Source organism: Salmo trutta, chromosome 3 (genome assembly GCF_901001165.1).
Source record: "Salmo trutta chromosome 3, fSalTru1.1, whole genome shotgun sequence".
NCBI classification, from domain to species: Eukaryota; Metazoa; Chordata; class Actinopteri; order Salmoniformes; family Salmonidae; genus Salmo; species Salmo trutta.
The window spans coordinates 10,968,427-11,069,558 of record NC_042959.1 but is presented as its reverse complement, the minus strand read 5'-3'; the positions used below and the strand labels follow the sequence as shown (position 1 = coordinate 11,069,558).

General features: G+C 44.8%; 5 protein-coding genes, 1 long non-coding RNA gene and 1 pseudogene across 9 annotated transcripts in view; 4 read left to right on the top strand and 3 right to left on the bottom strand.

The window, feature by feature from the left end:
- Positions 1-59: 59 nt before the first annotated feature.
- On the top strand, positions 60-12,580 carry LOC115168202 (clathrin interactor 1). Its single transcript, XM_029723258.1, has 8 exons — positions 60-64; positions 3,030-3,225; positions 6,339-6,561; positions 6,687-6,780; positions 8,417-8,482; positions 8,575-8,846; positions 9,612-9,789; positions 10,202-12,580. The coding sequence occupies exons 4-8, from the start codon at positions 6,741-6,743 to the stop codon at positions 10,477-10,479; spliced, it is 834 nt and encodes a 277-aa protein (XP_029579118.1). The 5' UTR covers positions 60-64; positions 3,030-3,225; positions 6,339-6,561; positions 6,687-6,740; the 3' UTR covers positions 10,480-12,580.
- On the top strand, positions 3,317-3,667 carry LOC115168216 (uncharacterized). The gene is made up of 2 exons (XR_003870638.1): positions 3,317-3,595; positions 3,630-3,667. It is a non-coding gene; the product is annotated as an uncharacterized LOC115168216 (long non-coding RNA).
- A 1,084-nt stretch (positions 12,581-13,664) lies between the features above and the next one.
- On the bottom strand, positions 13,665-15,751 carry lsm11 (LSM11, U7 small nuclear RNA associated). 2 transcript variants are annotated; one of them, XM_029723236.1, is made up of 5 exons: positions 15,223-15,751; positions 14,862-15,001; positions 14,581-14,664; positions 14,153-14,405; positions 13,665-13,958 (listed from the first exon to the last, which is right to left on the bottom strand). In XM_029723236.1, the coding sequence occupies exons 1-5, from the start codon at positions 15,704-15,706 to the stop codon at positions 13,813-13,815; spliced, it is 1,107 nt and encodes a 368-aa protein (XP_029579096.1). In that variant the 5' UTR covers positions 15,707-15,751; the 3' UTR covers positions 13,665-13,812. The 2 variants fall into 2 exon arrangements, with proteins under 2 accessions (XP_029579096.1, XP_029579085.1); XM_029723225.1 differs by having other exon boundaries at positions 13,665-14,405.
- Positions 15,752-15,784: 33 nt separating this feature from the next.
- On the top strand, positions 15,785-23,570 carry LOC115168194 (probable tRNA(His) guanylyltransferase; annotated as a pseudogene).
- Positions 23,571-27,095: 3,525 nt separating this feature from the next.
- On the top strand, positions 27,096-78,477 carry LOC115168177 (disintegrin and metalloproteinase domain-containing protein 19). Of its 2 annotated transcripts, none has more exons than XM_029723212.1 (22): positions 27,096-27,387; positions 32,694-32,809; positions 38,426-38,496; positions 58,363-58,441; positions 58,636-58,712; positions 59,777-59,984; positions 61,839-61,904; positions 62,892-62,963; positions 64,266-64,432; positions 64,651-64,735; positions 64,954-65,093; positions 65,772-65,949; positions 66,061-66,150; positions 71,231-71,426; positions 71,792-71,900; positions 72,026-72,239; positions 72,746-72,823; positions 74,080-74,188; positions 75,913-76,051; positions 76,205-76,346; positions 76,509-77,170; positions 77,367-78,477. In XM_029723212.1, the coding sequence occupies exons 1-22, from the start codon at positions 27,264-27,266 to the stop codon at positions 77,395-77,397; spliced, it is 3,153 nt and encodes a 1,050-aa protein (XP_029579072.1). In that variant the 5' UTR covers positions 27,096-27,263; the 3' UTR covers positions 77,398-78,477. The 2 variants fall into 2 exon arrangements, with proteins under 2 accessions (XP_029579072.1, XP_029579063.1); XM_029723203.1 differs by having other exon boundaries at positions 38,423-38,496.
- Positions 78,478-90,276: 11,799 nt separating this feature from the next.
- On the bottom strand, positions 90,277-92,169 carry LOC115163962 (probable G-protein coupled receptor 151). The gene has a single exon (XM_029716141.1). It carries the CDS (start codon positions 92,167-92,169, stop codon positions 90,805-90,807), a length of 1,365 nt encoding a protein of 454 aa, XP_029572001.1. The 3' UTR covers positions 90,277-90,804.
- Positions 92,170-98,181: 6,012 nt separating this feature from the next.
- LOC115168167 (serine/threonine-protein phosphatase 2A 55 kDa regulatory subunit B beta isoform-like) overlaps positions 98,182-101,132 on the bottom strand; it is a 70,690-nt gene continuing 67,739 nt past the window's right edge. For both annotated transcript variants that reach the window (XM_029723183.1, XM_029723192.1), the window contains exons 7-10: positions 100,861-101,030; positions 99,847-99,938; positions 99,084-99,207; positions 98,182-98,439 (exon numbers count right to left, since the gene is read on the bottom strand). In XM_029723183.1, the coding sequence (XP_029579043.1) occupies positions 98,284-98,439; positions 99,084-99,207; positions 99,847-99,938; positions 100,861-101,030 (542 nt within the window). In that variant the 3' untranslated portion in view covers positions 98,182-98,283. The remainder of the gene's footprint in view (positions 98,440-99,083; positions 99,208-99,846; positions 99,939-100,860; positions 101,031-101,132) is intronic.

Genomic DNA, 101,132 nt, shown 5'->3' with positions numbered 1-101,132 from the left:
CAGATCAGTAAGTCTCTGACGGTTATGGGGGGAGGGTTCAGCAGATCCAGTAAGTCCTCTGACGGTATGGGGGGGAGGGTTCAGCAGATACAGTAAGTCCTCTGACGGTATGGGGGGGGAGGGTTCAGCAGATACAGTAAGTCCTCTGACGGTATGGGGGGGGGAGGGTTCAGCAGATACAGTAAGTCCTCTGACGGTATGGGGGGGGGAGGGTTCAGCAGATACAGTAAGTCCTCTGACGGTATGGGGGGGGGAGGGTTCAGCAGATACAGTAAGTCCTCTGACGGGATGGGGGGGGGAGGGTTCAGCCGATACCAGTACGTCCTCTGACGGTATGGGGGGGGAGGGTTTCAGCAGATACCAGTAAGTCCTCTGACGGTAATGGTATGGGGGAGGTGGGCGGTTCAGCAGATACAGTAAGTTAAGTCCTCTGACGGTTATGGGGGGGGAGGGTGTTCAGCAGATACAAGTAAGTCCTCTGACGGTATGGGGGGGGGAGGGTTCAGGCAGATCCAGTCAAGTCCTCTGACGGTATGGGGGGAGGGTTCAGCAGATCAGTAAGTCCTTATGACGGTTTGGGGAGGGGTCAGCAGATACATAAGTCCTCTGACGGTATGGGGGAGGGTTCAGCAGATACAGTAAGTCCTCTGACGGTATGGGGGAGGGTTCAGCAGGATACAGTAAGTCCTCTGACGGTATGGGGGGGAGGGTTCAGCAGATACAGTAAGTCCCTCTGACGGTATGGGGGGGAGGGTTCAGCAGATACAGTAAGTCCTCTGACGGTATGGGGGGGAGGGTTCAGCAGATACAGTAAGTCCTCTGACGGTATGGGGGGAGGGTTCAGCAGATACAGTAAGTCCTCTGACGGTATGGGGGGAGGGTTCAGCAGATACAGTAAGTCCTCTGACGGTATGGGGGGGAGGGTTCAGCAGATACAGTAAGTCCTCTGACGGTATGGGGGGGGGGGTCAGCAGATACAGTAAGTCCTCTGACGGTATGGGGGGGAGGGTTCAGCAGATACAGTAAGTCCTCTGACGGTATGGGGGGGAGGGTTCAGCAGATACAGTAAGTCCTCTGACGGTATGGGGGGGAGGGTTCAGCAGATACAGTAAGTCCTCTGACGGTATGGGGGGAGGGTTCAGCAGATACAGTAAGTCCTCTGACGGTATGTGGGGGAGGGTTCAGCAGATACAGTAAGTCCTCTGACGGTATGTGGGGGAGGGTTCAGCAGATACAGTAAGTCCTCTGACGGTATGGGGGGAGGGTTCAGCAGATACAGTAAGTCCTCTGACGGTATGGGGGGAGGGTTCAGCAGATACAGTAAGTCCTCTGACGGTATGGGGGGGAGGGTTCAGCAGATACAGTAAGTCCTCTGACGGTATGGGGGGGAGGGTTCAGCAGATACAGTAAGTCAATCTGGAACACAAACAGACATGCATTGGAGTGTCCTCTGATCTTTTAAAGGGCATACTCACAATCCTTCTCTCCCCTCCTATCTATCTATCTATCAATTCAATTGAAGGGCTTTGTTGGCATGGGAACATGTTTACATTGCCAAGGCAAGTGAAGTAGATAATAATAATAAAAAATGAACTGTAAACATTACACTTCCAAAAGAATAAGGACATTTTAAATGTGTTGTAATGATATGCAAACAGTTAAAGTACAAAAGGGAAAATAAATAAGCATAAATATAGGTTGTATTTACATTGGTGTTTGTTCTTCACTGGTTGCACTTTTCTTGTGGTAGCAGGTCACAAATCTTGCTGCTGTGATGGAACACTGTGGTATTTCACCCAGTAGATATGGTAGTTTATCACAATTTGATTTGTGTTCGAATTGTTTGTGGATCTGTGTAATCTGAGGGAAATATGTGTCTCTAATATGGTCATACATTTGGCCGGAGGTTAGGAAGTGCAGCTCAGTTTCCACCTCATTTTGTGGGCAGTGTCCACATAACCTGTCTTCTCTTGAGAGCCAGGTCTGCCTACAGCGGCCTTTCTCAATAGCAAGGCTATGCTCACTGAGTCTGTACATAGTCAAAGCTTTGCTTAAGTTTGGGTCAGTCACAGTGGCCAGGTATTCTGCCACTGTGTACTCGCTAAGGCCAAATAGCATTTTAGTTTGCTCAGTTTTTTTGTCATTTCTTTCCAATGCGTCAAGTAATTATCTTTTTGTTTTCTCATGATTTGGTTGGGTCTAACTGTGTTGCTGTCCTGGGGCTCTGTGGGGTGTGTTTGTGTTTGTGAACAGAGGCCCAGGACCAGCTTGCTTAGGGGACTCTTCTCCAGGTTCATCTCTCTGTAGGTGATGGCTTTGTTATGGAAGGTTTGGGAATCGCTTCCTTTTAGGTGGTTGTAGAATTTAACGGCTCTTTTCTGGATTTTGATAATTAGCGTATATTGGCCTAATTCTGCTCTGCATGCATTATTTGGTGTTTTACGTTGTACACAGAGGATGTTTTTGCAGAGTTCTGCATGCAGAGTCTCAATTTGGTGTTTGTCCCATTTTGTGAGTTCTTGGATGGTGAGCGACCCCAGACCTCACAACCATAAAGGGCAATGGGTTCAAGAACTGATTCAAGTATTTTTTTGCCAGATTCTAATTGGTATGTCGAATTTTATGTTCCTTTTGATGGCATAGAAGGCCCTTCTTGCTTTGTCTCTCAGATCGTTCACAGCTTTGTGGAAGTTACCTGCGGTGCTGATGTTTAGGCCGAGGTATGTATAGTTTTTTGTGTGCTCTAGGGCAACAGTGTCTAGATGGAATTTGTATTTGTGGTCCTGGTGACTGGACCTTTTTTGGAACACCATTATTTTGTCTTACTGAGATTTACTGTCAGGGCCCAGGTCTGGCAGAATCTGTGCAGAAGATCTAGGTGCTGCTGTAGGCCCTCCTTGGTTGGTGACAGAAGCACCAGATCAACAGTAGACATTTGACTTCAGATTCTAGTAGGGTGAGGCTGGGTGCTGCAGACTGTTCTAGTGCTCTCGCCAATTCGTTGATATACATCTCTCTTCTCTCTCCAGCGAGTGACCGGTATGATTCTGGCGGTAATGAGGGAAGCAGCAGAGGGAAGTGGGATGAGGACTGGAAGAGAGACCAAGGCCAGTTTCCCTTCAGTGAGAAACTGGGGGAGATCAGTGATAAGATTGGCAGCACCATCGACGACACCATCAACAAGTTCAAGAAGCAGAGCAGAGATGACTCACCAGACAGATTCAGGTAAGGAGAGAGTTGATTCACCAGATTCAGGTAAGGAGAGAGTTGACTCACCAGACAGATTCAGGTAAGGAGAGAGTTGATTCACCAGACATATTCAGGTTAGGAGAGAGTTGATTCACCAGACAGATTCAGGTTAGGAGAGAGTTGATTCACCAGACAGATTCAGGTTAGGAGAGAGTTGATTCACCAGACAGATTCAGGTTAGGAGAGAGTTGATTCACCAGACAGATTCAGGTTAGGAGAGAGTTGATTCACCAGACAGATTCAGGTAAGGAGAGAGTTGATTCACCAGACAGATTCAGGTAAGGAGAGAGTTGATTCACCAGACAGATTCAGGTTAGGAGAGAGTTGATTCACCAGACAGATTCAGGTTAGGAGAGAGTTGATTCACCAGACAGATTCAGGTTAGGAGAGAGAACAGTTCCCCTGGGTGAGATTGCAAGAAAGACTAAGGAAATGTATTAATAACTCAAATCGAGAGCGGGCGGTGGAGCCTTACAAACTGAGGTACAGGGAGAAGTTTGAGCTACCCTCTGTCCTCCTCATATCACATTACAGTATGTTAGAGAGCTACCCTCTGTCCTCATATCACATTACAGTATGTTAGAGAGCTACCCTCTGTCCTCCTCATATCATATTACAGTATGTTAGAGAGCTACCCTCTGTCCTCCTCATATCATATTACAGTATGTTAGAGAGCTACCCTCTGTCCTCCTCATATCACATTACAGTATGTTAGAGAGCTACCCTCTGTCCTCCTCATATCACATTACAGTATGTTAGAGAGCTGCCCTCTGTCCTCCTCATATCACATTACAGTATGTTAGAGAGCTACCCTCTGTCCTCCTCATATCACATTACAGTATGTTAGAGCTACCCTCTGTCCTCCTCATATCACATTACAGTATGTTAGAGAGCTACCCTCTGTCCTCCTCATATTACAGTATGTTAGAGAGCTACCCTCTGTCCTCATATCACATTACAGTATGTTAGAGAGCTACCCTCTGTCCTCCTCATATCATATTACAGTATGTTAGAGCTACCCTCTGTCCTCCTCATATCATATTACAGTATGTTAGAGAGCTACCCTCTGTCCTCATATCACATTACAGTATGTTAGAGAGCTACCCTCTGTCCTCCTCATATCATATTACAGTATGTTAGAGCTACCCTCTGTCCTCCTCATATCATATTACAGTATGTTAGAGAGCTACCCTCTGTCCTCCTCATATCATATTACAGTATGTTAGAGAGCTACCCTCTGTCCACTTCATATCATATTACAGTATGTTAGAGAGCTATCCTCTGTCCTCTTCATATCATATTACAGTATGTTAGAGAGCTACCCTCTGTCCTCCTCATATCATATTACAGTATGTTAGAGAGCTACCCTCTGTCCTCATATCATATTACAGTATGTTAGAGAGCTACCCTCTGTCCTCTTCATATCATATTACAGTATGTTAGAGCTACCCTCTGTCCTCCTCATATCATATTACAGTATGTTAGAGAGCTACCCTCTGTCCTCATATCATATTACAGTATGTTAGAGAGCTACCCTCTGTCCTCTTCATATCATATTACAGTATGTTAGAGCTACCCTCTGTCCTCATATCATATTACAGTATGTTAGAGCTACCCTCTGTCCTCCGCTATAACATGCCAACCTAGATTCAAGATGGCGGCAGGGCAGTTTTGCTGAGCGTGTTGTCACACTGTTTGTTTCAAGTGTTACAATTTTTGTATTACTTAGCAAAACCGTTATAGGTTGTCCTCAAACAACAGGTCAAATCTAAAATCCTACAGGATCAAAGCGTTAACATTGCTTGGTTTACAAGCGATTTTATCTGCTGGTTCCTACTGGAGACAGGGCCGGTATGGTGCCCGCCCTGAAAGCTGAGTGAGGATAGATCTGTGCTGTGACTGACTGTCTAGACACGTTGGGCCGACTAGGCCTTGGATACTCCTCGACGGTCAGGTTTTTCATCTGTGTTCCGCCAATCTACCGGAGTCTTCTGACTCTCCTGCCTTGCTGTGTTTTGTGTGGTAGCAGCCGCAGGTCGGTATCTGCACTGTGACATAACATCTAGATGTGCTGGGCTTCCTAGCCCAGGATATCCCCACCGGATGGGCTCGCCACCGCTGATTGGCTGGTCTACTGGGCCTGCTGCTGCCTCACTGTGCGGTAGCCTACTGCAAGGCGACTGGGCTCATTGACCAGATCCACACACTGGGCTCATTGACCAGATCCACACACTGGGCTCATTGACCAGATCCACACACTGGGCTCATTGACCAGATCCACACACTGGGCTCATTGACCAGATCCACACACTGGGCTCATTGACCAGATCCACACACTGGGCTCATTGACCAGATCCACACACTGGGCTCATTGACCAGATCCACACACTGGGCTCATTGACCAGATCCACACACTGGGCTCATTGACCAGATCCACACACTCTTGCAGCGGCTGTTAAACACTCTGGCGTTCTAACTAAGGCAGCAATGCTTGGGCACACACTTGGTTTCTGACTCTGCTGGACCTGTAGGCTACAGCTGAACATGTTTGGGAATTTAAGGTTTAAAAAGACTGACTCTGCATACTTTTATTTGTTTTCTTTTTGTTTTAGTGAACTGTTGGATTCAGTGGTTAAAATGTGTTTTTGTACAAATGGTTTTAATTGCTGCCTACATGGGTTATGGCTCATTACATTGTTCTTGATAACTGAGACTCTCATCTCCCTAACCCAGAGATACTACCAAATCCTACTTTAACTGATAGTATAGCAGCTTGTATCTTTGAGTCTGGACACGGTGTACGTATCATGGTGCTTTAAGATTTATTACCAATGCTAGATCTCTCACCCATCACTGTGATGTGTATGCTGTGGTGCAGTGGACCTCTCTCTCCACTAGGAGGCTAAAGCGTTGATGGGACAACTCCCTTTGTATCTCTGTTCCTCACTGACCAGATCAGTCACTCAATACAGTCTTCGTTCACAGTCACTGCTGTCCTTGTCTGTTCCTAAGGCTAGAACTGACATGGGGAAACAATCTTTTTCTATTGAATTATCCCCAAAACAAAGCGTCCTCTTTGGTCTCCTTAGTGACAACGAGGAGGAACGAGGTCGCCCGTCGCAGAATGGCCAGTCTGGGAGGTCAGTGTTCAAAGACGAGGAGGAAACCGTGACGACCAAGAGCGTCCAGATCGTCCAGGCAACAGAAACCACAGCAACCAAGAAGAGAGGCGGGGTTCCATCCAAAACTGTGTCCCTGGGAGCCGCGGCCCACTACACAGGAGACAAGAGCCCTGATACCTCTGCAAAACAGGTGCGTCCATGTGCATTCAGTCCATGCTGGTCCATTCTAGCTTATTGCTGCCATCTAGTGTTAAGTGGACAGTGCAGTCTCGCTCCCTCTGTCTCTACTCACATCTCTCCTTCTCTCTGTTCCAGACTCTGTCCGCAGCAGCACCCCAGCCCTCCAGTAGTGGTTTGGCTGACCTATTGATGGTAGATACAGGACCCAGCCAGCCTGCAGCAGCCACCGGTAACTACACACTGAGAGGACATCATAGAGGATTAGGGGGAGGTAGTGTAGTTACAGAACATCATGGAGGGTTAGGGGGAGGTAGTGTAGTTACAGGACATCATGGAGGGTTAGGGGGAGGTAGTGTAGTTACAGGACATCATGGAGGGTTAGGGGGAGGTAGTGTAGTTACAGAACATCATGGAGGGTTAGGGGGAGGTAGTGTAGTTACAGGACATCATGGAGGGTTAAGGGGAGGTAGTGTAGTTACAGGACATCATGGAGGATTAGGGGAAGGTAGTGTAGTTACAGGACATCATGGAGGGTTAGGGGGAGGTAGTGTAGTTACAGGACATCATGGAGGGTTAGGGGGAGTTAGTGTAGTTACAGAACATCATGGAGGGTTAGGGGGAGGTAGTGTAGAGGACATCATGGAGGGTTAGGGGGAGTTAGTGTAGTTACAGGACATCTCGGAGGGTTAGGGGGAGGTAGTGTAGTTACAGGACATCATGGAGGATTAGGGGGAGGTAGTGTAGAGGACATCATGGAGGATTAGGGGGAGGTAGTGTAGTTACAGGACATCATGGAGGATTAGGGGGAGGTAGTGTAGAGGACATCATGGAGGGTTAGGGGGAGGTAGTGTCGTTACAGGACATCATGGAGGGTTAGGGGGAGGTAGTGTAGAGGACATCATGGAGGATTAGGGGGAGGTAGTGTAGTTACAGGACATCATGGAGGTTAGGGGGAGGTAGTGTAGTTACAGGACATCATGGAGAGTTCGGGGGAGGTAGTGTAGTTACAGGACATCATGGAGGGTTAGGGGGAGGTAGTGTCGTTACAGGACATCATGGAGGATTAGGGGGAGGTAGTGTCGTTACAGGACATCATAGAGGATTAGGGGGAGGTAGTGTAGTTACAGGACATCATGGAGGATTAGGGGGAGGTAGTGTAGTTACAGGACATCATGGAGGATTAGGGGGAGGTAGTGTAGTTACAGGACATCATGGAGGGTTAGGGGGAGGTAGTGTAGTTACAGGACATCTCGGAGGGTTAGGGGGAGGTAGTGTAGTTACAGGACATCATGGAGGATTAGGGGGAGGTAGTGTAGTTACAGGACATCATGGAGGATTAGGGGGAGTTAGTGTAGAGGACATCATGGAGGGTTAGGGGGAGGTAGTGTAGTTACAGGACATCATGGAGGATTAGGGGAAGGTAGTGTAGTTACAGGACATCGTGGAGGGTTAGGGGGAGGTAGTGTAGTTACAGGACATCATGGAGGATTAGGGGGAGGTAGTGTAGTTACAGGACATCATGGAGGATTAGGGGGAGGTAGTGTAGAGGACATCATGGAGGATTAGGGGGAGGTAGTGTAGTTACAGAACATCTTAGAGGGTTAGGGGGAGGTAGTGTAGTTACAGGACATCATGGAGGGTTAGGGGGAGGTAGTGTAGTTACAGGACATCATGGAGGATTAGGGGGAGGTAGTGTAGTTACAGAACATCTTAGAGGGTTAGGGGGAGGTAGTGTAGTTACAGGACATCATGGAGGGTTAGGGGGAGGTAGTGTAGTTACAGAACATCATGGAGGGTCTCTGGGCCGGTGTCTGGAAGCTGTCACAATTCACTCATTCAAGTGTTGTATGCATGTCTCTTTCCAGACCTGATAGGAGGATTTGCTGACTTCTCCTCACCTGCTGCCTCTGTCGGCCTCTCCACAATACCTGGTGAGTTTAGAAAGCATTAGAATATTCAGAGATTTTTATTGTTTTTTATAGTCTAGTTTATCCATTAACATTTTTTTTCTCCTTCTCTCCAGCCTCCAGTGGGAACGGTGACTTTGGGGACTGGAATGCTTTCCCTGGGGGCCAGGCCCCCGTCCCCACCCCCTTCGCCCAGCCTCTGGCCCCCAGCAACACTGACCTGTTTGGGGCTCTGTCGGCCAGCTCTGCACCAGCTCCAGCCTCCGCTGACCTGTTTGACCTGATGGGTCCGGGCCAGACCCAGTCGCTCTCTGCCTCTCAGAGCCTCACCTTAAATATGACCAACACACAGACCATCAGCAGCACCATGCCACAGTCCAGATCACTGGTAAGAATACAGGACAGACAGTACATTCATTTACATCAGAAATTGTATTTGTGTCTGATCCACTGTTAATGAGAGGAGTGACAGTAACTGGCTGTGGTTTAGAGGAACACACACGAGAGAGAAACGGCAGAGAGCCAAGGTTTGCAGATGCTCCACCTTCCCTAGGGACAAACACACACACACACACACAATGAGAAGGAACCAGTTTGAGTCAGAAAACCATTCAATCTAATACAAGGTTGTTTGCATAGATAATATGTGCATGTTAAAAACCTGACCTACTTAAAAAAGACCAGCTTAGTTTAGCAGAATAATAAAACCTGACCTACTTAAAAAAGACCAGCTTAGTTTAGCAGAATAATAAAACCTGACCTACTTAAAAAAGACCAGCTTAGTTTAGCAGAATAATAAAACCTGACCTACTTAAAAAAGACCAGCTTAGTTTAGCAGAATAATAAAACCTGACCTACTTAAAAAAGACCAGCTTAGTTTAGCAGAATAATAAAACCTGACCTACTTAAAAAAGACCAGCTTAGTTTAGCAGAATAATAAAACCTGACCTACTTAAAAAAGACCAGCTTAGTTTAGCAGAATAATAAAACCTGACTCCCGATCTTGTTCATTCTGGTTAGATGAGATGTGTTTCCATGTAGATGCCTTCAGAGACAGCAGTTCAACCTTCATATGTCACCATTATATAGGTACCTTTAACATTACTATCTATTGGAACTGTCTTCCAAATTGTCGCCCCTCCCCCCTTTCCAGTTGATGGGCGGGCCGTTGCAGCCCCAGCAGCAGCAAGTCATGCTGGGTACCCAGGGTTCCATGGGGTCAGCGATCCCATCCACCTGGTCTGACTCTTCGGTCAACATCAGTCTGGACTTCCTGGCACCTGGCGTGCAGCCCCCCAAACCTGTCCAGCCCACCCTCAACACACTCCAAGGTGAGCCTAGTGTGTTTGTAGAATAGACTGGGATAGAAAGAGTACTGTGTTTGTCTGGAGGGTGTTCAAAACGCTGCTGAATGTCTGTTGAACAAAACGTTGATTTGAGATCCATTCAGTTGTGGAGCATCCAAGATCCCCAGGGTGTGGATCTTTCTTCCTGTTATCAGGATGGGCACAAGACCATTCAAATGGCTTTAGGTTCAGTCAGAATGGAAGAGTTGTTTTTATATAACCTTAAGAGTACTATACTTGGGACACTTTGTTGAGTATGGAATAGAAGGATGCTTGGTACAACTTGTGGAGTGTGTGAACCTGTGTGTGTGTGTGTGTGTGTGTGTGTGTGTGTGTGTGTGTGTGTGTGAGGTCATGCTGTCTTCTGACTCCACTTATTCCTGTTTCTGTCGTCTAGGAGGCCAGCCCCTCCCACCCGTCAACATGCTCTCCCAGGGATTCGCCGGCATGGGCCTCGCACCTGCCCCCATCAGACCGGCAACAACTCCCATGATGCACCCTGGTGCTGGGATGGGCATGGCCCACAGCCAGGGCATGATGGGAATGGGCATGAACATGGTTGCCATGCCCCAGGCTAACATGACCATGGGGATCAGGATGCCAGCCATGTCTATGGGCTCTGGCATGGTACAGCAGCATGACGCATTCGCAGATTTCTGCAACTTCAGGAAGTGAGGGAAGAGGAAGAGAAGTGAAAGAGAGGAGGGCTGTTGTTTCTATTTTTCTCTCCATCCAATCGACCGTCTGTGAAGGATTGTAAAGAGCTGCAAACAAAGAGTACTTGAATGTTGTCAAATATCAAATACTGACTGCCACCCCTCCATTTCCTGTTTCTATCTTTTTTAAGTGATGTATAAAGATATGAATATACATGTATGTTTTAATCAGTTGGAACTAAGAGGGACAACAGTAATGGTTGTTCAGGTTGAATCAGAGAGAACAACTAAGAGGGAGAGAGAGAGAGAAACCGTAACAGAATGAGACTCAGATTTTTTACTTTAAAATGTAAGCCAAACAAAAACCAATGATTTCAAAGTTAAACAACCCATACAATTATATGCACAAGGATGACTTTTAAACTTGTATGGCTTAACTTTGAAATAATGTTGTTTTGAATTGCATTTTAAAAAATCATTCTGTTACCATGGAATTGCCCATATGAATCTTCCTTGAAGAGAATGTCAGTGGGGGTTTTGCTTTACTTAACCAATTAAATGTCCAGAGTAGAAAATATAGTTTTATATAATCCCACCCCAATAACTCCCCATCTCTTTTAGAATGTTAAGTTGCCTCAACCTGTCCCTTCCCTACAACTGTAAATATTACTATGGTGCGATGGACAAATAAGTTATTGAGTTCTTGATTATGATGATGTCGTGAAGAAGTGTGTGTCGATTGGACGGAATCAGATGTCAATCAAGACGTTGCTATGGCAAGATACATTGCGATGGAGTCAGTCTTTTAATACTTACTTTATATATCAGCGTTCCACACTCCCAATGTGGAATTTCTGTTCAATATTAGATTTAACAGATCAATCAGTTATTTATTGATGGATCGATTTAATAACTGAATGAATGAGAAATGATTAAAAGCTGTTAAATGAGGAAGCTGTGGTAATGATAAAACACAGATCTCCTTTGTGGCCTTTCTTATGGGTATATATTTTTTAAAGAAATATAATCCTTTTTTTCCTTGCATCCAAATAAGATGAGTAGATGTAGGAACAATCTAATGGTGGGCTGTGTTCTTTAAGTACTGCACATGGTGCCTCTGAGACGGAGGCCTTTTTCCTTCATTACAACTTACAGGAGACGATACAACTATACAGTGGTTTAGACCGTTACTGTTGGAGTCTACTGCACAGTATGTATGTGTGGTTCTTACTGTGCCCTCTGGCCTCTGGGAGCCTCTGGGAGCCGGGGGAAGTTGCCCCTAGATGCTGATCTTGGGTCAGTTTTGCATCCCCCCCCCACTAATGGTTAAGGTTGGGATTGTGGGAGGGGAAGCTGATTCTAGATCTGTACTTGGGGGAAACGTCACCCCAGAGTGTATAGCATCTCTGAAGGAGGTTTCTCAGACAGTCCAGGTTCAGGAGAGGATTTGTATTTTTTGGGATTCATCCCATATAGCACCCTATTCACTTTGTAGTGTACTACTTCTGACCAGGGCCCATTAGGACCTGGCTCAAAAGTAGTGCACTATATAGGAACTGGGTGCAATTTGGGATGCACACTCTGTACATGTTGATGTCAGGACCATCTCTACCAGGCCAGTGAGTACCTCCCATGTAGACTCCTCTGGCTCAGAGCTATGTCGTCTTCCATGAGTTGGGGTCAATTCCATTTCAATTCTGGAGGTACACTGAAATTCCAATTTTCTTCAATGCTTTTCAATTACAATTTTTTACATTTGGTTTACTTTCTGAATTGACCCCAACCCTGCACACACACACAGTAGTCTGTCTGAGAGGAGGCATTACCTGTTGGAAACGACCAAAATCTATCCACTCTTGTTTGTTTTTTCTAAGAGATGTCTTTAGGGGGTTGTTTTTATTCTTTTGTTTTGTTTATTTTTTCTACTTATTACAATTGTTCTGAGATCTTTGGTAATGTGGGATTGTTACTGAAAAGGAAACACTAGTTTATGCAAATGTGCAAAAAGAAAAAGTGAAGCATCACCAACGAAAGAAGCCTTGAAGATGTCGTTTTTCTTTTTGTTTGATTTGATTGGCCCATAATGATCCTGTATCTGACATTAAAACAGTTTGATTACAGTTTGGTAATGAAGTGTTTATTTCACTTAAGACCAACTTGGTTACTACTGCATTGGAGTAGAGCAGTGGCCTTGGAACCTGCTGAGACCCACACATACACAGTACAGCCCTACACACACATACACACAGTACAGCCCTACACACACATACACACAGTGCAGCCCTACACACACACACAGTACAGCCATCTGGCCAGTGCATCGGTATGCAACCATGTGGAGGACCTTGGCTTGGGAATGAATAGATCAGATTGAGGTATAAGAAAGTAATTAAAGCTAGGTACTGCAGGATAATGTCTCGTCTCAGACACCGTTTGAACAATTAACAGATACTACACAACACAGCTCCAAGATATTATGGAAAATGTGCAATACTGAAGGTTCATGTTTATTGTCCTTGGGTAACCTCTGTACTTTATAGACAAAGCAGCAGCTACACAAACCAATGACCTGCAGTACATCAAGCTGATGTGGCCATGAAAAAATAAAGCACCATCTGAAATGTCTAAACAAATAAGAGTTGCTGCTTAGTACCATCTGCAATCTGAAGCTTCTCCATTATTCATAACACATGAGGTCCTCTGAGACCAGACCACGCTGCCATTTCTGCTCTGACAGAGAAAAGCAAGATAATGGGACACAGTAGGTTTTCCTCTTTTCAGTGGCAATATGCCTCCATGTTATCTGGAGTTGGCAGGCTGGGCATAGCATGGATGACATTTATGGGTTTCTGCATTGATGCAGTTGTGTTTCGAGATTATAATCTGCATATTTACGACATTGATTAGGTTAGGCTACTTTTAGATCACATTTTAATCCTCACTATATCCAGATAAAGTGAAATCAAAGTAGAGAAATTCCAGAGAAATTCACATCTCTTTACAGTTCCATCTTTATATGAATAATTTTTTAGAATGATTTATAATATTTATGTTTTTCTTTTCCAGCGACTCAGTGAGATGTGAGTATACTGCCCTCTGGTGGTTTTTTACAGTTGTGCACACCATGCCTGCATTTCAATACGGTTTCATATTTCATATGACCCAGAGGCAAAGACCAGATGAGAAACGACAAGAGAAGACAGCTTGGTAATAAATGTTTTATTTCTAATTAATTTCTGTCTGCGTAAAGCAGAGAATATCAATATGATATGCAGTAACAGTGAGACTTCCAGGTTGGTCTAAACCAGTGTAGATACTGTAGGTCTTGGTAAAGTTCCAACACGTTGGACCTTCAGGTCAAGTAACTTTCCTGGAGGGTTGCCACTAGCCCGGGTGCCAGTTTCTGCTCACGTTTGGCATGAAAACTCCATAAGGAGTTGTCAAGAGAGCAGGAACAGACTGGCTTCCAGTTCCAGGCTAGGTTGCCACCCCTGCTGGCTAGAACACACAATAGATTCAGAGAGGTTGTAGGTTGACTAGAAGCACGTTCTCTCCCCGTATGAAGAGCTGGTTGACGTGGCGCGTGTGAACCCTCCCGTAGGGCTGGGACACTTCTTTCTTCTGGGACCCTCTTCTCTTGGGACCCTCAGTCCCTGACTCCTGACCTTTAACATTTGACCCCTGGGTCTTACCTGTGGCCCCTAGGGCTCCGGGGTCATCGCCCACTGGGGGCCCAACTGTAGCCCTTGCAAGTCGGGGGTCCACTGCCCTAGGGTCTCCTCTCCTTCTGGGGTCCCCTCTATTGGGGTCACCTCGTCTGCCGTCTCTGGTTTGGGTGTCAGGCGGGGGATGGAAGGGTTCAGCTTTCCTCTTGCCCATCTGCTTCTTCTTCTCCTCACATTCTCTCAGTGCCGCACTCTCCTGGAGTTTCAGCTTGTCAAAGAGCTATGGAAGGAGAGGGATAGCTAATGAGTTTGTTTTCTGATTGCAGAGAATGATAATGGCTGCACCTTTTTTAGTGATCTGGAAATGTCATCATCTGCAGCCAAGACGACACCCTATTCTCTAGAATGCACCACTAGAATAGAGGATCTGAGCCCTTCGGTGGCACCAGACCTACCCGTGTGACAGTGAGGGCCTTCTCGTGGTAGAAAGCTTCACCCAGCAGAGGTTCCCTGTAGGTCTCATCTACATCTACCATCGCCTAACAGGGAGAGAGAGAGGAGAGGGAATAGAGGGTGAGGGGACAAATTGAGAGCAAGGACAGCGATGTGTAAGGTTATTTGAGCACTGTCTTACATAAGACTATAGTCTAGTCTGCATGCCACCTGTGGAGAGGCGGTGGAGGGCAGGGGTAGGGTAAGGGCCGGGTAAGAGCGAGAGAAGGTGGTGAGCTCTCACCATGTTCCAGAACTTGTCGAAGGCCACTATGAAGCCAGAACACACTCCACGGAGCCCCTTGAAGGTTCTGATGTGAACTTTCACCCTGATCCTCTCCTGCACGCAGCGGTGCAGCTCCCCCAGAGGACTTCCTGTATGGACTGTATAAACAGGAAGTAGACATTAAATAGAACTCACCTGGCTGTCAACCACAAGTTTGACTCATCAATAATGCCCCACATATCAATGAAGAGTTTTAATTTGCCTAAATATGTGGCAATGTGAGACAATGATCATAAGTAAGAATAATCTGAAACCACACCACCAAAAACTAAAGGATTCAAAGCAGGCCTACAATAGGTAGAAATAATTCACGACATACGAGGCATCCTGGTCAGGACATTCTTGGCAGCCTTCTGTATTCTACCACGGCGGGCAGTGCCGCTGGTCCCCTCCTCTCCATCTTCTCTCTCTATCGGGTTGTTCACCATCAACCTCTTGAGTTTCTCTATCCTCTCCGGATCCGCTACACCTTTCCTGGCTTTCCTCAGCTTTTTCTCCACGTTCTCCGGCTTGGCGCGGCCCCGACCCCCCTTTAGAAAGCTTTCATACTCGGCTATGTTGTTGAAGCATTTCACGTTTGGGTATGGAAGAGGCACTGTAGTCGAGTATAGCGCCAGGAGGGGGTCAAATTTCTCGGAGGTGACGTCCAACTTTGCCGCGATATCATCTTCTTCTTCTGCCGTATGTTCGGTTGCATCTGAAGCACTTGTTGATTCTCTCTCTTTCTTTTCTGATTCTGGACATTTTTGTTGTTCGTCTCCTCTTCTTTCCCTCTCCTCCATTTTTAAAACAAATGCAGACATGCACGACGCTAAGAATCATGGGAAAGTTAGTCTTCTTCCGCTTCATTTCTCTATTTTCACCAGGCGAGGGCGGTGAAGGACCATGCAGCAGATTTGATGCAGCTGCAACATAATTACATATTAGTCGTCTGTAAGCTTTGTTTTTAATTATTTTTTTAAAAGGGAATTATGTACAGGGACCGAACCAAAAGAAAAACAACAAAAACAATTTATATTCGTTTGTTTTTCTTTCTTACTTTTTTGTATTGAGATCGTAGATGAGATACTGTCCCGGAATAGAAATTCGCAGTATATGTTCGTGTAGGAGCTATTTGTTGGATGGACTGTATACATCTCTGACGAAAATAACTTGTGTTCTGTCCTTTGTCAGCTACATTCTCACAAAAACATTTATACTAATAACTTACAGCACTTCCTCGACAATAGCACCACTTACATTGATTCACCTAAAGTAAACTAAGTTATACCATTGTTTTAAGGAAGAATTAAAATCATGGACTGAAGAGGATGACAACCATTTGTAAGTACACTATATACAAAAGTAGGTGGACATCCCTTCACATTATTGGATTCGGCTATTTCAGCCAAACCAGTTGCTGACAGGTCTAGAAAATCGAGCACACAGCCATGCAATCTCCATAGACAAACATCTGCAGTAGAATGGCCTTCCTGAAGAGCTCAGTGACTTTCAACGTGGCACCGTCATAGGATGCCACCTTTCCAACAAGTCAGTCAGTTCATCAAATTTCTATCCTGCTAGAGCTGCCCTGGTCAACTAAGTGCTGTTATTGTGATGTGGAAACGTCTAGGAGAAACAACGGCTCAGCCGCGAATTGTTAGGCCACACAAGCTCAGTAAACTGGACCGCCGTAGTGCGTAAACATCGCCTGTCCTCGGTTGCAACACTCCCCACCGAGTTTAAACTGTCTCTGGAAGCAACATCAACACAAGAACTGTTCGTCAGGAGCTTCGTGACATGGGTTTCTATGGCCGAGCAGCCTCACACAAGCCGAAGATCACCATGTGCAATGCCAAGCGTCGGCTGCTGTGGTGTAAAGCTTGCTGCCATTGGACTCTGGAGCAGTGGAAACGTGTTCTCTGGAGTGATGAATCACGCTTCACCATCTGGCAGTTAGATGGATGAAAGTTTGGTGGTGGAGGAGGAATAATGGTCTCTGGCTGTTTTTCATGGATTGGGCTAGGCCCCTTTGTTCCAGTGAAGGGAAATCTTAATTCTACAGCATACAATGACATTCTAGACGATTCTGTGCTTCCAACTTTGTGGAAACAGTTTAGGGAAGGCGCTTTTCTGTTTCAGCATGACAATGCCCCCGTGCACAAAGAGGTCCATGCAGAAATGGTTTGTTGAGATCGGTGTGGAAGAACTTGACTGGCCTGCAAAGAGCCCTGACCTCAACCCCAACAAACACCTTTGTGATGTTTGATGGGGCCAACTGCGAGCCAGGCCTAATCGCCCAACATCAGTGCCCGACCTCACTAATGCTCGTGACTGAATGGAAGCAAGTCCCCGCAGCAATGTTCCAACTTCTAGTGGAAAGCCTTCCCAGAAGAGTGGAGGCTGTTATAGCAGCAAAGAGGGGACCAACTCCATATTAATGGCCATGATTTTGGAATGAGATGTTCGACGAGCAGGTGTTCCGGAGAGGAGCTGGAGGGTGTATCTGCAGCTTCTCGTAAGCATTCATTCAGACAGCACTTTTGTGCATTTTGCCAGCAGCTCTTCGCTGTGTTTCAAGCTGTTTATGATTTCAAGCCGGGTGGGTATAATTTGTGGAACGTTCCAACAGGAATCTATTCCAAAAACTTCGTAAATAACAAGGTTGCCAAAAAACAACGCATACAAAGTTGTATAGTGGCAGAATAAGATACCGGGTAGTGAGTGGTCTATTTCATTGCGTTTTTCACTCATTTCGTTTATTCCGAAAAATGTCTGTACTCACTCTGGTAGCCTATGGACAAACATTAAGAATAAGCTACGTGGTGAGTTGATGCCTATTCGGCAGCTAGTTAGCTTGGTTTGTATGCGTTGCTACTTTGTATGCATTGTTGGTTGGCAACCTTTTACTTTAGGTTTATTGGAACAGATTCCTTTTGGAACGTTCCACAAATTATACCCACCCCTTCAAGCCTGTCAACTCCCAAGATTAGGCTGGTGTAACCGATGTGAAATGGCTAGCTAGTTAGCCGGGTGCTCGCTAATAGCGTTTCAAACGTCACTCTCTGAGACTTGGAGTAGTTGTTCCCCTTGCTCTGCATGGGTAACGCTGCTTCGAGGGTGGCTGTTGTCGATGTGTTCCTGGTTCGAGCCCAGGTAGGAGCGAGGAGAGGGACGGAAGCTATACTGTTACACTGGCAATACTAACGTGCCTATAAGAACATCCAATAATCAAAGGTATATGAAATACAAATCGTATAGAGAGAAATAGTCCTATAATAACTACAACCTAAAACTTACCTGGGAATATTGAAGACTCGTGTTAAAAGGAACCACCAGCTTTCATATGTTCTCATGTTCTGAGCAAGGAACTTAAACGTTAGCTTTTTTACATGGCACATATTGCACTTTTACTTTCTTCTCCAACACATTGTTTTGCATTATTTAAACCAAATTGAACATGTTTCATTATTCATTTGAGGCTAAATTGATTTTATTGATGTATTATATTAAGTTAAAATAAGTGTTCATTCAGTACTGTTGTAATTGTCATTATTACAATTAAATAATAAGAAAAAAAAATCGGCTGATTAATCGGTATTGGCTTTTGGCCCTCCAATAATCGGTATCGGTATCGGCGTTGAAAAATCATAATCGTTCGACCTCTAGTATCTGCAGCTCCGGAAAGGAGCCGGGGGGTGTATCTGCAGCTCCGGGAGGAGCCGGGGGGTGTATCTGCAGCTCCGGGAGGAGCCGGGGGGTGTATCTGCAGCTCCGGAGAGGAGCCGGGGGGTGTATCTGCAGCTCCGGAGAGGAGCCGGGGGGGTGTATCTGCAGCTCCGGAGAGGAGCCGGGGGGTGTATCTGTAGCTCCGGAGAGGAGCCGGGGGGTGTATCTGTAGCTCCGGAGAGGAGCCGGGGGGTGTATCTGTAGCTCCGGGAGGAGCCGGGGGGTGTATCTGCAGCTCCGGAGAGGAGCCGGGGGGTGTATCTGCAGCTCCGGAGAGGAGCCGGGGGTGTATCTGCAGCTCCGGAGAGGAGCCGGGGGCTGTATCTGCAGCTCCGGAGAGGAGCCGGGGGGTGTATCTGTAGCTCCGGAGAGGAGCCGGGGGTGTATCTGTAGCTCCGGAGAGGAGCTGGGGGTGTATCTGCAGCTCCGGAGAGGACTGACTGACCCACTGACTGACCCACTGACTGACTGACCCACTGACTGACTGACCCACTGACTGACCCACTGACTGACCCACTCACCCACTGACTGACTGACTGACCCACTGACTGACCCACTCACTCACCCACTGACAGACTGACCCACTGACTGACTGACTGACCCACTGACTGACTGACCCATTGACTGACTGACCCGCTGACTGACTGACTGACCCACTCACTCACTCACTCACTCACTCACTCACACACTGACTGACCCACTCACTCACCCACTGACTGACTGACCCACTGACTGACTGACTGACCCACTGACTGACTGACCCATTGACGGACTGACCCGCTGACTGACTGACTGACCCACTCACTCACTCACCCACTGATTGACCCACTCACTCACCCACTGACTGACTGACCCACTGACTGACTGACCCATTGACTGACTCACCCACTGACTGACTGACTGACCCACTGACTGACTGACCCATTGACTGACTAACCCACTGACTGACTGACTGACTGACCCACTGACTGACTGACTGACTGACCCACTGTCCCACTGACTGACCCACTGACTGACTGACCCACTGACTGACTGACCCACTGACTGACTGACCCACTGACTGACTGACCCACTGACCCACTGACTGACCCACTCACCCACTGACTGACTGACTGACCCACTGACTGACCCACTCACTCACCCACTGACTGACTGACCCACTGACTGACTGACTGACCCACTGACTGACTGACCCATTGACTGACTCACCCACTAACTGACTGACTGACCCACCCACTAACTGACTGACTGACCCACTCGCTGACTGACTGACTGACTGATTGACCCACTGACTGACCCACTGACTGACTGACCCACTGACCCACTGACTGACTGTCCCACTGACTGACTGACTGACACACTGACTGACTGACACACTGACTGACTGACCCACTGACTGACTGACTGACACACTGACTGACTGACCCACTGACTGACTGACTGACCCACTGACTGACTGACTGACACACTGACTGACTGACCCACTGACTGACTGACTGACACACTGACTGACTGACACACTGACTGACTGACCCACTGACTGACTGACACACTGACTGACCCACTGACTGACTGACCCACACTGACCGACTGACCCACTGACTGACCCACTGACTGACTGACTGACCCTCTGACTGAACCACTGACTGACCCACTGACTGACTGACTGACTGACTGACTGACTGACCCACTCACTCACCCACTGACTGACTGACCCACTGACTGACTGACTGACCCACTGACTGACTGACCCATTGACTGACTGACCCGCTGACTGACTGACTGACCCACTCACTCACCCACTGACTGACCCACTCACTCACCCACTGACTGACTCACCCACTAACTGACTGACTGACCCCCTCGCTGACTGACTGACCCACTCGCTGACTGACTGACTTCCCTGTGTTGCTGTAGGTTTGCAGAGCAGCACAACTTCCTGAAGCCCATTGACGACAGAGCTCTGGGTCTGATGACACGCAGCACCAGGTCTGTTATGGAGGACCTGGATGACATCATCATCTCATACGGACAAAGTGACGAGTTCAGCTTCGTCTTCAAGAGGATCTCTGGTTCAAAAGGAGAGCCAGGTAATAACATACATGTACAGAGACACACACCGCCACACACTCACCAACCACACACACACACATCCACAGCCACGCACAAATGTTTATTGCATTGAGTGACCCCTCACTTTTCTCCTCCACCCTCCACCCTCCTCTACCTTCCCCCCCTCCTCCACCCTCCTCTACCTTCCCCCCTCCTCCACCCTCCTCTACCTTCCCCCCTCCCCCACTCCACCCTCTACCTTCCCCCCTCCCCCACTCCACCCTCTACCTTCCCCCACTCCACCTTCCCCCACTCCACCCTCTACCTTTCCACCCTCCTCTACCTTCCCCCACTCCTCCACCCTCCTCTACCTTCCCCCCCCTCCTCTACCTTACCCCACTCCTCCACCCTCCTCTAATTTCCACCCTCCTCTACCTTCCCCCACTCTTCTACCTTCCCCCCTCCACCCTCCTCTACCTTCCCCCACTCCTCCACACTCCTCCACCTTCTCCTCTCCCCTCCACCCTCCTCTACCTTCCACCTTCCCCCCTCCTCCCCCCTCTACCTTCCCCCACTCCTCCACACTCCTCCACCTTCTCCTCCCCCCTCCACCCTCCTCTACCTTCCCCCACTCTTCCACCTTCCCCCCTCCACCCTCCTCTACCTTCCCCCACTCCTCCACACTCCTCCACCTTCTCCTCCCCCCTCCACCCTCCTCTACCTTCCACCTTGCCCCCTCCTCCCCCCTCCACTCTTCCCCCCCTCTACCTTCCACCCTCCTCCCACTCCAGTAAGCTGATGACCCATGTACCTTCCCAGTTGTCCTCTTCCTATGTGTAGCGTCCCAGTTGTCCTCTTCCTATGTGTAGCGTCCCAGTTGTCCTCTTCCTATGTGTAGCGTCCCAGTTGTCCTCTTCCTATGTGTAGCGTCCCAGTTGTCCTCTTCCTATGTGTAGCGTCCCAGTTGTCCTCTTCCTATGTGTTTTACTGGAGGGACTAATTCAGAGACCAGCCCCTCCTCTACCCCCCAGGGTTTGACGGGCGGGTGGTTCTGTATCCTAGCAACCGCAACCTCCGGGACTTCCTCAGCTGGAGGCAGGCTGACTGTATACACTCGCACTTAAATACTCACACACTCCTATCCCCCAATACATTATCCTGTGTGTGTGTGTGTGTGTGTGTGTGTGTGTGTGCTTTGAATACAGTAGATTCTCTTCCACATTTCTGGTTCTCTTTCGTAATGGTGTGTGTGTTCGCCAGGTCAGCACCCTGTATACCAGTGTTTTGGAGGTTGGTGCAGAAAGGTGGACTCACCACTACACAGGCAGAGGACAGACTGAAGGTGGGAGTTACTCCAGTGAGATTAGCATAGTTACAGTGTCACAGTTTTAATATATCTGCTCTTTTTGCGGTATGTCATTTTCTAAGGCTCATAACTTTATAATTATTCCGATAATAGCTTTAGAATGGATGACTACATCATATTTACTTTCACTGGAAACTACCTCAGTTGACCTTTCCATATTTAATTTACCAAGACCTTTGGATACATAATCAAATCTCTATGTTCTCTCTCTGTCTCTCTGTCTCTGTCTGTCTCTCTGTCTCTGTCTGTCTCTCTGTCTCTGTCTGTCTCTCTGTCTCTGTCTGTCTCTCTGTCTCTGTCTGTCTCTCTGTCTCTCTGTCTCCTCTCTGTCTCTCTGTCTCCTCTCTGTCTCTCTGTCTCCTCTCTGTCTCTCTGTCTCCTCTCTGTCTCTCTGTCTCCGTCTGTCTCTCTGTCTCTGTCTGTCTCCGTCTGTCTCTCTGTCTCCGTCTGTCTCTCTGTCTCCGTCTGTCTCTCTGTCTCTCTGTCTCCGTCTGTCTCTCCCAGAGAACATTGGCAGCAGATAAGAATGAAATCCTGTTTTCTGAGTTTGATATCAATTACAACAAGGAGCCTGTGGTCCACAGGAACCGCCCTAATGAGGAAGAAGGTGAGATCTCGGCCTGTGTCCTCAATGCACCCTATTCCCTATATAGAGCCTCTTGTCAGAAGTAGTGGACTACATAGAGAATAGGATGCCATTTCAGATACATTCATAGAAACACTTCCAGGCTTTTGTGTGAGGGTGGTAGGTAGCCTAGTGGTTAAGAGTGTTTGGCCAGTAAGTGAAATGCCGCTGGTTCGAATCCCAGAGATGACTAGGTGGAAAATCTGGCGATGTGCCCTTGACCCTAATTGCTCCAGGGTCCCGGCAGGTCGTGAGCCCACTCCAAAGGTGTCTGGGGGAGTGGGATATGCAAAAAACTAATTTCCAATTTACACGTGTATAATACATGTGTGAAGTTGGACAAATGGAAGCACCCAACTAATAATTATTGTTATGATGGTTAACCCCCTTCCTTCCTCCATCTGTCCCAGCTGGAAGAAACAGTGACCAAGAGTGTGAAGCTCCCCAACGAGGAGGAGGAGGTGCCAGTGACACGAACCAGGAGGCGTGTCAGTGCCCACCACTGTGACGTGATAGGGGACGAGTTCTGGGAGGAACACCCCAACATTCTAAAAGACCACTGCTGAGAACTTTTCCTAGAGGAGCAGAAATCTGCACAGTGGTTAACGTTGAACATGGACAGAGTCTAGCCTGTTGTACTTCTACATGTTCCTGCTGTGGGATGGAGAGGGTTGGAAGCTGTCATGGACTGTATGGATACTCTTAATCACTAACTCTTGATTGGAACAAACTGTCAGCAGTGGCAGAACTCAAACACCATCATGCTCTTTGCTCATGTACTGTGTACAAATATTTGAAATACGGCCTGTCTTATGTCTGGAACCATGAAACCAAGAGAATGTGTATTGTTGATGATGTTTTGCCGATGGTGATGCTGGCATATTATATCATCATAATAAACTAGTAGGCTTACTGTTGGCTGTGTGGGTATGTGCCAGTTAACCAGAGAGAGATCTGCTTGTCTCACTGAGAAGCATGTCTGATCACCTCTGGCCCCTGTCTCCTCTCACTTGTCTCACTGAGAAGCATGTCGGATCACCTCTGGCCCCTGTCTCCTCTCACTTGTCTCACTGAGAAGCATGTCTGATCACCTCTGGCCCCTGTCTCCTCTCACTGAGAAGCATGTCTGATCACCTCTGGCCACTGTCTCCTCTCACTTGTCTCACTGAGAAGCATGTCTGATCACCTCTGGCCCCTGTCTCCTCTCACTTGTCTCACTGAGAAGCATGTCTGATCACCTCTGGCCACTGTCTCCTCTCACTTGTCTCACTGAGAAGCATGTCTAATCATATGTCTCACTGAGAAGCATGTCTGATCACCTCTGGCCCCTGTCTCCTCTCACTTGTCTCACTGAGAAGCATGTCTGATCACCTCTGGCCCCTGTCTCCTCTCACCTGTCTCACTGAGAAGCATGTCTGATCACCTCTGGCCCCTGTCTCCTCTCACTTGTCTCACTGAGAAGCATGTCTGATCACCTCTGGCCCCTGTCTCCTCTCACCTGTCTCACTGAGAAGCATGTCTGATCACCTCTGGCCCCTGTCTCCTCTCACTTGTCTCACTGAGAAGCATGTCTGATCACCTCTGGCCCCTGTCTCCTCTCACTTGTCTCACTGAGAAGCGTGTCTGATCATATGTCTCACTGAGAAGCATGTCTGATCACCTCTGGCCCCTGTCTCCTCTCACTTGTCTCACTGAGAAGCATGTCTGATCATATGTCTCACTGAGAAGCATGTCTGATCACCTCTGGCCCCTGTCTCCTCTCACCTGTCTCACTGAGAAGCATGTCTGATCATATGTCTCACTGAGAAGCATGTCTGATCACCTCTGGCCCCTGTCTCCTCTCACTTGTCTCACTGAGAAGCATGTCTGATCATATGTCTCACTGAGAAGCATGTCTGATCATATGTCTCACTGAGAAGCATGTCTGATCACCTCTGGCCCCTGTCTCCTCTCACTTGTCTCACTGAGAAGCATGTCTGATCATATGTCTCACTGAGAAGCATGTCTGATCACCTCTGGCTCCTCTATTTGCAGCTGCTTTTGGTCACTTAATCTTCCTTGTGGGTGTGAACTGAATATCAAATCTCACATTTCCATTCACAAAGGACAAATCCGTAGTCTTTGAATATTAATGTTTCATCCTGTGTTTCCATGATGTCCCAGCAGGTTTCAGTGTGTGTGCCTGCGTGTGGTGGCTTTTAACGGAATCACATAGAAATCAATAGCTGACCAATAAATTACTGGTGTTTCAGTGCCAAAGTTCCTTTTAGAAGAGCAAAGCACACTTTGAGCTGTGTGCCACTGCACACTAGACACTTCTAATATTATCAGACACAAGACACTTCTAATATTGTCAGACGCTAGACACTTCTAATATTATCAGACACTAGACACTTCTAATATTATCAGACACTAGACACTTCTAATATTGTCATACACTAGACACTTCTAATATTATCAGACACTAGACACTTCTAATAATATCAGACATACTCAAACCACCTCCATCTGACTGTGTGACATGTCGCTCTTGCTGCTGGTGATTCTCTGATCCACCTCTACGCAGACGACACCATTCTGTATACTTCTGGCCCCTCTTTGGACACTGTGTTAACTAACCTCCAGATGAGCTTCAATGCCATACAACTATCCTTCCGTGGCCTCCAACTGCTCTTAAATACAAGTAAAACTAAATGCATGCTCTTCAACCGATCGCTGCCTGCACCTGCCCGTCCGTCCAGCATCACTACTCTGGACGGTTCTGACTTAGAATATGTGAACAACTACAAATACCTAGGTGTCTGGTTAAACTGTAAACTCTCCTTCCAGACTCACATTAAGCATCTCCAATCCAAAGTTAAATCTAGAATTGGCTTCCTATTTCGCAACAAAGCATCCTTCACTCATGCTGCCAAACATACCCTCGTAAAACTGACCATCCTACCGATCCTCGACTTCGGTGATGTCATTTACAAAATAGCCTCCAACACTCTACTCAATAAATTGGATGCAGTCTATCACAGTGCCATCCGTTTTGTCACCAAAGCCCCATATACTACCCACCACTGCGACCTGTACGCTCTCGTTGGCTGGCCCTCGCTTCATACTCGTCGCCAAACCCACTGGCTCCAGGTCATCTACAAGACCCTGCTAGGTAAAGTTCCCCCTTATCTCAGCTCGCTGGTCACCATAGCAGCACCCACCTGTAGCACACGCTCCAGCAGGTATATCTCTCTGGTCACCCCCAAAGCCAATTCCTCCTTCGGCCGCCTCTCCTTCCAGTTCTCTGCTGCCAATGACTGGAACGAACTACAAAAATCTCTAAAACTGGAAACACTTATCTCCCTCACTAGCTTTAAGCACCAGCTGTCAGAGCAGCTCACAGATCACTGCACCTGTACATAGCCCATCTATAATTTAGCCCAAACAACTACTTCTTCCCCTACTGTATTTATTTATTTAGCTCCTTTGCACTTTCTTCCACTGCAAATCTACCATTCCAGTGTTTTACTTGCTATATTGTATTTACTTTGCCAGCATGGCCTTTTTTTGCCTTTACCTCCCTTATCTCACCTCATTTGCTCACTTTGTATATAGACTTATTTTTCTACTATATTATTGACTGTATGTTTGTTTTACTCCATGTGTAACTCTGTGTTGTTGTATGTGTCAAACTGCTTTGCTTTATCAGGGCCAGGTCGCAGTTGTAAATGAGAACTTATTCTGAACTTGCCTACCTGGTTAAATAAAGGTGAAATAAATAAATGAAATAAATGTTCAACACACCCTGGTTTACAGTGGCTGATAAATGTATACTAGTTGGCATGTTAATGCTTTTGATGGGACAGAGCAAAAACAAGATGAAACCTAGTTTCTCAGGTACAGTATCGTACACAGCGCTGGTACAGTAGGCCTACAGTATTCAGATTGCCCTCCCCTACCATCCCTGCACAGAGATGGTGACTACCCCAGCATGGGAATGCTGTACTGTACACTACCTGTCTCTCTGCCAAGAAACCACCTGTGTGCTGACGGCCATATGGGCCCTGGTCAAAAGAAGTGCACTATATAGGGAATAGGGTGCATTTAGGAGCTGTGTGACAGAATTCATCTTTAGTATAAATGTTTTATAGTATTGCCATGACACGTTCTGTATTTCTGAACATTCACATTCGCCTATCATATGACATAGAATTTGTGAAAAATAGAAGATATTTTATTATTTTTGTATATGCTAACGCATAGGTGTTAGGCTGCCATAAAACAATATCTAGTCTTCAACCGTTTTCAAAACCGATAGGCTCACCGAAGTCGTTGGAGCGTCTCAGTGGAGCGGCCGGGTGCAAGCACGACCAGTTAGTTATAGTGTAAATGGGAGTGGCTGAAAATGAAAGAAAGAACTGAATGCAACAGAAAAGATGCGCTCTGCCTCTGTGGAAGCAACCCGAGCAGACAGAGCAATAGAGTACTATTGTCGTCAACACATTTAGCCGCCGCATAGGATATGTCGACAGGCAGCTATTATTTATCCTTTGCATATGATTTTTTTTGTATCGATTTTTGTTAGTGATTACATTGTCCGGTTTAAATTCTAACGCTTTATTTTAGCATGAGTCCAGGAGAACGGTTAACTCGATTTAAGCTGTGTTCTGTATATTCCCATCTGAGTCTGTATTTGATTGTCGTTATATGCTGTGTTGGGTCTTTCGTATCCGATCAGAACGCTGCTGCCGGTAAGTCTGCTTATTTGTTACAATAATCAGTATGTTAATGCATGGAAATGTCATTTTTCTGGATGGCTGATAAATGTTTAATGATCATTTATTTTGAGCTGTGCCTAATGTTAGTTCACTCAGCCCATTTGTGTTTACTGGTGTTTCAAGTCTTATTTAGTCTTAGAATAGGCTATTGTGAATGTTCTTATTCATTCATAACATACGCACGTTTTCTAGTGCAGTCTTATTTTGACAACTTCTCAAAGAATGTACTGATGTCAGTTCTATATATAGTCAACTACAGAACTTCCTGCTACCTGTACAAAGTGCACCTTTTTTACCTCATGATAAGCTGTTGAACATACTATTTATCAAGTGAGTTTTCATCTATACTGAACACTCCCACCAATTCAAAGATTCAAAGATCAGTCAATTGAAATAAATTCATTGGTACCTAATCTAGGGATTTCACATTACTGGGAATACAGATATGCATCTGTTGTTCACAGATACCTTTTAAAAAAGTAGGGTGGCATGGATCAGATAACCAGTCAGTACCTGGTGTAACCACCATATGCCTCATGCAGCGCAACACATCTCCTTCACAAAGAGTTGATCAGGCTGTTGATTGTGGCCTGTGGAATGATGTCCCACTCCTCTTCAATGGCTGTCTGAAGTTGGTGGATATTAACGAGAACTGGAACACGCTGTGGTACACGGCAATCCAGAGCATCCCAAACATGCTCAAAGGGTGACATGTCTGGCGAGTATGCAGGCAATGGAAGAACTGGGACATTTCCACTTCCAGGAAGTGTGTACAGATCCTTCCGACATGGGGCCATGCATTATCATGCTGAAACATGAGGTAATAGTGATGGATGACTGGCACGACACTGAGACTCAGGATCTCATCACGGTATCTCTGTGCATTCAAATTGCCAATAGATAAAATGCAATTGTGTTCCTTGTCCATAGCTTATGCCTGCTCATACAATAACCCCACTGCCACCGCGCTCTGTTCACAACATTGACATCAGCAACTGCTCGCACACACTATGCCATACACGTGGTCTGTGGTTGTGAGGCCGGTTGGACGAACTGACAAATTCTCTAAAATGATGTTGGAGGCAGCTTATGGTAGAGAAATTAACATTACATTCTCTTGCAACAACTCTGGTGGAAGTTCCTGCAGTTAGCATGCCAATTGCACGCTCCTTCAAAACTTGAGACATCTGTGGTGTTGTGTGACAAAACTACACATATTAGAGTGGCTTTTTATTGTCCCCAGCACAAAGTGCACCTGTGTGATGATCATGCTTTTTAATCAGTTTCTTGATATGCCATACCTGTCAGGTGGCTGGATTATCTTGGCAAAGGATAAATGCTCACTAGCAGTGATGTAAACACATTTGTGCACAAAATGTAAGAGAAATAATCTTTTTGTGTGTATTGAACATTTTGGGGAACTTTTATTTCAGCTCATAAAACATGGGACCAAAACTTTACATGCATTTATATTTTTGTTCAGTGTATATTTTTCATAGCTGTCTATTTACCACAACAATCCGAGACTGTACTCAACGAGCTGTATAGAGCCCCACAGTAGAGGTGTCATAATACCCATAAAACCTAGCAGTCAAACAGGTAAATGGTTCCAATTGTTTTTCCAACATTCATTTTTCCCATAGGGAATTTTAGAAACCTTTTAAATAAGTGTTTCGTGTAGGCTTACCCTGGTGTGACGTTTTAATAACCATGTAAATCTCTCTCGGACAAGGTGACTTTCATCAATATATTCGTCTTTATTTACTCTCTGATTCTAAAATGCTAATTAGCATCAAAGTAGACATCATGCAAAACTACAAATCCCTACAAGCTCCTGCATGTCATCTCTAGTTGACTCCTTTGCTAACAGGTATTTTGTCAATTTAAAACTTGCACAAGACAGTTCACAGAATTGTCAATTTAAAGAAATGTTGCCAATTTATTAATTACTAAATTTAGCTAGCATTAGATAGTTAATCCAGAGATTCTTACCTTTGCCTCGTTTCGGCAGTCTCATCCAGATCATCATGGCATTTGAATTTCTTTATGATAGCCACATTAGCAGCTAATTTGCATTTAATTTTGGGGGGGTAAATACAGGCGAATATATTGATAAGTCACCTTGTCCTAGAGAGATTTACACAGTTATCAAAACGTCACATCTACACGAAACAGCCCTTATTTTAAGTGTTTCTAAAATGTGTGGTGAAAAAATGATAGGACCATTTCCTTGTTTGACCGCTAGGTTTTATGGGTATTATGACTTATACTGTGGAACTCTATAGGGCCATAAGCAAACAAGAACATGCTCATCCAGAGGCGGTGCTCCTAGTGTCCTGTGATTTTAATGCAGAAATACTGAAATCTGTTTTAGCTAAAATCTACCAGCATGTCACATATGCAACGCTAGATCAACTTTACTCCACACAGAAATGCATACATAGCTCTCCCTCGCCCTCCTTTGGGCAAATCCTTTGGACACGCTCAATATGGAAGTAGTCCAATGAAGCAGATGCTAAGCTACAAGACCATTCGCGAGTGCAGACTGGAATATGTTCTGGGATTCATCCAATGGCATTGGGGAGTTTACCGCATCAGTCACTGGCTTCATTAATAAGTGCATCAATGACATTGTTCCCACAGTGACCATACGTATATATCCCAACCAGAAGCCATGGATTAAAGGCAACATCCGCACTGAGCTAAAGGCGCTTTCAAGGAGCGGGACACTAATCTGGACGCTTATTAAAAAATCCAGCTAAGCCCTCCGACGAATCATCAAACAGGAAAAGCGTCAATACAGGATTAAGCTCTGACGCTCGTCGGATGTGGCAGGGCTTGCAAACTATCACGGATTACAAAGGGAAACCCAGCCACGAGCTTCCCAGTGACTCAAGCCTACCAGACTAGCTAAATGCATTCTATGCTCGCTTCGAGGCAAGCAACACTGAACCATGAATGAGAGCACTAGCTGTTCTGGACGACTGTGTGATCATGCTCTCTGTAGCCGATGTGAGTAAGAGCTTTAAACAGGTTAGCATTCACAAGGTCACAGAGCCAGACGAATTACCAGGACGCATACTCAGAGTATGCGCTAACCAGCTGGCAAGTGTATTCACTGACATTTTGAACCTTTCCCTGACCCAGTCTGTAATGCCTACATGTTTCAAGCAGACCACCATAATCCCTGTGCCCAAGAATGCCAAGGTAACCTGTTAAATGACTATTGAACCATAGTACTCACATCTGTAGCTATGAAATGCTTTGGCTCACATCAACACCATCATCTTAGATGGACCCACTCCAATTCACATACCACCCCAACAGATCCACAGATTTCACAATCTCTATTGCATTCCACACTGCGTTTTCCAATCTGGAAAAGAGGAACACCTATGTGAGATTACTGTTCATTGAAAACAGCTCAGCATTCAACACCATAGTGCCGCCAAGCTCATCACTAAGCTAAGGACCCTGGGACTGAACACCTCCATCTGCAACTGGATCCTGGACACTCTGATGGGCCGCCCCCAGGGGGTGAGGGTAGGCAACAACACATCTGCCACGCTGACCCTCAACACGGGGGCTCTTCAGGGTTGCGTGCTTAGTCCCCTCCTGTATTCCCTGTTCACACAAGACTGTGTGGCCGCGCACGGCTCCAACACCATCATTAAGTTTGCAGATGACATGACAGTGGTAGGCCTGATCAACAATGACAATTAGACAACCTATAGGGAGGAGGTCAGAGACCTGACAGTGTGGTGCCAGAACAACAACGTGAGCAAAACAAAAGAGCTGATCATGGACAACAGGAAACGTAAGGCCCAGCATGCCCCCATTCACATCAACAGGGTGGTAGTGGAGCAGGTCGAGACCTTCAATATCCTCGGTGTCCATATCACTAAGGATTTATCATGGTCAACACACACCAACACAGCCATGAAAAGGGCACGACAACGCCTTTTCCCCTTCAGGATCTTCCAATTGGCTCATTTATCCCCCTTCCTCTCCCCTATAACTATTCCCCAGGTTGTTGCTGTAAATGAAAATGTGTTCGCAGTCAACTTATCTGGTAAAATTAGGGTTAAAAAATAAATTAAATAAAAAAGGAGGCCAAAAAGATTTGGCATTGGCCTTCAGATCCTCAAAAAGTTCTACAGCTGCGCCATCGAGAGCATGTTGACCGGATGCATCACCGCTTGGTATGGCAACTGCTACAGAGGGTAGTGTGTACAGCCCAGTACATCACTGGGGCCGAGCTTCCTGCCATCCAGGACCTCTATAGCAGACGGTGTCAGAGGAAGGCCCTACAAATTGTAAAAGACACCAGCCACCCAAGTCATAGACTATTCTTTCTGTTACTATACGGCAAGTGGTACCGATGCATCAAGTTTGAAACCAACAGGACCCTAAACAGCTTCTACCCCCAAGCCATAAGACCGCTAAATACTTAGTTAAATAGTTAAAGCTGCATTATGTCATTTTTTGGGGCGACCTGACCAAATTCACATAGAAATCTTAGTTCTAGATCTATCATTTGCATTGAAAGCAAGTCTAAGAAGCGGTTCTATGTGCGCTATCTATGTGATTACCATTCTTAAGTTTATTTTTTTGGTCTTTTACTGCTGGTTCTGTACACCAGTTTCAAACAGCTGAAAACACACTATTTTTGGTTATTGAAAAGATATTTCACATTATATAGATGGTACAATGATTTTCTTGTTTTTTTCACATAAACTGAAATTAAGAGAACTATTAGAATTTTAGCAACTAGGAAATGGCGGAGCAATTTCTGCATATTGCACCTTTTAACCAAAAAGCTACCCGGACTATCGGCATTGCGCCTTTTTTGCATTAACTTTTTGGAGTCATCACATACGCTGCTGCTGCTGCTGTTTATTATCTGTCACTCTATTCCTAGTTTATATGTACATATCTATCTCAATTACCTCGTACCCCTGCACATCCACTTTGTACTGGTGCCCTGTGTTTATAGCCAAGTTATCGTTACTCATTGTGTGTTTATTATTATTATTTGCTTTATTTTTCTATTATTTCTCTATTTTCTTTCTCTCTGCACAGTTGGGAAGGGCCCGCAAGTAAACATTTCACTGTTAGTCTACACCTGTTGTTTTACAAAGCATGTGACAAATAAATATGTATTTAATTTGATTTTGCAATGACTACACAAGCTTGTTTTATTATATTTTAACAGGAGACGTCATATTAAAATCTTCTACTGCCCCCTTTATTGACATTGTTGTAATTCCTGTGTGTAGAGGAGCAGAGCCCTCAGGAGAACAACCACAGAATAGAACACCTAGAGAGCTATGAGATTACATATCCACACTGGTTGCAGCCTGCAAGACACAGGAGGTCCATCCATGGAGAGAAGGTGAGATCTGATCTTATCACTGACATTCCCTACTAACTCAGAGAGACATACATGGTTGTCCTCTAAAATAGCACAACACATTTCACACATTACATGTTAGAGAGATATAATGTTAGAGAGATATAATGTTAGAGAGATATAATGTTAGAGAGATATAATATTAGAGAGATATAATGTTAGAGAGATATAATGTTAGAGAGATATAATATTAGAGAGATATAATGTTAGAGAGATATAATGTTAGAGAGATATAATATTAGAGAGATATAATGTTAGAGAGATATAATGTTAGAGAGATATAATATTAGAGAGATATAATGTTAGAGAGATATAATGTTAGAGAGATATAATATTAGAGAGATATAATGTTAGAGAGATATAATGTTAGAGAGATATAATGTTAGAGAGATATAATGTTAGATATAATGTTAGTGAGATATAATGTTAGATATAATGTTAGAGAGATATAATGTTAGAGAGATATAATGTTAGAGAGATATAATATTAGATATAATGTTAGAGAGATATAATGTTAGAGAGATATAATGTTAGATATAATATTAGAGAGATATAATGTTAGATATAATGTTAGAGAGATATAATGTTAGATATAATGTTAGAGAGATATAATGTTAGATATAATGTTAGAGAGATATAATGTTAGATATAATGTTAGAGAGATATAATGTTAGAGAGATATAATGTTAGATATAATGTTAGATATAATGTTAGAGAGATATAATGTTAGAGAGATATAATATTAGAGAGATATAATGTTAGATATAATGTTAGAGAGATATAATGTTAGAGAGATATAATATTAGAGAGATATAATATTAGAGAGATATAATGTTAGAGAGATATAATATTAGAGAGATATAATGTTAGAGAGATATAATGTTAGAGAGATATAATATTAGAGAGATATAATATTAGAGAGATATAATGTTAGAGAGATATAATGTTAGATATAATGTTAGATATAATGTTAGAGAGATATAATGCTAGAGAGACATAATGTTAGAGAGATATAATATTAGATATAATGTTAGAGAGATATAATGTTAGATATAATGTTAGAGAGATATAATGTTAGAGAGATATAATGTTAGAGAGATATAATGTTAGAAAGATATAATGTTAGAGAGATATAATGTTAGATATAATGTTAGAGAGATATAATGTTAGAGAGATATAATGTTAGAGAGATATAATGTTAGATATAATGTTAGAGAGATATAATGTTAGAGAGATATAATGTTAGATATAATGTTAGATATAATGTTAGAGAGATATAATGCTAGAGAGATATAATGTTAGATATAATGTTAGAGAGATATAATGCTAGAGAGACATAATGTTAGAGAGATATAATATTAGATATAATGTTAGAGAGATATAATGTTAGAGAGATATAATGTTAGAGAGATATAATGTTAGAGAGATATAATGTTAGAGAGATATAATGTTAGAGAGATATAATGCTAGACAGATATAATGCTAGAGAGATATAATGTTAGAGAGATATAATGTTAGAGAGATATAATATTAGAGAGATATAATGTTAGAGAGATATAAAGCTAGATATAATGTTAGATATAATGTTAGAGAGATATAATGTTAGAGAGATATAATATTAGAGAGATATAATGTTAGAGAGATATAATGTTAGAGAGATATAATATTAGAGAGATATAATGTTAGAGAGATATAATGTTAGAGAGATATAATATTAGAGAGATATAATGTTAGAGAGATATAATGTTAGAGAGATATAATGTTAGAGAGATATAATGTTAGATATAATGTTAGAGAGATATAATGTTAGATATAATGTTAGAGAGATATAATGTTAGAGAGATATAATGTTAGAGAGATATAATATTAGATATAATGTTAGAGATATATAATGTTAGAGAGATATAATGTTAGATATAATATTAGAGAGATATAATGTTAGATATAATGTTAGAGAGATATAATGTTAGATATAATGTTAGAGAGATATAACGTTAGATATAATGTTAGAGAGATATAATGTTAGATATAATGTTAGAGAGATATAATGTTAGAGAGATATAATGTTAGATATAATGTTAGATATAATGTTAGAGAGATATAATGTTAGAGAGATATAATATTAGAGAGATATAATGTTAGATATAATGTTAGAGAGATATAATGTTAGAGAGAAATAATATTAGAGAGATATAATATTAGAGAGATATAATGTTAGAGAGATATAATATTAGAGAGATATAATATTAGAGAGATATAATGTTAGAGAGATATAATGTTAGAGAGATATAATATTAGAGAGATATAATATTAGAGAGATATAATGTTAGAGAGATATAATGTTAGATATAATGTTAGATATAATGTTAGAGAGATATAATGCTAGAGAGACATAATGTTAGAGAGATATAATATTAGATATAATGTTAGAGAGATATAATGTTAGATATAAAGTTAGAGAGATATAATGTTAGAGAGATATAATGTTAGAGAGATATAATGTTAGAAAGATATAATGTTAGAGAGATATAACGTTAGATATAATGTTAGAGAGATATAATGTTAGAGAGATATAATGTTAGAGAGATATAATGTTAGATATAATGTTAGAGAGATATAATGTTAGAGAGATATAATGTTAGATATAATGTTAGATATAATGTTAGAGAGATATAATGCTAGAGAGATATAATGTTAGATATAATGTTAGAGAGATATAATGCTAGAGAGACATAATGTTAGAGAGATATAATATTAGATATAATGTTAGAGAGATATAATATTAGATATAATGTTAGAGAGATATAATGTTAGAGAGATATAATGTTAGAGAGATATAATGTTAGAGAGATATAATGTTAGAGAGATATAATGCTAGACAGATATAATGCTAGAGAGATATAATGTTAGAGAGATATAATGTTAGAGAGATATAATATTAGAGAGATATAATGTTAGAGAGATATAAAGCTAGATATAATGTTAGATATAATGTTAGAGAGATATAATGTTAGAGAGATATAATGTTAGAGAGATATAATGTTAGATATAATGTTAGATATAATGCTAGATATAATGTTAGAGAGATATAATGTTAGAGAGATATAATATTAGAGAGATATAATGTTAGAGAGATATAATGTTAGAGAGATTTAATATTAGAGAGATATAATGTTAGAGAGATATAATGTTAGAGAGATATAATATTAGAGAGATATAATATTAGAGAGATATAATGTTAGAGAGATATAATATTAGAGAGATATAATGTTAGAGAGATATAATGTTAGATATAATGTTAGAGAGATATAATATTAGAGAGATATAATATTAGAGAGATATAATGTTAGAGAGATATAATATTAGAGAGATATAATGTTAGATATAATGTTAGATATAATGTTAGAGAGATATAATGTTAGAGAGATATAATGTTAGAGAGATATAATGTTAGATATAATGTTAGATATAATGTTAGAGAGAGATAATATTAGATATAATGTTAGAGAGATATAATGTTAGAGAGATATAATGCTAGATATAATGTTAGATATAATGTTAGTGAGATATAATGTTAGAGAGATATAATGTTAGAGAGATATAATGCTAGAGAGATATAATGTTAGATATAATGTTAGATATAATGCTAGAGAGATATAATGTTAGAGAGATATAATGTTAGAGAGATATAATGTTAGAGAGATATAATGTTAGAGAGATATAAAGCTAGATATAATGTTAGAGAGATATAATGTTAGAGAGATACAATATTAGAGAGATATAATGTTAGAGAGATATAAAGCTAGAGAGATATAATGTTAGAGAGATATAATGCTAGAGAGATATAATGCTAGAGAGATATAATGTTAGAGAGATATAATGTTAGAGAGATATAATGTTAGAGAGATATAAAGCTAGATATAATGTTAGAGAGATATAATGTTAGAGAGATATAATGTTAGAGAGATATAAAGCTAGATATAATGTTAGAGAGATATAATGTTAGAGAGATATAATGTTAGATATAATGTTAGATATAATGTTAGAGAGATATAATGTTAGAGAGATATAATGTTAGATATAATGTTAGAGAGATATAATATTAGAGAGATATAATGTTAGAGAGATATAATGCTAGAGAGATATAATGTTAGAGAGATATAATGTTAGATATAATGTTAGATATAATGTTAGAGAGATATAATGTTAGAGAGATATAATGTTAGAGAGATATAATATTAGAGAGATATAATGTTAGGTATAATGTTAGAGAGATATAATGTTAGAGAGATATAATGTTAGATATAATATTAGAGAGATATAATGTTAGATATAATGTTAGATATAATATTAGAGAGATATAATGTTAGAGAGATATAATGTTAGAGATATAATGTTAGAGAGATATAATGTTAGAGAGATATAATGTTAGAGAGATATAATATTAGAGAGATATAATGTTAGATATAATGTTAGAGAGATATAATGCTAGATATAATGTTAGATATAGTGTTAGAGAGATATAATGTTAGAGATATATAATGTTAGAGAGATATAATGTTAGAGAGATATAATATTGGAGAGATATAATGTTAGATATAATGTTAGAGAGATATAATGTTAGAGAGATATAATGTTAGAGATATAATGTTAGAGAGATATAATGTTAGAGAGATATAATGTTAGAGAGATATAATATTAGAGAGATATAATGTTAGATATAATGTTAGAGAGATATAATGCTAGATATAATGTTAGATATAGTGTTAGAGAGATATAATGTTAGAGATATATAATGTTAGAGAGATATAATGTTAGAGAGATATAATATTGGAGAGATATAATGTTAGATATAATGTTAGAGAGATATAATGCTAGATATAATGTTAGATATAATGTTAGAGAGATATAATGTTAGAGAGATATAATGTTAGAGAGATATAATGTTAGATATAATGTTAGAGAGATATAATGCTAGATATAATGCTAGATATAATGTTAGATATAATGTTAGAGAGATATAATATTAGAGAGATATAATGTTAGAGAGATATAATGTTAGAGAGATATAATATTAGAGAGATATAATGCTAGATATAATGCTAGATATAATGTTAGATATAATGTTAGATATAATGTTAGAGAGATATAATATTAGAGAGATATAATGCTAGATATAATGCTAGATATAATGTTAGATATAATGTTAGAGAGATATAATGTTAGATATAATGTTAGAGAGATATAATGCTAGATATAATTAAGCAATAAGGCCAGAGGGGGTGTGGTATATGGCGAACATACCACAACTAAGGGCTGTTCTTGTGCTCAACGCATCGCAGAGTGCCTGGATACAGCCCTTAGCCGTGGTATATTGGCCATATACCATAAACCCTGAAGTGGATTTTTGCTATTATAAACTGGTTACCAATGTAATTAGAGCAGTAAAAATACATGTTTTATCATACCCATGGTATATGGTCAGATATACCACGGCTGGCAGCCAATCAGGATTCAGGGCTCGAACCACCCAGTTTATAATGTTAGATATAATGCTAGTGAGATATTATTCTATTTCTCTGTTTTTTTCCCCAGCAGCATCCGTCTGAGGCAGAGGTCCTCATCACAGCTGAGGGAGAGGAGATGACCCTCCGTCTGCACAGGAATGAGTAAGAACCTTACTGTACTTTACCATATCATACTGTATTATACCACAACATACTGTACTATACTATAACGTACTATACTATACCATAACATAATGTAATATACCATAACATAATGTAATATAGCATAACGTACTATACTACTCAATAACACACTGTACTATACTATACCATAACATACTGTACTACACAATAACATAATGTAATATACCCTAACGTACTATACTCTACTATACCATAACATAATGTAATATACCATAACATACTGTACTACACAATAACATACTGTATTATACCATAACATACTGTACTACACAATAACATAATGTAATATACCATAACATACTGTACTACACAATAACATACTGTATTATACCATAACATACTGTAATATACCATAACATAATGTAATATAGCATAACGTACTATACTATACCATAACATACTGTACTACACAATAACATACTATATTATACCATAACATACTGTACTACACAATAACATAATGTAATATACCATAACGTATTGTACTACACAATAACATACTATATTATACCATAACATACTGTACTACACAATAACATACTATATTATACCATAACATACTGTACTACACAATAACATACTGTACTATACCATAACATACTGTACTACTCAATAACACACTGTACTATACCATAATGTACTGTACTACTCAATAACACACTGTACTATACAATAACACACTGTACTATACCATAATGTACTGTACTATACCATAATGTACCATACTACACAATGACATACTGTACTATACCATAGCATACTGCACTATACCATAACGTACTGTACTATACTATACAAAGTCATACATTGATAGTGACAGAGGGAATGCTTTGTTAGGAAGCACAGTAGCACACACACACACACACACACACACACACACACACACACACACACACACAGTCTCAGACCTCATCATTCAGGTTTTTCCCATATGTTTGAGTTTAGTTAGACAGATGTCAAAGTGAACATGTGTTTTGCATAAGGATGGAGGGAAGAGAGGATGGAGGGAGGGAGAGGGGGATGGAGTAGAGAAACATAGAGGGATGTCACCTAAAACCTAAACACACGAGGGGAAACAGGAAGTGACTATCTTGTCCTTCTGTTCGACTTCCTATCAGTTGAAGGTAGTGATGGACAGATGAATCCTGGTGATCAGAGGAAAGGACATAGAGGAAGGATGTGTGTGTGTCAACATTGATGCTGTAACGGCTAACGACACATTGACCCGTGTCACAATGTCTCAGCTCATCTGGCTAACAACACAATGACTCTGAGTCCCTTTGGCCGCAGGGGGAGGGTTTACATTGACTTCCAGGGAACAGCAGACTTCCACCTTTAGGATAGGAATATCACGCATGGGATGGAATGCATTTCCATTAACAAACATAATGGAAAGACAACCGTTGTGACAGTGTACTACAGTGACAAAATCTGTGAAAATAAGGGGTTAAACCTGTCCTCAGTGTTGGATAAAGTTATGGTGGTGACTGATGACACACACACACAGAGAGCGTGACTCTGCTGTGTCTGACTGACCCTCCCCTTAGAGAGAGAACCCCACCAGGTGGTCACATTACAGCTGGGGGAGTGATTAACACGTGTGTGTGTGTGTGTGTGTGTGTGTGTGTGTGTGTGCGTGCGTGCGTGCGTGTGTGCGTGCGTGCGTGTGTGCGTGTGTGTGTGTGTGTGTCTTTATGATTAGCAGACATTCTTTGAAATTAGATGAGAGCTACTATTTTACTGAGGTTGTGCTTTAGTAATCTGACTGCTCAACATCCTCAGAGGAATTTGAAAAACAAAGAAACTAAAACTGTACAAGATTACTAGAACGTTTCAGTCAGTTGAATGTCACTGTAAACTCACTGGTTGAGTTAGTGGGAGGAAAGTGTGTTCCATTCAGCATTTCTCCACAGTAAGGTGTTACGGTGATGCAGCAAAGATGTGTTGGTTTGAAGACTGCAATTATTGTTCTTTTTTTAATTCACTGTTCGGTGGTTACCATTGTATATGTCATTATTTCAGTATAGTGCCTAGGCACGTATGGTACTCACATGTCAGGTTAAACATTTAAGCAGACGCTCCTATCCAGAGTAACGTTCAATATGTGTACTCAAACCAAGAGGATAGACTAACAACACGATAAGAGCTTTGACAGTACAACCCAACTCCGATACAGGACTAAGTAATCAACATTGTACTAGAATAAGACTGGAGATCTGTAGTTTTATCATAGCTGTATGAAATCCATATCGTCTTATTGTCCTATTATTGATCCACAGCGTTGCAAAATGAATGTGCTGTGTTTGACAGTGCTTGGATTATTATCTGGAGCTATGATGTGAATACTGCATGAGACATAGTAACATGAAGCTACACCAAGATAATGCTACTTTAGTTGGTCCGTATTCTAATTTCTCTCTCATTGATCCAGATTTCTCTCCAGTGTTTCTGCTGACTCCAGCCCACATAGTTCATCTCATTCTGATTCTCTCCCTCAATTCAATTCAAATGGCTTTATTGGCATGGGAAACGCATGTTTACATTGTCAAAGCAAATGGAAGAGACAATGAACAAAATGGAATGAAACATTAGTAAACATTACACTCACAAAAGTTTTAAAAGAATATAGATATTTAAAATGTTCAATTATTGGCTATGTACAGTGTTGTAACAATGTGCAATTAGTTAAAGTACAAAAGGGAAAATAAATAAACATAAATATAGGTTCTGTTTACAATGTTGTTTGTTCTTCACTGGTTGCCCTTTTCTTATGGTAACAGGTCACACATCTTACTGCTGTGATGGAACACTGTGGTATTTCACCTAACAGATATGGGAGTTTATCAAAATCGGGTTTGTTTTCGAATTCTTTGTGGATCTGTGTAATCCGAGGGAAATATGAGTCTCTAATATGGTCATACATTTGGCAGGAGGTTAGGAAGTGCCGCTCAGTTTCCACCTCATTTTGTGGGCAGTGTGCACATAGCCTGTCTTCTCTTGAGAGCCAGGTCTGCCTACGGCAGCCTCTTTCAATAGCAAAGCTATGCTCACTGAGCCTGTACATAGTCAAAGCTTTCCTTAATTGTGGGTCAGTCAGTGGCCAGGTATTCTGCCACGGTGTACTCTCTGTTTAGGGACAAATAACATTCTAGTTTGCTCTGTTGTTTGGTTGATTCTTTTTTTGTGTCACTAAATATTTTAGCTTTCTCCTAATTTGGTTGGGTGTAATTGTGTTGCTGTCCTGGGGCTCTGTGAGGTCTGTTTGTACAAAGATCCCCAGACCCAGCTGGCTGAGGGGACTCTTCTCCAAGCTAAACTCTCTGTTAGTGAGGGCTTTGTGATGGAATTTGTGGGCATCGCTTCTCTCTCGCTCGCTCACTCGCTCTCTCTCAGTTCAATTCAATTAAATTCAAGGGGCTTTATTGTCATGGGAAACATATGTTCACATTGCCAACGCAAGTGAAAAAGATAATAAACAAAAGTTAAATAAACAATCAAAAATGAACAGTAAACGTTACACTCACAGAAGTTCCAAAAGAATAAAGACATTCCAAATGTCATATTATGTCTATGTAGTGTTGTAACAATGTTCAAATAGTTAAAGTACAAAAGGGAAAATAAATTAGCACTCTCTCTTGTTTTCTTTCGCTCTCTCATCCTCTCCTCTCCACTCTCTGTGGGTCAGTGTGAGGGAGAAGGCGTTTTATGCTAATCAGGTTCTCTGATCAATGGCTGAGTCTGGAGAGTAGCCAGAGAACGCCCCAGTCTTATATCCCAGAACAATACCCCTGGCTCAATCCCAGCTCCAGTCCAAACCCGCTACCCCAGCCTTTTATCCTGGCTTAGCCCCTACCCCAGTCCTCTACCCCAGTCATCTTTAACCCAGTCGTCTACCTCAGTCATCTTTAGCCCAGTCCTCTACCCCAGTCATCTTTACCCCAGTCCTCTTTACCTCAGTCCTCTTTACCTCAGTCCTCTACCCCATTCCATTTCATCCAAGTCCTCTACCCAGGTCCTAATTACCCCAGTCATCTTTACACCAGTCTACTAACCCAGTCCTCTTTACTCCAGTCCACTACCTCAGTCCTATTTACCCCAGTCTACTACCCAGGTCCTAACTACCCCAGTCCTCTTTACCCCAGTCTAATAACCAAGTCCTCTTTACCCCAGTCTACTACCCCAGTCCTCTTTACTCCAGTCTACTACCCCAGCCACCTACCCCAGTCCTCTTTACCCTAGTCCACAACTCCAGTCCTCTTTACTCCAGTCTCCTACCCCAGTCATCTTTACCTCAGTCTACTACCCCAGTCCTCTTTACCCCAGGCTACTACCCGTCTCCTACCCCAGTCCTCTTTACCCCAGTCCTCCTTTCCCCAGTCTACTACCCCAGTCCTCTTTACCCTAGTCTACTACCCCAGTCCTCTTTTCCCCTGTCCTCTTTACCCTAGTCTACTACCCCAGTCCTCTTTACCCTAGCCTGCTACCCCAGTCGTCTTTACCCCAGTCTACTACCCCAGTCCTCTTTACCCCAGTCCACTTTACCCCAGTCTCCTACCCTAGTCCTCTTTACCCTAGTCCGCTACCCCAGTCCTCTTTACCCCAGTCTATTAACCCAGTCCTCCTTTCCCCAGTCTCCTACCCCAGTCCTCTTTTCCCCAGTCTTCTTTACCCCAGTCTATTACCCCAGTCCTCTTTTCCCCAGTCCTCTTTACCCCAGGGTACTACCCCAGTCCTCTTTACCCCAGTTATCTTTAACCCAGTCTACTACCCCAGTACTCTTTACCTAGTCTACTACCCCAGTCCTCTTTACCCCAATCCTCTTTTCCCCAGTCCTCTTTACCCCAGTCTCCTACCCCAGTCCTCTTTACCCCAGTCTCCTTCTCCAGTCCTCTTTACCCCAGTCTACTACCCCAGTCCTCTTTACGCCAGTCTCCTACCCCAGTCTTCTTTTCTTCAGCGCTCTCTCTCTCTCCTTGTCCCTAAACTCTCCTGCAGGCCTCTGCTCCAGCCTTGTCCCCTGCTCCAGTCCTAAACCTCACCAGCCTTATCCCCTGCCCCAGTCCTAGACCTCACCAGCTTTATCCCCTGCCCCAGTCCTAAACCTCACCAGCCTTATCCCCTGCCCCAGTGCTAAACCTCACCAGGCTTATCCCCTGCCCCAGTCCTAGACCTCACCAGCCTTATCCCCTGCCCCAGTCCTAGACCTCACCAGCCTTAACCCCTGCCCCAGTCCTAGACCTCACCAGCCTTATCCCCTGCCCCAGTCCTAACCTCCCCAGCCGTATCCCCTGCCCTAGTCCTAGACCTCACCAGCTTTATCCCCTGCCCCAGTCCTAGACCTCACCAGCCTTATCCCCTGCCCCAGTCCTAAACCTCACCAGCCTTATCCCCTGCCCCAGTCCTAAACCTCACCAGCCTTATCCCCTGCCCCAGTCCTAGACCTCACCAGCCTTATCCCCTGCCCCAGTCCTAGACCTCACCAGTTTTATCCCCTGCCCCAGTCCTAGACCTCACCAGCCTTATCCCCTGCCCCAGTCCTAGACCTCACCAGCCTTATCCCCTGCCCCAGTCCTAACCTCACCAGCCTTATCCCCTGCCCCAGTCCTAACCTCACCAGCTTTATCCCCTGCCCCAGTCCTAGACCTCACCAGCCTTATCCCCTGCCCCAGTCCTAGACCTCACCAGCTTTATCCCCTGCCCCAGTCCTAACCTCACCAGCTTTATCCACTGCCCCAGTCCTAGACCTCACCACCTTTATCCCCTGCCCCAGTCCTAACCTCACCAGCTTTATCCCCTGCCCCAGTCCTAGACCTCACCAGCTTTATCCCCTGCCCCAGTCCTAGACCTCACCAGCCTTATCCCCTGCCCCAGTCCTAGACCTCACCAGCCTTATCCCCTGCTCCAGTCCTAAACCTCACCAGCCTTATCCCCTGCCCCAGTCCTAAACCTCACCAGCCTTATCCCCTGCCCCAGTCCTAGACCTCACCAGCCTTATCCCCTGCCCCAGTCCTAGACCTCATCAGCCTTATCCCCTGCCCCAGTCCTAGACCTCACCAGCCTTATCCCCTGCCCCAGTCCTAGACCTCACCAGCCTTATCCCCTGCCCCAGTCCTAAACCTCACCATCCTCCAGCCAATAGAAGGAGATGAAGTGGTCTCCTTCTTTCTATCTAGATCATTCCTTACATCCTTTCATCTCCTTTACTGTCTCCTTTATCCTTCTCTCACTCTCCTCCCTTCCATTTCTCCTTATCTCTCTCCTCCCCTCCCTCCCTCTCTCCTTCTCTCTCTCCCCCTTTCTCATTCTCATTCTCTTGCCCTCCCTCCCTCCCCTCCCTTTCTCATTCTCTTGCTCACCCTCCCTCCCTCCTTCTCTCTCCTCCCCTCCCTCTCTCCTTCTATATTTCAGTCTGTCTCCTTTGCTCTTGTCTTTGAATTTTGAATCACTTAATCATAAACCTGCTGTGTGTGTGTGTGTGTGTGTGTGTGTGTGTGTGTGTGTGTGTGTCTCAGGGCTTTTAGCCTAATGAAAGGCAGTGGCGGGGCCAGAGGAGGACGGTGATTTGGTTAAGAGTCAGGAGAGTCAGGAGAGTCAGGAGGGGCTGTGCTGCTGAGTCAGAGAGAGATGGAGAGATGGAGAGAGAGAAAGCGAGACATGGATAGGACAATGGAAGGGTAGAGATCAGGAAAGACAGGGAGAGTTAAGGAACGCAGGGGGAGGGTTATGTGGTGTTCAAATCTGTTTATTGTCTTGTACCCCCCGCCCCTCTCCTCTGTCAAATCAAATCTTATTGTTCACATACCCATGGTTAGCAGATGTTACTGCGAGTATAGTGAAATGCTTGTGATTCTAGTTCCGACAGTGCAGTAAAATCTAACAAGTAATCTAACAATTCCCCAACAACTACCCAATACACACAAATCTAAAGGGGTGAATGAGAATATGTACATATAAATATATGGATGAGCGATGGCCGAGCGGCATAGTCAAGGTGCAATAGATGGAGTAAAATACAGTATATACAGTTGAAGTCGGAAGTTTACATACTTAGGTTGGAGTCATTAAAATTTGTTTTTCAACCACTCCACAAATTTCTTGTTAACAAACTATAGTTTTGGCAAGTCGGTTAGGACATCTACTTTGTGCATGACACAAAGAAGTAATTTTTCCAACAATTGTTTACAGACAGATTATTTCACTTATAATTTACTGTATCACAATTCCAGTGGGTCAGAAGTTTACATACACTAAGTTGACTGTGCCCTTAAACAGCTTGGAAAATTCCAGAAAATGATGTCATGGCTTTAGAAGCTTCTGATAGGCTGATAGAGTCAATTGGAGGTGTACCAGTGGATGTATTTCAAGGCCTACCTTCAAACTCAGTGCCTCTTTCCTTGACATCATGGGAAAATCAAAAGAAATCACCCCAGACCTCAGAAAAAAAATTGGAGACCTCCACAAGTCTGGTTCATCCTTGGGAGCTATTTCCAAACGCCTGAAGGTACCACGTTCATCTGTACAAACAATAGTACGCAAGTATAAACACCAAGGGACCACGCAGCCATCATACCGCTCAGGAAGGAGACATGTTCTGTCTCCTAGAGATGAACGTACTTTGGTGCGAAAAGTGCAAATCAATCCCAGAACAACAGCAAAGGTGTTGTGAAGATCTTGTGATCTTGTGAAGATGCTGGAGGAAACAGGTACAAAAGTATCTGTCCACAGTAAAACAAATCCTGTATCAACGTAACCTGAAAGGCCGTTCTGCAGGGAAGAAGCCACTGCTCCAAAACCGCCATAAAAAAGCCAGACTACGGTTTGCAACTGCACATGGGGACAAAGATTGTACTTTTTGGAGAAATGTCCTCCGGTCTGATGAAACAAAAATAGAACTGTTTGGCCATAATGACCATCATTATGTTTGGAGGAAAAAGGGGGAGGCTTGCAAGCCGAAGAACACCATCCCAACCGTGAAGCACGAGGGTGGCAGCATCATGTTGTGGGGGTGCTTTGCTGTAGGAGGGACTGGTGCACTTCACAAAATAGATGGCATCATGGGGAATAAAAATGATGTGGATATATTGAAGCAACATCTCAAGACATCAGTCAGGAAGTTAAAGCTTGATTGCAAATGGGTCTTCCAAATGAACATTGACCCCAAGCATACTTCCAAAGTTGTGGCATAATGGCTTAAGGACAACAAAGTCAAGGTATTGAAGTGGCCATCACAAAGCTCTGACCTCAATCCTATAGAACATTTGTGGGCAGAACTGAAAAAGTGTGTGCGAGCAAGGAGGCCTACAAATCTGACTCAGTTACACCAGCTCTGTCAGGAGGAATGGGCCAAAATTCACCCAACTTATTGTGGGAAGCTTGTGGAAGGCTACCCGAAACGTTTGACCCAAGTTAAACAATTTAAAGGCAATGCTACCAAATACTAATTGAGTGTATGTAAACTTCTGACCCATTGGGAATGTGATGATAGAAATAAAAGCTGAAATAAATCATTCTCTCTACTATTATTCTGACATTTCACATTCTTAAAATAAAGTGGTGACCCTAACTGACCTAAGACAGGGAATTTTTTGTAGGATTAAATGTCAGGAATTGTGAAAAACTGAGTTTAAATGTATTTGGCTAAGGTGTATGTAAACTTCCAACTTCAACTGTACATATGATATGAGTAATGTAAGATATGTAAATATGATTAAAGTGGCATTATTTATTGTTTAAAGTGACTAGTGATCCATTTATTAAAGTGGCCAGTGATTGGGTCTCAATGTAGGCAGCAGCCTCTCTGAGTTAGTGATTGCTGTTTAGCAGTCTGATGGCCTTGGGATAGAAGCTGTTTTTCAGTCTCTCGGTCCCAGCTTTGATGCACCTGTACTGACCTTGCCTTCTGGATGATAGTGGGGTGAACAGGCAGTGGCTCGGGTGATTGTTGTCCTTGATGATCTTTTTGGCCTTCCTTTGACATCAGGTGCTGTAGGTGTCCTGGAGGGCAGGTAGTTTGCCCCCAGTGATGCGTTGTGCAGACCGCACCACCCTCTAGAGAGCCTTGCGGTTGAGTGCAGTGCAGTTGCCGTACCAGGCGGTGATGCAGCCCGACAGGACGCTCTCGATTGTGCATCTGTAAAAGTTTTTCAGGGTTTTAGGTGACGAGACAAATTTCTTCAGTCTCCTGAGGTAGAAGAGGCTTTGTTGCGCCTTCTTCACCACACTGTCTGTGTGGGTGGACCATTTCAGTTTGTCTGTGACATGTACGCCGAGGAACTTAAAACTTTCCACCTTCTCCACTGCTGTCCCTTCGATGTGGATAGGGGGGTGCTCCCTCTGCTGTTTCCTGAAGTCCACGATCATGTCCTTTGTTTCGTTGACGTTGAGTGAGAGGTTGTTTTCCTGACACCACACTCCGAGTGCCCTCACCTCCTCCCTGTAGGCGGTGTTGGTAATCAAACCAGTGTTGGTAATCAAGCCCACTACTGTTGTGTTGTCTGAAAACTTGATGATTGAGTTGGAGGTGCGCATGGCCACGCAGTCGTGGGTGAACAGGGAGTACAGGAGAGGGCTGAGCACGGTCAGGGACGTGGAGATGTTGTTTCCGGCCTTCACCACCTAGGGGCGGCCCGTCAGAAAGTTTAGAACCCAATTCCACAGGGCGGGGTTGAGACCCAGGGCCTCCAGCTTGATGATGAGCTTGGAGGGTACTATGGTGTTGAATGCTGAGCTGTAGTTAATGAACAGCATTCTTACATAGGCATTCCTCTTGTCCAGATTGGGTAGGGCAGTGTGCAGTGTGTTGGCAATTGCATCATCTGTGAACCTGTTGGGGCGGTATGCAAACTGAAGTGGGTCTAGGGTGGCCGGTAAGGTGGAGGTGATATGATCCTTAACTAGTCTCTCAAAGCACTTCATGATGACAGAAGTTAGTGCTACAGGGCGGTAGTCATTTCGTTCAGTTATCTTTGCCTTCTTGGGTACAGGAACAATGTGTTGGCCATCTTGAAGCATGTGGGGACAGCAGACTGGGATAGGGAGCGATTGAATATGTCCGTAAACACACCAGTCAGCTGGTCTGCGCATGCTCTGAGGCTAGGGATGCTGTCTGGGCTAGCAGCCTTGAGAGGGTTAACATGTTTAAATGTTTTACTCACGTCGGCCATGGAGAAGGAGGGGGGAGGGGCGCAATCCTTGTTAGTGGGCCGCGACGGTGGCACTGTATTATCCTCAAAGCGGGCAACGAAGGTGTTTAGTTTGTCTGGAAGCGGGACGTCCGTGTCCTTGACGTAGCTGGTTTTCTTTTTGTAGTCCGTGATTTCCTGTAGACCCTGCCACATACGTCTCGTGTCTGAGCCGTTGAATTGTGACTCCACTTTGTCCCTGTACTGGCATTTCGCTTTTTTGATTGCCTTGCGCAGGGAATAACTACACTGTTTATATTCAGCCATATTCCCAGACCTCTTTCCATGGTTAAATGCGGTGGTTCGCACTTTCAGTTTTGCCCGAATACCTCCATCCATCCACGGTTTCTGGTTAGGGTAGGTTTTAATAGTCACAGTGGGTACAACATCTCCAATGCACTTCCTTATAAACTCACTCACCGAGTCAGTGTATAGATCGATGTTGTTCTCTGGCTGACCAGAACATATCCCAGGCGGCGTGATCAAAACAATCTTGAAGCGTGGATTCCGATTGGTCAGACCAGCATTGAATGGTTCTAGTCACTGGTACATCCTGTTTGAATTTCTGCCTATAAGACGGTAGGAGCAAGATGGAGTCGTTGTCGGGATTTGCCAAAGGGAGGGTGGGGGAGGGCTTTGTACGAATTGAGAGTAGCAGTGATCGTGTGTATTACTCCCACGTGTAGTGCAATCAATATGCTGATAGAATTTAGGTAACCTTGTTCTCTGATTTGCTTTGTTAAAATCCCCAGCTACAATAAATGTAGCCTCAGGATATATGGTTTCCAGTTTACATAGAGTCCAGTGAAGATCCTTGAGGGCCGTCTTGGTGTCTGCTTGGGGGGGAATGTACACAGCTGTGACGATAACTGATGAGAATTCTCTTGTGAGGTAATATGGCCGGCATTTGATTTTAAGGAATTCTAGGTCAGGTGAGCAGAAGGACTTGAGTTCCTGTATGTTGTTATGATTACACCATGAGTCGTTAATCATGAAGCATACATCCCCGCCCTTCGTCTTCCCAGAGAGGGGTGTTTATCTCTGTCTATCTCTGTTGGCGCGATACATGGAGAAGCCCGGTGACTGAACCAATTCCGACAACATATCCCGCGAGAGCCATGCTTCCGTGAAACAGAGAATTGTACAATCTCTGATGCCTCCCATCTCCTCTGTCCACCCCTCTCCTTTCCTCTGTCCACTCCTGTTCTCTCCTCTGTCCACCCCTCCCCTCTCCTCTGTCCACCCCTCTCCTCTGTCCACCCCTCTCCTCTCCTCTGTCCACCCCTCCCCTCTCCTCTGTCCACCCCTCTCCTCTGTCCACCCCTCTCCTCCCCTCTGTCCTCTCTTCTCTTCTGTCCACTCTTCTCCTCTCCCTTGTCCACTCTTCTCCTAAACCCTCTGTCCACCCTTCTTCTCTGTCCACCCCTCTCCTCTGTCCTCTCTTCTCCTAAACCCTCTTTCCACCCCTCTCCTCTCCTCTTTCCACTCCTGTCCTCTCCTCTGTCCACCCCTCTCCTCTGACAAGCCCCACTCTTTTCACTCCTCTCCTCTGTCCATTATACCTTCTGCTCTCCACTCCTCTGCTCCCCTCTCCTCTCATCCTTTTCCCAGTAGAGAAGTTTAAGCTTCAGGTCAACACACGTCCCCCACTGTACAGTCAGGATGTAGAGAATGATGACCACGCACAGAGACAGAAATCAGACAGACAGACAGACAGACAGACAGACAGACAGACAGACAGACAGACAGACAGACAGACAGACAGACAGACAGACAGACAGACAGACAGACAGACAGACAGACAGACAGACAGACAGACAGACAGACAGAGACCAGATAGACAGACACCAGACAGACAGACACCAGACAGACAGACACGGATGATACATAACAGAGACATCTCTTCTCCCTGTGACTTTGGCACGTTTGCTTGTCCTTCTTTCTTTCTTTCAGTTGATGTTTAGTCTTTCACCGCTACAGATCTATATGCTTGTTTGCCTTTAGCTTGACCCCCGGCTGAGACGGTCTGTCAGACACACACACCCTCCCGGCTCTGCCATAAAAGCCCCTTCATCATTCATTTCTCTAGTTGCGTCATCCCCTGCCACCCCTGCCTTTAGTTCTAGTGAAGACACACACACACACACACACAGACCCTGGTGATGTCATCTGATAACATGAGAGAATGTGACCCACTGACCCTGATGTGCACTAGCCCTCCCCCTTCTCCCCCTCTCTCTATCCACATCTATCTATCTTTCCTACTCCCCCCTCTCTCTATCTCACTCTCACTGTCTCTCTTTCTTCCCCCTCCTCTCTCTCTTCCTCTTCCCCTCTCTCTATCTTTCCGTTGTGACTGAACCAAGTCTTTTGTCTTAGTCCTGCTCTCAGACAGCCATTCTTCAGACTAACTGGTTCTCAATCACAGCATCTGTCTGGAGCCTGGACTTGATCCAGAACCCAGAACCGCTGATGCACACACTCTAACCACCACCACCACCACCATACACTCTAACCACCACCACCACCATACACTCTAACCACCACCACCATACACTCTAACCACCACCACCACCACCATACACTCTAACCACCACCATACACTCTAACCACCACTACCATACACTCTAACCACCACCACCACCATACACTCTAACCACCACCACCATACACTCTAACCACCACCACCACCACCATACACTCTAACCACCACCATACACTCTAACCACCACTACCATACACTCTAACCACCACCACCCCACCATACACTCTAACCACCACCACCACCATACACTCTAACCACCACCACCACCACCATACACTCTAACCACCACCATACACTCTAACCACCATCACCATACACTCTAACCACCACCACCACCATACACTCTAACTACCACCACCATCACCATACACTCTAACCACCACCACCACCACACACTCTAACCACCACCACCACCACCATACACTCTAACCACCACCATACACTCTAACCACCATCACCATACACTCTAACCACCACCACCACCATACACTCTAACCACCACCACCATACACTCTAACCACCACCACCATACACTCTAACCACCACCATCACCATACACTCTAACCACCACCACCACCATACACTCTAACCACCACCACCACCATACACTCTAACCACCACCACCATACACTCTAACCACCACCACCACCACCATACACTCTAACCACCACCACCATACACTCTAACCACCACCACCACCATACACTCTAACCACCACCACCATACACTCTAACCACCATCACCATACACTCTAACCACCATCACAACCACCACCACCATACACTCTAACCACCACCACCATACACTCTAACCACCACCACCATACACTCTAACCACCACCACCACCATAGACTCTAACCACCACCACCACCACCATACACTCTAACCACCACCCCCACCATACCCTCTAACCAACACCACCACCATACACTCTAACCACCACCACTACCATACACTCTAACCACCACCACCACCATACACTCTAACCACCACCATCACCATACACTCTAACCACCACCACCATACACTCTAACCACCACCATACACTCTAACCACCACCACCATACACTCTAACCACCACCACCACCATACACTCTAACCACCACCATCACCATACACTCTAACCACCACCACCACCATACACTCTAACCACCAACACCATACACTCTAACCACCACCACCATACACTCTAACTACCACCATCCACTCTAACGACCACCACCACCATACACTCTAACCACCACCACCACCAACACCATCCACTCTAACCACCACCACCACCAACACCATCCACTCTAACCACCACCACAACCAACACCATCCACTCTAACCACCACCATACACCCAGTGGTTCCCAAACTGTGGGGAGCGCCTGAGGGTCAGCAGGGGAGGGGGGGTGTTACTGTAGTGTCAGGATTCAGACCCATCACTGTGTTTGGCTGTAACCTCCCCTAGGACCATCACTGTGTCAGGCTGTAACCTCCCCTAGGACCATCACTGTGTTTGGCTGTAACCTCCCCTAGGACCATCACTGTGTCAGGCTGTAACCTCCCCTAGGACCATCACTGTGTCAGGCTGTAACCTCCCCTAGGACCATCACTGTGTTTGGCTGTAACCTCCCCTAGGACCATCACTGTGTCAGGCTGTAACCTCCCCTAGGACCATCACTGTGTCAGGCTGTAACCTCCCCTAGGACCATCACTGTGTCAGGCTGTAACCTCCCCTAGGACCATCACTGTGTCAGGCTGTAACCTCCTCTAGGACCATCACTGGGTCAGGCTGTAACCTCCCCTAGGACCATCACTGTGTCAGGCTGTAACCTCCCCTAGGACCATCACTGTGTCAGGCTGTAACCTCCCCTAGGACCATCACTGTGTCAGGCTGTAACCTCCCCTAGGACCATCACTGTGTCAGGCTGTAACCTCCCCTAGGACCATCACTGTGTCAGGCTGTAACCTCCCCTAGGACCATCACTGTGTCAGGCTGTAACCTCCCATCAGGGCTGTCAACTCAGCACTACTCTGCACAATGACAGTTTACTGGGATTAGGATCACACAGAGAAAGAGAGAGGGAGAGGAGAGAGAATTTTGAGATAGAGGAGAAAGACAGAGAGAGGCAAATGAGAAAGAGAGCGCGAGAGAAAAAAACAGCTCCTAAAGCAGAGGTCAGAGGAGGAGGAGGAGAGGGGGAAAGATGAAAGGAGAAATAAGGAGGAAAGAGTGAGAAAGGTTTCAGACTCTTAATAAATCTCAAACATCACAGTCTACCGTTGCCCAGGGCAGGGTGATGTCGTCCGGAAACAGTGTCACCTAATGATTATTAATGTATCACCTGTGCTGTTGGGGGCTGTGTGTGGCCGGGGCTGGAGGGGGGGTTGTATCTTAATATAGCCCTCTGAATGGTAGTCTGTTGGGGATGGAACCGGCCTTGTCTCCCCCCTCCCTTTAGGATGATTTGACTAATAGGCAGCCATTGTTTCAATGAGCTACTGTGCCCCAGGCTTCTGGTCGAGGGAGACAACAAATGCCCACTCATCCTACTCCCCCCTCTTCCCCCTTCCTCCTTTTTTTGTATTTTAGTGCACTTCCCCTCTAAGAAGTTGAAGGGTGAATGGGATTTAGTTGACCTTTTCATTTTTGTGGTTTTCGGCACATTTTGATGTTGAAAATGTTGATAGATGTAGATTTGATTAGAATGATGATGGTTGCCGATGGCTCTGTGTTTGGAACTGAAACTAGTCCTCAGTGAAACTACCATCTGACCAAGATAGAGGGATAGAAAAGATGGATGGATGGAGAGTTTATGTCTATAGAGCATCTGTGTGCTTGTTGATATGTCTATAGAGCATCTGTGTGTTTGTTGATATGTCTATAGAGCATCTGTGTGCTTGTTGGTATGTTTATAGAGCATCTGTGTGTTTGTTGGTATGTTTATAGAGCATCTGTGTGTTTGTTGATATGTTTATAGAGCATCTGTGTGTTTGTTGATATGTCTATAGAGCATCTGTGTGTTTGTTGATATGTCTATAGAGCATCTGTGTGTTTGTTGGTATGTTTATAGAGCATCTGTGTGTTTGTTGATATGTCCATAGAGCATCTGTGTGTTTGTTGGTTTGTCTATAGAGCATCTGTATGTTTGTTGGTATGTTTATAGAGCATCTGTGTGTTTGTTGGTATGTCCATAGAGCATCTGTGTGTTTGTTGGTTTGTCTATAGAGCATCTGTGTGTTTGTTGGTATGTCTATAGAGCATCTGTGTGTTTGTTGGTATGTCTATAGAGCATATGTGTGCTTGTTGGTATGTTTATAGAGCATCTGTGTGTGTTTGACAAGGCTGTAATTTACTCATAACTCTCTGAGTTTACCCAGGCTGACACTCCCAAGTCAGCATAAATCCATCCTCTTGCTCAGTTGTGCACCGGGACCTTCTATTCTGGTTAGGGCCAGTTTGCGCTGTTCTGTGAAGTGAGTAATACACAGCGTTGTACGAGATCTTCCGTTTCTTGGCAATTTCTCGCATGGCATAGCATAGCCTTCATTTCTCAGAACAAGAATAGACTGGTGAGTTTCAGAAGAAATGTCTTCGTTTCTGGCCATTTTGAGCCTGTAATCAAACCCACAAATGCTGATGCTCCAGATACTCAACTAGTCTAAAGAAGGCCAGTTTTATTGCTTCTTAATCAGCACAACTGTCACAAAAGGTGCCGTGTTGAATTGACCAAACTGCAGCGGGAATGTGGATACTCATTCTTTTAATGAAATAGGTAAAGCATCCACAGAAAAAACAAACAATACTCACGACCAAACAGTGTGGCAGGCTAAACAAGCAGTGCTCACAAACAATTACACACAAACACATAGACAAACACACCCTACTAATATAGGACTCCCAATCAAAGGCAACTCAACACACCTGCCTTCAATTGGGAGTCCAATCCCAATTAACTCTACATAGAAAACAAACCTAGAACCTATACCCACAACTAACTAACTAAACCTAGAAATACATAAACACAGAGCAGTGCCCAAAACCCCCGGACTACATAAATAAAACAACCTACTACCTACACCACCACCCCGAACCATATAAAACAAATACCCCCTGCCACATCCTGACCAAACTACAACAACACATAACCCTTAACTGGTCAGGACGTGACAACAACAGTTTTCAGCTGTGCTAACATAATTGCAAAAGGGTTTTCTAATGATCAATTAGTCTTTTAATATTATAAACTTGGATTAGCTAACACAACGTGCCATTGGAACACAGGAGGGATGGTTGCTGATAATGGGCCTCTGTACGCCTATGTAGATATTCCATTAAAAAAAATCAGCCATTTCCAGCTACAATAATTCTTTACAACATTAACAATGTCTACACTGTATTTCTGATCAATTTGATGTTATTTTAATGGACAAACGTTTGAACGGTAGTGTACATAGTTATTCGAATTGTATCTCAATATCTCTCTGCATCTCTCTGTATCTCTCTCTCTCTTTGTATCTCTCTATCTCTCTCTCTCTGTCTCTGTATCTCTGTCTCTCTCTCTCTCTCTCTGTCTCTCTCTGTGTCTCTCTGTATCTCTCTCTCTATTTTGGTATCTCTCTGTATCTCTCTCTGTATCTGTCTCTCCCTGTCTCTCTCTCTGTATCTCTCTCTCTATCTCTCTCTCTCTCTGTATCTCTGTCTCTCTGTCTCTCCCTGTCTCTGTCTCTGTCTCTGTATCTCTCTCTGCATCTCTGTATCTCTCTCTGTATCTGTCTCTCTCTGTCTCTCTCTGTCTCTGTCTCTGTCTCTGTCTCTGTCTCTCTCTCTGCATCTCTGTATCTCTCTCTGTATCTGTCTCTCTCTGTTTCTCTCTCTGTCTCTCTGTGTATCTCTGTGGATCTGTCTGTATCTCTCTGTATCTCTCTGTCTCTCAGTCTCTCTCTGTATCTCTCTCTGTATCTCTGTATCTCTCTCTGTCTCTCAGTCTCTCTCTCTCTGTATCTCTCTCTGTACCTCTGTATCTCTCTCTGTATCTCTGTCTATCTCTGTATCTGTATCTCTCTATCTGTCTGTATCTCTATCTCTTTCTGTCTCTCTCTGTCTCTCTCTGTAATGCTTTGAGGCACTCTCTTTTCCTTTGTAGCTCAGAATGTCACCATGAATGTTTCATGAGCTGTGTACCACTGGAGAGGAATACAATACTTCTCTCACTCTTCCTCTTCCTCTTGCACTTTTCATCGCTCACTCTCGGTCTCTCTCTTCCTGTCTCACTCTCTCTATCACACTCCTCTAATGTTCTCGTTCCCTTTCCCTCTCTTTGTTCTCTTTCCCTCTCTCTGTTCTCTTTCCCTTTCCCTCTCTCTGTTCCCTTTCCCTCTCTCTGTTCCCTTTCCCTTTCCCTCTCTCTGTTCTCTTTCCCTCTCTCTGTTCCCTTTCCCTTTCCCTCTCTCTGTTCTCTTTCCCTCTCTCTGTTCCCTTTCCCTTTCCCTCTCTCTGTTCTCTTTCCCTCTCTCTGTTCTCTTTCCCTCTCTCTGTTCTCTTTCCCTCTCTCTGTTCTCTTTCCCTCTCTCTGTTCCCTTTCCCTCTCTCTGTTCTCTTTCCCTTTCTCTGTTCCCTTTCCCTCTCTCTGTTCCCTTTCCCTCTCTCTGTTCTCTTTCCCTCTCTCTGTTCCCTTTCCCTTTCCCTCTCTCTGTTCTCTTTCCCTTTCTCTGTTCCCTTTCCCTCTCTCTGTTCCCTTTCCCTCTCTCTGTTCTCTTTCCCTCTCTCTGTTCCCTTTCCCTTTCCCTCTCTCTGTTCTCTTTCCCTCTCTCTGTTCCCTTTCCCTTTCCCTCTCTCTGTTCTCTTTCCCTCTCTCTGTTCTCTTTCCCTCTCTCTGTTCTCTTTCCCTTTCTCTGTTCTCTTTCCCTTTCTCTGTTCCCTTTCCCTCTCTCTGTTCCCTTTCCCTCTCTCTGTTCCCTTTCCCTCTCTCTGTTCCCTTTCCCTCTCTCTGTTCTCTTTCCCTTTCTCTGTTCCCTTTCCCTTTCTCTGTTCCCTTTCCCTCTCTCTGTTCCCTTTCCCTCTCTCTGTTCTCTTTCCCTCTCTCTGTTCCCTTTCCCTCTCTCTGTTCCCTTTCCCTTTCCCTCTCTCTGTTCCCTTTCCCTCTCTCTGTTCCCTTTCCCTTTCCCTCTCTCTGTTCTCTTTCCCTCTCTCTGTTCTCTTTCCCTCTCTCTGTTCCCTTTCCCTTTCCCTCTCTCTGTTCCCTTTCCCTCTCTCTGTTCCCTTTCCCTCTCTCTGTTCCCTTTCCCTCTCTCTGTTCTCTTTCCCTCTCTCTGTTCCCTTTCCCTTTCCCTCTCTCTGTTCCCTTTCCCTCTCTCTGTTCCCTTTCCCTCTCTCTGTTCCCTTTCCCTCTCTCTGTTCTCTTTCCCTCTCTCTGTTCCCTTTCCCTCTCTCTGTTCTCTTTCCCTCTCTCTGTTCCCTTTCCCTTTCCCTCTCTCTGTTCCCTTTCCCTCTCTCTGTTCTCTTTCCCTCTCTCTGTTCCCTTTCCCTCTCTCTGTTCTCTTTCCCTCTCTCTGTTCCCTTTCCCTCTCTCTGTTCTCTTTCCCTTTCCCTCTCTCTGTTCCCTTTCCCTTTCCCTCTCTCTGTTCCCTTTCCCTCTCTCTGTTCTCTTTCCCTTTCCCTCTCTCTGTTCCCTTTCCCTTTCCCTCTCTCTGTTCCCTTTCCCTCTCTCTGTTCTCTTTCCCTTTCCCTCTCTCTGTTCCCTTTCCCTCTCTCTGTTCTCTTTCCCTTTCTCTGTTCTCTTTCCCTCTCTCTGTTCTCTTTCCCTCTCTCTGTTCTCTTTCCCTTTCTCTGTTCTCTTTCCCTCTCTCTGTTCTCTTTCCCTCTCTCTGTTCTCTTTCCCTCTCTCTGTTCTCTTTCCCTTTCTCTGTTCCCTTTCCCTCTCTCTGTTCCCTTTCCCTCTCTCTGTTCTCTTTCCCTTTCCCTCTCTCTGTTCTCTTTCCCTTTCCCTCTTTCTGTTCTCTCTGACTGAAGCACCCTGCTGCCCTTTGTTTTATGCTTACAGTGTATTCTGTTCACCAGCACTGTTTTCAGTGGGGTCATGTTCTCTCTCTTTCTTTCTGTATGTTCCAGGCAGTTATTGGCCCCCGGATATCAGGAGATATGGTACAGTCCCAGCGGTTCCCGCCAGACCTCCTATTCACCCAGCACTGTGAGTTCAATGGGATGTTCCAAAGCATCTAACAATAGGGGGCTATTCATGAAACCAGCCTATTTCTGGTTTGTGGATGTCCAATAGCTAAAGAGTTGACTGAGTCCAAGACAGGCTAACCAAGGTCTTAAATCTTAAAAAGAAAAAGAAAAGTGCATGATGTGAGTTTGTTTAACTCTCCTCTCATGTTGCAGGGCCACTGTTTCTACCATGGTGACGTCCAGGGTGTGGAGGGGTCCAGTGTAGCACTCAGCACCTGCTCAGGTCTCAGGTAAGCGTTTCCACCGGTAACCCTGCTGATGGAAGTGGTGATCACTAACTGCATGGAATAGGACAGCACTCCAACAGATGAATTCAGTTGATTTGAATGGCTATTCAGACATATATTTGTCACACGGTCATTCTCAATCAATCACAATAGGAGAGCAGGCACTGTCAAAAGATGACGTATTTATTGATCATGCACTGACTGTTGAGATATGCAGGCCAGTGTGTTTCTAGGTCACTGGGTTCCATGTTAAGTCACTGAGGCTACAGCGGCATCAGGGACGGAGTTAGAGGTTGGGATCCAGACGTGCTGTTGTTTCCTTTCTGGGTTTACAGAGAAGGCAGTTATAGGAGAATAACAGACACATACATTGACAGAACATCTGCAGGAGGAGGAGTACTCTCACACACACATCTGCAGGAAAGGAATGGATGAATACATCTCCCTGCTATGTCCCATGGACAGAACTGCAAACGCAGCATAGAGCTCAGAGTGTGCAACGCATGCACGTATGCACACACACACAAGCAGCTGTAGAAAGCATCTGGAGAAGGGTCGCCCACGGTCCCTGGTATGATGCCTCTCCCTGATACAATCCTCACGGAGCCAGAACCTGCTATGTGCTGGGTGTCTATTGGGAGAAGCTTCAGCAGCATAGCCAATGGTACACAGCAGGAAGCCTACAGACCTACAGCACTATATGTCCCAGCTGACTGAGTGGAAACATCAGAAATCCCCCTGAGGATCTCTCCTCCTCCGTCTTTCTCTCTCTCTCTGTCTGTCTCTCTCCTTCTTCTTTCTCTCTTTCTGCTCCATCCATCTGGTATCAGGATTTATATACAGAGTTCAACATACAGTCATGATGTAGTTGTCTTAGACCTGACATGTAAATCCCTGCTGCTTCTAGTTTTACATTCTGACATATCTAACTTCTCGCAATAGATATTTGATGGAGTTTTAAACACCGCTACGTTCCCCAGCTGTAATAGTTTTACTTAGTTAGGTAATATAAATATTTTATGTTTTAGAGCCTGGAACTGATGTGACCCAGATCTCTGTTTCCTTAGGGGACTGGTTACGGTGAACACCAGTGTCAGCTACCTGATAGAACCCCTGCCCGCTGTCACCATGGATACACAGCCTCCTCACGCCGTGTTCCGAGCCGAGAACCTCCGTTTGCCCAACGGAACCTGCGGGCAACACCATAGCAACCAGGGCCAGGGGGAGGGGCTGGGTGACCTCATCCAGGGAATGATGTCACCGTGGGGCGGAAGGGTGAGTGGAGGAGGGACAGATAGACTGGTTGGTGTCTGATTTGAGAACAACCACTATCTTCTTCAGAGAATAGGGGGTGCTGCTTTGTATCAGTGAAATATCTTTGAAATATCAGCCATTTTAAGTCCCATGGAAAACAGGCATAACATATTATGAGTTGATAATAAAACCTTATAGAGGTACAGTGGGGGAATTAAGTATTTGATCCCCTGCTGATTTTGTACGTTTGCCCACTTACAAAGAAATGATCAGTCTATCATTTTAATGGTAGGTTTATTTGAACAGTGAGAGACAGAATAACAACAAAATAATCCAGAAAAACGCATGTCAAAAATGTTATAAATAGATTTGCATTTTAATGAGGGAAATAAGTATTGGACCCCTCTGCAAAACATGACTTAGTACTTGGTGGCAAAACCCTTGTTAGCAATCACAGAGGTCAGACGTTTCTTGTAGTTGGCCACCAGGTTTGCACACATCTCAGGAGGGATTTTGTCCCACTCTTCTCCAAGTCATTAAGGTTTCGAGGCTGACGTTTGGCAACTCGAACCTTCAGCTCCCTCCACAGATTTTCTATGGGATTAAGGTCTGGAGACTGGCTAGGCCACTCCAGGACCTTTATGTGCTTCTTCTTGAGCCACTCCTTTGTTGCCTTGGCCGTGTGTTTTGGGTCAATGTCATGCTGGAATACACCATCCACGACCCATTTTCAATGCCCTGGCTGAGGGAAGGAGGTTCTCACCCAAGATTTGACGGTACATGGCCCCGTCAAATGATGCGGTGAAGTTGTCCTGTCCCCTTAGCAGAAAAACACCCCCAAAGCATAATGTTTCCACCTCCATGTTTGACGGTGGAGATGGTGTTCTTGGGGTCATAGGCAGCATTCCTCCTCCTCCAAACACGGCGAGTTGAGTTGATGCCAAAGAGCTCCATTTTGGTCTCATCTGACCACAACACTTTCACCAGTTGTCCTCTGAATCATTCAGATGTTCATTGGCAAACTTTAGACGGGCATGTATATGTATTCTTGAGCAGGGGGACCTTGCGGCGCTGCAGGATTTCAGTCCTTCACGGCGTAGTGTGTTACCAATTATTTTCTTGGTGACTATGGTCCCAGCTGCCTTGAGATCATTGACAAGGTCCTCCCGTGTAGTTCTGGGCTGATTCCTCACCGTTCTCATGATCATTGCAACCCCACGAGGTGAGATCTTGCATGGAGCCCCAGGCCGAGGGATATTGACAGTTCTTTTGTGTTTCTTCCATTTGCGAATAATCGCACCAACTGTTGTCACCTTCTCACCAAGCTGCTTGGAGATGGTCTTGTAGCCCATTCCAGCCTTGTGTAGGTCTACAATCTTGTCCCTGACATCATTGGAGAGCTCTTTGGTCTTGGCCATGGTGGAGAGTTTGGAATCTGATTGATTGATTGCTTCTGTGGACAGGTGTCTTTTATACAGGTAACAAGCTGATATTAGGAGCACTCCCTTTAAGATTGTGCTCCTAATCTCAGCTCGTTACCTGTATTAAAGATACCTGGGAGCTAGAAATCTTTCTGATTGAGAGGGGGTCAAATACTTATTTCCCTCATTAAAATGCAAATCAATTTATAACATTTTTGACATGCGTTTTTCTGGATATTTTTGTTGTTATTCTGTCTCTCACTGTTCAAATAAACCTACTATTAAAATTATAGACTGATCCTTTCTTTATCAGTGGGCAAATGTAGAAAATCAGCAGGGGATCAAATTCTTTTTTCCCCCACTGTACATGTGTGTGGCGTGCGCTCATAATAAGTAATAATGCACTGTAATAGTTGGCAATGAACTTCTCTACTATGTCCTGATATTTCTCCAGGAGCGTAGAGACGTGGGCCAGAGTATGAAGTATGTAGAGCTGCTGCTGGTAGCTGACCATGCTGAGGTAAGAGGCCAGACATTTTACATGGCCATTTATTCCAGTTAGTCAGTTGTATCGGTGAGTGGGTAGAAAGGATGCATGACCTCCATCACCTCTTCTGACCTGTGACTCATACTCCAAGGAAAGACTGAACTAGAGACCATCCATCACTCTGTTACATCTCCCCCATCCCTTCATCTCTCTACTGTCATACTTCAACCACATCCTCCCCACTCCCCCTAATGAGATCTAACAGGGTCTGTTCTAATGAGATCTAACAGGGTCTGTTCTAATGAGATCTAACAGGGTCTGTTCTAATGAGATCTAACAGGGTCTGTTCTAATGAGATCTAACAGGGTCTGTTCTAGTGAGATCTAACAGGGTCTGTTCTAATGAGATCTAACAGGGTCTGTTCTAATGAGATCTAACAGGGTCTGTTCTAATGAGATCTAACAGGGTCTGTTCTAATGAGATCTAACAGGGTCTGTTCTAATGAGATCTAACAGGGTCTGTTCTAATGAGATCTAACAGGGTCTGTTCTAATGAGATCTAACAGGGTCTGTTCTAATGAGATCTAACAGGGTCTGTTCTAATGAGATCTAACAGGGTCTGTTCTAATGAGATCTAACAGGGTCTGTTCTAGTGAGATCTAACAGGGTCTGTTCTAATGAGATCTAACAGGGTCTGTTCTAATGAGATCTAACAGGGTCTGTTCTAATGAGATCTAACAGGGTCTGTTCTAATGAGATCTAACAGGGTCTGTTCTAGTGAGATCTAACAGGGTCTGTTCTAATGAGATCTAACAGGGTCTGTTCTAATGAGATCTAACAGGGTCTGTTCTAATGAGATCTAACAGGGTCTGTTCTAATGAGATCTAACAGGGTCTGTTCTAATATCCTTCATTGCTGTTTGATGTGTCTGATTGGTTGAGGTCATCCTGCTGCCCTGACTCACATCCTGTGTGAAATTGTACAAGCATGGCAGTAACTGTGTGTGCGTGTGTCTGTGTAGTTTCAGAAGCATGGCGGGGACTTAAATAGGACGAAAAGGAAACTGCTGGAGGTGGCTAACTACGTAGACAAGGTGAGAAAAGCCCACACACGGTTCATTTGGGATTAGTTCGGGGCGTGTCCAGGTGGAGATAGAGTACACCTAAACAATATAATAGTGACAAAAGGCACATATCACAGCATACTACCATTTTGAGGGGTAGGAGGACTGTGAGAAGGTCAGGTCTGATGACCTTTATAAGGACATTCTACTGCAAAATGAATGGAGAAAAAATTGCATGAAATACAATTTCCCCCCAAAATGAGCCCAATAACATATAGGTCCATATTATCAGGCAGGCTAGATCACAAACTTTAAAGTGTAAACATTAGGCTAGTGAGAAACATATTACTGACTTGAATGTCCCAACAACAACAAAACATTTTCCACTGCCACTCAGCCATCCAAAGATCATGTACTGTGAATATAATGTAATGTGTTACACCTGATCCCTGTAACATTTAACCCCGGTCTTCCCTATACCTTCAACGCCACTGGCCCAAATGGCGAGCGCTAACGCGCATAAACCATGCAGGTGTGAAACACTCTGGTTCTAAACACTCTGGTTCTGAACACTCTGGTTCTAAACATTCTGGTTCTAAACACTCTGGTTCTAAACATTCTGGTTCTAAACATTCTGATTCTAAACACTCTGGTTCTAAACACTGGTTCTAAACACACTGGTTCTAAAATTGTGCATTTTAGGCCTACTAATTTCTTGGATTTGAGAATTAAGTATAGCCTGATAACACTAGAAAGCTCAGTGGCCATCAGAATTGATTTCAAAGGTGTGTTTTATCAGGACTGCATAAAGAATGTTGTACAATGACTGGGCAAGCATATTTATCTCCCTGTGTAGCAATCGCAATTTGAAAGAGCCTCGAGAGGAATATTATTTTCTCTCATAGAATGCGACAGATTGAACAATTGAATAGGTCAACTATTCTACTATGGGATTGTCTGATTTAGCTGCTGTTTACTCGTGTTGTTGGCTGTGGAAAATGTAAATGTGGGCAACAATTTTTCATTAGATAATTCAAATAACCATAGTTACCGGGTCTCAGCTCCGTCTGGCTCTCATTTGGATCATAGGTGCCGGGTCTTGTACCCGGCGGGACCCGGCCCAATTTAACCCCTGCACACACACACACGTTCACTACTGTATTCTCACTGAACATAATTAACAACTATAATGTACTTCTATGTTAGTCAAATTATCTTTGGGGTGTGTGTGTGTGTGTGTGTGTGTGTGTGTGTGTGTGTGTGTGTGTGTGTGTGTGTGTGTGTGTGTGTGTGTGTGTGTGTGTGTGTGTGTGTGTGTGTGTGTTTGTGCAGTACTACAAGTCTCTAAGTATTCGTGTGGCAGTGATCGGTCTGGAGGTGTGGTCTGACCAGGACAGGATCAGTGTGTCTGGTAACCCCTACAGTACCCTGGGAGCTTTCCTGGCTTGGAGACGCAAACAGCTACACACACTACCTAATGACAACGCTCAACTCATCACGTTAGTGTGACACACACACACACACCACCTAACGACAACGCTCAACTCTTCACGTTAGTGTGACACACACTCCTTACTGCACTCTCCTTTGATCCATCCATCCTTAATCCATCCATCCTAATCCATCCATCCTAATCCATCCATCCTTAATCCATCTCTCTTCCTTCCATTAAGACCGTTCAGTGGAACTACAAAGCTGTGTTATTTTGTTTCCCCAGGGGCGTGGCGTTTCAGGGCACCACCATTGGGCTGGCCCCTCTCAGAGCCATGTGCTCAGAGTACCAGTCAGGGGGAGTCAACTCAGTAAGACTACAACAGAACTCTGTCGTTTGAGATTTGTCCATAGCCAATAGCAGCCCAGTAAAGATTTCTCTAAAGTTGTAATAAAGTTGTGATGTATTTGTAATAGCACACATAGATCTAGAACCAAGCTAACATGAGATGTATGTCCCTTTGACTTTCAATACGGGAATCTACCCCTAACCATTGACCTCTACTCCCTGACCTCTACCCCCCTGCAGGACCACTCTGACAGTGCTGTGGGCGTGGCAGCGACCATGGCCCACGAGATGGGGCATAACTTTGGCATGAGCCACGACAGCCCTGAGTGCTGCCAGGCCAAGGCTGATGATGGAGGCTGCATCATGGCTGCTGCCACTGGGTGAGAGAATCTATCAATGTTGAAAATCTATTTTTCTATTAAAGGGACTTTATCTCAATGACAAAAAACCTGTATGAATAAAGGTTAAATAACTAATGTGTCATGACTTCCTCCGAAGTCGGTCCCTCTCCTTGTTCTGCGGTCGACGTCACCGGTCTTCTAGCCATCGCCGCTCCACCTTTCATTTTCCATTTGTTTTGTCTTGTCTTCCCACACACCTGGTTTCAATTCCATCATTACATGTTGTGTATTTAAGCCTCTGTTCCCCCCCCATGTCCATGTCCGGTATTGTTTATTGTAGTGCTTGTGCACGTTATGCTGGTGTGTAACGGGTTTTGTTTACCCATTAATTTATTGTTCTGTTTACGGTGGTTTTATTTATTAAACGGCACCATTGTAAATCAGTTTTTGCTCTCCTGCGCCTGGCTTCTCTGCCGCCAGTACGCACCTCCTACATAATGATATAATGATTGATCCTGCGTTGTAAAAGACAGTCCTGGGACATGTTCAGCTGAGCAAAATGTTGTGGAATATTAATGTCTGTATGGAAATATATTACATAGAACATACTTTCTTCTCTGACGTGTAGAGTAGAAGGAAAGTCTATTCATGGCATGTTTTATCTGTAATGTTGGCATGGTTGCACCTTACCGAATACACCCCTGGTGTGTGTCGCAGCCACCCATTCCCGCGTGTGTTTAATGGCTGTAACCAGCGGGAGCTGAGCAGGTATCTGAGCTCCGGAGGGGGGAAGTGTCTGTTCAACCTCCCCAACACCAGAGCCATGCATGGTGGGCAGCGCTGTGGGAACGGGTACCTGGAGGATGGAGAGGAGTGTGACTGTGGAGATGAGGAGGTGAGGGGGGAAGGGGTGTGTGTGTGTGTGTGTGTGTGTGTGTGTGTGTGTGTGTGTGTGTGTGTGTGTGTGTGTGTGTGTGTGTATACTGATCATTCATCCTCTCTGCAGGAGTGTTCCAGTCCCTGCTGTAATGCCAACAACTGTACTCTGAAGGCTGGAGCAGAGTGTTCCCACGGAGTCTGCTGTCACAACTGTAAGGTACTGTACACTGTCCTCTCTCTCGCTGTCTCTCTCTCTCTCTCTCTCTCTCTCTCTCTATCTCTATCTATGTCTGTCTCTGTCTCCCTCTCTGTCTCTCTCTCTCTCTCTCTCTCTCTCTCTGTCTCTCTCTCTCTCTGTCTGTCTGTCTCTCTCTCTCTCTCTCTCTCTCTCTGTCTGTCTCTGTCTCCCTCTCTGTCTCTCTGTCTCCCTCTCTGTCTCTCTCTCTCTCTTTCTCTCTGTCTCTCTCTCTCTCTCTCTCTGTCTCTCTCTCTCTGTCTCTCTCTCTCTGTCTCTCTCTCTCTCTCTGTCTGTCTGTCTGTCTCTCTCTGTCTGTCTCTCTCTCTCTCTGCCTCTCTCTCTCTCTCTCTCTCTCTCTCTCATTGAAGAGTCCAGATGTGTTGTGTCGTGCAATAGTCCACACTGTCCTCTATCTCTCTTTCTGGTCGTCCTCTCGCTCTCTCTCTCCCCCACTCAATTCAATTCAAAGGGCTTTATTGACATTGGGAAACATATGTTTACAATGCCAAAGCAAGTGAAATAGATAGTAAAATAAAGTAAAATAAACAATAAAAAAATAACATTAAATGTTACACAAGTCTCAAAAGAATAAAGACATTTTACATGTCCTATTATGTCTACATACAGTGTTGTAACGATGTTCAAATAATTCAACTACTTTAATAAGGGAAAATAAATAAATATGGGTTGTGTTTACAATGGTGTTTGTTCTTCACTGGTTGCCCTTTTCTTGTGGCAGCAGGTCACAAATCTTACTGCTGTGATGGTACACTGTGGTATTTGACCCAATAGATATGTGAGTTTATCAAAATCGGGTTTGTTTTCGAATTCTTTGTGGATCTGTGTAATCTGAAGGAAATATGGGTCTGTAATATGGTCATGCATTTGGCAGGAGGTTAGGAAGTGCAGCTCAGTTTCCACCTCATTTTGTGGGCAGTATGAGAGAGCCAGGTCTGCAGTGTGAGAGAGCCAGGTCTGCCTATGGCTGCCTCTCTCAATAGCAAGACTATGCTCTGTACATAGTCAATGCTCTGTACATAGTCAAAGCTTTCCTTGATTTTGGGTCAAATAGAATTTTAGTTTGCTCAGTTTTTTTGGTAATTCTTTCCAATGTGTCAAGTAATTATCTTTTTGTTTTCTCATGATTTGGTTGTGTCTAATTGTGTTGCTGTCCTGGAGCTCTGTAGTTGTATTTGTATTTATTATGGATCCCCATTAGCTGCTGCCTTGACATACTTCTCCCCGTCTTAGCCACTGTTGTATCAATATGTTTTGACTATGCCAGTTTACAATCCAGGGTTACTCCAAGCACTTTAGTCACATCAACTTGCTCAATTTCCACATTATTTATTATGAGATTTAGTTGAGGTTTAGGGTTAACTGAATGATTTGTCCCAAATACAATGCTTTTAGTTTTAGAAATATATAGGACTAACTTATTCCTTGCCACCCACTCTGAAACTAGCTGCAGCTCTTTGTTTAGTGTTGCAGTCATTTCAGTCGCTGTAGTAGCTGACGTTTGTAGTGTTGAGTCATCCGCATAGATAGACACAATGGCTTTACTCAAAGCCAGTGGCATGTTATTAGTAAAGATTGAAAAAGGTAATGGGCCTAGACAGCTGCCCTGGGGAATTCCTGATTCTACCTGGATTATGTTGGAGAGGCAATTTTTCAATTCCTCATCAGTCCACAGGGATTTAACAGTTTTTACAGTTATGCAGTCTTAATGGGTGCATGCTTATTAGTAACTGAAATAAGCAATTTCATAAATGTGTCAAGTGCAGCGTCTGGTTGCTTCTCATTACACACCATGGACCAACAAATATTCTTTACATCAACAACGTAGAAATCGCTACAAAACTTATTGTGTGACCTCTTATATGCTATATTAGGCCCAGCCTTTGGAACTTTGGTTTTCCTAGATATGGCTACTATATTGTGGTCACTACATCCGATGGATCTGGATACTGCTTTCAAGAAAATGTATGTGGCATTAGTAAAGATGTGATCAATACATGTTGATTTCATTCCTGTGCTGTTTGTAACTACCCTGGTAGGTTGACTGATAACCTGAAGCAAGCTTTTTCTTGAGTGGGCAGCTTGATGAAAGCCAGTCAATATTTAAATCACCCAGAAAATATACCTCTCTGTTAATATAACATACATTATCAAGCATTTCACATGTTATCCAGATACTGACTGTTAGGGCTTGGTGGTCTATAGTAGCTTCCCACAAGAATGGGCTTTAGGTGAGACAGATGAACTTGTAGCCATATTACTTCAACAGCGTTTAACATGATATCCTCCTAAGCTTTACAGGAATGTGGTTCTGAATATAAACAGAAACACCTCCACCATTGGCATTTCTATATTTTCTATAAATGTTATAACTGTTTATTGCTAGCACTGTATCATCAAAGGTATTATCTAAGTGAGTTTCAGAGATATGAATATGAAATATGAAAAGGAAAGTTATCTGTTACTAGCAATTTATTGATTTCTTGAACCTTGTTTCTTCAGCTCCATATGTTAACGTCGGCTATTTTTAGCACTTTTCTTCTGGGATGCTTACTTGTTTTTATTGCTTTACTGGGAAGCTTAGCAGAAGTAGATTTGTTAGAGGGACATAAATTAGGTTACTTACATTGTGTCTACTAATGCCCCTGGTGTAATGTACATTTGCTGAAGCATTATGACATCTCTGCGTCACAATGGTAGGGATTAACTGAGCTGAACTTGGGTCATTGATAAGTCATTGTCTCAACGCAGCCTTATAATGCTGTGAAAGGATCCAGGAACCTAAATGATTTGGGTGGATCCCATCCTCCTTATAAAACATGTTTTGTTTCCAAAAGGTATCGGAAAGTTACACCCATTGAGCTGCAATAGTCACGTAGCCAGTTGTGAAGAGAAAAAATCCTGCTGAAGGGTTCACTGCCACGATTCAGAGAGGGCACAGGGCCAGATATGATGGGTCTTTTGTTACTGTCTAGTAGAGAGTCAATCAGCTCTTTAAAATCCAGTTTTAACTGTTCAGAGCTGCCCTTCATCATGTCATTAAAACCCACATGGACTACGATAGAATCGATTTCTATGTCCTGATATAGTACATTCAGGAGCAGCTTAGTAATGTCATTTACTCGAGCTCCGGTATAGGACATAGTTTTTGCACCAGGAATGGTCACGTTTCTTACCATGGAGCTGCCCAAAATCACGGCTGGCGAGAAGGTCAAGGAAATCTGCTCACTCATTCCCGCACTTCACAGGATTCTGAGAACCTTTTATGGATGGACGAGAGGCAGGATAACGTGATCCCATTGCTCCCGGCGCCTGGTGCAGGCCTCCGACAGATGGAGCAGCCCCGCTCGATCCAGAGCAGGGACGGAAGGTTGCCGACTTCGACTTCGAAATCGTAGTAGTAGGCGCAACCCCCAGCGAAGAAGGTGCAGGAAGATCTGGCTCCAGGATGGCAAAACTATTTGTATCCGCTCCCTCTCGTTGGGAGTGTAGACTGTTTTGCGGGAGGCCTGTCTTCGGCTTCCACGACTCGAGACATGCCACCATCGTTGATTGCCTTGCTCCTCTTGCTGTGCTCCTTCAACTCCGCTATCAGATGGGGGGTCTCCGGGCAACACCGGCCAGTCGGATAAGGACAAACGACCAGGCGGAGATGCATCCAACAAGCGTGAACGCCGTCCAGCCACTGGCGTAGAAAATTCTTATGTAGGCTGGCGACCTGCGTGATCAAGGAAGCCACCTCAAGCCTATAGTCCTCGGCAAGTAAACAATTGCCGCATTGGAACTCCAAGTTATCCGGTTTGTCCCGAAACAAAGCGTAGTAGATACATCTCCTACAGTGCTGGAACAGTTCATTTATTTCTCCAGACAAAGAGAGCTGGTACCAACTTCATTAGCTTGATGGCTAGCAGCTTAGCTTCTCTGTCAACCTGTCTGTTAAGCGGGATTCCGGGACAATAAATAGCAGTCCTAGCTGTTAAACGCTAAACGCTAAACACATCGCGGAATCCACGCAAAAACAAATTCGGTATTGGTATTCAACGAATAGCGGTTTTGTTTTAATCAAAAATAACAAGCCAAGTGTTTTCCAGCATACAATGTTCAGCTGGGGTCTGTTTGTGTTTGTGAACAGAGCCCCAGGACCAGCTTGTTTAGGGGACTCTTCTCCAGGTTCATCTCTCTGTAGGTGATGGCTTTGTTATGGAAGGTTTGGGAATCGCTTCCTTTTAGGGTGTTGTAGAATTCAACGGCTCTTTTATGTATTTTGATAATTAGCGTATATTGGCCTAATTCTGCTCTGCATGCATTATTTGGTGTTTTACGTTTTACATTGAGGATATTTTGGAGAATTCTGCATGCAGAGTCTCAATTTGGTGTTTTTCCCATGTTGCGAATTCTTGTTTGGGGAGCAGAGCCCAGACCTCACAACCATAAGGAAATTGGGTTCTATAACTGATTTAAGTATTTTTAGCCAGATCCTAATTGGTATGTTGAATTTTATGTTCCTTTTGATGGCATAGAAGGCTCTTCTTGCCTTGTTTCTCAGATCGTTCACAGCTTGTGGAAGTTACCTGTGGAGCTGATGTTTAGGCCGAGGTATGTATAGTTTTTTGTGTGCTTTAGGGCAACAGTGTCTAGATGGAATTTGTATTTGTGGTCCTGACGACCAGACCTTTTTTGGAACACCATTATTTTGGTCTTACTGAGATTTACTGTCAGGGCCCAGGTCTGACAGAATCTGTGCAGAAGATCTAGGTGCAACACCACAGGCCTTTTTGGGTTGGAGGTTGTGTATTTTGTCCTGTAGTTCATTCAATTTAATTGGAGAATCCAGTGGGTTCTGATACTCTTTAATAGCTGATTCTAAGATTTGTAATTGATCTCTCGCTGTCTCTTCCTCCAATCTCTCTCCCTTTCTTTTCCTCCAATCTCTCTCTCTCCCTCTCTCTCTTCCTCCAATCTCTCTCTTTCTCTCTCTTTCTCTCTTTCTCTCTTCCTCCAATCTCTCTCTCTCTCTCGCTCTCTCTCTCTCTCTCTCTAGTTGAAGAGTCCAGGTGTGTTGTGTCGTACTCCATCCGGGTCATGTGACCTACCCGAGTACTGTGATGGGAAGGCGGAGTCTTGTCCTTCTAACTTATACTTGGTGGATGGTACTTCCTGTGCCGGGGGGCGGGCCTACTGCTACACCGGCATGTGTCTCACCCTGGAGCAGCAGTGTCAATCACTCTGGGGGCGGGGTTAGTACCTGTCAATCACTCTAGGGCGGAGATAGTAGACGTGTTATTGCATCCTGTTATAAAGTAATGGATTGGTTTTACAGCACTTTTCAATTTAACGCTCCCTTATTGAAATCCATTGTTTGGTCCAAAACCAGTCCCTAGCCCCACGTTGGTGTCTGCGGCTTCCAAAATATTGCTCCAATCTATCTGGGTCCTTCAGATTGGTTCGAAGGGAGAAGGATTAGGGCTTGTTACTGGGCTTTCTGTTTGGTGTCGTTTCTGTTTTCATAATCAGAGATCTTCACAGGACAGGCTTTAACTGACCACAGGAACATCTGTCTGCTAGCAGGAGGTGATATAACACTGTGTTTTATCCTGTTTAGATGGCCGTGCTGCTCCAGACCTGTGCTTTAAGAAGGTGAACGAGGCAGGAGACTCCTTTGGAAACTGTGGCAAAGACATGCTGGGTAAATACAGAGGATGCAGAGACAGGTGAGGAGACACACATTTACCAAACGTTGGCACCAAATACATGTGTTCCTTCAACTTCCATTTAACCTTTTATTTATCTTCCATCCCTACATATACGAACCCATGTGACCTTTCTGCTGTTTCAGGGATGCTAGATGTGGTAAGATTCAGTGTGTGAGTTCAGCCTCCAAGCCCCTGGAGACTAACGCTGTTCCCATCGACACCACGGTCCGAGTGGGTAACGGGAAGATCCTCTGTAGGGGGACACACGTTTACCGACAAGGCCAGGGGGACGAGGAACAGGGGGACACACTGGACCCAGGACTGGTCATGACCGGGACTAAGTGTGGAGAGGACTCGGTGAGGAGGGGAGAGGAGAAGGGACGGGTGTGGGTTGTGTGTGTGTCTCTGGGCTCTATACTGCGTTTGCAGTTCTGTCCAGGGAGATGTATTCTTTCCTGTGTTTGTCTCCTCCTCCTGCAGGTGGGAGATGTATTCTTTCCTGTGTTTGTCTCCTCCTGCAGATGGGAGATGTATTCTTTCCTGTGTTTGTCTCCTCCTCCTGCAGGTGGGAGATGTATTCTTTCCTGTGTTTGTCTCCTCCTCCTGCAGATTGGAGATGTATTCTTTCCTGTGTTTGTCTCCTCCTCCTGCAGGTGGGAGATGTATTCTTTCCTGTGTTTGTCTCCTGCACATGTTCTGTCAGTGTGTCTCTATTTTAGTCCTCTAAGAGCTCTCTGTTGTGGCAGGATGGACTGGACTATCTACTTATGATAATGATTATCTCTCTCTCTCTCATCCCTCTCCTCTCTCTCTCACTCATCCCTCTCCATCCCTCCTTCTCCTTCTCTCTCTCTCTGTAACAGATCTGTTTCGGAGGAGAGTGCCGCAACGCGTCTTTCCTGAGAGCGGATGAGTGCAATGCCAAGTGCCACGGCCATGGGGTATGGGAGGGGCTGGATGTGTGATAGGGGAAGGGTATGGGAGGGATGTGGGAGGAGTAGTTAGACGTATGGGCTACTGCAGAATAAAGGAGGAGAACATGTTGGGTCTGAGGTTATGGATGTAGGGGTTTAATAAAGCTGTTATAACACATTATATAGAGTAGGAGGAATATTGACAGGTTGTTAGTGTTGAAACCGTGTTGTGGTTTCCTCCTCTCTCTGTAACAACAACCACTACTTATCTCTTCTTCTCTCTCTCTCTGTAACAACAACCACTACTTATCTCTTCTTCTTCTCTCTCTGTAACAACAACCACTACTTATCTCTTCTTCTTCTCTCTCTGTAACAACAACCACTACTTCTCTCTTCTTCTTCTCTCTCTGTAACAACAACCACTACTTATCTCTTCTTCTTCTTCTCTCTCTGTAACAACAACCACTACTTATCTCTTCTTCTTCTCTCTCTGTAACAACAACCACTACTTATCTCTTCTTCTTCTCTCTCTGTAACAACAACCACTACTTATCTCTTCTTCTTCTCTCTCTGTAACAACAACCACTACTTATCTCTTCTTCTTCTTCTCTCTCTGTAACAACAATCACTACTTATCTCTTCTTCTTCTCTCTCTGTAACAACAACCACTACTTATCTCTTCTTCTTCTCTCTCTGTAACAACAACCACTACTTATCTCTTCTTCTTCTTCTCTCTCTGTAACAACAACCACTACTTATCTCTTCTTCTTCTCTCTCTGTAACAACAACCACTACTTATCTCTTCTTCTTCTTCTCTCTCTGTAACAACAACCACTACTTCTCTCTTCTTCTTCTCTCTCTGTAACAACAACCACTACTTATCTCTTCTTCTTCTTCTCTCTCTGTAACAACAACCACTACTTATCTCTTCTTCTTCTCTCTCTGTAACAACAACCACTACTTATCTCTTCTTCTCTCTCTCTCTGTAACAACAACCACTACTTATCTCTTCTTCTTCTCTCTCTGTAACAACAACCACTACTTATCTCTTCTTCTCTCTCTCTCTGTAACAACAACCACTACTTATCTCTTCTTCTTCTCTCTCTGTAACAACAACCACTACTTATCTCTTCTTCTCTCTCTCTCTGTAACAACAACCACTACTTATCTCTCCTCCTCCTCTCTCTCTCTCTCTCTCTGTGTGTATAACAACCACTACTTCTCTCTCTCCCTCTCTCTGTCTCTCTCTTGCGCTCTCCCTCTCTCTCTTTCTCTTTCTCTAGCTGTGTAACAACAATCACCACTGCCACTGTGACTCAGGCTGGGCCCCTCCCCTGTGTGACCAGGAGGGGACAGGAGGGAGTGTCGACAGTGGCCCTGTCATTAACCACAGTATGTTATCAATCAACCAACAAGTCACTCAAATAATGATTCAGTCAGTCAGTCAGTCAATTAAATCTAATACAGTGGCAAGAAAAACTATGTGAACCCTTTGGATTTCTGCTTAATTTGGTCATAAAATGTGATCTGATCTTCATTTAAGTCACAACAATAGACACAGTCTGCTTAAACTAATAACACACAAGAAATTATACATTTTCATGTCTTTATTGAACACATCATGTAAACATTCACAGTGCAGGGTGGAAAAAGTATGTGAACCTTTGGATTTAATAACTGATTGACCCTCCTTTGGCAGCAATAACCTCAACCAAATCTTTTCTGTCTTTGCGGATCAGACCTGCACAATATTGGTGAACTGTTTCAGTTCAGCAATATTCTTGGGATCTCTGGTGTGAACCGGTTTCATAAGGTCATGCCACAGCATCTCAATCGGGTTGAGGTCAGGACCCGTATTTTCTTCTGAAGCCATTCTGTTGTTGATTTACGTCTGTGTTTTGGGTCGTTGTCCTGTTGCCTCACTAAACTTCTGTTGAGCTTAAATTGACGGACAGATAGCCTTACATTCTCCTGCAAAATTTCTAGATAAACTTGGGAATTGATTTTTCAGTCGATGATAGCAATCTTTCCAGGCCCTGAGGCAGCAAAGCAGCCCAAACCGTGATGCCCCCTCCAGCATACATTTCAGTTGGGATTAGGTTTTGATGTGGGGGGTTTTTCTCCACACAAAGTGTTGTGTGTTCCTTCCAAACAACTCAACTTTAGTTGAATCTGTCCACAGAATATTTTGCCAGTAGCGCTGTGGAACACCCAGGTGCTCTTTTGCGAACTTCAGACGTGCAGCAATGTTTTTTTTGGACAGCAGTTGCTTCTTCCATGGTGTCCTCCCATGAACACCATTCTTGTTTAGTGTTTTACGTATCGTAGACTCGTCAACAGAGATGTTAGCATGTTCCAGAGATTTCTGTAAGTCTTTAGCTGATACTCTAGGATTCTTCTTAACCTCATTGAGCATTCTGCACTGTGCTCTTGCAGTCATCTTTGCAGGACGGCCACTCCTAGGGAGAGTAGCAACAGTGCTGAACTTTCTCCATTTATAGACAATTTGTCTTACCATGGACTGATGAACATCAAGGCTTTTAGAGATACCTTTGTAACCCTTTCCAGCTTTATGCAAGTCAACAATTCTTAATCTTAGTTCTTCAGAGATCTCTTTTGTTCGAGGCATAGTTCACATCAGGCAATGCTTCTTGTAAATAGTCAACTCAAATTTTGTGAGTGTTTATTATAGGCACGGCAGCTCTAACCAACATCTCCAATCTCGTCTCAGTGATTGTACTCTAGGTTAGCTGACTCCTGACTCCAATTATCTTTTGGAGAAGTCATTAACCTAGGGGTTCACATACTTTTTCCAACCTACACTGTGAATGTTTAAATGATGTATTCAATATAGACAAGAAAAATACACTAATTTGTGTGTTATTAGTTTAAGCACACTGCGTTTGTCTATTGTTGTGACTTAGATGAAGATCAGATCAAATTTTATGGCCAATTTATGCAGAAATGGAGTTAATTCCAAAGGGTTCCCATACTTTTTCTTGCCACTGTAACTGATGTGGTGCTGCAAAAGACAACATATATTTGATTGTTGGTTTTCAAGTCATATCTTACAGGTTTGCTCTGACCTCCGTTGTTTATGCTATTTGTGTTTATAGGCAGTATACGTCCTGTCCTGTTGCTCCTCCCTTGGGTTATCTTTGTCCTATTGGCTGCTGTGGGACTGTGGTGCTGCTACAGCCATAAACTACATAAACACTTTCCTCTCAAGACCTCGGTCTCACCACCCAAGACAATGTGTGTAACTCAGTCTTTCTGTTGTTTTCACATCTTTAACTGTTTGGATTTTTCATATTTTATTCAAGGCAAATATGCAACATAGACATTGCACAGGAAACAACATCTCAAATTGAACTTCAAGAATGAAAAGCACTGTGTTTGACTCCTCAGTTGTCCAGTCAGTTGTTCAGTCCCTGCTGAAGCCAAACATCTACAAGCCAACAGTCCTGCCAACGGTCACCTTGCCAACAGTCTTGCCAACAGCCATGCCAACCCAACCTTCCTACTGAAGAGACAGGGCTCAGACAGGCTGGTGAGGGGATCTGTTCATTCACCTGTTACACCACAGTACTTTCTATGTACAGTGCAGTACAGTCAATGCTAAAAAAGGGTACTCTTGACAGGTAAATAACAAAATAATACTTGTAAATGTTCTGACAGTAATGCTGTGAGTGATTATGTTTGTCCTCCACAGAGTCAGTCCACACCTTGCCCCAGCCCCTCCACCAGGCACCCTGTCTTCTGTCCCACAATTAAACCCCCTCCCATACCTGCTTACATAGCCCAGCAGAGACAGGCTCTATCCCAGCCCCAACCCTCTCTCCAGCCCCAGCCTCAACCCTCCCCCCAGCCCAAGCCACAACCATCCTTCCAGCCCCAACCCTCTGTCCAGCCCCAGCCTCAACCCTCCCCCCAGCCCAAGCCCCAGCCATCCCTTCAGTCCAAGCCCCAACACTCTCTCCAGCCCAAGCCTCAACCCTCCCCCCAGCCCCAGCCATCCCTCCAGTCCAAGCCCCAACACTCTCTCCAGCCCAAGCCTCAACCCTCCCCCCAGCCCCAGCCATCCCTCCAGTCCAAGCCCCGACCCTCTCTCCTGCCTCTGCCGCAGCCCAAGCCTAAACCTCCTCCCATCCCCAGCCACCTAGCCCAGCAAAAAGGACCCCTCCAGGTCCTTCATCCAGCCATCCTGCCCCCCTGCCCTCAGTCCTCCCCCTCAACACCTCACACACACAGACCTGACCCCCCCAACAGACCCCCACCCCCCTGCCCACTCTCCAAACCCCAAATATCATCAGATGTGATACAGAGAGGAAAGTCCAATCTGGCGCCACCTGGTGGACAGAAGAAACCCAGCAGGTAAGTGCAGAACCTCAAGAACATCACAACATTTTTTGTTAGGCTGTGTCCCAAATGGAACCCTTTTTCCTTTATAGTGCACTAGTTGTGACTTTATTTGCTGTTTTAGATTCCAAAGCAACAGAAAAGTTAGGCTTAATTATCAACAGATCTGTTATTTTCACTTTATTTCATGACATTCCACATTCTTTTCTAGATCCCAAAACATGATCTCAGGGAGGAGATGAGGACCGACACTGGACCACTGAGCTCAGTGAGATTACTGGACATCTAACTGGGTATCTCTTCTCTCTCTGTAAGCTGGATGTTTTTCCACCTGTGTCCAAAGAAGTCCATCAGCCTTTATGAAGAACATGACACTGTGGGAAAGGAGAGAGGAGGGCCACAGTTGGACACACAGGGTCTCAGTCCAAAATGGCAACCTAAAAGTAGTACACTATATAGGGAATATGGTTCCGTTTCAGATCTGTCCCGGGAAGCCTCCTCTGTTGGCCCATCGCAGTGTTTTTATTTCATTCCAACAACAAAGACAAAGGACTCTGGCTACTAGGCTAGCTGCCAGGCTATGTCCCGCCTTATCACTTGAAACCAGGCGTCCTGTATACTTGTAATATTTAAGACTGGACTTTATCGACTGATTTAGTTCTTGTGGATGCTACCTTATACCATGGGTTAACAGTATCATGTATTGATATGCTGTTTCAGGTGTATTTATTTGCAAAGCTTCAGAGCAAAGAAACTGGTGTTTAAAGTCAATGTACTGTATATGGTTTGTACAGGAGCATGAGTCTGAAGGGAACATCTGATATTACGACACCGCCACGCGCAGAATGATGCTTAATGCTTCTAGTATGTGAATAAATGATAGGCTGGAATTTTAAAGACACAAACATGCATGTTGTTATTACAACATGTGTATGCCTATGACGGGAGACATCTCAAATGTTGCAGTAACTATTAGAAAATGATATATTGTTTTGGTATGACTGTGTTTTTTATTTTTTATATTGTACAGTTCTTGTTGTGTTTGGTGCTAAATTCAGGTCTTCTGAATGAATGTAGATTTGTACACCTTGAAGGTTAATTGTTCCTATATAACTACATACCAGTATGTTATCTTTTGAAATGTGATGCATAGGACAGCAGAATCAACCTAGCTATAGTCAGGTCCCTAAAATCTATGTATATAAAATAGTCTGCTTTTCTTTGGTTTATTGTTGAAATTCACCATCTACCTTCGGACCTATGCAAACAGTGTGCCTTCAGTTTGATTTTAAATAAACTGTTTAAAAACAGGATTACGAGAAGAGAATTCTGATCTACAGTACTCTATCTCTACATGTTGCATTTTCCACTTGGTGAGAAACTACAGTAGTTAGAAATGGAATGGGAAGTGTCCTAGAATGATCTATAGATTGCAGTAGTGTCCTAGAATGACCTATAGATTGCAGTAGTGTCCTAGAATGACCTATAGATTGCAGTAGTGTCCTAGAATGATCTATAGATTGCAGTAGTGTCCTAGAATGACCTATAGATTGCAGTAGTGTCCTAGAATGATCTATAGATTGCAGTAGTGTCCTAGAATGACCTATAGATTGCAGTAGTGTCCTAGAATGACCTATAGATTGCAGTAGTGTCCTAGAATGATCTATAGATTGCAGTAGTGTCCTAGAATGATCTATAGATTGCATTAGAGTCCTAGAATGACCTATAGATTGCAGTAGTGTCCTAGAATGATCTATAGATTGCAGTAGTGTCCTAGAATGATCTATAGATTGCAGTAGTGTCCTAGAATGACCTATAGATTGCAGTAGTGTCCTAGAATGATCTATAGATAGCAGTAGTGTCCTAGAATGATCTATAGATTGCAGTAGTGTCCTAGAATGACCTATTGATTGCAGAAGTATCCTAGAATGACCTATAGATGGCAGTCCTGTCGTACATAAACTGCCTTTAGTTTCCTCAGATCACTTCTCTCTACTGGCATGAATTAGCATTACATTCAAAACATAATAAATATTGTTCTGGTGGTGGTAGTAGCTATAGGGCCTAGATTCGTAGCGTGGAAGATCTACACTATAGCGGGACTGAAAGTTAAGGGCAATGTTCCCACGTTTGCAGAGACGGCATTCACGTTAAACGCTGCATATGTTGACTCAATCGAAATGACCTTGAAATTGAAATCACGCAATACGCAGGATCTTCCTCGCTACGGATTAAATCTAGCACAGGAGGTTGGTAGCATCTTAATTGGGGAGGACGGGCTCATAGTAATGGCTTGAGCAGTATCAGAGAAATGGTATCAAATACATGGTTTCCGTTTTCTCCTCAGCAACCTCCACTGGAATCTAGCCCTATGTCTCTGTCTGTATTTTATTTAACTTGGCAAGTCAGTTAAGAACAAATTCTCATTTACAATGACGGCCTACCCCGGCCAAACCTTAACCCGGATGACACTGGGCCAATTGTGCGCGGCCGTATGGGACTCCCAATCACGGCCAGGGTCTGTAGTGACACCTCTAGCACTGAGATGCAGTGCCTTAGACCGCTGGATCAGGGTCTGTAGTGACGCCTCTAGCACTGAGATGCAGTGCCTTAGACCGCTGAACCAGGGTCTGTAGTGACGCCTCTAGCACTGAGATGCAGTGTCTTAGACCGCTGAACCAGGGTCTGTAGTGACGCCTCTAGCACTGAGATGCAGTGCCTTAGACCGCTGAACCAGGGTCTGTAGTGACGCCTCTAGCACTGAGATGCAGTGCCTTAGACCGCTGAACCAGGGTCTGTAGTGACGCCTCTAGCACTGAGATGCAGTGCCTTAGACCGCTGAACCAGGGTCTGTAGTGACGCCTCTAGCACTGAGATGCAGTGCCTTAGACCGCTGAACCAGGGTCTGTAGTGACGCCTCTAGCACTGAGATGCAGTGCCTTAGACCGCTGAACCAGGGTCTGTAGTGACGCCTCTAGCACTGAGATGCAGAGCCTTAGACCGCTGAACCAGGGTCTGTAGTGACGCCTCTAGCACTGAGATGCAGTGCCTTAGACCGCTGAACCAGGGTCTGTAGTGACGCCTCTAGCACTGAGATGCAGTGTCTTAGACCGCTGAACCAGGGTCTGTAGTGACGCCTCTAGCACTGAGATGCAGTGTCTTAGACCGCTGAACCAGGGTCTGTAGTGACGCCTCTAGCACTGAGATGCAGTGTCTTAGACCGCTGAACCAGGGTCTGTAGTGACGCCTCTAGCACTGAGATGCAGTGTCTTAGACTGCTGAACCAGGGTCTGTAGTGACGCCTCTAGCACTGAGATGCAGTGTCTTAGACCGCTGTGCCACTTGGGAGCCCGACTGTATGACTGGACCAGATCAGAAGACATGTCATAACTACCAGCTGCTGTTGTTGTTGACTACTATAATATACCAGCCAGAATACTCCTCTCAACTCCATCGATCAGAAGCGGCTGACTCCTCTCAACTCCATCGATCAGAAGCAGCTGACTCCTCTCAACTCCATCGATCAGAAGCAGCTGACTCCTCTCAACTCCATCGATCAGAAACAGCTGACTCCTCTCAACTCCATCGATCAGAAGCAGCTGACTCCTCTCAACTCCATCGATCAGAAACAGCTGACTCCTCTCAACTCCATCGATCAGAAACAGCTGACTCCTCTCAACTCCATCGATCAGAAACAGCTGACTCCTCTCAACTCCATCGATCAGAAACAGCTGACTCCTCTCAACTCCATCGATCAGAAACAGCTGACTCCTCTCAACTCCATCGATCAGAAACAGCTGACTCCTCTCAACTCCATCGATCAGAAACAGCTGACTCCTCTCAACTCCATCGATCAGAAACAGCTGACTCCTCTCAACTCCATCGATCAGAAACAGCTGACTCCTCTCAACTCCATCGATCAGAAACAGCTGACTCCTCTCAACTCCATCGATCAGAAACAGCTGACTCCTCTCAACTCCATCGATCAGAAACAGCTGACTCCTCTCAACTCCATCGATCAGAAGCAGCTGACTCCTCTCAACTCCATCGATCAGAAACAGCTGACTCCTCTCAACTCCATCGATTGTCTTGTTGCTTTACGACCTCACTTACCAATTAGTCAGTGTTACAGAAAGTTCACTGTAAGAGCTATATACTTGAAGGGATTTAATTAGACTGCGGGTTGTTGACAATGTGGCTTAAAGGCAATGTTCCATCATCCGCGGAGATCGCATTCACAGTAATCGCTGCAGATGTCGGCTCAATCAGAAACTGATTAAATCCCTTCAAGTTGTAAAGCTCTTACAGTGAACTTTCTGTCTTTAAAACCCGAGATCAGAATGAATCCCAGCCTAACTCCGTGGTTTTGGATAAACAAAACAAATGTTTTCAGCAAATGTTTATTTTCTTTTAATGATTGACTTTAGTTTGATGGATAAAGCAGAGAGTTAAAAAGAGACCCCCTATAAGTTGACAACGAGGTCCTGAAAGGTTTCTGTCCTTTGGCTCTTCACTGAGATGAAAGACAGATTTACTCCAATCAAAATACCCAAAGCATCAAGGCTAGACCCCCCCAACCCCACCACACACACACACGCACGCACGCACGCACGCACGCACGCACGCACACACACACACACACACACACACACACACACACACACACACACACACACACACACACACACACACACACACACACACACACACACTATGTATGAGGTTGTGGATGTCCTCAGAGAGGGAGGTTTGAGGTGAAGGGGAGGGGAGGGGTGACGTAAGGGTAAGGTAGGGGTGCAGGGGGAGACGTTTGTCTATCTTAATTACCCTCCCTCCTGCACTGTGAGCTAATTATCGTTAGCATGTTGTGAGCTGCACAGCGAACCCTGTGGCGCGTCATCCATTAGAGATGATTGGCTGTGGGATGAAACGCACACTGGTGACATCCCCGACTTCCCGCACACAGTGGGGGAGATAGAGAGGGAGGGGGAGGGGGGAAGGGTTGAGGGGCACAGTGATGAGCTCACCTGCTGACACCTCTACCAGCATGATCCCAGCTGGTTTAATGAGCTAATCAAGCATGGGATGGTTTCTCCTGTAAATGCTGATTTTCTCTCACTCAAAACATCCGCCCTTTTCCCTCTGTCTGAAACTCTCTCTTTCTTACATCTTTTTGTGTCTGTCCCTGCCTTTCTCTATATTATAAAACCTCTCTCCATCTCAAGCACTGCTATTACAGGTGATAGGCCAATCAGGGAAAGGGGGATACCTAGTCAGTTGTCCAACTGAATGTATTCAACTGAAATGTGTCTTTGGCATTTAACCCAACCCCTCTGAATCAGTCAGGCATTTCAGATGACAACCTTTTTTAAAATGTAACCTTTATTTAACAAGCCAAGTCAGTTAAGAACAAATTCTATTTACAATGACGGCCTACAGCATCCAAACCCGGACGACGCTGGGCCAATTGTGCGCCGCCCTATGGGACTCCCAATCACGGCTGGTTGATACAGCATGGAATCAAACCAAGCACTGAGATGCAGTGCCTTAGACCGCTACGCCACTCGGGAGCCCAGGTCATCATAAAGGACTTTTGGAATTTTGCTATTTTAATTAAATGTCACTGTCTCTAATTTTATTCAAACAGGGCCAATATCACAGTTCAGTTGAGTGCTACAGTTCCATCATAGGCTTCCATCACAGAGTAAAGCTCCATGCAACACCTAGCCCAGGGCCTTGTGGAATGGAGGGTTAGCTTAGCATTAGCCCAGGGGCAAGTGGTATGGTATTGAACTTAGCCTAGCAATAGCCCAGGGGCCAGTGATATGGTATTGAACTTAGCCTAGCGATAGCCCAGGGGCCAGTTATATGGTATTGAACCTAGCCTAGTGATAGCCCAGGGGCCAGTGATATGGTATTGAACCTAGCCTAGTGATATCCCAGGGCCAGTGGTATGGTATTGAACCTAGCCTAGTGATAGCCCAGGGGCCAGTGGTATGGTATTGAACCTAGCCTAGTGATAGCCCAGGGGCCAGTGGTATGGTATTGAACCTAGCCTAGTGATAGCCCAGGGGCCAGTGGTATGGTATTGAACCTAGCCTAGCGATAGCCCAGGGGCCAGTGATATGGTATTGAACCTAGCCTAGCGATAGCCCAGGGGCCAGTTATATGGTATTGAACCTAGCCTAGCGATAGCCCAGGGGCCAGTGATATGGTATTGAACCTAGCCTAGTGATAGCCCAGGGGCCAGTGGTATGGTATTGAACCTAGCCTAGTGATAGCCCAGGGGCCAGTGGTATGGTATTGAACCTAGCCTAGTGATAGCCCAGGGGCCAGTTATATGGTATTGAACCTAGCCTAGCGATAGCCCAGGGGCTAGTGGAATGGAAGGTTAAGTGTGTTAGCCTAGTGTTAGCCCTATGGCTAGTGGAAAGGAGGGTTAGATATGTTAAGTGTTCCTGTGATTGAGGTTGGTGCCTCTGGATGAGAAAGGTCACCATCAATGATAAATGAGAGAGAAAGGTCTTCGGGAGAAAGGGAGTGGGGAGAAGAGAAGAGAGGGAGGGAGGGAGAGAGAGAGGCACCGGGAGGCTGGGAGTGGGAAGAAGGGAAGAGAGAGAGGGAGGGAGAGAGAGAGAGGTGCCGGGAGAAAGGGAGTGAGACCAACTCCTCTCCCTCCACTTTTCCTCTCAACTCATCTCTTCCCTCTACTCCCCTGTTCCTCCTCTTCTCCTATTCCCTAATCATCTCCCTGCTGGGTAGCTAGGTCCCCACTACATAGCTGAGTAGCTAGGTCCCCACTACATAGCTGAGTAGCTAGGTCCCCACTACATAGCTGGGTAGCTGGGTCCCCACTACATAGCTGAGTAGCTAGGTCCCCACTACATAGCTGAGTAGCTAGGTCCCCACTACATAGCTGGGTAGCTAGGTCCCCACTACATAGCTGGGTAGCTAGGTCCCCACTACATAGCTGGGTAGCTGGGTCCCCACTACATAGCTGAGTAGCTAGGTCCCCACTACATAGCTGGGTAGCTGGGTCCCCACTACATAGCTGGGTAGCTAGGTCCCCACTACATAGCTGGGTAGCTAGGTCCCCACTACATAGCTGGGTAGCTAGGTCCCCACTACATAGCTGGGTAGCTGGGTCCCCACTACATAGCTGGGTAGCTGGGTCCCCACTACATAGCTGGGTAGCTGGGTCCCCACTACATAGCTGAGTAGCTAGGTCCCCACTACATAGCTGGGTAGCTAGGTCCCCACTACATAGCTGAGTAGCTAGGTCCCCACTACATAGCTGAGTAGCTGGGTCCCCACTACATAGCTGGGTAGCTAGGTCCCCACTACATAGCTGGGTAGCTGGGTCCCCACTACATAGCTGAGTAGCTAGGTCCCCACTACATAGCTGGGTAGCTAGGTCCCCACTACATAGCTGGGTAGTGAGGTCCCCACTACATAGCTGGGTAGCTGGGTCCCCACTACATAGCTGGGTAGCTAGGTCCCCACTACATAGCTGAGTAGCTGGGTCCCCACTACATAGCTGGGTAGCTGGGTCCCCACTACATAGCTGGGTAGCTAGGTCCCCACTACATAGCTGGGTAGCTGGGTCCCCACTACATAGCTGGGTAGCTAGGTCCCCACTACATAGCTGGGTAGCTAGGTCCCCACTACATAGCTGGGTAGCTGGGTCCCCACTACATAGCTGGGTAGCTAGGTCCCCACTACATAGCTGGGTAGCTGGGTCCCCACTACATAGCTGAGTAGCTAGGTCCCCACTACATAGCTGGGTAGCTGGGTCCCCACTACATAGCTGGGTAGCTAGGCCCCCACTACATAGCTGGGTAGCTGGGTCCCCACTACATAGCTAGGTCCACATTACATAGCTGGGTAGCTGGGTCCCCACTACATAGCTAGGTCCACATTACATAGCTGGAAACGGCTGATTTTTTTATGGAATATCTACATAGGCGTACAGAGGCCCATTATCAGCAACCATCACTTCTGTGTTCCAATGGCACGTTGTGTTAGCTAATCCAGGTTTATCATTTTAAAAGGCTAATTGATCATTAGAAAACCCTTTTGCAATTACGTTAGCACAGCTGAAAACTGTTGTTCTGATTAAAGAAGCAATAAAACTGTCCTTCTTTAGACTAGTATCTGGAGCATCAGCATTTGTGGGTTCAATTACAGGCTCAAAATGTCCAGAAACAAAGACCTTTCTTCTGAAATTTGTCAGTCTATTCTTGTTCTGAGAAATGAAGGCTATTCCATGCGAGAAATTGCCAAGAAACTGAAGATCTCGTACAACACTGTGTACTACTCCTTTCACAGAACAGCGCAAACTGGCTCTAACCAGATTAGAAAGAGGAGTGGGAGGCCCTGGTGCCCTGAGCAAGAGGACAAGTACATTAGAGTGTCTAGTTTGAGAAACAGATGCCTCACAGGTCCTCAACTGGCAGCTTCATTAAATAGTACTTGCAAAACACCAGTCTCAACATCAACAGTGAAGAGGCGACTCCGGGATGCTGGCCTTTCAGGCTTTTCACTAGATGTTGGAACTTTGCTGTGGAGTCGCTTCCATTTAGCCACATGAGCATTAGTGAGGTCGGGCACTGATGTTGGGCAAATAGGCCTGGCTCGCAATCTGCGTTCCAATTCATAAAAAAAGGTGTTCGGTGGGGTTGAGGTAATTGTTTTGTGCAGGCCTAGCCCGAACCATGAAAAACAGCCCCAGACCATTATTCCTCCTCCACCAAACATTACAGTTGGCACTATGCATTCGGGCAGGTAGCGTTCTCCTGGGATCCCCTAAACCGAGATTCGTCCATCTGACTGACATGGCTGTGTGCTTGATTTTATACACCTGTCAGCAATGGGTGTGGCTGAAAAAGCCGAATCCACTAACTTTGTATATATAGTATATGTAACATTTACAGTGAGTGAAACAGTGTATGATAGTTTATCATGAAGTTGTTCAGCTGTAATGAACTACTTTTTCTAAGTAACTTTAGTTAAATCAACTATATTTTTCATAGGGGTAGATTTAGCGTGGCTTAACTTATTTCACATTGAAGTAATTAGTAACTTGTTCAACTATTATTTAGGCGTTTCCCCAAAATAGAGTTCAGTGTGTCAAATCGGAGGGCCTGTTGTCCGGACCTCAGGCAGTCTCTATGGGGGTGCCACAGGGTTCAATTCTCGGGCCGACTCTTCTCTCTGTGTATATCAAGGATGTCGCTCCTGCTTCTGGTGATTCTCTGATCCACCTCTACGCAGACGACAACATTCTGTATACTTCTGGCCCTTCTTTGGACACTGTGCTAACTAACCTCCAAACGAGCTTCAATGCCATACAACTCTCCTTCAGTGGCCTCCAACTGCTTTTAAATGCAAGTAAAACTAAATGCATGCTCTTCAACCGATCGCTACCCGCACCTGTCTGCCCATCCAGCATCACTACTCTGGACAATTCTGACTTAGAATATGTGGACAACTACAAATACCTAGGTGTCTGGTTAAACTGTAAACTCTCCTTCCAGACTCACATTAAGCATCTCCAATCCAAAATTAAATCTAGAATTGGCTTTCTATTTCTCAACAAAGCCTCCTTCACTCATGCTGCCAAACATACCTTCGTAAAACTGACTATCCTACCAATCCTTGACTTCGGCGATGTCATTTACAAAGTAGCCTCCAACACTCTACTCAGCAAACTGGATGTAGTCTATAACAGTGCCAACCGTTTTGTCACCAAAGCCCCATATACTACCCACCACTGCGACCTGTATGTTCTCGTTGGCTGGCCCTCACTACATATTCGTCACCAAACCCACTGGCTCCAGGTCATCTATAAGTTTATGCTAGGTAAAGCCCCGCCTTATCTCAGCTCACTGGTCACCATAGTAACACCCACCCGTAGCATGCGCTCCAGCAGGTATATTTCACTGGTCACCCCCAAAGCCAACACTTACTTTGGCCGCCTTTCCTTCCAGTTCTCTGCTGCCAATGACTGGAACGAATTGCAAAAATCACTGAAGCTGGAGTCTTATATCTCCCTCTCTAACTTTAAGCATCAGCTGTCAGAGCAGCTTACCAATCACTGTACCTGTACACAGCCAATCTGTAAATAGCCCACCTGACTACCTCATCCCCATATTATTACTTACCCTCTTTCTCTTTTGCACCCCAGTATCTCTACTTGCACATCATCATCTTCACATCTATCATTCCAGTATTAATGCTAAATTGTAATTTTTTCGCCTCCATGGCCTATTTATGGTACATATCATTTTTTCTATTGTGTTATTGATTGTACGTTTGTTTATGTGTAACTCTGTGTTGTTGTTTTTGTCTCACTGCTTTGCTTTATCTTGGCCAGGTCGCAGTTGTAAATGAGAACTTGTCCTCAACTGGCCTACCTGGTTAAATAAAGGTGAAAAAAAAAAAAAAACCCTGCTTAACACAGGTTATAAAGGCTGGCCCCTAAATGCCAACAGACAGGGGTCCATCCGGTGTGTGTGTGTGTGTGTGTGTGTGTGTGTGTGTGTGTGTGTGTGTGTGTGTGTGTGTGTGTGTGTGTGTGTGTGTGTGTGTGTGTGTGTGTGTGTGTGTGTGTGTGTGTGTGTGTGTGTGTGGTCATTAGTTCTGTAGCCAGCTGTGTTCCGTCCCAAGGTTGCTGACCCCCCCAGCCACTCCATTTTCCCATGTCCATACCTCCATAGCAACGTCATCCACTGACCAGTGGTTATTGTTAAAGTCATTCTGAAGAGTACTGCCTGCACTGATGTCGTGCTGTCTTTGATAGTCACACTCTTACATCCTTGGTCCAACTCATTTAATAGGACAAAACATGTAAATGTTACATAAATGAAGCACAGGATCAATATTATATATCACTTTAATGTAAACAACCTTTTTTACAAGCACATATCATTACAAATCCACTTCAAATAGGAGAATAAAACACTGATACCTGTAACAGTAACATCAAATACTGTTCAATAGCGTAAATGCACTTACTGCTTTCTAAAGTCTATTTATTTTTCTTTGTTGTTGCTGCATCAAATCATTTCAGGCTTATGTAGAGTTTATTTTGTAGAGTTTATTTTGTAACTCTTTGTGGTATTTACAAAGGACATTACTGTTGGTCATTACTTCAAGGATAAGTAGAATACCTCCAATATATATACTGTATATATATATATATATATATATACAGTGCATTGGGAAAGTATTCAGACACCTTGACTTTTTCCACATTTTGTTACACATCTTATTCTAAAATTGATTAAATTGTTTTTCCCCCTCATCAAGCTACACTCAATACCCCATAATGACAAAGCAAAAACAGGTTTTTAGAAATGTTTCAAATGTATATAAAAAAACTGAAATATCACATTTACGTAAGTATTGAGACCCTTTACTCAGCACTTTGTTGAAGCACCTTTGGCAGTGATTGCAGTCTTCTTGGGTATGACGCTACAAGCTTGGCACACTTGTATTTGGGGAGTTCCTCCCATTCTTCTCTGCAGATCTTCTCAAGCTCTGTCAGGTTGGGTGGGGAGCGTCGCTGCACAGCTATTTTCAGGTCTCTCAAGAGATGTTTGATCAGGTTCAAGTCTGGGCTCTGGCTGGGCCACTCAAGGACATTCAGAGACTTGTCCTGAAGCCACTCCTGTATTGTCTTGGCTGTGTGCTTAGGGTCGTTGTCCTGTTGGAAGGTGAACCTTCGCCCCAGTCAGGTCCTGAGGTTCATCAAGGCTCTCTCTGTAATTTGCTGCATTCATCTTTCCCTCGATCCTGACTAGTCTCCCAGTACTTGCCACTGAAAAACATCTCCACAGCATGATGCTGGAGTACACCTGAGGACCTTCAATGCTGCAGACATTTTTTGGTACCCACAGGTCTGTGCCTTTCCGAATCAGGTCCAATCAAATTAATTTACCACAGGTGTACTCCAATCAAGATGTAGAAACAGCTCAAAGATGATCAATCTTTTATTTTTTTTAAACTCGTTTTTCGCTTTGTCATTATGGGGTATTGTGTGTAGATTGATGAGGATTTTTTATATATATTTGACCGGTTTTTATATGTATATATACAGTACCAGTCAAAAGTTTGGACACACCTACTCATTCCAGGGTTTTTCTTTATTTTTACTATTTTCTACATTGTAGAATAATAGTGAAGACATCAAATCTATGAAATAACACATATGGAAACATGTAGTAATCAAAAAGGTGTTAAACAAATCAAAATATATCTTAGATTTGAGATTCTTTATAGTAGCCACCCTTTGCCTTGATGAAAGCTTTGCACACTCTTGGCATTCTCTCAACCAGCTTCATGAGGTAGTCGCCTGGAATGCATTTCAATTAACAGGTGTGTCTTGTTATAAGTTAATTTGTGGAATTTCTTTCCTTCTTAATGTGTTTGAGCCAATCAGTTGTGTTGTGACAAGGTAGTGGTGGTATACAGAAGATAGCCCTATTTGTTAAAAGACCAAGTCCATATTATGGCAAGAACAGCTCAAATAAGTAAAGAGAAATGACAGTCCATCATTAAAAGACGTGAAGGTCAGTCAATCCAGAATATTTCAAGAACTTTGAAAGTTTCTTCAAGTGCAGTCGCAAAAACCATCAAGCGCTATGATGAAACTGGCTCTCATGAAGTCCGCCACAGGAAAGGAAGACCCAGAGTTACCTCTGCTGCAGAGGATAAGTTCATTAGAGTTACCAGCCTCAGATTGCAGCCCAAATAAATGTTTCACAGAGTTCAAGTAACGGACACATCTCAACATCAACTGTTCAGAGGAGACTGTTCAAGAATCTAAAATCTAAAATATGTTTTGATTTGTTTAACACTTTTTGTGTTACTACATGATTCCATATATGTTATTTTGTCATTTTGATGTCTTCACTATTATTGTACAATGTAGAAAATAGTAAAAATAAAGAAAAACCCTTGAATGAGTAGGTGTCCAAATGTTTGACTGGTACTGTATTTATATATATATATATATATATATATATATATATATATATATATATATATATATATATATATAAACACATCTACAGTGAAATATAACAAAGTATTCTTTTTTTACAATAGTCACCATGACAACAATAACCAATGTATCCCATCAAGCAATATCCTAAACACAGTTGAATGAATACCAACCATTGTCTCCTGTGTTGTCTCCTGTGTTGTCTCCTGTGTTGTCTCCTGTGTTGTCTCCTGTGTTGACTCCTGTGTTGACCGATCTTCAGTCCAGTGAGGTATAATCAAATGTCAGTCCATTACAGCTGCTGATATAGTCACTGTGTGTGTTGTTTGAAGGTTGTTTGAACGCTGTGGAGCAAGCTGAGAGGAAGAGAGAGGGGAGGCTTACTGGCTGGTCTCCATGCTAAATAGTGTATCAGGCATCGTTTAGGCAGTGTCCAACAACTCTCAAACAACCTTTTGCTTAAAAATCACTGTTGGTGGTGGGTAACACAATTTGATCACAAAAACCACACAAGATAGACAGATACACAAAGCTCAGGGGTGAACAAGAACAGATGTAGCTGAATACTGAGTTGCCTTTTAGAACCCGTCCTGTTTGTCGGTGTGTGTATCCTCTCCTTGCTTCCTTCCCTCACTTCCTCTCTTCACTTCCTCCCCTCGGCTGGTGCTCCCTCCTGGTGCTCCCAGGGTATGGGATCATTTTCCTCTGTCATCGAGCCTGTCTCTCTCTCATGCCAGAACTGCTCCACATCCAGCAGCACGATCCCATCCCGGGGGCTCTCTCCCTCCGTATCCACCTCCTCCACCCCTCCCTGCTCCACCTGGGGCTGGGGATCAACTCTAGTCTCCTGGCTAGGGATGGGGCCTAGGCTTCCGTCTCCTCCCTGCAGCTGGCCTGAGGTCTCCGGTCGTGGGCAAGGGGACTGGGGGGCGGTGGGTGCGTGGGGCCCGGGTTTGGGGTTTGGGTTGGACGGGGTGTGTTTACGAAGAGTAAGGCGCCTCCACAGACCCCTGTACCCCTCTGTGAACTCCTCCGACAGAGAGAGGACGATGACGGGGTTCACCAGGGAGAGAGAGAAGGTGAGGAGCAGGGCGGAGATGGAGAAGAGGAGAGGGGGAGAGAAGACGACAAAGGGTTCTTCCTCTCTCGGTCCTTGTGCCTCTCGCTCTGCGGCGTGCCGCTCCCACACCCAGACTACCCACTGCGGCAGCCACAGCATCGCCATGGCTACCGTCAGACTGAACAACATCAGCATGAGCTTCCTGGATCTGATCTGCGTTCGGAGGTTCTGGGTCTTACTACAGCGCCGCTGGCACCGCCCATACGCCCACCAGAAATACAGCAGGGCAAAACTCAAAGGGGCGCAGAACACACCAAGGGGGTACGCCTTGACGTAGACCGACATGAAGTCCTGCGCCTCGGGGGGAACCACCTGCACACACACCATCCCCCGGGTCTCTCTCCGCAGTGAGGAGAACAGCCAGGTAGGGATGGGAGCGGAGCAGGCAGACAGCCAGAGGAACCACATCACCAATAGGATGGAGCGTAGACTGATGCTGACCTGTTTAGTCGGGTTAGAGACGTAACGGTAACAAGCCTTAGCCATCACCGCTACGGTAAAACTCTTTGCAACCATGCAGCTTTGCAGGAACCAATCACAGGTCTTGCACACCGCCCAGCCAAGCGTCCAGGTGGGTTTGGAGAAGGCAACGGCACGGAACGGGAGGGCAAACGCCAGGACAAGGCCGTCGGCAAACATCAGGTTGAGGATGAGAGCATTGATGAGGGAGAGTTTCCCACGGTGGGCATTGGAGATCAGGATGCCCATAGCTGTGAGAGTACCAGCCAGCCCCAGAAAACAGATCACCCCCAGAATGACAGGCACAAGGACATGCAGCTCGCCTGGATCCAAGAGCTCGTAGGAACCACGCTCTATGAACGAAGGACGAAGTCGGTCCACAGTGGAGCTATTAGCAGTGGATACGTTCACCCCTGGCAGATTATCCATCTCAGAAGAAACAGGCGGTGGAGAGAGAAGCGCTTACAGAACACTATATTGAAAGCCGACTTAATACAAGAAGCCTAGACTGATGGAAATGAAAACTGCTGGAAAAATTGACTCAAAAAAGTCTGACTATTTGAAAAAAAGTATTGCGAGAAAAAGATTTTAAAAGATTAGACAACAAACAAGTGAATGGATCAGTCTTGATCTAAAACTCAACTCCTGATTGTAGCCTAATCTGCTTATCAAAAATCGATTTGCTTCCAGATACTCCTGTCCTGTCTGTTTGTCTCCTGATGGGTTTATCCGTGCTTATAAAGGCTGCAGTTTGATTGACAGTTGCCATCCCCAGCTGACTAAACTGCGCGAAACTCGCCGGGCCAATTAGAACGCTGTACCTTTTCCAACTGTACTCAACAGGCGCTGCGCTGCGCGACGTAGGGATTTAGTCCCCAGTGCATCAAATTAAACACGACTTTCTAATTTGGAGAGACAGCAGGCAAGTTTGACGCTATGAATGAATCATCTCTGTTTTGCCTCGGGCTAGAAGACCAAGGGCCAGTGTGAATAATAAACCCAATAGGTAATATCCATGTATAGACCATTTACTATGTCTAAGACTATGGATTATATCATATTTCCTCAAAATGTGTGAAAATGTGTGAATCATCATTTCTCTTTTGGGAATAGCCTGAAAATATAGACGTGTGTCCCCTAAATTTGTTTAATGTGCTTTTTTTGCAATAACAAAAAAATAACATACTCTAAATGTATGTTTATCATAATGATTATTATTTACATTTTAAGATAGGAGAACGTCACGAGGAAGACCAGCAAGACATTGTTATGCCTTGCATAAAATCTTGGCTTGTCTTTTGTCCAGATGAGGGCGCTCTTCATCTTCACAACACCACTACCACTACTTCTACAGTGAACAGTTCTATGAACAGTGAACACAATGGAAAATACACCCATACATTTGTTTACTGATCTATTACAACTAGAAAAAAAGACAGAAAATGCAGGCTTAAACTTGCACAAACTGTTTTAGTCAAAAGAATTCCAGTAAGCGTGAAGACTGCATGGTAAATGACTTGCATTTCATTACATTCTGAGCCATACAAACTGTTTCAAAACTGAATTTGTTTAGAAGACATTACTTTGTAAAGGAATCATAGAGTTCCTCACAAATGGCACCCCATTTCCTGTAATGTGCATTGCGTTTGACCATAGTCCTATGGGCCTTGGTCAATAGTAGTGCACTATAAAGGGAATAGGGGGCCATTTGGGATGAACAGATAGCTAAAAGTCCCTGATATCATTGAGCCCTCATCACTGGGTGTTAGGCTTGAAGTCATGATACCATCCTCTCTGGTCGTAGTCTGTTGGCACAGATCTAGAATCAGCTCCCCCATCCCCAATTCTAACCTTCCCTTAGAGGGAAAAACACAAAACTGACCTAAGATCAGCATTTAGGGGCAACTTCATCCTACCCTGGTTACAGAAGAGAAACATAGGCAGACACAGCCATGTCTGTATATCTATGGATATATTCGGAGTAGGGCCCAGAGGTGTTTCTCATGGTGTGGCCTGATTGGGGAAAACTCTGGGCCCTGGTTATGAGACACAGAACCGGCTGTCTTTTACTGTGTTATAATATGACCATAGCTGTGGGAAGTAGTTTGGTGGTGGGGGTGCTGCGATTATTCGTTTTTGTGTCTTGTCTTTTAGCTGGTCATATTAATACACTGCGTGGTGAGACTACTGCGGAGTGGTCTAAACAGGGACATGCATAAACATCCCATAAATGATAAATGTGCAGTCGGTTGCTAAAATGAAGTTATAAAGCAAACACGATGAATTCAAGTACTTCTAACTGGGAACTTAAATTTGCTTAGCTTTTTTCCCCTATGTTAATATTTTTGGGTAAAAAACATTCACACTTCTATTGTTTTCACCATCCTCCCCATCCCCCTCATCCTCCCCATCCTCTCCATCCTCCTCATCCTCCCCATCCTCCTCATCCTCCTCCCCTCCTCATCCTCCTCATCCTCCTCCCCATCCTCCCCATCCTCCTCCCCTCCTCATCCTCCTCATCCCCCCATCCTCCTCATCCTCCTCCCCTCCCCATCCTCCTCATCCCCCCCCTCCTCATCCTCCCCATCCTCCTCATCCTCCCCATCCTCCTCATCCTCCTCATCCTCCTCCCCTCCTCATCCTCCCCATCCCCCTCATCCTCTCCATCCTCCCCATCCTCCTCATCCTCCTCCCCTCCTCATCCTCCTCATCCTCCTCATCCTCCTCCCCTCCTCATCCTCCTCATCCCCCCATCCTCCTCATCCTCCCCCCCTCCTCATCCTCCCCATCCTCCTCCCCTCCTCATCCTCCCCATCCTCCTCATCCTCCTCCCCTCCTCATCCTCCCCATCCTCCTCATCCTCCTCCCCTCCTCATCCTCCTCATCCTCCTCATCCTCCCCATCCCCCCATCCTCCTCATCCTCCCCATCCTCCTCATCCTCCTCATCCTCCTCATCCTCCCCATCCTCCCCATCCTCTCCATCCTCCTCATCCTCCCCATCCTCTCCATCCTCCTCTTCCTCCTCATCCTCCCCATCCTCCTCATCCTCCTCCCCTCCTCATCCTCCCCATCCCCCTCATCCCCCCATCCTCCTCATCCTCCTCCCCTCCTCATCCTCCTCATCCCCCTCATCCTCTCCATCCTCCCCATCCTCCTCATCCTCCCCACCCTCCTCATCCTCCCCATCCTCTCCATCCTCCCCATCCTCCTCATCCTCCTCATCCTCCTCCCCTCCTCATCCTCCCCACCCTCCTCATCCTCCCCATCCTCCTCATCCTCCCCATCCTCCCCATCCTCCTCATCCTCCCCATCCTCCTCATCATCCTCCTCATCCTCATCCTCTCTATCCTCCTCCCCCGCCCCCCCCCCACCCCACATCAACCCTGCATACAAAAAAATAAGGCACCACAGCTTCAAAAACAGAATCATTGACAAGAAAAAGAAACTCACAGAAAAAACGACATAATTAAATCAAATAAAAACATTGATCTGGCCTCAAAGAGGCCTAATCACATCATTCACATTATTAAAGACAGTCAGATGTCAGAGACAGGCTGAAACATCCATACTGTTAGACTGTATTTGTCCCAATATCCACAGCATACTATCTAAGACATTGGTTTACGGTCAGTGGTATGCAAGTGAGGATAGTGTGAGACAGACCCTCTTCAGTGCTATAATGAGGGTTCAGTTAGTTGTGTAACAGTCATGTCCATGTCCAGTGGCCTCCTGTTTAAACCTCCAGATGGGACAGGAAAGATCTGGCCTGATGGCTGGAGAGGACAGGAGGACAGGAGGACAGGAGGACAGGAGGACAGGAGGACAGGAGGACCAGGAGGACAGGAGGACAGGAAGAAAGAGGGTTGGAGATACTTTTTTAGCCTCCATAAATGTCTGTGTTCTGGAATAAGTCTCCTCTCTCATCTTGTAACCGAAACAAAATGGCACCTGGTCAGACAGCGTGTTCTGCTACGTCTAAGTTCATCTCAGTTCATGTGTGACTCCAGTCCAGTCAAGTCCAGTCTTACTCTGGTTGCATCACAACGCTCCAGCGCTCCTTCAAGTGTCATCCAAATGAATAAATAAAACAGTTAACTGAAGGCCACGGAGAGGCTTGTACAGGCCAGAGCAGGCGGCTAGCTTCATTCTTCATCTTTAACTTTATCCAGGCTGAACACTGTCACATTCAGAGCGGGAATTCTCAAGTGTGTTCTAAAAATTCCTATTCCGGGAATTCCAGCATTCCCTCCAGCCATATCTGACTTACAGCAACAAGGCAGGCAAGAGGAGAGGAGGAGGAACGCTTAGTGAAGAGGTAAACAAACATCTATCTCTCTTTCTCTCTCGTTTCCTCCATTCCTCTCCTCGTGTCTCTCTATCTCTCCTCCATTCATCTCCTCTTGTCTCTCTATCTCCCCTCCATTCATCTCCTCTTGTCTCTCTATCTCTCCTCCATTCCTCTTGTCTCTCTATCTCCCCTCCATTCATCTCCTCTTGTCTCTCTATCTCCCCTCCATTCATCTCCTCGTGTCTCTCTATCTCTCCTCCATTCATCTCCTCTTGTCTCTCTATCTCTCCTCCATTCCTCTTGTCTCTCTATCTCCCCTCCATTCATCTCCTCTTGTCTCTCTATCTCCCCTCCATTCATCTCCTCTTGTCTCTCTATCTCCCCTCCATTCATCTCCTCTTGTCTCTCTATCTCTCCTCCATTCCTCTTGTCTCTCTATCTCCCCTCCATTCATCTCCTCTTGTCTCTCTATCTCCCCTCCATTCATCTCCTCTTGTCTCTCTATCTCTCCTCCATTCATCTCCTCTTGTCTCTCTATCTCCCCTCCATTCATCTCCTCTTGTCTCTCTATCTCCCCTCCATTCATCTCCTCTTGTCTCTCTATCTCCCCTCCATTCATCTCCTCTTGTCTCTCTATCTCTCCTCCATTCATCTCCTCTTGTCTCTCTATCTCTCCTCCATTCCTCTTGTCTCTCTATCTCCCCTCCATTCATCTCCTCTTGTCTCTCTATCTCTCCTCCATTCATCTCCTCTTGTCTCTCTATCTCTCCTCCATTCCTCTTGTCTCTCTATCTCCCCTCCATTCATCTCCTCTTGTCTCTCTATCTCCCCTCCATTCATCTCCTCTTGTCTCTCTATCTCTCCTCCATTCATCTCCTCTTGTCTCTCTATCTCCCCTCCATTCATCTCCTCTTGTCTCTCTATCTCCCCTCCATTCATCTCCTCTTGTCTCTCTATCTCTCCTCCATTCATCTCCTCTTGTCTCTCTATCTCTCCTCCATTCATCTCCTCTTGTCTCTCTATCTCTCCTCCATTCCTCTTGTCTCTCTATCTCTCCTCCATTCATCTCCTCTTGTCTCTCTATTTCCCCTCCATTCATCTCCTCTTGTCTCTCTATCTCTCCTCCATTCCTCTTGTCTCTCTATCTCTCCTCCATTCATCTCCTCTTGTCTCTCTATCTCTCCTCCATTCCTCTTGTCTCTCTATCTCCCCTCCATTCATCTCCTCTTGTCTCTCTATCTCCCCTCCATTCATCTCCTCTTGTCTCTCTATCTCCCCTCCATTCATCTCCTCTTGTCTCTCTATCTCTCCTCCATTCCTCTTGTCTCTCTATCTCCCCTCCATTCATCTCCTCTTGTCTCTCTATCTCCCCTCCATTCATCTCCTCTTGTCTCTCTATCTCTCCTCCATTCATCTCCTCTTGTCTCTCTATCTCCCCTCCATTCATCTCCTCTTGTCTCTCTATCTCCCCTCCATTCATCTCCTCTTGTCTCTCTATCTCCCCTCCATTCATCTCCTCTTGTCTCTCTATCTCTCCTCCATTCATCTCCTCTTGTCTCTCTATCTCTCCTCCATTCCTCTTGTCTCTCTATCTCCCCTCCATTCATCTCCTCTTGTCTCTCTATCTCTCCTCCATTCATCTCCTCTTGTCTCTCTATCTCTCCTCCATTCCTCTTGTCTCTCTATCTCCCCTCCATTCATCTCCTCTTGTCTCTCTATCTCCCCTCCATTCATCTCCTCTTGTCTCTCTATCTCTCCTCCATTCATCTCCTCTTGTCTCTCTATCTCTCCTCCATTCCTCTTGTCTCTCTATCTCCCCTCCATTCATCTCCTCTTGTCTCTCTATTTCCCCTCCATTCATCTCCTCTTGTCTCTCTATCTCTCCTCCATTCATCTCCTCTTGTCTCTCTATCTCTCCTCCATTCCTCTTGTCTCTCTATCTCTCCTCCATTCATCTCCTCTTGTCTCTCTATCTCCCCTCCATTCATCTCCTCTTGTCTCTCTATCTCTCCTCCATTCATCTCCTCTTGTCTCTCTATTTCCCCTCCATTCATCTCCTCTTGTCTCTCTATCTCTCCTCCATTCATCTCCTCTTGTCTCTCTATCTCTCCTCCATTCATCTCCTCTTGTCTCTCTATCTCTCCTCCATTCCTCTTGTCTCTCTATTTCCCCTCCATTCATCTCCTCTTGTCTCTCTATCTCCCCTCCATTCATCTCATCTCTCTATCTCCCCTCCATCCTTTCCCTCTTCTGCCTAGGTGACCTTGTCCTGGAAGATGTAGAGGTTGTTACTGGCTGCCACAGCGATGATGTTTTCCTGTGGGTGCCAGGCGGAGTGGAGGATCTTCTTACTGAAGTCCAGACTGTCAACAGTCACCTCGTCTTTACGACGCTTCCCTCCCACACACACCTAGAGAGGAGAGGAGAGGAGAGGAGAGGAGAGGAGAGGAGAGGAGAGGAGAGGAGAGGAGAGGAGAGGAGAGGAGAGGAGAGGAGAGGAGAGGAGAGGAGAGGAGAGGAGAGGAGAGGAGGGGAGGGGAGGTGAGGAGAGGAGAGGAGAGGTGAGGAGACGTGAGGAGAGGAGGTGAGGAGAGGTGAGGAGACGTGAGGAGAGGAGGTGAGGAGAGGTGAGGAGAGGAGGTGAGGAGAGGTGAGGAGAGAAGGTGAGGAGAGGAGAGGTGAGGAGAGGAGACGTGAGGAGAGGAGGTGAGGAGAGGTGAGGAGAGGAGAGACTTCATGATCACATCCTTGCACACACAGATTGTTAGTATTTCCTCTTCAGTTTCACCCCAAAAAATGCTAACATTGGCCATTTGCTAATCTTACACAAATCCATTAAAACAAATCCATCAATGGCCTAGGGTGGTCTAGCAGTCTGCACACATACCATGGCTTCCAATCCGGCCTCTGCTATTTCACCTCTAACTCTCTCTATCCATTAACCATACAAAGACTTACAAAATATACCGCATAGAATCTTTTTTTTACATACCATCAACCCAAAAGAAAAGAGTTTTGGCACATATTTCATATGTAACTGTGTTACAGTATTACCTTGCGTGGTTTGAGGATGGCCCGGGGTTTGCTGTTCTCTCTGGAAGCCTCCAGGGTCACATCTTTCTTGGTGTTCCGATCAAACATCCGGAAGAAATTATTATATGACCCCGTCATTATGACACTGGAGAGAGACAAGAGGAGATTGACACACACACACACACATACTGTACACACACACACACACACACACACACACACACACACACACACACACACACACACACACACACACACACACACACATACTGTACACACACACACACACACACACATACACTGTACACACACATACTGTACACACACACACACACACACACACACACACATACTGTACACACACACACACACATACACACACACACACACACACACACATACTGTACACACACACACACACACATACACACACACACACACACACACACACACACACATACTGTACACACACACACACACACACACACATACTGTACACACACATACTATACACACACACACACACATACTGTACACACACACACACACATACACACACACACACACACACACACACACACATACTGTACACACACACACACACATACTGTACACACACACACACACATACACACACACACACACACACACACACACACACACACACACATACTGTACACACACACACACACACACACACATACTGTACACACACACACACACATACTGTACACACACACACACACACACACACACACACACACACACACATGATCACACTCACCTGTCTGACCCATTCCAGACACACTCAAACTTGTCGAAGATGCAGTCGTTCTCGTACAGAGAACACAGCTTACCCCTCAGGTAGTCATGGACCTGGGGACAAACAACAAGTTCACTATTGTTACAATGTCACTGATATGAACAATGAAACTACCCTTCTGGAGAGCAAGGTGTTTACATAAATCAAATCAAATGACACGACCTCCCCATCACTCAACCCAATCATACCCCCTGTCTTCCCTACCAATTACCCCAGGGAAGACTTACTGAATCCTGGATTCATTTGTAAGACTGATAGTGACTGTTAGTAAACCCCCCACAGTGACCCACAGTGACAGGTGACCCCCGGTCTACACCATCTGGTCAAAGACAGCCATACTGGGAAGGTCAGATCCTGTCAGGCGCAGAGTGATCGTGTCATCAGTCAGGCACGCTATGATCATGTCATCATTAAGCATGTCCAGGGTGTTGTAATCAAAAGTCAATCAATAGTCACACACACACACGCACGCATCCACACAGCGTGCACACACAGCGTACACACACACAGCGTGCACACACAGCGTACACACACACACTGCGTACCCACACACACTGCGTACCCACACACAGCGTACACACACACAGCGTACACACACACAGCGTGCACACACAGCGTACACACACAGCGTACACACACGCACGCATCCACACAGCGTACACACACAGCGTGCACACACAGCGTACACACACACAGCGTACACACACACAGCGTACACACACACAGCGTACACACACAGCGTACACACACAGCGTACCCACACACAGCGTGCACACACAGCGTACACACACACAGCGTACACACACACAGCGTACACACACACAGCGTACACACACACAGCATACACACACACAGCGTACACACACACAGCGTACACACACACAGCGTACACACACACAACGTACACACACAGCGTAAACACACAGCGTACACACAGCGTACACACACACAGCGTACACACACAGCGTACACTACCTGGTATGTCTGGACCGGTCTGGTCTCCATGTTGAGGTCCCACACCTTGACCGTCAGGTAGTCCCGTGTCATCAAGAAGCGCCCGCTGTGACTAAACTTGATGTCTGAGATGGAAGAGATGATCTCTGAGAAAAATGAACGAGTGGAGGGGTCCTCTGGCTCCTCAAAGACTGAGGGAGGGAGGGAGGGAAATGAACAGTTACACCACAGTAATAACAAGCTATGCATTGATTAGTCTGAATTGAATGAATTCTCTGTCTGCTATGTTGATA

Bases quoted from the DNA above. Each gene is read 5' to 3' on its own strand.
- LOC115168202 (XM_029723258.1), top strand. From the start codon at position 6,741: ATGGTAGATACAGGACCCAGCCAGCCTGCAGCAGCCACCG. The intron at 6,781-8,416 runs GTAACTACACAC...GTCTCTTTCCAG, and splicing joins CCAGCCTGCAGCAGCCACCG to ACCTGATAGGAGGATTTGCT. The intron at 8,847-9,611 runs GTAAGAATACAG...CCCCCTTTCCAG, and splicing joins TGCCACAGTCCAGATCACTG to TTGATGGGCGGGCCGTTGCA.
- lsm11 (XM_029723225.1), bottom strand. From the start codon at position 15,706: ATGTCTGCATTTGTTTTAAAAATGGAGGAGAGGGAAAGAAGAGGAGAC. The intron at 14,665-14,861 runs GTGAGAGCTCAC...TCTCCCTGTTAG, and splicing joins TCGACAAGTTCTGGAACATG to GCGATGGTAGATGTAGATGA. The intron at 14,406-14,580 runs GTAGGTCTGGTG...CTCCTTCCATAG, and splicing joins AGGCCCTCACTGTCACACGG to CTCTTTGACAAGCTGAAACT.
- LOC115168177 (XM_029723203.1), top strand. From the start codon at position 27,264: ATGAGTCCAGGAGAACGGTTAACTCGATTTAAGCTGTGTTCTGTATAT. The intron at 58,442-58,635 runs GTGAGTTCAATG...CTCATGTTGCAG, and splicing joins CCTCCTATTCACCCAGCACT to GGCCACTGTTTCTACCATGG. The intron at 72,824-74,079 runs GTATGGGAGGGG...CTCTTTCTCTAG, and splicing joins CCAAGTGCCACGGCCATGGG to CTGTGTAACAACAATCACCA.
- LOC115163962 (XM_029716141.1), bottom strand. From the start codon at position 92,169: ATGGATAATCTGCCAGGGGTGAACGTATCCACTGCTAATAGCTCCACT.